The following is a 112812-nucleotide window of genomic DNA, read 5'->3' on the forward strand; positions in this document are numbered from 1 at the left end:
TGCACAGCACAGTGGCCACAGTGGGCTGAGAACTGAAATAGCTCCTTAGTAAGCTCACTGGAGGCTCAGGCTATATTTGTAGTTCCTGGAGATAAAAAAACAGCTGAACAAGTAGGAGAACGCTGCAAAATATAATCTACTTCTGAATGCTGTAGAATCTGTGGCAAAGCTTACTGAAATATGTTGGCCCCAGTAGTGCTCTTTGAAGAGCATATTTAACACTGATTTTATGTCATCACTGCTAGAAACCCATGCTGGAAGCTAACAGACACTTTCACATCAGTGATTTCTTCTGCTTTGGGTAGAAGGGCAGCCCCTCCTGAGGATAACTGCCTGTCAAAGTGCCAGTGGCCATGTGCACACCAGACTGTGAGTGAGAAGAGAGGGTTGTTTGACTCACCTGAGCTTCAAACTTCAGCCTTCCCCATCGATTGCTGATGGCGATTTCCCACACAGAAAAAAACCCAAAACCAACCCAAAACCTTACTGAAATTCTCAAAACTTTATCTATGATACTCTTCATGCAAATGAAATCATAGAATCAAAGAATGTTTTGTGTTGGAAGGGACCTTAAAGATAATTTTTATCATGGGCAAGTACACCTTCCACCTGACCATTTCATTCCCCTGGGGCCACAGCTGTGTGTGTGCTGTAATTTGCATTCAGTAAAGCCAAGGTGACTCAGGAGCTGTTCTCAGCAGTACTCCTCATCTGCAGCAGAGAAGTGGTGCAATGTTGGCTTCTCTCAAAACAAGGGCTGGTTGCTTTGAAGGAAACGATGATGCTGATGTGCGAATAACAAACAAATCACTCATCAACAATCAAATCACTGGAAGAGAGAAGATAGGTAGGATCTGACAGTAGTCTAATGCACATACAGGAATCAAATAACTACCAGTTAAAGAAATTTCCAAAAGAGAAGTGTTAAAGCACAAGCCATGCTAGAAATAAAGCTCCTTGCTTCCCAAAGTTAACTGTGGCTATATCCTTTACTTACACATCCTCAGCTGGCACAGTGAGGGTGGCACAGGTGTGGCAGAATGAGAGCAGTGGGAGGGTAGGTTCAGAGGGGTGAAGGACAGCCCACGTAGCTGGGGGCACTGAGGGGTGGGGCTGGGAGCCCAGAGAGCTGTGCCTGGTACCTGCACCAGACCATGCTCCCCAGACCATGCCAGCTCAGTAACTGATCAATAACTGATATAATTGATATTGGCAATGAACCTGGAGGGCTGTGCCTGGTACCTGCACCAGACCACGTTCCCCAGACCATGCCAGCTCAGTAACTGATCAATAACTGATATCATTGATATTGGCAATGAACCTGGAGGGCTGTGCCTGGTACCTGCACCAGACCATGCTCCCCAGACCATGCCAGCTCAGTAACTGATCAATAACTGATATAATTGATATTGGCAATGAACCTGGAGGGCTGTGCCTGGTACCTGCACCAGACCACGTTCCCCAGACCATGCCAGCTCAGTAACTGATCAATAACTGATATCATTGATATTGGCAATGAACCTGGAGGGCTGTGCCTGGTACCTGCACCAGACCATGTTCCCCAGACCATGCCAGCTCAGTAACTGATCAATAACTGATATCATTGATATTGGCAATGAACCTGGAGGGCTGTGCCTGGTACCTGCACCAGACCATGTTCCCCAGAACATGCCAGCTCAGTAACTGATCAATAACTGATGTCATTGACATTGGCAGTGAAGCTGAAGCCCCATGGCTCTGCCATGCCTGACCTTACACACCCACGCTCATAGGCTGGGCAGTTTTAGTTAACACAGAGACAGAGAGGGGAGGGTTGGTTTTCTTTCACACCACCTCATTAAACTCTTAATTAAACTTCATTAAACTCTTGCTGTGGTCTGTTGGTGACAGAAGTATTCCGTGCATGTCAGCAGGCCTAGTGCTGTGTTAAAGGACTCTTGCAACTGTAAGTTCATGTCTGTGGCCTTGTTCTCTATTATTCATCTTGTGTAACATAAATATTTATTGTATATTTATATAATTTTATGGTTTTTTGGGAAAATACTGAAATTGGCATTAAAATTTAAAAGCAACTGCGTCATATTGTAAATATAATTAAGCTATATTTAAGTGTACTGATTAACATAATATATGTTTAACTAGAGTTTTTTATGTTTTTAAATATATTTTCGAAATACATATATATATATATATATAAAATGGGGTTTTTTGGGGGACCATGTGACTTTTCTCTAATTGTAAAACAAACTTGAGTTTTACTATAAATATGTGTGTTCTTTGTTTTAAAACAATTTTTACTCTATTTTAGCAATAAAATCTCGCTCGGAGGGCAGGTAGCCCCCTGTTTCATAGCTGGACAGTTAGCATTGGGAGGGGAGGGATAGCAAGAATTTCCTTCACATGAAAGCTGGGGATACTTGCAGAATGATGTATTTCCATTTAATTCTAGCACAAAATTCCTCACGAACTAAAAGCCCATGAATGACATATATATGGTTTTACTCAAGTATAAAATAAAGAGCATAAGGGGATGGGAGTTTCTACCCTTAGTAACTAAGGGATAAGTGAGACATAAACTCAATAGCTGTAGTCATGTACCTGATTTTTAAATGGTTATTTTTAAATGTACCTGATTTTAAATTTATATCCCCTGCACTGATTTATGACCCTACAGTCACTCCCTAGGAGTGGAATTCCTTGAATTTAACATCTTGTTAGCATTTCTAAAACAATATTGTCTACTACAACTGCCAAGCCTGTATATTTAGTTATCCCATAGACCTTTAATAATCAATAAATCCTCATGATGAGTAGAAAACTTTCATACAGCTTAAGGAGGGTGGCGGGGGGGGAGCACAAACCCAGACTCTTGCCAAAAAAACTGTTGCTGCAGATTTTTCAGGAGCCCAGTACCAGCAATGTCTCACAAAAATTGAGGAAATTGTGCTTCTGCAGATTGTCACTTCTATTAAACACACCTGCATGCACATTGCTTTTTTATTGTCATCTTCACATGAGCTAACAGAAGCCGTGATGGATGCTGAAACCTTTGGGATGTGGACGAGCGGAGCTGCCCTGCCCCTGCCTTTGCTTGGACCCTGCCTCCTTCCTCAGGCAGCACAGAGAAGTTGCTCCAGCTCATTAAATGTATGTTGATAAGGGAATGGTGCCTAGGGAATGGAATGCACACACTGAAAATACATATTTGAGCTGCAGAGGAAGATACAGGTGCCAGCCAGCCAGCCACTCTACTGAGTCCTAGCTCTGGAGGGGAAAACAAAGGTATTCCCATGGCTTTTCTCACTTGGAGAGAAAAAAAAATCCATAGCTAGAATTTAAAATTACTCAGCAAAAAAAATAATAGAAAGCAGTAAAAGATTTTTGAAGAGAAGTGAAGGCTACACTGAAGGGTAATGAGAGGGGGACGATGTTTATTTCAGTTTGTCCCAGGTGGATCTAATACATAGCTTCCACAGGCTCCTTCCCCTAATTAGGTCCTCATTGAGGAGACACCTTCTGGCAGGTCAATTAAAATGAAAAAGTAATTGATGCACTTGTTTTGAGTAAATATAAAGAGCACTGACGTCTGACCTTATGAAGGAATTGGAATTGCAAAGTCAGGAAGTGTCTGTAGGCGGTGTTTTGGAAGAGGAGATTTTTTTTTTTTTTTCCCTGAACTTTTTTTATATGTAGAGCTTGTTTTTTTTAAAACAGCTTGCTACCATTTTGAGTACTCAGAGGCTGTGGTGTTGCTATAAATCAGAGAATTTAGGGTGATAGCTTTATTTTGATGCCTATGGGAGATGGACTGGAAATAGCACAAGTGATCCTGCTTTTCCACACCAGATCTGGGTTCACCTGTGGAATTTGAAATGCTTTTGGTAAGTCTTTCAAGTCTTTTAAATCCTGTTAGACAGAGGCACAAAGCACTTGGAGGTAAACTGCTCTTTGTCTCTACTGAGCCAAATGGCACAGAGCTGCTGGTTTTGGCTTTGCTGTGCAGTCTCTAGGACCTGCCTGTGACCTGCTCCCTCCTCCCCACTGAAGTCCCCCACGTGTACACGTATTCATCTGGCTGTAAAACCACTCCTGGTGCTGCTGGCGTGCCTCTGTTGGTCAGGCTGTGCTGTTGACCCCATCCAGGACTGCAGCCACCCCGCTGCTGCTGCAGGTCCTTGCTCTGCAGGATCGATGTGCAGAGGGAGCAAGGAGAGGCAGTTCCCAGGATTGCCAGTGCCTGGGAGGAGCAGGGGCTTCCCTGCAGCCCAGAGTCCTCCCCTGCCTCCCTGCAGACCCCGCCGAGCTCATCTGAGCAACAACTGCCAGTGAGCTCACGCAGGGATTGCAGGGGTGAGGAGGAGGATTTGGCACGGAGCTGTGAGGCTTCTTGCCTAAATCCCCTTTCCTGCCTTGCCCACAGAGGGATGGCTTACAAGGGAGGATATGTCCTGCTGGGAGTGCAGAGTTTTGCACTTCCAGAAACGGCATCTCGTGAGTCTGCACTCTGAGAATGTTTCCCTTTGCTAGAAGAATCCTTTCTTTATCCTGTCCCTTCCTCCCCTTTAGTAAAAAATCTGGTGTAGCTTAAGCCTACAAAGTTCAAACTGCAGTTCACGTGTGTAAACCAAGCTGCCTGCTCCCCCTGTGTTATGTTAATTATAACAGCCTTTAAAACTGCTCAGACTCTAAACAGAGGTGCAGGTACCTGGTGGACTAAATATTCCTTCAACTGTCATCTACATCGAGGGGTTTTAATTATCTTGAGGTTTCCAGTTACAGTTTTCCCTGACCTTTAAAGACCATTCTACTAGGAGACTCATTTTCTCCCTAACCCCAACATGGTCCCTCATAGAAGTTCCACTATATTTGGACTCCAACCTTGGGAATCTGTTATTTCAAGACAATATAAAATATGTGTGACCATGTTTCTGGTACGAGAACAGTGCTGCCAGTGTCACCATTTACTGCCATGAAACAGCCCAATGAGACCCTTTCTCTTCCAGATGTATGCTGTGACTGGAACAGCTGTAAAACTGAATGGAAGGACGTACCCAGAAAAGCTTTGGGAAATATAAAAAGAACAAATCTAGTAGCTTTGTTGAGAGCAAAGTGCAGGTGATGTATTGCTGCTTCCCCTGTTGGTAGCAGGCTGGACATCCCCCCCAGGCCATTCAGCCACAAATGCAAACCTAAAGTCCTGTTTAGCTACAAGAAACTCAAACTGTGCAGCTTTTTTTTTTATTAGTCCCCCAGTTTGCTTTATTCTTGGGCTAAGCAAAATGTCTGTCCTTGGTGTCCCTGTGTGATGCAGGCCACCTGGTGAGCAAGAACAGCCTCAGCAACACAAGGATTTATTTAATTTTTTTTTTTTTTTAAATCACTACATCACCTTGTAAATGAATACCTTTTTTTTTGTCTGGGAAAAAAGGAGCTACTGCTCCTGAGGGTAGAGCCAAAGGGATGTGCAGATCTCTGCTAACAGGTGATTGCCAGGGCTGGGCTGCAGCAGGGGACACGTGGCTGTGTCACCTCAGGTCAAATCACCTCCCAGCTTGTTACGGGTTCTGACCACTATTCCCTTGGGTTTGAGTAAACGAGTCTTGGACGAGCTACTGCCTGGCTGTTTAATTCTGCAGGGTCCAGAGGAAGCCTCACCAGCTGCAGCTGAGCTATTCAAAACAGCCATATTATCTTACACCCCTTTTCCTGTGAGCTGCCCCTCCTTGCTGCCAGCTGGGCTGGTGTGGCTCACTCAGCTCTCCCTTTCAGGGGATATGAGTTCAGGCATGCCCATCCCAGCCGGCTGCTGTGCGTCCTGCTGAGCTGCACAGGTCTCTGCTGGGAGCTCTCATGGCAGGAGAGGGGAGCAGAGCAGCTCCTGCTGCCTGCCCTGCCGGGCAGTGGAAGGCAGCAAGCAGCTCCTTGTTGGCTCACTGCAGGGCAGGACGCAGGGAGGTGACCTGTGCTCCAGCACTGACAGTGGCAGTCTCAGCTCGGCGCTGCAGGAGGAACAAGCCATGCCCCTGTTTTCAGAAGTCTTGCTGCAAACAAGCTGTCTAGTGAAACAGAGATTCATCACCTGACCTGCCAAACAGCAGCTTTGTTTTCCCAGGGGAAAATAGGGCAAGGGCTTGGAAGAGGCTAATGGAAGAAAAGCATCAGTTTGTGTGTTCCCTTGAACATGCATTGCTGTTAGCTTCCCAAAAAGATAACAATCTTCCTATGGCTGTACGCATCGAGGCCTTGAGAGTCAGGTGTTCTATTTCAGCGAGCCTGGCAAGCCCAGGGACCACACAACCCTTTTTGCCAGCTGTTAAACTCAGCTTGCACCGTGTGGGACGCAGAGGAAAGGCAGACAAACACACAAAATCCCTCTGTAAATCTGTCAGGTAGGCACCTGCAGTTAGCAGTGCTGCTCCTGTCTGTGCCTTCTCTAATTAAACCAGAGATTCCAGGCATAACTCTGCATGTCCCTACGGCTTTGTAATTGTTGCCTGCATGCAAAGTCAGAGGAACAGTGAAGATAAAGTAGTGCAAACAATAGTTATATGAGCTAATTAGCCCTGCCTGTCACTGAAAATACTGCATGGGCTGCCTTGAACTTCCAAGGCAGTATGTTAATAGGAAGAGATCCTGAAATAAAGGGTTCCTGTAGCCTAGGATGACTTTGGGGGTCTGCAATCCACTACGTATGCAATGGTCACCTCATAAATTCCCCTTAAGAAACACAATACTCTGTTCTGTGCTTCCTAACACAACAGATACCAATGGTTTCTAAGAACTGGTGCAATTTCTCTAAGTATATATCAGGTGTTGCGTAGGGCCATAGCTATGGTGTAGTTTACAGTTTGGTAAATTACAGACTAATGAAATGACCACCTCTGCAGTAAGTTGAGGCATTGCAGAACAAAGCTGCAAGCCCAGAGACCTCTGTAAAGATTCCTTCTTGGACTTTTGTTTTTCTCTCCTTTAAATAGGACAATTTTTCCTTAATCACAGAGCCTAATTCTGCCTTTGAAAAGCACAGTGTCTACTGAATTTAGTTGGAGGATTAAAGAGCACTCAATAAATCAATAGAGAATAAGTCTAGCAGAAGCCATTCTGGAGAGAATCAGGAGAAACTTGGGATGAAGACTGGCAGAGGAGCAGTCTGAGAGGCAATGGCTGTAAAACTGCCCCATTTCCACCCCTATCCTGGGACCTGGCCACCCCTGGAGGTCAAGTATGGGGGTGGCCACGTTGGTGACTGCGTTTGGTGCAGACTCCTCAGAAACTTCCTCCTGCAGGGTGAGGAGAAAAGGGACCCTGACCCTGCTGTGGCATGGGCCTGGGGGGTTTCAGCCCCGCTGACCACCAGCCCCAGAGCAGGATGAGGCGGGACCTGGTGTGCTCTGGAGGCTGCCCAGGGGTAGAGCCATCTCCTGGGGCCTCTGTGACACGTGTGACTTCTTCCCACTGCTTTGGTCCTCATGCTCCCAAGTGTGAGCTTGCCTTTCTGGTACATTAAAGCAGGCCAAGGGTTTGTTCTGGATTTCCACGGACGTGTTTGTTCTGGATTTCCACGGATGTGTTTGTTCTGGATTTCCACGGACGTGTTTGAGGTGCAGCCAGCTGTGGGGACCCAGCAGGGATGAGGAACCTGCCGTGTCTCCGTGGTGCTGCAGACTTCCCGTGGCCTTGGGCACAGCTGGGCTCCCTGGCTCTGCTCTCCCACCAGCTTTTGCTGCTTTGCTGTTGCTCTGAATGCTGCTGGTTACATTTTACCAGCAGGCTGAGCTCCGTGCCTGGACACAGGCTGCTGCAGCTGCCTGGCTGGCTGGAATTGCCATTTGGCTTTGAAGTAAATGCAAAGCTTGTTCCACCCAGCAGTTCCCATCCTCCACCAGACAGAGCACAGCTCTCTGCTCTGGTCCAGGTCTGGGCCACCAGCTATTTTTGCCTCTTTGTGTGCCACACATTGCACCCAGAGGTTTCTATCATTACCCAGGAGGGGGTTTCCTACCTCTGTGCCTAAGCGTTGCTGGGTCCCAATAAAAAGTCACTTAACAATTTCTCTTTAGGGTCCTGCAGTGTTTTGCAATGTGTTCTCGTGGAACTCTGTTGAACACGGATATTTAAAAACAAAGCACAAACAAAAGATTTTGTGCCAAAGCTATGATTACTGTGAGTAGTAACTAGGAAAATACAAGAATTTGTATTCAAAATACAAAGTTTAAGCTGCAGAGATAGAACTCTGCCTCTTCTCATTTGGCAGCCACACCAATCTGTCTTCTTGGCCAGCTTGGTCTGCAAGGCAGCAAACACAGAGTTACTGCTTAGAGCTATTCTGGGAATAAAAAGTGTATCTGATAGAAGAATTTGGGCAAGTGACATCATTTGGGTTAGGAAGTTAGGGTTTGAATAAACACTAATTTGATTAGGAAAAGTGTTTCTTTCAACTATTACCACCCTACTTCTGACCTACAGTTTTCTTTCTTTTGAGATGAGCAATATTCATGGTGCCAAAAACTTTTTAGTTTTGAGAGATGCACTCATGAAGACGGCAGCACATCACAGGATGCAAAACCCTTACTCTTTAATAAATGGCATATTGCAAAATATCTGTTCGTTGGTGTTAAAATATCTACAATGTAAATATTCGGTAATATAAATATAACCTTACATTAAATAACTGAACAAAGCCTATGTGGCAGGCTGTGTGAGTCACTGATGCAGATAAATGCTGTATTGATTACCAATGCAAAGGTCCACACCGTAGGCTGATTTTATTTATCAGAATACATGTACCACTCCAAAACTGGAGATACTCCTACCCACAAAGTATTTAAAGGATGTTCAAAATAAAATCCCCCTCTGCAAGCATAAAACCCTGTCAAAGACTTCAGACTTCTCAAGTACACTGCAGACTTGAAATGTTGGAAAATATGGGCTCCAGACTTCTTTTTTTTTTGGCCTGGCAAGCAAATGTGACATCTTTGAAGTTCTGGATGCAGCCCACCCCTGCGCAGAGCTGGGCACACCAGGCAAAGCAGCTCTTGCACGTGGTGTTTGGACAGGTCCAGCCCCACCAGAGTCCAGGGCTGCGTGTGCTCACATCCCACAGACACTCCAACCCAAAGCTGTGGGACCAGGTGGATTCACACGAGGATCCAATGTCTGACCCTCAGCAGCCAACTGGGGACTGGGGAGAAACATGAGGAGTTGGTATTGATGCCTTGGGAAGGCTGGCCTGGAGCAGAGGCTGGGCAGAGCTAAAGAACAAAGCAGGGATTGATTCAAAGGATCTCCTGCATGGATCCACCTTGGGCAGCACCAGAGCCCAGCCAGGGCTGCAGCCAAGAGGAACCAAAATGGTCCCAAAATGCACGAGCGCTCCCGGGGGCTCTCACTGGGATCAGCTCTGCTCCATTTGCACCTTGCAGTTCATTGTCCCATTCCAGCTTTAGCCCAGGCACTCCCATCCTGCTTGTTTTTCTCTCTCTAGCCCACGCTGTTTGTGCTCCTGGGCCTGAGCTTTGGATCATTTGTCCTTGGTGCCCAGCTGGAGCAGGAATTGTTTTGTCTCCCTGCTCTGTGCACAGAGCTCCCCATCCCCTCGTGTGAAGCTCAGAAGTGCACACTGGAGCAGCACAGAATGTGAAAAACAGAAAAGCTGAAACCTGAGGCATCAGTGTTCCCTGTCCAAAAAGCCCCATGGTGATCACACCATCACTGGTCTCTTCTCTCAGTTCTGCTTCCCTCTGTTTCTCAAGCTCCTCACTTGGAGGAGAGCCCAGGTGAGTACAGGTTTGCAGCACAGGCAGGCCCACCACAGAAACCTGGCCCCAGAGACAGCCAGGGCAGGGCAGGGACGCTCCCCCTCCACCAGAAGCCCCTGGAGAGCCCACCTGCACGCGTGCAGCAGCTTGCAGGACATTGGAGCGAGGCAGGGGGCTGGGTGGTGTGTGCTTCACCAAGGAAGTACGGCTGATTAAGAGCTTCCCACAGATTAAAAACTGGGACAAGGCCATTTCTGGCAGAGAGGATGGGATTTGCCCCAGAAGGGAGCAACAGGGGAGGTGGACAGAAAATCCCCTTCCCTTGGCCTTGGGAAGACAAGGCTAAGATGCTGAAGGGCACTAGGCAGAACAACTAGAAAGAAAAGTCAGAGGAACTGGGGAAGGTGGTGTTAGCTGTGTGAGGGTGTTTGCAAGAAAGAGAAAAAGAAATGTGAAGAGTGCAGCCAGGCAGGGGGAAAAATCCCCTTGGAATATTATATTGACTGGCAGACCAGGGGTGCTGCTGGGCACAGAGGCTGAGCTGGAGGCTCTGGGGGCCCGACAGCGGGGCTGACGCGGGGCTTTGGGCACGAGCAGCCCCTGCTCGGGGCCTGTTGGTGCTTGCGTGCCCCGAGTGTCTGCAGAGGAGCAGCTTTGCTGATGAGCAGATGTTTTCTCCATGTGGCTCTTACGACATCCGCCGGGGCTCCTGCTGGAGATGTGCAACCGGGCCCTCCCACCCACGCACCAGCCCCGACTCCAGGCTGCAGCACACAATTATGCAAAAGCATTTGCTTCGTGCTGCTCCTGACAGCCCAACATATGTACAGAAAGGAGTTTATAAAATAAAAATAATCCTGCTACTGCTGCAGCAATCTGCCTCGCCCAGAAACCCAGGTCTGGGGTCCCAGAGTGCCAGATGCTGGCTTTGCAGTGCCTGGTAAGGGCACCAGAATTGAGAGCAGGGCACAAAGGGCTCCAGAGCTGCAGTCCCACCCCTCTCATCCCACCTGGCCAGTGTTCAGCATCACACCCTAACCAGCTCGGCCGTGGGGATGGAAAGGCTGCAAGAAACCACCGGGCTAGCGTGGAGTAACAACTGAAACGTCAGTCACAGCAGCCACGGGCACTTGTGCTTTCACCAGCACCATCAGGAGATAGCAGAAACTCTTCAGAGGAAACCCCCAGCCACTGCCAGCAGATAATCAATGCCATGATCAATTAAAACCACTGTCAGAAACATTCAGTGGGTGTTGTTTACGCTGCATCCAGCTGCAAAGCAAAAAACCCAAACCTGTGGGTTTAGATCGTGCAGACTGTAATTGCTGGTTTAATTATAGCATAACTGAGGCATCAGTCCCATCTCTTCCATTTTTCTGGAAAAGTCTCATTTGGTTTATCATTTATTACCTGAGAATTAATGTCTCACACAGACACCAACGAAGGTGGAGGAACAAGTGTCTCTTTCATGAAAATGGAATAAATAATAACAAGTACTTCTTTTTTGTCCTAGTGGATTAGGTGACCTTTTAAGAAAGACTCCTTTCCTTTACCCACTGCATCTCATTTAAACATGCAGTTGTGTGCCTCTCATCTTTCTTTCCGTGTTTGATTTCTGAACTACCTAATTGCTGCCAACGTTTGTGCCTGAGCAGGGACGGGCGAGGATGGAAGCTCTGCTTTGATTTAGGCAGATGTGTTTGCATATTGTCTAGGTTACCATTTGCATGGAAGGGAAAAAGATCACAACTATGGCATCCTCCGTGTTTCCTCGCTGAACCACGGCCTGTGGAAAATGTTAAATGCAGAAGAAATCATCAATAAGTCACAGTGCCCTGCCCTGTTTGAGCCGTTCACCCTGGAGAACCTGAAACTGCAGTTCTTCTCAGAACGTGTGTCCTGTGGCTGCGAGAGCTCAGCAGGACGTGGTGAAGGAATTCACTGGGGACCTCCCAGCAAAGCAGCGGCACAATCACCCCACAATTACCCCACAATTACCCCACAATCACCCCACAATCAATCGCCCCACAATCAATCACCCCACAATCACCCCACAACCACCCCACAATCAATCACCCCACAACCACCCCACAATCAATCACCCCACAATCACCCCACAATCACCCCACAATCACCCCGCACCCTTTCTTCAGCAGGCTGACCCAGCATCTTTCCTTGGGAAGGAAAGGAGAACTCCCAGTGCCTGCCCTCCTGCCCTGCCGCGAGCAAACAGGGATTGCGGGGCGCGGGCGAGCAGGCGCCTGGCTCTGGCTGGAAAGAGGGGCCAGCAGAGCTGAACCCGGGCCCTGGGGGCTGAGGGCAGGGAGCAGTGCCCGGGAGCCCTGGGAGCCGGGGCTGCCAGGGCCCATCGCCCTCCTTTCCTCCGGTGCAGCGCCGCAAGGACACCGGGACACTGCTCCCTGCACCCTGCACTGCACCTTGCACCCTGCACTGCACCTTGCACCCTGCTCCCTGCACTGCTCCCTGCACCGCTCCCTGCACTGCTCCCTGCACTGCTCCCTGCACCCTGCACTGCATCTTGCACCCTGCTCCCTGCACTGCTCCCTGCACCCTGCACTGCACCTTGCACCCTGCTCCCTGCACTGCACCCTGCACTGCTCCCTGCTCCCTGCACTGCATCTTGCACCCTGCTCCCTGCACTGCACCCTGCACCCTGCACCCTGCACTGCACCCTGCTCCCTGCACTGCTCCCTGCACCCTGCACTGCACCTTGCACCCTGCTCCCTGCACTGCACCCTGCACCCTGCACCCTGCACTGCACCCTGCTCCCTGCTCCCTGCACCGCTCCCTGCACTGCTCCCTGCACTGCATCTTGCACCCTGCTCCCTGCACTGCTCCCTGCACTGCTCCCTGCTCCCTGCACTGCTCCCTGCACTGCTCCCTGCACTGCTCCCTGCACTGCAGCCTGGCCCAGGTGTGGCTCCCGTGCAGTGCCGCCCTGCAGCTCTGCCTGCAGCCCAGCTGGAGCAGCTGCCCTCGGTGTCCCCACGTTCCTGGTGCCTGCAGGATCCACTTCCCCTGCGCGCCCCTGTGTGCTGCCACGTGTCACGTGTCACGTGTCACATGTCACATGTCACGTGTCCCATGTCACATGTCACATGCCACGTCACGTGTCACATGTCACGTGTCACACCATCACGTCACACTGTCACATGTCACATGTCAAGTGTCACATGTCACATGCCACATGTCACATGCCACCTGTCACGTGTCACATGTCACACCGTCAATCAGGTCACATGTCACATGTCACATGTCAGTTCCTGATTAGCTCTCACAGCGCCGTGTGAATCCCGGATCGCACAGATTTGTGTGAGTGTCACAGATTTGTGTGAATTTCACATTTCACATCTCAGATTTGTGTGAATTAGCACAGATTTGTGTGCATTTTCCACTTCACACCTCACAGATTTGTGTGAATTTCACAGATTTGTGTGAATTTCACATTTCCCATCTCACAGATTTTTGTGACTGTCACAGATTTGTGTGAATTTCACATTTCACATCGCACAGATTTGTGTGAATTATCACAGATTTGTGTGATTTATTGTAGATTTGTGTGAATTTCACATTTCCCATCTCACAGATTTGTGTGAATTATCGCAGATTTGTGTGGATTTCATATTTCACATCTCACAGATTTGTGTGAATTTCACAGAGTTGTGTGAATTTCACAGAGTTGTGTGCATTTCACATTTCATATATAACATATTTGTCTGAATTTCACAGATTTGTGTGAATTTCACTTTTCACATATCACAGATTTGTGTGCACTATCACAGGTGTTGTGAATTATCACAGATTTGTGTGAATTTCACTTTTCACGTATCACAGATTTGCGGGCACTATCACAGGTGTTGTGAATTATCACAGATTTGTGTGAATTTTCACAGATTTTGTGAATTAATAAACTTCACAGGTGACAGTACTTTGTTAATTAACACCCCCGGGGTTGATTGACAGCTGCTTCAGCCAATCAGATCTCTCCTAAGGCTGCAGGCATTTCATTGGTCCAGGTCCCGGAGGGGGCGTGTAGCCCAGACCAATAAGAGCGCAGGCCGGGGCCGTTCGAACGCCTATAAAAGGCGGGGCGGGGCAGTATGGCCGCCCTGCCCCTCACGGCTCCGCCCGCGGCGGTGCGCGCTCCTTCGTCCCGCCCGCTCCCCTCACGAGCCTCCCGCCCGTGTGCGGCCCCGACGGGGGCGGCCTTGGGCTGCGGGGAGCACCGTGAGGAGCAGCAGGGGACAGCAGAGCCGTGTGTCGGTGATTCGCAGCGGGGCTGTGCCCCGCTGGCTTCGTGAGGCGCTTTCTTACCCATCCTTGTGACGGCGCCTCGCAGCCCTCACGCAGCGTGTTCAAAAGAGATTATCTCCTGTGCGAGGCAGCAGCGTCCTGTTCGCCAAGCTCGCCTCCGCTGGGATTTCTGCTGACAGGATGTCAAGTTCAGGTGAGAAACGAAGGGGTTTGGAGCCGGGCTGGGGAGGAGCAGGGCCAGCCGGGGCCGTGATGATGGTGGTGGTGCTCAGGGTGAGAGGGAGCCAAGGTGCAGGTTACCCTTGCCTGAAACACTGCCATTAAAGCTTATTAGGTGCACAAATGAGACTTTTGGAGTTAATCTCGGCTCGATAGAGCTAGATCCCTCCCACAGGCTTCAGGAGCAGTGTTGAATGGCATTACAGCCTGGATGTGTAATGGGAGCTGCACAAGGAGATCCCCAGGTTCGGGCAGGCATCTCAAAGGCATCGTTTCCCCTCGTTCTGTGTCTAGTAGTGTGTTCTTCCACACAGCTACACCATGTGTAGTGCTCACCGTTACAGATGCCGTAAGTAAAGAGCTGAAGCTCTGTTACTTTTTTCTAACCATAGATGCTGAGGTTTCTCATGCTTGCTTTAGGAGCTGTTGAAATTAAGGTTTTCTCTGTAGCTCTCAGGAAACCGTTATTCCTCTATTAAAAGCTCAGATTTCCACAAAACAACATGATTTCATGAACTAGAACTTGAAGAATAAGGTTAGGTAATGTGACACTTGAAATAAAAGCTCGAGATATGACAAGGCCATGTTCAGTGCACTTCCCACCTGAATGGGGAATTGCCATTACGCATTCAGTTTAAAGAACACGCACGTTTATTCCAGAACTGCTCAAATATTAGCCAAATAAAAGATTAGGTTAATGCTGCCACTAATTTTAAAATTTACTGAAATAATTATCGTGGGAGGGGAAAAAAGGCCAAGATTTTGAGATGAATTGCTGTGGAAATCAGCAGTGTTGATAAAACTCTGCTTGGCATCATTCATTAATATTCACAGTAGATTTGACCAACACTTCTTCCTTTCATTTTTTTGCCTTTTCATAATTTCACAGGATTTCCTGTGTTGTTTTACTTGTGAGTGTGCATGAGTCTGTCTCCTTGGATGCAAGGGCAGGAGGAAGTTTTGGGGCCTGCACTGCATGGAAGGCAAAGCTTTGGAATGGGGGTGTCAGCAAGTGGGTGCTGCTGGTCTTCAGCACCAGGGGGAGGTAAAGCTGGGACAGGGCTCCTGTGGAAATTGTGTCCTCCCTCCTTTGGTGTAAAACAATTGCCCGATGTGGCACACCCAGCATCAGCTTTCATCCTTCCAGTACTTCCAGCAGAAGCACGTAGAAGGTGGCACTTCAAATAACATGGACACGGATTTGAACCAGGTACTTAGCTTTTCTTTCCAGCGTGGCCCAGCTCAGATTAGAAGATTTTTTTCCTGCTTTCTAATGATGGCAGGCTTTGTGTCCAAAGCACAGAGTGTGCAGGAGACAGAGGGGTTAAAATATATAATATTTTATGTATAATTGTGTAAATTATAATTATGTAAAATATTCTTCTAATTTTATTTTTGTTTTAGCTAAACTATGTCCTTTGTCCTAAACGGTTTTCAACAAGTCCTGCAACTCCTTTAACGAAAAGGATTCCACCACACACTTTTTTTTATTTTGAGAAAAGCAGAGAAATATGTAAAAATTGGTCAAGGATAAGATGTGCAAATATTCAATATTGTAGGTGGGAAAACAAAACAATTTTGTGGTCTTATTTGTTGTTTTAGTTCATAAAGCTTGTTTCAGAAAGGATGTTTTGTTCCATTTTCCCTTATTTCCCTACCAAAACCCCAGCTTTTATTGCTTCTCCTACACCCATGCTGTTTACCAGCACTGCTGATGTACAATGTGGTCTGCCATATCCTGCCACTGTTTACTAAACTGTTTTTAATGTATTGAGCTCTGCACTAGCTTGTCACCATGGGCTTCACTGGGTAGGCATGGCCCTGCTCCTTCCTTTTTGCTTGTTAATTAAACCTGTCGTACCACTGATCAGCTTCTGATGGACTAAGACTGTTTTCCTGTAGTCTGAAAATACACAAAGAAGTGTTTCTGCCAAGGTCTGTCATTCGGGTAAGGAGCAATTCCTGGTTAGCGAGCATCTAGAGCAGAGTAGCATCTACTGGAAATGGGATGAAATGACAGCTCAGAAGTACCATGAAACCTCGGTGATACAGAGGGGCAGCTGCTCCCACTCCTCAGGCACGGCATTTCCACGGCCCGTGGGACGAGGTGGTCAGGAGAATTCATCTGGGTAGGTGCACGTGGCTGGGCTGCTGGGCACGTTGCTCAGGTAGGTGTTCTCAGGGCTGTGACATGGAGGAGAAGCCTGCGGGGGACACCTCAGTGTCTGTCCCATCCCCTCCCACCAACAGGGGACCTGTGTCCCAAAAGGGGACAGGTGCAGGACACAGATCTCTCTCTCTCCTGCCAGCTGGTGCCACCTTGCTCTAGGACAGACAGCTGGCACTCTCTCCTCCCCTGGGGCAAGGTTCTGCCTGAAGTTCCTACAAAGGAAAGGAGGTGGTGTTTTTCAGAGTTCAGAAGAAATCCTTTGGGTTTTGGCCTAGCATTTCTGCATGAGGCTTTCCCCATGGAGGGGACACGCAGCTGGCATCTCTGTTAGTGTTGCTCTGCACAGGTAGCTCAAAGCATGCATCTGGAGCAAGAGAGGGAAGGTACTTCCACTAAGTGGGCTGCCATTGATTTTCATATGTCATAGGTATTAGAGAGGAAAAAGACCTATTAAATCATCTAGTCAGTATAATCACAGCAGAACTACTCCCTGCTGGACACTTACTGGTGGATTGTCAACTCTAGTTCAGGAAACTGAGTTGTAGTGTTCAATAGAATGCATCCTGAATTTCCATTTAATATCAGTTTTCTTTGGTTTCCGCTTTTATATTAATGCGTTGATGGGCTTTATATTGATTGACTTTTCTTAGTGTAATGAGAACAAAATGCCACTTATCATGTAAGTCATTCAACTCAAACTAGCAAGCTATCAAGGCTAGCTCCTCCCGGGGGAAAGTCCTAATGGCTAGAGCAGAGAGCTACATCCATACAGAGGTGTTGGTAAGAGAGATAATTCTTAAAATGTTTTAATTTATTTCAAAACAACAGGAGAGAGTTATGCAGCTGAATATACCAACCAAGTCTTCAAAATCCCACGGAGCAAAGCAAACAGAGCCTTATGAACCTTTTGAAGTCTTCAGTGCTGAAGGCAGATGAGCTGGGTGTGTTTGTCCCACGGAGCAGGGATACTCCTGCAGCTGCCATGACTGCCTGTTCCCGGAGAAGCTTCCAGGCTGTGGCAGTGCTGCTCCGTAGCTTGTTCAGTGTCTCTTCTGGAGCATCTGCTCACCACTCACACGGTACGTATCCCTTGGTGCGTTCCCTGCTGTTTCCTTGGGCTCCGGGGTCCTGTACGATCGCTAGGATAAACACTTCAAAACTGTCTTTCCACAAAACAGAGCCTTTACCTCGCATGCCAGCTAAGCTTTTCCTGGGGCTCTGAAGTTCCCTGATAAGATCCCACATAATATGCTGGGGAATTATGTGTGGCAGGCTCATTCCTCACCCATGAAATGAAATCAGTGGCTGTTTCACAATGTATAAAATAACAGGGAAGATATGCCAGTGGGTGGCAGGGAATGCTGCTGAGTCACTGGGTATTAAGCAATGCAGAACAAAGCAAACAAGGATTACAGACTCTTTGGGGATGCCATATCAAGGAACCATTTGGAAGCAAGCAGCAGCCCTTGCCTGACACATGCAGGCACAGGCATCTGTCACCACAGCCACGCTCTGGCCCAAGGCAGGGTAAGAACCTCAGAGCCAATCTGGCTGAATTATCTCACCGGGGTCTTGTTACTCACCTGGGGCAGGCAACAGGAAAAGACTAGAAAACCTTGTCTTAGAGCTAGACGTGCAGCTGCTTATTACAGCAAACCCTGATTTTAAATTTTTTTTTAGCTGGACTTTTTAAAATAAAGATATTTAGCAAAATTAATAGAGTCTGGTGCCCACCAGTGTGGAAATTTTTATTTGTATTTTCTAAACCTGTTAATGGATACTTAATTGTTGTATTTCAGCTCAAGTATTTAAACAAATCTTTAGCACCTCTTCAGCAACATATTTTATTTTTTAATATTCACTTCCAGAAATGCTAACATATTCCAGCACGAACAGCATGTGGCCTCAGATGTCCTCATCAGGAAACATTAAAGGCTAAAGGTATGCAGTAATTTAGTTGTGCTAAAGGAACTTCCTGTGAAGCTGTTGCACAAATCTACTGAAAAAAGAATGAAAAGAATAAGTGTGCTATTGACCAAATTTGGAGCAGGCATCTGTTATGGTTTGACATGGAGTTGAATTTTTTTAAGAAGTTGAGTCAAACTAATCAGTAGTTAAGTTTAGATATTAGCACTTAGACTAACTACTGAAGGTATGGACACACTTCTGAGAATGCAGGGGGTTAAAAGAACTCTCAGGAGAACTTCAATGGTGGCTGTTTCTTTAAGTACATTTTTTTTTGTTTGAAGATAAAAACCACACTAAAATACTTCTGCTATAGCAATGCCTACCTTTGCAACTTCAGACTCTGCTGCAAAAATGCAGGTTTTTTTTCTGTCTAACCTGTAGCCCTATTCTTCCCTCCACTGTGGTCCTGCACAGGCATTCCACTTCCTCAACTGGAATTTGAACCTTTCTCCTGCTAACTATTACATTATCAATCTTCACAGGTGACAACCTAGAAACCCAAACTTTGTCCTGGCTTGGTTTTTTTGGTTTGTTTTGCTGGGTTTTTTTCTGCAGGTAAAAATCAGTGCAAATGGCTGGAGTGATAGAGTTTAAGCTGGAGAGTGCTATCAAGTAGACAGTGGCAGCACTACTTAAAATTTGCTTTTCAGATTTTCTTATTCTTGTAATGTCATTGTCCAGGTCACTGGGTATACAGGAAGTTTAAAGCAGCCGCTTTAACCTCTGAATCTTTAGTCTCTACTGAAGTCAGAATAATGGCACTTTAAAGGTATGTTTAAACACGTATTCTTATGTATGTCCTTTGGAAAAGTCTTAGGATTGATGAAATACTGCTGAACACTCATTTTTCTCCAGAGGCTAAGCTGTCCAAAGTCTGAGCAGGTTGTTTAAAATTTCAACCACATCTAACAGAATGGTCATTCCTGCACCACTGATAGAAACATCTGGATTTTATTCCAGAAGCATTTTACAATTCCGGCTGCTAAAACACTTTTTCTCGCCGGAAACTAGTCTGAGGATTTAATTTTGTTCACCTGCAAAATTCCATTTGTCTGACCTTTTCATTGAAATGCATACGCAGCAGCCCTCAGACCGAGAGGAACTGACATGAAAATAAATCACAGAGAGAAGTGAGTACATCACCGCCACATTGGCGGACACTTTGAGACCTGTTGAGAACTATTCTCTTTCAAAGCAAAAAATACAAAATGCAGACAAAATCAAAGCCAAATGGGAAGAGTTATACCCTCAGAATAAATTAAGAGCATATAAATACATGTTCTGAAGCAGTCCCCTGCTCTTTTCCAGAAGAAACTCACACAGTATGTCATGCAGTGATTTAATACAGATGGTAAATTCAATGCATTAGCCCCACAAAGATTAAACTGGTGCCAAACAGGAAATATAAAGCACGTCTCGCATTTCACACGGGCAGAATGGTATTTATATGTGCATGTATTTATAGATATTAAAATATACCTATTATACTGTTTGCTCCGTGTTATTATATAATTTTGTATTATTTATATATATACTATTATAGAATACAATATTGTATCATGGACCTATAGGGTCCACTATTTGAATGGAGTTGCAGAACCCTTCTGTCTCCTTTGTGGACAGTGGTTTTTCTGCACAGTGTCAAAAACCTTGCTAAGTCCAGGTAGACAACATTTCTCTCTATACGAGTATGTATATGTACATATACTTAACATTATTTACGCATTTAACATAAGCGTATATCCCATCTCCAGGGGCACTCCGGGTGGACAGACAGACCTGCCCTCGCAGTGTGGTGTTGTGTAAATAGTCCTCAGTCACGCTGAAGGACGGGGATGAAAACGGAGAGGACATTTTTTACTGAAGTTCCCAGCAGGATTTGGGCATCGCACGGTCTAGAGGAATAATGCCCAGGTACGCTGGCGGGCAGTCCCTCCCCTCACGGCGCTCGGCCGCCGAAGGCTCGCCCTCCCCTCACGGCGCTCGGTCCCTCGGCCGCCGAAGGCTCGCCCTCCCCTCACGGCGCTCGGTCCCTCGGCCGCCGAAGGCTCGCCCTCCCCTCACGGCGCTCGGTCCCTCGGCCGCCGAAGGCTCGCCCTCCCCTCACGGCGCTCGGTCCCTCGGCCGCCGAAGGCTCGCCCTCCCCTCACGGCGCTCGGTCCCTCGGCCGGCGCGCGGCCTCGCCGTTCCGGCGGCGCTGCGTCACTTCCGCCGGGCCGGGCAGGACGAGATGGCGGCGCTGGGCGAGCCGGTGCGGCTGGAGCGAGGTGAGCGCGGCCGCGGCCCTCACGGGCGCTCCTCCGCTCTCCGCTGCGGGCGGGCGGGCGGCCGCGGCGGAGCCCCTGGCCGGGCCGCGGCAGCAGTGGCCGTGCCGCCCTTGCCGTGCCGCCCTCCCGGCCTGCCGCAGGAGCCGAGCCGCTGCTCTCCGCCGGGCGCAGCCGCGGCTGATTCGAACAGCTGATCTGACTTGAGCAGGGTTCCGTCGCTTCTGGCTCTTGGAAGCGTTTCGGTGGGACCTGTTGGGCTTTGCTGTGTGCTGCCCCCGGAGGTTTTTCTCGCGTTTCGGTTTGCGGCTGAGTTTCCATGGGGGCACTCGCCTCAGGCCTGCTGTAGCTGTGTCCGCTCTGCCTTCACTGCTGTGAACGCTTCAGCCTGCTCTTACTCAGCCTGCCGTCTCTCGGCTTCTGTTTCTCTCATGGGAAAACTTCATCTTGAACGTCAAAATTCTCAGAGTTCTGAATTCAGTCGGTTAGCTGTGTGTTAGGAATGATAATTTACTACTTTTATAGAAGACGGCTGACACACGCAGGGGTCCTGCTACACTCGTTCATGATTGTCTTCTATTACCCTCTCATATTTATGTTTTCACCCCATTTTTCTAGTATGTAGTCTTAATTTGTATTGTTAATGCATGCAGTGTATTTCATAACTGAAATTAAGAGCAATATAGATAAAGCATAGAACCTAGTTGGGTATTTTTGTGTAGTATGTTTGTGAGATTTATCCACGGTTTTTAAGAAACAATTATAAATTTCCTTCAACGTGATTATTTGGTACTATGTAAGGTCCAGAGATGCTTTTATAACAATATAGATGATTGGTTTGTTGGTATGGATGTAGGAGAGTAGGGACTGAAAAATGAAATTACATGGGAAATAATTACTGATAATTAGAAATCATGTTTTTGAAAAGGAACACAGATGAAGCAGAGGTGATTCATTGCTCTGACTTTTCCCCCTACCATTCCCACTAGCACCACCTCTTTTGCTCTTGGTCCTACATGTATTTTTGTAGATGTGTAACACACTGTACACACCCACTCTATTTTTCTGGCGCTACCCTGTTACCTGCTGAAGAGCTCGGTTTTTCTTCTTTTGCTAGCCCTGCTTCCCGTTCCACCAGGGAACCCCTTGTAATGGGAGTTGGCCTGTAAATAGTGAGTTATGTAAGGTCTTTGCTTCACAGCTCATCTACTCTCTCTACTCCAAAGCTTGTTAATTAGGGCAGCTGCTTCAGCAGTGGATTAGTTGTGCTTGGGAGGTCTGCAGATTTAAGGCTCAGGTCCCATCCCTCACCTCATTACCCTGCCACTGTGCTCCCTCCCTGAAAACAAACAAATCTGCAGCGTTACTTAGGGATCGGTGAAACAAAGGAGCTGTTGGTCTTTTTAAGGAACGAAGAAAAGGAGAGCACCTTATAATGGACCTAGGAAAGCAAGAGCCTTATTTACTGAAATAAGTAACTGTTAATTGCGTGGGGTTGACTGCACATAACCTGCTGATGCGTCATAATTAGATTGAAAGTGAGCTCGCTAATGTTTTTGGCATATAGCAGAAGAAGAGAGAGAATAGTGTGGAGAGGGATTTTAAATCGTTACCTTATGCTTGCCGCCGGGGCACTGGGACATTCTTGTGTCTTTTCTCCTCCGGCTGCGTTGCACACACCACCACCCTAAGTCACCAGAGGGCAGGAATGAAACCACAGTGAACATTTCAGTTCTTCTTGCAGTTTAGGGGTGACATGTGCTAACTCTGCACACAGCTCAGAATCTAGGCTGCTTGCACGTAAGCAGTGGAGGTGGTTAATCAGGAGGTTAACCCGTGAGGGTGCTGTGTTTTTTCTCTTTCTGCGTTTTGGTCACACGTGCCATCTTGCTGGCCTGTTTTGTCTGTTAAGACATACAGGTCGGAAGCATGTCTAATTTAATGACAAAACATAAAGGTGAAAGAAAGAGAAATTATCACACGGAATTCTGATGTCATCTTTTCTACAGCTACTTCTTGTATCAGTACTTTGTTGTCAGCATTTGAAATTTCTTGCAGAATCCTAATGAAGCTGATAACAAGTTTGTACACCTTACATCTTAATGTGGTTCAGAGACCATAGGCTCAAGAACAGCTACGTGGAGCTGTAGACTTTATGTGCATGTACTAATTATTTGTCTCAAAGCGTCTGCAGGTATTGAAATAATAGTGGTGTTGTAGTTTATAGATTTGCCAGGTGTTTGTCATTAATTTGTGGAGTGTTGTCAGATTGGAATTGCTGCCATTGCCATTTGATCATAGCTCTTCAAGTTGATCAGTGAGCTACGTCATGAATTAAGTGCTTCATTAATCAGTACTGCTGTTGCTGAACACAGGGGTTACTAAGAACACTGGTGATTTTGCATCATCTAGAATGTCTTTAATTTCACCAGCTATTTTGGATTTTGAATGAAATATAAAATATGTATTGGGAAATAAGCTGTAAATGTGGGGGTTTTTTTTTTGGTTTGTTTTTTTTTGCAGTTATACAAATAGTAACTGTGAAAAATGTGTTCTCTATGCAACATGAGATTATTAAAAGATAATTTAGGTTGATATTGCATTGCTCTAGATAGCTGATGCTTGTAAAGCTTGGAAATGCTTGCCAGAAAACACCCAAGTTCTCATGGCACATGGAAACGGGAGCTATCATCAGAAATAATTTGAGTCTTGGGGCTGTGGTACTTGGGTGTTTTCCCATGAAGGTTTGTTTCCAGTCCACGGGTGACCAGGCTGTGTGGTTAGGGTATGCCTTGTTCCATCAGCTGCATGAGCTGGTCTCGATCTAGTGGTTTGTAGGGCGTGTCTGATAGTTCCTGTGAGGGGACAGAGCATTGCCGTGGGCTGTGTCCTGCCAGTGCACTTCTGCCTGGTTTCAGAGCAGGCACCCCGCTACCTTCTCATCCTGTTCCATAGGTGCTCTCTCTTTACGCTCATGTTTTAGACCTTCATGGCTACTGCACGTACCACAGTGGTATGATACCTCTGAGTAGGTGTGCATTCACATGAAAAATGACTACCCAGAGGTTAATTACAGAAAAAAGGAAGTAATGCCTTTGGAACCAGCAGTGTTCCAGACTTCATCCTGTTCTAAAATGATCTGTGCATCATTTTATATAGTAGATTAATCCCTGCAGTTTTGTCTTTGTGATAATGAAAGTAATCCTTCCTATCTGCTTTTCTAAGAGACTGTTGTAGTTCTGTTCAGGAACTTCTGTGTTTCAGAATAATCACTAATGTAACAGTGTGGAAGTACAGGTGAGGGATGTAAATGTGTTCTGCTCTCCTGGCGCTGCCAAGAGAACGTCACACTGCATTTGGTGCCTGTCTTGAGTCTTTCTGGTCTGGAGTCAAATCCTTCATGGAGTTCAGTACAGAGCAGCATTTATGACAAAATGGACAACACGGACTCTTGGGAACAAATTTCAAGGAACTGAAAGAGGTTTGGGGTTCAGGATTCTAGACTATGGAGATGTTGTTTCAGGTGAGATTATCAAAAGGAGTTCTGTTGGTTTTATAAACACTTGAAGGGGGAAAAGAAATAGGCCGGATAGTTTTCAGCCCTAGGAAGTATTGAGCATACCTTACTGAACTGATTTTTGAATATAAAAGGCATGTTAGGCAGCATATTTGGTAATATTATAGCTGGTATTAACAAAATGTCCTCCATAGAGTATTATGAAGTGTACACTACCAATACTTTAATACACATAGCAATATTTCAGTCCTTTGAGGAAAAATTGGATTGTCTTTGCAATATGCATATGTCAGGGATAGCTCCAGATATGTTACAGGGTTGTTGTTGTGGCTGCTTTATAACAGGCTGGAAGTACAGTGGTTTATTGGAGCATTTTGTAAATACATAGTTTTGTGGGTAACAAAACTTAAAGCATAGTTTTAAAGTGTATGCAAGTGCACACATATAGACTGCTTCATTAACTTAATTAAAAAAAAAAAGTAAAGATACCTTGAGATTCCTCAGGCATTCCTCATTACTAGTGCTTTCTTTTTTTTCATAGACATCTGCAGAGCAATTGAATTGCTGGAAAAATTACAGAGAAGTGGAGAAGTGCCACCACAAAAGCTACAGGCATTGCAAAGGGTTTTGCAAAGTGAATTCTGTAATGCTGTAAGAGAGGTAAGTTAACTTGAGGTAAGCAGTTACCTTCATTTAAAGGCCAGTATGATTTACTTTTTCCTTTTTGTGCTCAGTGCAGTAAGCTGATTTTGAACTTCATAAAGCAGTATTTAATTTACAGAGCTTAACAGAACAAGCCTTATTTTTAAGTAATTTCAAAATAAAATAATTTGGGACACCATAGGTGTACAAAACAATGGCTTAGTAGCAAATCACTTCTTGAAGGTTACTTTGAGAGTCTGTCCTTACTGGCAGTGAGGACAGACTGTTATGGTATGTAGGAATAGACAAAGTTCCAAATGTTATTTTTAAGCCAAATCCATGCAGTCTTTAGGTGGAGTCTTGTGCCACCTCATCTTCAACCAAGTGTTTTGGAGACTTCTAGGTGATTGGATGTGCCTTGCTATTTCAGTTGCTTATTTTAATACTATGATAACAGCTGGAAGGGTTGTTAAAAAATTTGTTTGTAGACACAGATGTCATCTTGATGCTTTCATGCCACTGAGGACACTGTACTTACTGCTTAGCAAGTACAAATGGCTGGCAGGGAGGTGAAATGTGGGTTAGCCTGCAGCTCCTGAGCATTAGTATTCTCATTGTCTCTGTGTTTTCAATCCTTTTTTTCCTTAAAATACTCAGTGAGTTGCTAAAGTTGAAGGAAAATTTGAGAGCTTGTGGGGAGGGAGGGGTTGTCAGCAAAGCCCTGAAGAGCTGCCCTGAAGTGTTTTTGTGTGCATCCGTGTTGAAGAGTTCCAGCTGGAATCAAGCAAGAGAAAATACCTGGAGTCAGGCAGGCCAGCCCAGCCATCCACATTCCCAAAGTCCTGATGAGGTCTGAGTACTGTGCAAGGGGGGGAGCCTTAGGCTGAGACTGAGCAATAAAAATACTGACGGAGTTGTTTCTTCACAGAATGTTAGATGGTCTGTTCTTGTGAGTCAGGGAGTAACATTAGAGGGGTGTACTTTTAATTTGCACAGTTCTGGGTTGCACCTGATATTTTGTTACATTACCCAAGCAGAAGGATATCAATTTTACTCATACTGAAACTGTTTTGTCTCTAAAGGTATATGAACATGTCTATGAGACTGTGGATATCAGCAGTAGCCCCGAAGTTAGAGCTAATGCTACAGCAAAGGTAAAAGCCAAACTATAACTTGCAAAAAATACGATAGTTCATTACCTGAGAAGCAGAATATTTATATAAAATTCAGAAGGATATTATCTAAATGTCTGATAAAATGGATAATCTTAACAGATTATTAAAAGGTATAACAAGACTCATGATTTTTAGATTTCTTTCATTTCAATTTTATTCTTAGAATTCTGAATTTTTCATCCCACTGTTGGTATGTAGGGAATTAATTGTCTCATTTGTCTTAACAAGTAAGTGCTTTGAGATGAAATACATTTTCAGCCTGCTCGCTGTGTCTAGTTAAAAGGACTGTATTTCATTTCCTGTAAATCTTGTTTCTCACAGGCCACGGTAGCTGCATTTGCTGCTAGTGAAGGTCATTCTCATCCCAGAGTGGTTGAACTACCCAAAACAGAAGAAGGTCTTGGCTTCAACATTATGGGAGGCAAAGAACAAAATTCTCCAATTTATATCTCTCGGATTATCCCTGGAGGTATTGCTGACAGACACGGAGGCCTCAAACGTGGAGACCAGCTGCTTTCTGTAAACGGAGTGGTAGGAGCTGCTTTTCTCTTCTTTTTGTAGCAGTGACTGCTTGTTTCCACTTGAGGGGGCACAGAGAACACATGGCACAAGCTCCTTGTGTCTTCTCGTCTTGGCAAAACACTTTCTTTTTGTCCTCCCAAAACAAATTTGCTTAGGTTTCTGTAGAGTTCTGTGCATTGAGAGTTTTAGGATTATGCTTTGGTTATCTGTCTCAAAAAGGAACTATGCTATCTATATCAGTATTTCAGAATCCGAGGGGTTATATAAATGTAGTCAGAGAATTTCGTACAATACAAACTGCCTTCCCTTTTCATCAAAGGTTCATGATGCAGGTTTTTACTAATAGAATTTTCTGCACCTTCTGAGGTAGGTAGTAAATAATGCTATGTTGCTTTTGGCTGACCAGATTCTCATTTTTCCCATAGTAAAAATGCTACTGCATGATGAAAGCTGTAATGAGATGAAACTACAAGGTGGTGTTGCCTTGTATGGTATTTTTTTTTCCTTCCATTTAACCATACTGAGCTTCAGAAGCAAGCTTTTTACTGTATTTTAAGAATTATGTGTCCAGAGTGTTGATGCGGATTTTTTTTTTTTTTAGTAAGTATACTCTTCTGAACAATTAACAATACAAAAAGTAATACAAAGGGAGGCTGGAAAGAAAAGGTTATAGGCTTTGACTTGAGACAGCTTTCAGTTGAATGCATGTAAATATCTCCCAAACACTTGCTTTTATTTACAGAGAGGCTCTATGCAGGCTTAAAATTAATGTTCTTATTGCATCTGTAAACCAAATTTTATTTTAAGATTGAGAGTCAAACTAGATTCTGGGGGGTTTTGACTCTTGAAAGGAACAGTGACTGGGTACAGATCCTGGGTGTCTGTCCTCTAGGAACTCCTGGCTAGCACAAATCTGATTTACTTGGCTCCTGACTGTTACCTGGGAGTCCAGCTGTGCTCTTCAAGAGGCTTAAGAGAAATCCTAGCTGTAGTGATGCAACTGTCCTTGCCTTTGCCTTCTGTTTTTAGGGAACACTGAGGGACTGGTGCACAACTGTCCTCAGATGAGTCCTTCCTCACCCACAGGCTCTCCTAAAGACAGCACAACCGCCACTCCACCCGAAACTGAACCTGATCATCAGGCAGTTGGTGCAGCTAGCAATGGCTCTGTGTGCATGCACATGTATAAATATATGTAGCTCTTGTAAGAATATAGTGAGCGCAGAAATTGCTGTTAGGAATGCTAATGTAGTTAGAAAAATCGTTGTCATCTGATATTTGCAGATGGAATCTTGTCATCATAATACATGACTGCCATTTTCTTGTGGTTGTAATTTATATTTCAATAATAATAATAGAAAATGCAGCTGCCAAGACTGCAGGGAATATGACTGAAAAACAATTATTTTTTTCAGGTGGGAGATCTTAAGTGTACTCCAGAATTTAGGTGTTTTGATAGAATTAAACAGAACTCCACAAACCTTTTATTACCAGTTTCAAACTGGTATACAGCCTACACATCTATTTGAATAACAGAAATGAAATCATTCAAATGTATGTGTTGTCTAAGTCTGATAGAAGAGAAATAACTTGGGGTTTTTTTTAACTGTTGTTTTTCTTTCTGTAAGTAACTTTATAGTAACGGGGAAACCCTCCAATCAACAGGTACATCACCTGCCTTCTAGCTTCTAATAGCACCCGTGGGAGGTAGGCTTGGAGTAGTCCTGTCACTGTGTTTCATACATTTGGCAGAAAGGAGTTTTGCTGATAAAATGTATGCTCTGCAGGAATGTATTGGATGCAATTTTTGAGAACCATTGCTTAAAAATTGCAACGAGATGAATCTAATATAATTCTAAGAAATTCTGAGAGTTGGTTTAGGAAAGCATTTTTATTGTGGTCTTCCTGAGTTGGGTTAGGGTATTGATAAGCAGTTTAGAGGAGATGAACTGGAATGTTTTGGGTTTGCTGAGGGATACATGGAGCACTAAGATAAGCAACACACACTACGTGTTAGTTGCTCCATTGCAAGCACCCAGCATGCACTGTTCTGCCTTGTGATGCAAGGTAACATCAAGAAGGCAGGTATCTTGTAGTTGTCTGTGCCAATTTATTATTCAAATTGAGGGTGACTGCTAAATTTAAAATGCATGTGAAAGAAGAAAAATAAAATTAAATTTGAAGTAAGTATTCTCCTGAAGCTTTTGATTTTTAAGTGTAATTTCATAGGTGACTAAGGTTATCATTGCAGAATTTAATTGTTCAGCATTAAATCTTAAGATATTTGCACTATTCTTTTGCTAATACTAATTAATACTTTTATCATCACCTCATTTGGTTTGTTTAAACATAAGTCCTGAAATTGCGTTACATTGTCCTCAGGCAGTCTTGAAAATAGAGCACGTATAAATAAATAAATACGTAAATATAATTGCTTATATAGAGTTGTACAAAAAATGTAAAAATGTGTTTTCAGTTTGTCTTTACTAATACGAACTGGTTTGTATTTCACAGAGTGTGGAAGGTGAGCACCATGAGAAAGCAGTAGAACTGCTGAAGGCAGCTCAAGGGAAGGTTAAACTAGTTGTGCGATACACACCAAAAGTCCTGGAAGAAATGGAGTCGAGGTTCGAAAAGATGAGATCAGCAAAACGAAGGCAGCAAAATTAACACTGTGTGCAATAACTTAAAGAGAAAATATATGTTCCTCTTGCATTTTGTAGTTTCTTTGTGACTCAGTTGATCCAATGCCTGTCATAAGACCCTGTCCTTTTCATAGAATCGTGGAACAGTTGAGGTTGGAGGGACTAGATGTAGTCCGTGCCCCGTTGCCCAGCTCAGAGGAGGGCCAGCTAGCACAGGTTGCTCAGGAGTGTGACCAGCTGCATTGTCAGACATCTCTAAGGATGGAGACTCCAGAAGATGTCTGGGCAGTCTGTTGAGTGTAAGTAGAGCTTCTGTTATTCCCACTTGTGCTCCCTTCCTCTTGTCCATCACTAGATACACTGGGAAGAGTTGTGCTCTTCCTTTCTCGGGCATTGACACAGGCTGGTAAGATCACCCGAGCCTTCTCCAGGTGAGAGAGACAATCCCAGCTCTCCCAAACAAACTCTCCTTGTCTGTAAGATACTCCAGTCACTCAGTCACCTTTGTGGCCCTTAACTGGATTCACCCTTGTGTGCCCATTTCTGTGTTGGACTGGGGAGCCCAAAACTGGACCCAGCACTTGAGTTGTGTCTCAGGAGGACTGAGCAGAGTGAGGAGTCCCCTCCCTCAGCTGCTGGCAGTGCTCCTTCTGTGCAGGCCAGGGCACTGCTGGGTTTCTTTGCTGCAGGGGCCCGTGGTGGCTCATGGCTCACTGCTGTGCTCTGCAAGGCTGCTCTGCAGCTGCTCAGTCCCCACTCTGTGCTGGTGGACAGGGTTATTCCCCTTGTGTAGGACTTTGCACTTTTCTTTGCTGAACTTTGTGACTCTTGTTTGCCCATTTCTCCAGCCTGCTGAGTCCCTTTGAATGGTTTGCTGAGTGTGATCTGTCCCAGCCCCTGGGTTGAAATTAAAAACATGCAGGAGTGTGGACCCCAGCAGGGGCCCTGGAGGTGACAGGCACCTGGCGGGACACTTGGCCACCGATCACAGCAATCCTCAGCAGTTCAGCCAGTTTCAGAATGTCTTCAGTCTCCTTGTGTTCCACAGTTTAGGAGGAATGTGTAGGTTTAGAATGGCCTAAAATGCCCTGAAAAGCATATATGGTGATATTTCTCTAGACTTTTATAGTAAGTCTTATGTCAGTCTTGTAAGTAAGAAAGTGAATTTACAGATTTTTCAAAGGCATTTAATAAGACATAGTTGTACAATCAGCATCCTTTTTTTCCTGCTTGCTTTTTACATTACTTAGCATAGAATCTGCCAGGGGTTTTGCTAACTGATTTTTAAAAAAATAAAATATTCTTATGTAGCAGTATTTTGGCACTTTTCTTAAGAATATGTTGTATGTCAACTACAAAATGTAATCACAATCTACTGTGTAGCTGATAACGAAACCAGATTTTGTAATGTTTTTGGTAAGTACATTGTTTTTACACTTCTGCTAAATTATAATTCACTACTCTGGAAGTTGTATTACCTCTCCTGTAAATAATTTACAGTTAGTGTTCTTATATAATGATGTTGTAATAGCCAACATTTACAATCTGCAACAATCATTCCTGCAACTTACATTATTTTGTACTAATTCTAAAGCAGTTATGGGGGGAAAACATGATTGCTGTATGCAGTTCTGGATTGACTCTCTAGATGTATTTTTATATTGAGAAACAGAAGATATGTGAATGCAGTGCAAAAGAATTCCAGATGTTCTCCTGACTTTCTGCTGTGTAAAAGAATTATTCATCCTAATTGTCATACTGTTCTTGTCTTCCTAGCATCTTTTATTGTAGTCTTATTTCCATATTGAATGTATTGGTTCTGGAATTGTTAGTACCTAAATTACTGATTGTTATTGAGTCTTATATGCCAGGTTACTGTGACATGTGAACTTGTCTGGGGTTTTCTTGCTGACTGCTTCTGACTCGGGGGATTCTTGTTTGTACTACAGAAGTACTACATCACGACTGCTGAATAAGGACATCTCCATCTGTGAACAATTACTGTCTTAGCTCATGGATTCTTGATGGTGGCATGGGTTTTGTGTACATTTTGAAAAATTCTGGACAGAGATCCATTTTTGGAATTGACCAGGTTTGATGCTGTACTTGTGTAGTTTAGGGGTTTGGTTTGGGTTTTTTTAAGCTACACCTTTTGAAGAATTAACTTCATTGTCTACTGGGTATCAGTTCACTTGTATGGCAGCTATGAGTACATCCTAATTGACTGTTAGTAATTGGATTTTTAGAGGCTTAAACTGAAAAGTGCCGTTCTTGCTGTGTGGCTAATCCCTAGTCTTATTTCACATGAAGCAATATGTGAAAGAAAGGAAAAGGTTAGTAATCTGAAAACGACAGCTTGAAGCTTGTGCTTTGTCAGTTGATCTATTTGAAAAAAAAATGTGGTTGCTATGGGCAAGTGAGAAATGTGATTGCTTTCTGCATGTTTGTAAGCATGGTAAGCCTGCAAAGAGAAGTTTGGGAGATACTGGTAATTTGAAAATGCAGTATAAATATTTATCAGTTAGATGACATTGAGCACTGAACTGCATGGTTGGTTTTATGTCATAGGTGTCTTTCTAAAGGCCTCATGTTGCTGATACAACCATGTTATTGAATTGTATATTTTTATGGAACAACTAATGTTTAAAGTATTGAGACCAAAATCACTAGTTAGACCAATTGTGGATGTGTTTTAATTTAATTGTTAATTAGTAGAGATATGTTTTAGAGCCATATATAAATATATATATTATAGAAAGGTATGGACGCAAGATAGGAATGTTCATTTTACAAACCGTATCCCTTGTATTACTGAACAAGGTGTGTTTTGTTACTCTAATGAAATTTTTACTTCACTGCAGCTAGAGCTGCTAAAGGCAGTAAGTAACATTTTCATTCTGAATTGTAGCATTTGGCTCTGGTCTTGTCAGCTGCTGCAAAATGTGGAGAGGTATAGCTGGGCATATAAATAGTATGTGCAGAATTTGATAGAATGCTTTTAAATTGCAGTAACAAATAAATCAATAACAGCCAACTAATTAATGATCGTCTTTGATACTACAAGAACCCTTTATTAATAGGGAAAGGGTCGATTAAAATACTCCGAGAAACTTGATCTCTGTTACTACTGAGCAGTGCCTGTGCTGTGTTAATCTGCAGTCCCCACACACTTCTCATACATGGGTATAGAAACATATTAAGGAGAGCTGTCATTTCTGCAAGTGACTTCTGCATCTATTGCTGCTCTGAAGGATCTTTGGGTTTTATCAACAGAAAAATAAAAATTCAGTCTCACACGCACTGTGTTTGTGTGTTTTTCTTCTGACTTTCCATTTTGAGTCCAGGTTCCAGACTGCTTTAATTGGCTGTTCATAGTCTCTAGGGCATAACAAACACGTGTGTGTGTGGGAGCAAAGAGAGAAACTTGAAATCTTAGTTTCTCTCGTTGCTTTTGCATCTTCCCTTTTCTACTCAATGTTTTGTGATTTGCTGGAGAGAGATAGTGCTATAAAATATCTATAATAGCTTGAACCTTTTGCATTTTTGGGAAGTCAGCTACATAAACTCAAAGTTGCATATAATTCTGAGTCAGACATTACCTTTTAGTTGTTTGAATCAAGTATCTCATTGTAAGATATTTTAATTGTGTGAATCAAGTGTCTTAGGTAATGAGATACTGAACTTCTCTAAGTCCTTCAAAGGACAACTTGTAAGGTTGTCAGTAAAATGTTTCTGGAGTTACGAACTGAGATGAACATAGAGAAAATGCTTCAGTTTTGCAGGTAAAACAAGTTGGGGTTTTGGTTTTTTTTTATTTTCCAAATTTAAGTAGGCTGGACTGTGAATTGAAAATACATGGAGCAATGTTATGTGAGCATTTGATGTAGACGATAGATAGCACTTGAACTGGAAATAAAAACACATTTCCAGTTTTATTTAAAAATCTAGTTACCATGCCCTGTCTTATGACAGTGAAGTAAGTCAAAAAGCAAAGTTGGAATTGAATTGGAAAAGGAAAGGGTGGTAGGTAAACACTGAAATTCCAGGGGGAAATGGTGGAGAAGGTGCAGTGTGAGTTTCTGTGATTCTGTGTCTTCTAGAATCCTGGTGAGAAGCTGGTTTCAGAGGTAAGTCTGTTCACTTTTAGAGAGGAACTGTCCCTAGTCTGGAGAGTCTTGTAGGCACTCAGTGTGTGGTGATTGGGAGTGGGGCTGCCCCAGCCTCATCCCCAGTGGGTGCAGCTGTGAGCAGCAGGTGAGCAGCACTGACAGCAGTGAGCTATGGAGTGCCCAGGTGTGCTGAATAACCACACAGGCAGCAGAGGCACGCAGGTGCAGTGCATCAGCAGGAGGGGATAAAAGGTTGGGCTGGAGGACAAGAGGAGCAGAGCTTGCAGCCTGCTGAGGAGGTAAGGGGTCACTGTGTGTGGGTTGGAGCTCTCTGGAAGGGTGTGATGGTGCTCTGTGTGATGTGTGCTGTGACAGTCTGAGGTGGCATGTCAACAGAAGACATCTGAGATTCAGCAGTGGGCCTTAGGCTGAAATTGCTTGCTAGTTCTAATAATTTGAAAAAACCTGTATAGCTGCCCTTTAAGTTAGAAATAATTTGAAGCTTTGACATGTTACTGTTTGCTTTAGAGACGTGTCAGGTTTGAAGTGACAAAATCATGAAAAGTAAAACAAGCTCTGTATTCCTCACATTTGTTTGCTTTAGTTGTGTGGTTGGTTGGGATTTTTGGGGGCAGGCGTGAGTTAACTTGGGCATTGTATTGGTAGCCAGAGGTTTCAAATAAGCCTGCACAGACACATGCTAATAATTTCTTCCCACTCCTCAAAACAACTCCCTTCCCCAGCCCAGCTGTGCAGGTGCCCTTGGAGAGAACCCCTCAGGTAAGAGAAGTGCCAGGACCACTCGTGGCAGGTGTCCCTGCCCGTGGCAGGGGGGTGGAACTGGGTGAGCTCTAAGGTTCCTTCCAAGCCAGCCCCTTCCATGGTCAGGCTGTCCACTGCTGCTCTGGGGGTGAAGCAGGGGAGGGTGTCTGAGAAACAGGGACTTGATGCTTTCTGCCTTCCTTCTGCTTGCATACAGTAAGACTGAAGTGGTTTGTGCTATTTACAGTGGAATGCCTCTGAAAGTTGCAAAACACAAAGCCTGTCCTTTTATTACAAAAACTTTCTAGCTAGAATACAGACTGACATGAATATTGGACTAAACCCTGAATTTAATTTCCAGCAATTTTGTCCTAAATTACTTTTTAATTCCTGTATAGCTACCTAATTTCAGCTGATGACTGGGTTAGAGTGACAAGATAAAATAAATTTGTTATGATGCTATTATGGTGTCCCTCTTTTTTCAAGGGGAACACATAGTACTGGAGAAACTCCAGAGTTAACTCTAGGCAGCAGAAGACCTGACACATCTAGGCTGAAAAAACTCAAACTACAAAAACAGAACAAAATAGAAATAACAACCCTACACACACACACTTTTTGAGCTATTCTTTCTTTTGGCTTTGCTCTATCCAATTTACAGAAGCTGTTGGAATAAACTGCCTGCAGTCATTCTCCTTTAGCTGTGGTACAACATCTCATTTCTGCTTGCAGCCCAGCCCACTGCGTTTCAGAGGCATCTTTTGGAATAATCGGGCAAGGGTACAATCACCAGGCCAAACTGCCAGATACATTCTGCTCCAGATCATCTAGGTAATGCATACACAGGAACAGGTGGTAGAGACACTCTATCATTGGAAGTTAAGCATTGTTTACATAGAAAGGTAACATTTATTCATAAGCAATTTTAAAATTCATTTTCTCTCAGGTTTCTATTTAATATTGTATATTTTTTCCTTCACTCTACATGTGCTGTTTCTAAACTGTGGATTTTAGTGGTCTTGCCTGTCCTCATTAGTTTCTCTTGTTTTACAGATGCATAAAGTAGATATTGGGGAAACAAATTTTCTGGGCAAACTTTTGAACCTACCAAAATGATTTTTTTTCCCAACAATTTTTCTGAAGCTTTAAATTGTTTCTGTATTTGTACTATACCAAAGTTTGTATGTTTACTTTCGTTTTCTTAACAAAGCTTTGAACTTGGCTGAGCCTTTCTTTTGTCACTTGTTTCCTGAAGTGACTTTCAGTTCTACTTCACCTGAGTAAAAGTTTCAGCCTTTTTTTTTGTGGGAAGAAGTATTCTTCGATTTTAAAGAGAGCTTGTTTTGTCAGTGCAGATATTCCAGACTGTTCTTTCTCCACCCACAGCAGCTCTGTGTCATGTTCTCCAGCATAACTTTAATTTCCTGGTGTCGTGGTTTAACCCAGCCAAACCCAGCACACCACGTAGGTAGAATCCAAGTGGTAATTGAATTTCCCAGCAGCGCGGGCTCAGTAACAGCAGCAGCAGCTTTTGCACATGATGCCTCTCTCACAGTTTGGATGAATCCTTCAGGTCCATTTCCAGCCCATTGGAGCATAAAGCTTCTTTTTTTCACTAGACAGAGATAAAATGTAAAGGTGCTCTAAACTGCATACATTTCTATGTTTACATCTGTGTACTAAACTGGGTCTGAGCAATCCTTCGGGAAGGGAACAGCCCTTGGGGCACATCCTGCCACATCAGCACTTCTGGTGGAGGAAAATCTGGAGGATGGAAACCAGGGGGGAAACAGCTCACCCTGCAGGACTAACACACTGACTGCGTCTTTATCCCAACTTATAAATTAAAACCTCCATGCAAATCCCATTTTTTTCTGTAAAGTCTAATAAATTCTTAAAAGAAAACAAAGTTTTTATCAGGACTATGATCTTTACATTCCCATTCACCTGCCATCTTCTCATGGCACAAGGAGTTCTGATGCTCCAGTCTGCCTTCACTTTGTATTTATTTTTGTGTCCGTGTTTCAGGTCTTAATCTGCCTGCTCTTCCACATCAGACTCCCATTAAATCCAAATGGATTCGTGTCTCTGAAGTGGAGTTTTTGTCAGAAGCAGGTACGTTGCTGGACAGTTTTGTGGCAATAGAAGAAAAGATCCCATGTCCATACTTCCGTGTTTTCCCCCTATGTCTCTCAAGCTTTCCCGATGTCTTTTCACCAAATGTCTGACAGAAGTTTCAAAACCATGTAAAATGCACTAAATCCTGAAGATCTTACGCAGTAATAGATCAGTTTATGGTGCTTCCCATTTTCCCTGAAGAGGAACAGAGAATAGTTTCTCCACAGCTCAACCAAAATGAGCTAGTTTTATCTATTTTTTTTATTGTTTGACCCTCATCATCTTCACCTGGTTTCAAGTGCACCTCAGGTTTTTTCTCTCTTTTGCAGTTTTTTTTTTTTTATTGTTAAATAAGCTAATTGCTGCCTTTTGCTGTATTTTGGGGGATGCTTCTTGGAATTTGTGATATTAAGGATTGCTTCAGACTAGATTTTTAAACTACAGTAATTTCAATATCCATGGTATAATTTTTAGCTAACTAAATGATTTAGTAAAATATGGCCATACTTTTTCAGCTTAAAAACATTTTAGCATGTAAATCTTTCTTACAAAAGTAAGCCAGCTTCACAGAAAATGTCAGGGTTTTTATTTTTAAAGGAAAATAAATTCAACAAATGCCTGCAAGCAGGTGTCTGCCTAAGCAGAAAGAGAGAAATGGCAGTTGTTGATGGAGAGAGCAGTGATCCATCAGCACCAGCAAGGGAGAGGCAGAAAAACTAAGGAAAGTATTAATTTGCCAGGGTGAGTTCCAGACGAAGCAGAAGCAGCAAAGCAGTATTGACTGGATAAAAAGGAGAAGTGGATTGCTCCTAGGACAGGAGTTTCAAATGTAGAGACTTCAGAGAGCTGCACTAAGGAAAAAAATCTGAAGTGATGCTGGTAAAAAAAAACAGAAAGATTGAAATCAGGCAAGGATTGAGAGGAAAAGCTGGACTATTCCAGTGCCTCAAAGCATACAGAAAAAATAAAAAAGCTCTGCTATTCTGCTTTTACTCGGGCCCTTTTGTCCAGAGAACTTCTTGGGGGCATTATAGGGTACCACTGCTGCTGTACAAAGTAATCTCCATGCTACTATTTATCTTCCAAAATCCAAGCAGGCACCGAGGGCCATTTCTGCTCCCATTATCTTTGGTTACTGAAGTGAGACTATTTGCAGAGTGAGTATAAGTGCTTTGTTATTTTACTTTGCCGGTAGTAGAAGAAAAAGGTCACTTTTCTTAGAGGATTGGTTTGTATCTGTTTTGCTGAAGTAAGTTGAGAGAACTCCTTTGAATTTTTTTCCCCTTCTACTCTGGTTGCTGCTCCTCCACTGCTGTCCCTGAGCACAGGCATGGAAAGTGACATATGCTGGCTTTGGCCCTGACATTTCTTAGAACAACATGGCTTTGACAACAGCATTTCTCTGCAGACGTCAGCGGGGAGGACAAAAGATAACCATGAGTGTCTGCACTTTTACAGCAAACGTTGGTACTTTTATAGCATACATTGGTAGATTCCACTTTGAGAACTTTGCATTTCTCACAAGGCACAGGACAAGCACACAGCCCGTTATTAAAAGGACCTTACTTTTTCACAGGTAAGTGATGATGTTGGTATAAAATCAGTGCATCAGGAACAGGGTTCCTAAATGCAAGAAAATAACAATTTTTGCAACTAGATAAAAGAATGTTAACACTTTTAGAAGGGAGTTAAAAGTTGAAAAATGAGGAGGAGAAATGTAGGAGATGGAGGTGGTGGTGGCTGAAGGATCTGCATTCCTAGGGTCCTCACTGTGCACTCTACTTTCTTGGGCACAGATGATTTTAAAACGTCAGGTCCCCACCATTGACATGCCTGATTTCTATTTTTCACCAAGTGACCATTTTTTAAGCAAAGACGTTTTGCTTTTTTCCCTCCATTCAGCTCAAGAAAGGTGTGATTAGCCCAGATCCCAGCCCTGCACGGGTGTCTCCTGGGATGTCAGTGGTGTCACAGGCAGTCCTTGGAAGGTGAAGTGGAAGGGATGAGCTCCTCAGCTCCTGGCTGAGCAGCCGTGCCAGGCCAGGGTGCTATGGACACTCTGTTCCCTGTGTGGTGAGGCCTGCCTCATCCCTGACCTCTCTGCCTTACCACATGCTTGCAGGTATTTAGGATTTTTCATATGCAATTGCAGGAACTTGGGGTAGCTGCCACCAGGCCGTATGGCACCCTTGGACAGCTGCTTTCCCTTTGGATTAAGGGTTCAGTTAGCACTGCAGATCTGCTCCTGGCTTTAGGGAAGGTGGCAGAGCTCTGTGTGTACAGGGCGGTGTGGTTCATGCCATTTCTGCTGTGGCAGAGGCCAGCTGTCAGCCACTGACCCTGTCTGTGATTCTGTCATTGACCTGCAGGATGGACAGAAGGCTGCTGTGGGATCACAGCTGCAGGAAAATGGGCATGGACTGAACGAACCAGCCTAACTTCTGGAACTAAAGAACGAGGTCACCTCTGGGGATAAAAAAGCTGATGTGAGAAGAAAGAAGCAGCAGGAAAGTTGCTGACAGACACAGGGGTGTCAACCTGAGCAAAATGACACATCTACCAATTAGAGTAAGAAAGAGACGTGTGCTTGCCTCGTGGACCAAGCAGAGCTGCCAATCCAGAGATGCTTGGACAAAGCGGAGCAACAAACCAAACGATGTGTGGCTGTGTAGACCAAGGTAAGAAGTAAATATAAACAGCGTTTAGAAGCACAACAAATGGCTCTTGCTTGATTCACATTGAATCTGCAGAGTCCCGTCTTTGCTCCTCAGAGGCCCTGCCTACCTGCTCAGCTCTGGCGTGGGCTCCGTGGGTTTTTGTGGGCTTTGGGCTGGGCTGCACAGACACCTGCCTGGCCAGCAGTGCAGCTGGGCTGGCAGCCCCCGGGCAGGCTCGGAGCATCCAACCCAACATGGAAAATGGGTGCTGTGGCTGGGCACCAGCACGGGGGCCCGTGACTCTGCCGGGCTTTCTTCAGCCAGGGCTGCTGGCTCAGAGCCTCTTTTGGGGTCTGGACCAGAGTGGGCCAGCAGTGAGAGGTCTCAGCTGGTTACCCAAGGGCTGCTGTGACATCTTGTCCTGGTTTAGGATAAATCTGGGAGAAAACCAGTGATCCCTGGTGATTGTGTGGGGCATAGTGCATGAGTGAGCTAAGCTAATGCAGCAGGCTTATTCCTGGTGGTGGCTGCAGGGTAGAAGCATCCAAAAGAAAGCATTAAAAGACAAATCAGATGAGGGTGGGCACCTAAGGACAAGGACAGACAGAGTTTCCCTTTTGTTTAGTACTCTTTCTAAGGTAGTTAGAGAAAAGGACCCAGACTGCTGGCACAGGTTAGGTTGTGATGTGTGAGCTGTATAAAAGCCAGGTACCACGGCAGTGTTTTGTGTGGGAAGGAAACCGTTCTTTCAAAGCAAACCGGTTTTGGGGAGAGCTTGTGCTGCAGTCGCTGCAGCTTTGGGAACAGGAGTGAGAAGCGCTTTTGTGTCGCTGGGCCAGGAGGACGGCACGGCCCCCGGTGCTCATCCCCAGGGGCTGGGTGGGCCGTGCCGGCCGAATGCTCCAGCCCGGGCCCCCGAACGGAGCGGGGCGGCTCCAGCTCCCGCCCGGCATCGTCTGGGCCTGCCTGGAGCCGCCGGCGGCGAGGGGATGCGGGCCCAGGCGCTCCGCGCTCCTGCCGCGGCCGGCAGCGGTCAACCGAGGCCCGGGGCCCGGCGCTGCCCTCGCTGCCGGCCGGCCTGCCCGCGGCTCCCGGCCCGCTCGGTGCCCGGACGGGGCCCGGGGCTCCCGGGGCTCCCGGCCCGCTCGGTGCCCGGACGGGGCCCGGGGCTCCAGGTCCGCTCGCCGGGGCCCGCACGGGGCCGGGGGGCCCGGCCCGGGGGGCGGGGCTGCCGCGCCGGCCCCGCCCCTTGCGCCCGTTGGTTGCGGCCCGGCCGTGTTTTGCATATTCCCCGCCCCGCGGCGGCTCCGCTCCAATGGGAGCGCGGGTGCGGCTGTCTCATTAGCATACGCACCTCGGCCCCGGGCGCGGAGCCGCCGCAGCGCCGAGCTCCGGGAGCGGCGGCAGCGCCAGCGGAGCCGCGGCCGCCGAGCCACGGGGCACGGCCGGCACCGGCACGGCCACCGGCACCGCCACGGCCTCCCCCGAGCGCTGCCTGCGCGGCTGAGATGAGCGGTGGCCAGCAGCGCTGCGGGCTGTGCACGGGGCAGGCGGGCGGCGGAGGGCTGGCTTCCCGCTGAGGCAGCCCCGGAGCCGCGCCGGACGGAGGAGCCCCTTTATTTTGATTTTTGCGGTCGTTGTCGTTTCTGTTGGGTTTTTGTACGTTTTCCCGGCAGCCGGCCGGGCTCGGTGGGCGGAGGGCGCCGGCGCAGAGCCGCAGGCCGAGCCGGGCCGGGGGGGCTGTGCGGCCGGCGGGGTCGGCGATGCGGTGCCTCGCTCTGCTTGGCCTCGTCGCCTGGGGCCTGGGGAGCTGGGCCGGGCACAGCGGCGGAGCGTCCCCCCCGCCCTGCCCGGCCCCTTGCAGCTGCGACGGCGACCGCGGCGTGGACTGCTCCGGGCGGGGGCTCGCGGCCGTGCCGCCGGGACTCAGCGCCTTCACGCACGCACTGTGAGTCGGGGCCGGGGCCGGGCGGGCGCGGCGGGGAGGGACCGGCGGCGGGTACCCCCGGCAGCTGCGTGTCCTTCCTGTGGTGCGGGCGTGGCGCGGGCCCGGGCCGCGCGCAGGGCCCGGGCCGCCGGGGCAGGTGAGTCCGGCAGGGCCCGGGAGCCGGCCCACCCCGGAGGAGCGGCCTTGGCGGGTCACGGGCTGGGAGGGAGCCGCTCGGAGCGGTGGCGGTGGAGGGGGAGGCTCGGGGCTTCGGTGGGGCCGAGTCGATGCCGGTGCCGTCCTGAGCCGGGGGGGAGCTGCTGCCCTCGCGTGTGTGCGCCTCAGCGGGCGTCCTCGCCCTGCCTCGCCTTTCTCCTGGCTCTTCTCTAGAAACCGCTTGCCGTTGCTGGTCAGTTTCCTCCCAAAAGTTAAGGCGTTTTCAGTCCGAAGAACGCGTAAGCCTGGTTAAATACGGTGCCTTCGCTTTTACAAAATCTTCGCTGTGGCAAAGCCCTGGGGAACCTTGAACAAAACAGCAATAGCCAAACATCGAAGGTTTGTTGTTTTGCTCGTGAATGAAGAAAAACATCTCTTAAAACGTTTTATCCCGTTTTCTATGATAATGTTGTAAAGCAGGCAGAAGCTGGTAGGTCTTGTGTGGCGTTTTGGTAACTTTAATACTAAAATTTTAATTGAGGAATGAGCACGGTTCTGTAGAGACATGACCGAGGAGGGATTTGCAGCTTTCAGTATGGTAGCTTTGCTAATCCACAAACCTGTTAAGTTTCACAATAAAACCTGTCAGTCTTGCCCCACTTCTCAGCGCAGATTTCACAGGGTGGAGCGAGGTCTAGGATGGGCCGGTGGTCAAGTCTGCTGTTACTGAAGCTTTGGCGTGTTTACAACATACAGTACAGCACACTGCGGCAACGACGGTGCATCGTTTCAGATCGGTTCTCAATTGCTGTTTTGTCAGAGTCCAGCAGCGCTGTATGCCTAAGAAAATTGCACTTTTTTTCTTTGTCTTTGTTTGCCTACACTTAATATGCAGAGGGAGTCTGATTCATAGTTACTGGATGTTTAGTTTACTGAGGAGGTTTCCAATTTCTCCTACATATTTGGATTGTTTCTTTTAATTGTTCAGGCTGGGTGGAGGAAGATAACTGGGCCTTTTTTCTTGTGTACTAGCTGATGAATGGTAGAACTTGCATCTGGTCTCAGGTGTTATCTGTGCTTAAATATTTTGTTCCTCTTTTTCTGGTGTTAAGTGGGACCTCACTTTGTGGTGTTTTTTCTGTGGCAGAAATGGTGGTTTCTGAGTGTTTGGGGCAGGGAGTTAGACGCTGCCATCGTGAACCCTTGGGATTACTGCTAAACAGCCTTCTCTTCACAGATAAAACAGGGTGGTTACCCAAATTAATAAAGTGCTTGAAGTCTCTCTGGTAAAAGCTGCATTTAAGCATAAGATTTTATGGCTCCTACATTGTCTGGCTGTCTTATAAAATGGACTGGTACATCGCTGAGTGTCTGCAACATGGCATAAGTTGTCTAAGGGGCACAAGTTGCCATAGCCAACACCTGTTAGAGATAAAACTGCCAAAGAGTTTCAGCGTGTTTCTCCTAACTGTGCAGGTAAATTTCACACAGTCAATGTGACACATATGGCAAAAGTGAGAGGAGGCCTGCACACACTTAAATGTGCTTTGGAATGAGTTTTTGTAGCTATGATTTTATGCTCTTTAAACTTGAGAAGAATCTTTCTTGACCTTGAGAAGAATCTGTCTGTTGCTGTGGCAGTGGAGGATAGTCTTGATCCCTGTTTGTGTGTAGTTCCTGCTTCCTTATTTACAGAAGGAAAAAGAATTGATGACTTCTTGGTACTCCTGAGCTCAACCAGTCTCTCTTGTAGTGAGGACACTAGAAGTTTAGGGTTTGTAGAAGGCAGTTTTGGAGGCAATAAAAAATTCATTTCTGACCTGCTTGAAACTGGACAATGTATGGTTTTGCCAGAGATGCTCAGTTGGTTAGTGTGGAAGAAGAGGACACAAAAATAAAATCACACTCCTGTGTGACATGTTTGTCTCATGGCTAAGCACCTTAGCTATGTGAAGAGAAGAAAACTTCTCTGTGCTCTAAGTCAGGCACCTTAATGGTGTCAGGCAAGCCCCTTAGCATTGCTGCTGGGCTAGTTTTTGATTACAGTCGTGGCAGCAGAGAGCCTGTAGCATAGGGATGGCTGAAAGAGCATTACAGGTGATGTTCTGTGACAGTAAAGCAAAGGTATGCCCAGATTTTTGCTTTGGCCATGAGAGAGTAACTGAAGAAAAGTTGCTCACAATTAAAGTTGGCAGTGAATGAGTTCCAAGGCAGTTGGGAATTATGGAAGGAAACAAATGTTGAATTTTTAGTAGTTCTGTTTTCCTGAAGCCTTAATTTCTTTGTATTTAGTCTAATCATTTAGCCTAACTTCTCAGGTGCTGCCATGAATGGCCAGGCAGGGGTTTCTGTAGAGCCTTAAAGGCATAACCTTACAGAATACCCTTGACATTCCTTGTTTCTGTTTATTCAGCTCTTGACTGATCCCCTGCTGTTTCCTGCTTACTGTGGTGGTTTGAAAGCAGGGAGAGAGGGGCTGGTGTGATAGTGGGGGGTTACGTGATATCTCCTGAGGGTAGTTCTATCAGACTGAGCAGCTCGAAAAGATGGAGTATCTGGTCACTGCTTTTGAGTCATTGGTGAACTTTGAGAGGTGGAGTTTGAATACAGCTGTCCCAGCTGCAGTCAGCTCAGTGAAAAGATGTGCAAGTGCTCAGAAAAGATCTGGCAGCACCAGATCAGACCTTTCTGAGGGGTTGGGATGGATGGGGATGAACTCAGAGAGGGTTGGGATGACATGACCAAGGATAATTGCTTGATACTTTTACTGTAGGCAACCGTTTGTATAATTTAGGTGGGTGCTTATGTAACTCTTAATTACCATCTGCCAGTTCTTCTGTTTATGAAGGTTCAGTCTGCTTGGTTGCAAAATAACTGCAGTCTGTGCATGCTGTAGGCACGCAGTGTGTGGTGATTGGGAGTGGGGCTGTGGCCGATCCCCAGTGGGTGCAGCTGCGCAGGACAGGTGAGCAGTGTTGAAGGTAACGAGCCATGGAGTGCCCAGGTGTGCTGAGCAGTCACACAGGGAGCAGAGGGCACACAGGTGCAGTGCGTGGTAAGATGAAGGTTATAAAAGGTTGCACTGAAGAGCAATAAGGAGCAGATGTCTGAAGCCTCCTGTGGCATTGGTTCATGGCTCCACCATCTTTCCAAAATGTGTAAGTGGTGCCTGTGCTAGAATATAAAAACGGGTTTTGTTTGGGTTTTTTTCAATGCTGTACGCTTCTGGTTTTTGCTGTGATGTTTTGCATGCCATGTTCTAGAAAACTTCATGCTTATGAGAGAAAATTATGGTAAGGCATACATGTGCTTGTGCTTCTCGTGGATGTCAGTTTGAGAACTCAAATTCCAGTTTGGAAGGTTTAATAATTGCATGAGTCTTGTGCAGGAGATTAAAAGCAAGGAATTCTAAATAATTCCTTTTGGAGATATCTTCCATGGGCCTAGCTGACTTAGGTCTTGCCTGACAACCACGAGGAATACAGCCCCTTCTCAGTGCCTACTGTTATATTTTAGGCACTTCAAATAAGAAAACAGTACAGATAGTTTTCATTTTAGTGCTTCTTGTGTGTGTTTTCACACAAGAAGGAAGGGTAGGGTCCCTTGCTTTAATTTTACTTTCTTTGAGTGTGAAAGGTAGGGGAGCTTGGGAGCACTGGCTGCCCTAGACTAGGGGATAGACCTTCAGGATGAAATTACCATCTTGATCTTTTGGGTTTTATTGCTCATTTGACCTTATGGTCCTGTATTTCTGTGTGCTGTTGTGCACTGGCTTTATGAGCCCGAGATGTGGAAGTTGAGATCCTTTTTTCACTTGTTTTTTACTGCAGGTTGCCCCAGCAATCACAGAGAGTTGTTGATCTGTATCTTGGTATACATGCAGTCTGGAAATACCTACGTGCTCTCACTGGGTGAGATGCCTTGCTCTGTCTGTGTATAAATGGCAAAATGATGTGGTTCTGTTTGGAGTGAGCAGAGCTTGCCCATTTTTTTAATCTTTTTATGTGTCACTGTTATTTTTTTGTAGAATGGTGATAAAATGTAGTAGGGAGGTGTGAGGTGTCTTCTTCTGATACATCTGGTGCAAAGATAGAGATATTTAGTGTACTGCTGTGGTCAGATATCTAGGTATAGTAAGGGCCTGGGTGAGTTTTGTTAATGCTGTCTGGTAGAGTTGTTATAGTGAAAAGTGAAGGTGTCCAGATGTGATCTTGAGTTTGGAAAATGTAGCATGATGGCAATTCTCCTGAGGTAGAAAAGCCTTATCTAATTAGAGGCTTGAAGGTTTTTCAGGTAAACCATTTAGTTTTTCACTTGCCTGTGCTCCATACTGGTGATGTGATGGCAAGTAGTAATCCATACTTCTTTTAGAAAGACATGGTCATGTCATTTCAATTTGAATGTTCCTGTAAGTTATCAGAAATGTTGTTACATTTGTACAGGCTCATGAAATCCTGTAGACAGGAGGAGTGTTTCAGTTTGGTGAACATTCAGTGATTCCAGCAACAGTCTTTCCAGCATATACCACCCAATGATTAGAGTCTTTATCTTCATTTTAAGCTGGCCAATTTATCTGTCAGTCTTATAAAAAAAGTAGATGATTTTAGGTAGTGTACACAAAGTGAAGCTGCTGATGTTTCAGTGTTAAATATTTTTGCCTTTTTAATGTTTTTGTTGGTATCAAATTTGGTGTGTTCCTCTTCGCCATTTATCCCTCCCCCCAAAACCCCCAACATTCTGCCGTAGCATGAAATTCCCAGGTATTTGGCATTTATTTTGTACACAGAGCTCATTTCTATCAGCAATATGTAATTTCTTGTTTGGTGCTTACTGGCAGAGGCTTGTAAGTGTGATTTTGGGGAATAAATACTAAGATAAGTCTGCAGCATAGAATAAAGTTGGACTTCAGTGTAAGCAAGTTTATGCTAGTAAATAATTACCATTTCAGTTCTTGAGAGGAATTTGCTAGTAACTATCTAGTTGAGAGAGAAAATATGGAAGCTGTAATATGAGGACTAAAAAACAAAACAAAACTAAAAAAACCTCCTCTGCAAGGATCTTTGTTTGTTTTGTACTCTACATCTAAGCCAGCAATTTTTGCAGAACACAAGCTCTTATTTACCCAGAGAAAATTACTGGCCTAGATTTCCGAAGGGCTGAGCACCCCTAACGCATTTTGGAGAGCATGGTCGCTGCAGAGCTCTGGGAGTACCTCTGAATGTCACAGATCTTCCTGTCAGCCACCCCTGTGCCTTTCCTAAAAGCTTGTTCCTAAAGATGAGCCTCTTGTTGGGAATGGTAGGAGCTGGTGTTCTGTTTCTCTTCTGGGGGATTTGCCAGCAGCCCGGGTTTGCCTGCTCCTTGTTGTGCAAACAAGGGAGTGAGATGGATGGGACTGGTTCATTTCAGCAGGGCTGCATGAAACTTCATGGCAGCAGTGACTGTGAAGGGTCAATGTGTTTCAGGCAGCAGCTCTGTGCTGCCAAACTGTGGTTTTGCGTCTCTTTATGGAAGAAGCAGAACGTCAAAAATAGCTTAAGGAAGAATCAGAGAGATTTCTGTGATCCTAGAAATAGGAGACAATGGTAGAAAGAGCAGAAGCAGCCATTCCTATTTGAAGAAACTTGTAAAGTGAAACAGCAGAGTTTTAAATGCTACAAGCCCTTTGCTAACAGAGGTATCAATAGTATGTAATGGATTAGAGGTCCCTGGCCATCCTCTCCACCTGGTAGATTCAGCATCTGCTTCAACAGTGACCTAGGATTTTGCTACAGAGAAATGCTCTTCTGTAGTTTTTCGTGTCTGCCTTTCAGGTCCTGGTGCAGTTTGTGGTAAGATGTTCTCACACTTTGGTCTGAGAAGAGGCTTCTGGTCCTGTGATGTTGGTTCTCAGTGCTGTCCCAGCAGTAGCTTGCCCTGCCCAGCCCTGCAGAAGAAGTGGAGGTAGCTATTGATCTTTCCTTTGCTGAGAGGTGGCCAGCTGGTGTCATTGATGGGGAATTGTGTGCAGTGATGGTTGTCACAGGAGCTCACACAGAGAACAGGAAGATCCTGGTGTTACTGTGTAAATACTGTCCTCCCTATAAATATGTCTGAGAGCTTTTCTTCAGAACCAGGCCCAGATTCATTCACTTTTGTTCCAAATAAAGCTGATATGTCCAAATTGGAAGCATGCAGCAATAGATATAAGGGTACCTGGAAAGTATAATTAAACAGTGGAAAAAATGGCCTGTGATGTACCTGCAAAACAGTTGACCTTTTTGCTTTTTTTAAGTGCTAAGTTCCTGTCACTGGAGTTTCACTGGAGCTGAAAGTTTCCAATATTTTCAAATTGTGTGTCATTTGTTTTGAAGTACATACTTGACATAGCAGAATCCATTTTATTTTACTCTTGAATGATTTAACTGTTACAGGATTGTGACAAGGTCAGCACTTTCCACTTCCCAGAAACATACTCCTGTTGCTGAAAGAGTAAGGAAAGTCTGTATTTCAGCTTCACCAAGAATTTGAAGGCACAATGATATTATACATCTCTTACAAAACTGCAGAGAGGATTGTAGTGATCTCAAAAATAACAGTTTAAAGTTGGTGTCTGAAAAGGGCTGTTGAATTTGAATGGGTAATAGCCTACTTATGGCATTATACATAGTGTCAGCCAATATGATAACATGTTTCAAAAAATACAGATAGCTATTTTTGACCAGGTGATGTTGGTATTCCCTGGTGGACTGCGGTCTGACATCTGTCAGGAATATGTTTGATTTTGGGAAATAAGAATATCACTTCAACATTTTCTTACTAAAATATGAAGGCTTTTTTTTTTCTTTTTTCCTTTTAAAGTGAATGTGCCTCCTCCTTTTCTCTCTCCAACAAGTTGTGGTAAAATGCTAGGTCTTCAAGAACTTTTTTCACCCTAAAACTTTTAATCAGATGTGTCTGGACTTTTAAACGGTCACACGATTAATAGTGGATCATAAATGAATGTGCGATTTCAGGGGTACAGAGGGAAGGCCTAAACCTGTTTAATTTAGCTTAGTAATGCTGCAGATGCAGTTGTAGATTTTGTAAGGCTGCTCTCCCAAGATGTGTTTTAACTGGGGGGTTCTGCCGTTACCTTGTTGACACGTGCACAGTTACAGATGAATGGCCTGCCCCAGTGCCCGGTGGGGAGAGCAGCATGGCTGTGCTCCCACAGCCGTGTCCCTGACGTGTCCCTGACAGTGAGAACACGTGGACTGAAAGCCTCATCCCATCCCTGTAGGCGCGCGTGGGGCTGGAAGGGCAGCGCTTCAGGCTTCACGGCCGATTGCTGAGGCAGCCATGAGGTTTGCTGTGAGCCCTCGGGACGCTCCGGCTGGAGCTGCTGTGCTTTGCCAGGCACTGTTGAGTGGTGGCACAAGAAGCCCAGAAGCAGAACATGCTGGTTCGGCAGTGCAGTAATGCAGTGCATTGCAGAGGCCGTGCAGTGCAGTTCACTGTGGCTGCGGTTCATTCTTTTCTATGTGATACCAGCCAGTGTTTTTCTGAACCATTTGGGCGCTGTGGTGGTTGTATTTGTGGTGGTGTTGAGTAGATGCAGAAGACATGAGTGCAGATATGGGTCCTGCTGGGATCTGCCTGGGGGTTGGTGTCTCTTGTGCCCATTGCTTCCCCCTTCAGAGCACAAAATGCAAACGTCTTTCCCTACTGTCCAAACAGGACGTGGCAGTGTGTTAGCTTGTGAAGGGAGAATTGGTTTTTCCTGCACTCAGGGCTTTAGGGCTGTGGCAGGAAAGCAGGACACTTAGCTCCTGTTGCTGGAGGAGGAGATGGTAGATGGTGCAAGTCAGGAAGGGATGTTTGGGGAAGCTCGCTGCTTGTGTGCTGTCAGGAGGAGTCGGTGGTGTGTAGCCTCGGTCCTTTCTTTGTTATTAGGGTTTGATCTGTGGGATATCCTGACTGTCCTTTTTAAAAATTAGTCTCATGTTATTTTTAAAATAAACTCTTACTGGAGAAGTTTCCTTGCTGTTTTCTAAATGCTGATCCAGACTAGTAGCGGAGGTAGTTTGTTCATGTGGAAAAGTGCAGAGACTGAAACCTGTGACTTTGGAGTGCAGGCTTTTCTCTGGTGCAGTGGGTCATTCTGTCTGGAAACATGCATGGTGTTCTTCATGTGGCAGAGCTGGTGGATCTGACCTTCACTCGTGCATGTAGAAGCTGTGAAGAGCTTGTCATCTTTTTCAGGTGCCATGGTTAGAAGCCCTAGAAATGTGTTGGTGTTTTTTAACTAGGGGAAGGCTTTCCCAGACTGGGGGACATGCCTGTAGTAGTGCTCGCAGCAGTTCTGTGAGCTGCTCCTGCAAATTAGGAGCCCTGCACTGTTTGGAAGATGGTTGCCAGACTTACAAGTTCTTTAAGGGAATTTTGCAAAGCCATTGTCAGCAGCAACCTACATATTTCTTGTTCATCTCCTTTATTTACAGTTTCACTCAGGTAGCTGCTCTCTTGAGACATGAAATGCTCGCCTTGCTGGGTGTCCTCTTGGGGTCTTGGTGGCCTTCCTGGAATTAGCTGGGGAGAGAAGAGGAAATGGTTCATTGTAAAGAGTCCTACCCTGAGAATGTAGTTACTGATGATTTGGGCCTGCACAAGCTTCTGCCTTTCGGTCATTTTTTACTGCTGTTTAACATTTGGGTTTTAAAAAACCACAATGGAAGTGGATGGGCTAATATTGACCAAACTGTTAATATTTTACAGAACCTAGTGTGAGTCTTGCTGGGTGTAGAAAATCCATGTCTTTTGCAAGGGCAAATCTGGCTTTGTGTTACTATGGCTAAGTGTTTACTGGAGGCATATCTCTTCAATATCAGGTCAGTCTTTTATTTAGAATTTACTTGCTCTTGCTTGACATTTTTTTTCAAAAATTTCAACTAGTTTGTTTGCATGTTCTTTTTCTGTAACCTGCTTACTGCAAGAGCAGGTCTCTAGTTTTCAGACCAAAAACGTACAATATCTCAAATGTTCAAGAGGATTAAGCAAGGATTTAATTTGTTTTTGGTATAATAAGTGGCAGTTGTTTACTTCTTCAGTAGAATACTTCGCAGTATTGCAGCAAGACCAGTTTTTCCTCCTTAAAACTCTTCAACTCTCCTGAGTAGTCATGCCAGTAAAACAAGTCTATATATTCAAAAAAGGCTAGCATGAAAACAATAATATATCTGAAATCCCACTTAAGAGTAGTACTGCTTGCACTGTGATTGTATCTTCACTTACACAAAATAATTTTTTTGTCTAATAGCACAAATGGGAGAAATTATATAACAAACATCAGATAAATATTCAAATACCCTCACTATTTGCCTCACCAGATATATTCCCCATGTCTTTCAGGCAAAGTGTATCACCTGGTCTGGGGTTCATTCAGTGCCATCAAGAACAGAGAATAGCAGAATAATAATGTAAACATTTAAAAAAAAAAATGTCCCTTGTGCCATTTGTCACTGAACTTTCCTCAGTGAATTTGCTGCCCAGTCTGATTTATTTTATTTTAAAAGGTCAGGATTGATATTGCTGGCCACTTTACTGTGCAAATTGACTTTCCCACCAGTTTTTGCTTCAGCACCTTCAATGGAAATAGGCAGCTTCTATTTCATCTTCTGGCCTGCAAGTGCCCATCAGGAGATGTGCTTTAGAGGTACTGGAGAAACTGAGGATTCTGCAGTGTTTATGATACATGTACCTATTTCAAAAAAATCAGCTCCTTTCAAAAGAGGATACATCAGTTGCATTGTACTGTTACAGAGAAACAGAACAAGAACTACTCAGTGCCTGCTGTCATCCCACGTACTAAATGACTTTTAATTGTTGGTGCCTTCCTTGCACTATCAAACTGAAAAGTAGTTTCTTAAGAGAACTTATGAATCTCAGTGTGAATCAACAGGCAAAGTGTAGAGGTAGTTTTGCATATGACCATTTTCAGCCTTACAAGTCTTTTGCATCTCTAGTTTAAAGAAAGAAAAACCATTGAGTAATAGCACCCTCCCTTGGGATTTGAGCCCTGCTCCGGTTTGTGTTGAAGCAGAAGCTTTTTGTATGGTAGTGGTGAGTACAGCTCTGCTGTACATCAGTGGGAATCTGCAGGAACATATGGTTATCTGGCTTAGCAACTGAATCTAAGGGCTTTGATAAAAGAGTTTAGAGTGAGTGACTTAGAAAATTTTAAAGTTTGGTAGAGGCAGGTTCCTGCAGCAGAACAATGCTAGGAGATGCTTCTTTTGAGGCTGACAGCAGATATCTTAACCATTCATATCTGCAAAACTGCTGGGAAAGCCTTAAGATCTGTCAATGTTTTAGATGTTGCTTAACTCCTTTGGGAGCTCAAACATACAAGCACAGCCTTAAATGGGATTACTTCTTCACCTGTCCCTATGAAACAGTCAGTCTGGTTTAGGTCTCCCTGAAGTGCAGGGATGTTAGAAATACAGGCTGTTGCTCCATATTTGCTTTCTATTTTAAAAGCAGTTAACACATGGTATAATTTCAGAGAATGCGTGCAGATCACCCAGAAGCCTCAGCAAATTCTCGCTGCATGTGCAGGTAAAACCACAGACAGGCCCTGTTGTGCTGCCAGCCTGCCAGCAGCAGCAGTGCACTGCACATGCCTTGGAAAAGCTCTTTTCTCCAGGTGTGCAACTCGGAAGGAGGAGGTACTGTTACAGGTTTTCTTTGCCAGCTTTTCACTGCAAATAGCTTTCATTCAGTTTTCACAGAGTAGCCCAAGGCTTTTGGGGAAGGACTGGGCTGGAAACTCAGCACACTTACTGCCATACGTTGGGTGCATTTAGACAAAGTGGTGAATGAAGCACAAGAGGCATCTTAAACGTTGAAAATCTTGGTCATATTTTAAGCTTTTTTAACTGTTACAAAGATAACATCTGTGGAGAGATGAATGAGCAATAAGTAAACTGTGTTGAATCTAGGATTGCAGAATGCAGTTTAACTGCTTTATGTTTCAGCACACTCATTTAATTACTGGTTACTGAAGGTTTTCTCTGCTGTGGGGAGTGTGTGTATAAGGGAGAATGTGAACGTTTATACAAAGACCTGTGAATGAAGTTTGGGGGTGTTGCCTACACAATCCCATTTTATACTATCCCTGCCTTAATTTCTTTTCAAGAAGATTGTAGATAGGTCTTGCTATCACTTAGACTCAATCATTTCAGTGTTCACTTCCCTGTGTGATTTAACACACACAAGTTCAGTTACCCTTTTCTGGCCTAGGGAGAGATTTCCTTCCAATAATTGCCTTTACTGCCCTTTACCCTTCTGCACATTAGTTTGTTTGGAGAAACTTAGTTGCTTGGTAAGGAACTCCAAACAAGGCAGTGCCTGGAGCTGTCTTGGAAACATAAATTATACCTTTTAAATAGCATGTTAAGCTTCATTTTGCAGAAAGTAAACGACTAGATGTACTGAATAAGCAAGCTCTAAACGTTTCTCCCTGAACTAAAGGCCCTATGAGCTCATCAGGGAAGCACCAGTTGACAGTGCCCTTCCATACTCTATTGGGGCAATACAGATGCAAAGGGAAAGACATTCAGGTTCCCTAATAACATCCATCCATCCATCCATTCAACCATTGCTTTCTACTGGCAGCTGTTTAGTCATACAGTATTAAAATGTATTTATAAGATGAATGTGATGCAATGCTGCCAGACAGATTGCTCCTGTGGTAGCAAAGAAATACATATTTAATCTTGTGGAAATTTCTCAGGATTCTATCCTTCTGTTTGCCTTCCATGATGACCTTCTTAATACATAGAATGGAAGAAAGAAAAGAAAATACAAACAGTAAAGACCAGCAGGGACAAAGTGCATACATTCTTTGTTAAAACAGTTTTTATTTGAATTCAGTGGTAGTTAGAACAGAGAATTTCTTGAACTGGGTGGTACAGAATTACTTCTAAAAGCTGTTCCATTAATTAATCTATATGCTGTACAAAATACAGTCTGATATGTAAGGGATGGTTGCTTCACTCTACTGTGTTTACTATAAATAATCCTTATATCTAACTACTTTGTGATAAATATAATGAAAAGCATCAAAAGGTTCCATTTGTCTTGAACCTTTGAGTATTTAGTGTTCTTATTAAGATGAAATAATTATTTAACTCTGCTCTTAATGGCAGTAAATATTTGTGAAGTTGACTGTCTTTTTATATGTGGAAAAAAGAAATCGTTTTAACTTGACAAAGTTATGTATGTTTTAAAACAAAATTGCGTTCTTCATTACACCCTGGTGTTTGTTCAAAAACACAAAAAGTGATCGTGTTTTGCCCATTTCCTCGAGGGTGGTCTCTTAAATCTCTAAGCTGATCACCTGTCCCTCAGCTAAAATTTAAAATAAATCACTGCATCTGTTTTACACTTTTTAGATTGGGTAGTGAATATAAGACATATTGCTATTTTTTTGCAATCTGACACTGTAATTGCAGAGCTTTATTTAATTTGTTGCATTAAAAATAGTTAGCCAGTTTCAACAGAAATCTTTTCACTCTGTGAACTTTCAGGGTGTTAATTTATTTTTTTAATGTTATCTTCTTAGTTTTGCTGGTGATAAATTGGAAAAAGGGGTGTGTTAATGGAAGTAAATGGTTAAATTGGTAATGAGGGAACAGAGTGTCAATAGCTTAAAGGTGTCTGTGTTAGGAGCAGGTTTCTAGCTGTGTGGCAAGTTTTACTGGCCTTGGTTTACTGATCCAGTAAAATCCATAGTCTTTCAAGGTAGGAGGAACCAGACTTCTTCAAAATAAGCAAGAGCAAGACAAACCAGATGATGTTATTAAGGGAGCTTGGGAAGGATACCTTTTGTGCACCTTGTATCGATTGTAGTTGTCTTCGTGCCACTTTGCCTTGGTCAGTGGTCTTTAGGTAAGAGTGGAGTGTGTTTCCTTGCCCATAGAATAGCTGTGATGATGTGACCGTATGCCCGTGTTTGTCCTGTGGAGATAACCAAGGAGACGAGTGTTCTTAAGCCAGGTTTGTTCCTTGGAGTTCATCTGGAAAATGCATGTTGCTGGGGAAATGCATGTACTGTTTCTGTCTGTAAGCAAGCTAGAAACACAGGCAGATTGCTTGATTGCCTTCTGTGGGTTGCTTCTTTTCACTCACACACAAATTAGATGTGCTTGTATAAAAATTGATTCTATGTACATGATCAGAGTTGACAGTGCTTAATCTCTGTTGCAAAGACTGTGGACCAGGTAGTCAATGTGGTAGGTCTTTGTTTTTCATGTGAATAGTTGAAATGTTCTGTTTGCATTAAGTAAACTTTTCTTGGCAATTTAGTGATTAAAATCACAACAGTTTTAAATAGGTGTAGTCATTTAAATACTGAGAACAAGGTTAAACTGAAGAGATAACCTTTTCAAGAAAATCATTAGTAATAAGTGCTTCTTTGACCTCTTTTATAATTGCAAGTGATGGCTGTGAGTTCTTTTTGGTAGAGGGTTTCTGTAAAATGTTTAATACGTTTGTATACATTTTTCTTAAAAATTAGAAAATATGCTAAGTTTTTATTGGCTTATATTTTTGTGTCAGCAGTAGTAAATATTACTGATTTTATTCATGTTAGGGCAGAATCCAGAAGTCCAGAGCTGTGTGTCCTATTAAATTTGGTTAGCAGAACCATCCAGTTTGGGATGCAGTTCCTAACCAATAGTCATGTTTGTGAATGCCTCCGATGTCTGAGTAGTTTTGGGGCGTTTGTTTGGTTTCCTTTTCTTACAGAATTGTTCAGGTTGGAGGGACCTCTGGAGATGATCCAGTCTGACCCCTCTGCCAAGGCAGGGTCACCTGGAGCAGGTGGCACAGGTGTGTGTCCAGGTGGGGTTTGAATGTCCCCAGAGGGAGACTCAGTGACTTCCTGGGCAGCCTCCTGCAGTGCTCTGCCACCCTCAGTGTAGAGGACGACTGGCTCATCTTGCTGCCTCAGTGGGATTTCCTGTGTTTTGGTGTATGGCCATATTTGCTTGGTTTGGGTGGTTGTTTTGGTCTCTTTGAGGGTTTTTGTTGGGTTTTTTTTGTTGTTGTTTGGTTGGAGGGGGGTTGTCTGTTTCTTGACAACAGCAGATTAGACACTGAGCCATACAACTAGTGAGAGGCAAAGTGTGGGCCTTGGTTTGCACGGGATGGACGGGGTCTTGTTATGCTTTCTGTATTATAGTGCAATGGCATATTCTCACATTACATTGCAGTTTTATCAGATATTCTAGCAGGATGTTTATAATCTTGATACACATTTGGATTGTAGGTGATGCATTGGATGCACTTAGGATGAGCTTTCATGCTTGGTTTTAGAATGTAAATTACTTTTCTTGCTCTTTGCTGCTAGAGAAGAGTTCCTCCTGAACTGCTGACTGTGGTAAATAATCACAGAAATTGTCAATAATGTAGCAGAACTGGAGTGCAATTAGTCCTCTATCAATGTTGGACTCTGTTAAGGTCAGTGATACAAGATATTCTGATAAAGACTTGTGAATAGGCTTTCCAAAAATATGTACTTGAAGTTAGGCCTTCAAACCAAGCCATGCAGACACTGCAGTGGTTTTTTCCTCCTTATTTTTGGTATAGTTACATATTTTCTTGTAGGAGGAGGAAACAGGAACACCATGTAGGACATGTATTATTTGTTGTGACCTTAATTCAGTGGTCTAAGGTAGGACTAGAAAGAGATTTTGGTGTATAATACCCAAGTAGGCCATCTTATCATTGAAAAGCAAAATCACTGAGTACCATTAGATTACCACTGCTGAAAGGAAAATTGCTTCTTTTTATGTGAACAGAGTTACAAGCAGCTGAATCTCTGGTATATTTTAAAAAAATACAAAAAGATAATAAAAATATCTATATTGATTTGTACCTAGTTGCATTTTCTTAAAATCACAGAATGGTTTGGGTTGGAAGGGACTAAAGATCACTGGTTCCATGAGCAGGCACACCTTCCACTGGACCATGTCAGACTCCTGTCCAGCCTGGCCTGAACAACCTGGCCCTGGTGTTCCAGGGATGGGGCACCCTCAGCTTCTCTGGGCAGCTTGTTCGGAGTCTCACCACCCTCAGTAATGAATGTCTTTCTCATACCTCATGTGAACCTGCTGTCTTTCAGCTTGATCCCATTCCCTGTTGTTCTGCCAATACATGCTCTTGTGAATGGTCTTTAGCCACATCTCTTTTAGGCTCCCTTCAGCTACTGGGAGAGGCTGCAGTTAGGTCACCCCGAAGCCTTCTCTTTGCCAAGCTGAACAATCCCAGGTTTTGCCTGGACACATGGGGGTTTTCTTTATGGCACGTGGTGCTTGTTAAAGAGTGCCTGCCTCATACGTAGGTGGTGTAGAGAGGATTTTAAAACATTGCTTTTTGCATTTGCTCAGATCGGTGTTTGTAATAGAAATGGTTTTGTCTGTTCTTCATGTTTTGGGAGTTTCTGTCAATTGCAAAAAGGCTATTCCAGTTATCTCTCAGGGGAGAAGGTGTTTTAGAGATTAGCCAGAGCCTCAGCCCGTGGTTCTTTAATGTGAAAAGTATCCTCTGGTAATGATTCTGGTAGTTTTTGGCTGGACTGGCTGGATCAGTCTCCCGCGGGGAAGCTGCTTGTATTCACAGGACAAGGGCATTTACATAATGGATAATGGAGAGAGGCAGCAGCAGCTGGAGGGCTTGGACCATGGTTGGACAGGTGATGGCTTTAAGTGGTGGTTGTACCTGGTGCTCCCTACCAGCCCTGAGCCCTTCACCACATGCACTGGATGCCTCCCAAAAAGCAGTGGCCGCATTAGTCTGCTGCTTTGACTGGTTTGGAGTGGGAAGGGATTAGATGGCTAGGTTTCCTTCAACCAGCCTGCATCTATGAGCGTGATATTTCAGTGGTGTTTTCTTAAAACTGTTTTGTTTTGTGTTTGTGGCTGAAATACTACAAGTTTCTATAGGATTTCTGTCAAACAGAATCTGCCTGCATGCTGAAGAGCAGGTGTAATGCTGAAATGTCCTGTTTAATACACAATCATCAGTATTACATCAGTTTGGTCCTAAATAGTGGAGTACAGATTATCTTCATTATATTAAATGCAAGTAGATCTTTAATTGTATGAGAGGCCAGTTACATAGCAGGGTTTGCACTTCAGCCTTCAGCAGCTGTATTTTCAGACCATGCTGATGTGTCATGTGCAGTGTCAGCAGTATCCGGTCCTTTCTCAGCTGTGTGCCTCAGGATGCCCAGGGATATTTCATCAGCATGCCCTTTCCACATGCTTTCATTTTGGGAGCTGCTGTCTTGTGATGGCTTTGAGCGAGCTGTTGAAGATAGGTTAGGTTTATGACTAGGTTTATTAAGCAAGGGATGTACAGCAAAGAGTGAGCACAGTAAGCTTGCACTTCTTGTTATTGATGATAATATTTAAAAACTAAAATGTAACAGTATTGCAGTTGTGAATACGTGGAAATTGTGTGTATTGCTTAATGTGTTTCAGAAATCCCTGTTACTTTTCTTCTTTCAATACAAGAAAACAGGCGTGTAATGCCTCATTGAAAGAAGCCTGTAGGGGGGCTTTGTGAGGGACTTAATTAAGGGCTTTGAAAGACTAAACAAAAGGAAAAAGAAAATGCTACAGGGTTATTGTTATTCCAGCCCATTGGCTCAGAGAGCTGACCATCCATTGGTGCCTTCTATCCTTTTGCGAGCTGAATGACACTTTTGTTCATGGTTAACAGAGGTGAAAGAAGCCAATTATTGGCTGTCTTATCCGCAGGGCAGCTGCAGACGGATTTCACTGCAGGCAAATATGGACTCTTCTACCACAAGGATGGTTGTGATGACAGTTATTTTTGTGTAATTGTATGAAAGAAAACAGATTTTTTTTTGTCTTCCAGTGACTTGTGTAGATGTTTATTGAAAACTACTGTGAATGTGCTGGCAGGGAATGGGAATGTGTGAGGGACTGGATTCCCCATGCTAACAGTGTACTCAGCTTTTTCTGTGAGTGTGTGAATGAGGGTTTTAAAATTTATTTTTCTCCTCTTATTTTCTTTTTTTACCTTGAAATTGCAGTTGATTTTAACGGTAGAGTCTTCCTAATTGGTGCACAGTGTGCATTTAACTCTTATGGCTTGCCAACTCAGGCTGTGCTGGCTCCTCTGTATGCAGTAATGATAGAGGGACAACCTCTGCAGGTTAGTGGGAAGCCCTACAACAGCAAAACACATCAGCATATGTTTTATATCACGTCAGTCCTATTAAGGACCCCAGAAAGTGTTTGTGCCTGAAACTTGTCACCCCTTCTCCCACATCTCTATTGCTTGGTCCAATACATTATAAAAATCTTGTCCCCCCAAACCCTTGCTTTTAGAATTAAAAACGTATTCTTATTGCTGCAAATTTCCTTTGTTTCAGTGGTTGTAGTTTAAATGTGTAAAGAGGCTCAGTTGACTAAGAACGAGGTTCTCTGACTACTGGGATTCTGGAGAAGTCTCCTCCGGATAGGGACAAATTCAGGGCAAGGGCCAATGTCTCAGAGTTGATCTGCTTTTGTTACCCTACAAGACTTCTTGTCGTGTTAGCTGCCTGAGGCCTGTCAGTGCTTGAGGTGGGCTGCTTTGGTAGCCCCTTTGCATTTAGGCACGGTTCACAATAACAGCGTTAAACACAGGGACCAGGGTGCTGCTCCTCTACTTATGTGGTTTTCTGCCCCAGGTGAGAGGAGAGGCTGCCCTTTGTCCTCAGACCTCTGGAAGTGGACATGCTGGGTACATTCCTCCTTCATCTTTTGGTGAATAAAGAGGAGTTTTTATGCTTTCATTTGGTTTCTCTTTATCCAGATTGATTATTTTCCTTCAGAGATTTTTTTTTTTTGGTGTGTGTGTGTGGAATGACCTATTACCTGCAGATAGGACTGCTCCTGCCAGATTCTACAGAATTCATTCTGTATTGAATGAATATTGTATCAGTCACCCTCACTGACTGAAGCTGGTTATGCCCCATGAGCTTAGCCTGGTGCAGGCAGCATTGTCTGAGGCTCCTGAATCCTTAGAGGATGTGACTGTGAGGCACTTGTCATTTGTGGGCCGGTGTCAGCTGTGGGGCTGTGCTCTGCAGACTCCTGAGGAGGAGAGAGTGTGGGGCTGTGCAGGTGTGTCCCAGTGCCAGCAGTGCTCAGGGTGACTCTGCTGGGCTGTGTCCCAGTGCCAGCAGTGCTCAGGGTGACTGTTGGCTGTGTCCCAGTGCCAGCAGTGCTCAGGGTGACTGTTGGCTGTGTCCCAGTGCCAGCAGTGCTCAGGGTGACTCTGCTGGGCTGTGTCCCAGTGCCAGCAGTGCTCAGGGTGACTGTTGGCTGTGTCCCAGTGCCAGCAGTGCTCAGGGTGACTCTGCTGGGCTGTGTCCCAGTGCCAGCAGTGCTCAGGGTGACTCTGCTGGGCTGTGTCCCAGTGCCAGCAGTGCTCAGGGTGACTGTTGGCTGTGTCCCAGTGCCAGCAGTGCTCAGGGTGACTCTGCTGGGCTGTGTCCCAGTGCCAGCAGTGCTCAGGGTGACTCTGCTGGGCTGTGTCCCAGTGCCAGCAGTGCTCAGGGTGACTGTTGGCTGTGTCACAGTGCCAGCAGTGCTCAGGGTGACAGGCAGGCAGCCTGGCTTTCACAACAAGAGTTGTGTGTTTTTTCACTAGGCAAAAGCATACATGGCTTTGGCTTCTTGAAACAAAATAATTAGCCGTGTGATAAATCAGATAACAACAAGAAAATAGCTGGCACTCTGTATGGGAAGAAAATAAATTGGGTTTGAATACTCCCTTGGTGTCTCTTGTTCAGTCCTATACTATTGAAATAGAAGGTCAGCCTGTGGCTCTTCTCTAAAGAGTTTCCTGGCCGATTATTTGGGAGCTTTCATTTTAATCTAAGGTTCACTGGTTCATGGTGGATGCTTAACCCATATCTTCATATGTATCTGTAAGGAACTTGGACATGGATCTCAAATCCAAGAAAGAAATGTAGCTGAAACCATCATAGCTTCACAGATCAGGAAGGCTGCTGAGGCTGTTTGAATTCTTGTATTCACCTACACTCCTTGTCACTAGGCAGCAGCTTTGCCATTTGTTGAAGGTACAGTTTCCTGAGAGAAACACAGGTTGTGTTTTAGCTCCCATGAACTCAGCCACGTGGGAAACTTTAGGCAGACTTTAATCCTTTAAATGTCATAAAGTAGAAATTACTCTTATGTTAAAATGCTATGCAATAACTGGTGACCGAAAACGTTCAAAACTTAAGTTTTACATCTTCCCAAAACTGGTTGTTCTTGATCATTTTATTTAAGATACCTTGAAAATTGCTACATATAAGCATGCTTGGTTCTAAAAAGGCCCTTCCAGGTGCTGCCGTGAAGTCTGTTTTGGCACTAGGAAGTTGTGCTGTGTGCTTTTAGTTTTCCCAAAATATAGATATTTTGAGTGCTTTTTGCCAAAAATAGTTTTTAGTTACATCCAAGTTACATGTTATATGTGATTGAGAAAAATACTTAAATGCTAAAGCTGTTGTACATAGGTTTGGACTAAGTGCAACATTTAGATTTTTGTCATCTTGCTTCATTGTATCAGTGACTGTGTTCATACACCAGTTTTGTTTTGCTATTTTTTTTTGGTTTTAGCCTTCTAAAAATGTAGGTCTTGCCCAGACTTTTGAGGCTCTGGTTGTTTTCAAAACATTGGGTGGGACAGACTAGAAGACCAAAATAAACCAGAAAAAAAATGAATAAAATTCAAAGATAGTTTCTAAAGTTGGCATTTTTATGAAATTGGATTTATAGCTGTTTATGTTCTCTTTTTGCAGCAGAGCAAAAACACACAGTGAAGCTGCAAAAGAAGATTTTATATGAATATATGTGTGAACTGATAGCACTACTTTTTTATCAGTAAATAGATTTAAGGCTCTGTCTGGACAGCTCAGGAGCATGGGTAGCTTTAGCCTCCTCCTACCTCGCAGAGATGCAGGAGTATTCTCCTTTTGGACCCAAGACCTGGGAAGGAAAGCAGCCTGTCTAAACCCAGGAAATATCTCTGCTGGAGCAAGGCAAGGCGCTGAAGCTGGCTGGGCTTTATGGTATGAAGCATTTGTTGTTTTACCTACGCTGGTGCTCGGTGGAGAGGGATGTGGTGTCCCAGGAGTCCAAAGGGTGAGCGTGACTCCGACACTCCTGTCAGGTGTGTGGGTTTATGGCCGTGCCCTTGGAGCTGTTACCTGCAGTGAAACGTGCCTGGTGGGTGTTGGTGGTTGTGCAGCAGAAACCTGAGACTGGAGCCGGGGCGGGACAGACGGACCCAGATCTCTGGAACTGGTTTGGTTACATACTGCCCTGTTCCTGGGCTCCTGCAGTGGCTGCTCCTGAAGGGCTGGGAGAAGGGAAAGGGGCTTGAGAACTTCCTCAGCAGTAGAGGACACAACTGGGGCTTGATCGTGTGGGGAGTGTTGGTGTGAGTTTTGCAATACGTGTTAACTTAAAACACAGATAAGGATTAAACCTGGAACTGACAACTCAATAAAGAAAAACCACTGGGTGTTGTTTAAAAACGACATAGTTAAGCTCAGTGACTGGTGATTCCATGTGATTCCATTATGGTAAGGACAATTCATGCAACTGGCAATGCTACCCTATTTTAACTTAGTTGCAGGTGTAGCGTTAAACTTCATTTACTTAAAATGTAACAAATACCCTTCCATAAAACTCCTTTAGGTTTTCTGGTGTTTAATTTCTTACAGGCATGAGCTACATGTGACATTTTTTGTTAGTGTGAAGTTCTCACTGTCTTCTTCAGTAGTTTTCTCTCCTACTACCATAGGAGTCTGCTGCTCCATAAAAGGCAGCTAACACCATCTGATTAAAAAAAAAAAAAAAAAGCACAGAAATATACAGCCAGGGTATAGTTGGTTGAACTCTTAAGTGTGTAACCTGTTGCTGCATTCCCCTCTTCTCTGTGTGTGGAGACTTACAGGTTAGAAGAAATAGAAATATTTCTGCTTTCCTTTACTGGCTATTACAAATGATACCAAGTCTTGCCAAAAATGATGGTTGTAATGGATGGTTTTTAGATGCATATTTTTTGAGCTAAGATGATCTTACTTTGTATAAATTATTTTTAGAAGGTCTCAAGTCAGAGGGTAGCTGTGATGTAACCATGCTGAAAGCTTTCCTGTCAGGAGTTTGGCTGATGGCAGGACATTCAAATTGGTTGCAGAGTAGGGATGTGCATGATGTGAGTTCCCACCTGGTTTTGTCCGTAGACCTCTTTGTGGTCTGACCGGTTGTTCACATTTTGTGATGAATACTCATAGGTTCAAGAGGAGTATCTTGGTACAGATTTGCCCTCAGATTGCTGGATTAGTGTGCCTGTCACATGGTTTGATGTTTTAGTACTCAATTTCCTGTCATTACTGTATTCCATAGAGTAAATAATTATGAAACTGTGAATAATAGATAATTTTACTCTCTGCTGTAAATCATCTCTAACTGTGTAAATCTCTGTGTAAAAGAAATACTCCTGCTCTGAAAGACATTTTGTTCCCTCCACCAGTTTACAATAAGCCCTTCCTTTAGGCACTCAAAGAGTGTCTCTTAAAAATGAACTGATGAGCACGTTAACTTGCACTATATTCCTGTTCCGGGACGGGATCACTTTCATAATAATGCAATGGAATTTTTTCTAGGTTAATTCCCTACCAAGTGTCAACATAAGCCATTAACTGTACGTGTGATTGCATAATGGCTGGCCTGCAGTGACTCAAATACCAGTTGAGAATAGGGCTTTGCATACAGGCATTGTTCTCTCCAAGATCTTGATGATGGCTTGATTGGCACATGAATAGGGTACATTAGAGGTAGTTACTGTGTCTGAAAGAAAGCTAAAACACCACGTTGGAAGGAAAAAAAACAACAGGTTGATGTGACACGGAAAGGAGGAGGCAGGAGAAATAACTTAGAGATACGGTGGGAGAAAGAGGGAGATAATACTTCTCTTGAAAGAACAGGCCTGCCTGAATTTCTGCAGGTTTTTGGTCGCTGCCAGTGAAAATGTTGTAGTTCCTGTTTCAGCAAAATGCTAAAAGTTTGCTGAAATCTACAGGATTTATGTGCTGTGTTTGTGGGGTTTTTTTGGTTTTTTTTGGGTTTTTTTGTTTGGTTTTTTTTGGGGGGGGGGTCTGTTTTGTTGGGTTTTTTTTTTTTTGTTTTTTAATTAAGAGGGTTCTGTGTACCACTATTTACTAAACCTTATGATAATCAAAATTTTCTTTAATAGCCAGGGTTGGTGGGTGATCTGAAGTTTGATTATTTCCATGAAGTCAGGTCAAGTGCTGTCACCTAGTTTCCAGTTAGAGCCACAGAAAAGTGAATGGAAATGTTGCATATAATTCAGGGCATAATTTCTTTCTGCTGCTGCCAAATGGAGAGGACTTACATATCTAGCCAACAAGAAATTGTCAAAACAGTCTCCTGTCCTGTCTTCCTGTTAGACAAGCAAAAGGGGCAGGGGAAGAAAGGTAATTAATTGTTTAGAAAGGTCATGATAGGTAGTAGCTGGGTGTAGAACTTGGTCAGCTGGAGGGGGCTTCAGGCTCTGTTGGTGACTTTTTTTTTTTCAGCTTACTTCAGGTACCTCTGCACACTTGTTCTCCTTGCCCTGCTGCTTGTTCAGTGCATTTAGGCAGCAAACCCCTCTAGGTGAGGCGTGTCTCCAGCTGTGTATTTGTACAGCACCGATCCACTGACGCGCTGAGCAGGGCCCTCGGCTTCTCCTGCAGTACAAACAACCGGTGATAAGACCTTGTGCCCATTAGTGAGATAGCACGGGTACTTGGGAAGTGGCAAGTGGGTTTGCTGGGTGGCAATGCAACTTGTGTCTTACTTAGCCACTCACTGCAGGTACTGACTGAGGCTTTAAATACTTGGATATTTTCTTTCTTGTAAGAGTGTTTTCATTGGAAAACGAAGCATGCTTCTAAATGAAAAAATGTCATGTCTCATAGGCTTACTCCTGTCTGTGAGTACAGAACAGGTTTCTGTGCTTTTAAGATTTGGAGCTCTCTGTGATCATGTCAGAAGCAATAGAAGCATGCTTAAATTTGCTGGGGAGAGACAGAGTAACAAGAAGAAAAAATTTATATTAATGCAGAAGTTGGTTTAGAATCTTCCTTTTTGTCATTAACAACTTTGTCCATGTTAGAAGGAGCAGTAGATAAGTATCAGAAGGAAAAAATGTGTTGGGACATGGCGGTAAGGATTGGAGATAAGGGGTGGTTAATACTGCAGAGTTCTGGCTGTTGGAAAACCCAGTGGACCCTTCCCACTGGAAGATGGGCACTGTCAGAAATGGAGAGAATGCAAACTTTAAACACGATACCAGTCTGACACAGGGGTCCTATCACCACAGAAATGCTAGGTAATAGTATAGGTGTTATACTGTCATACTAGTGCCTTGCACTAATAGACGTAGGTAGTAGATAAAAGGTAAGAAATTAATTTCTCAGCATGTTATTTAAACTTTATTTTGAACTCGGACATCATTGCAAACTCACACACTTTCCAAGTGTAGGTTCCTCTGTAAACATCATGTTTGCCTGGTTTTTCTTTACTTCCTGTTTATGATTTCTCACTGTTGGGGCTGGCATGTCTGCGTGTAAAATACATCCCTGGATTTCAGCTGCACTCTTTGGATTCATAGTGCAGACAGTTACCATTCCAGGCAGTCAGTGGTTTTGACATGGTGCTTCTGGAAGAGAATTGTTGGCTTCTTGTCATTAGGAAGATGGAATAAAACAACACTCTACTACCAAATTTATTTCTTTTTAATTGAATTGAGAATTTCTTGCCGATCCTCTAGGCTTTCCATGCTTTCGTTACCTACTGGATACAATTAAGATACGGGACAGTATTAATGTGAGTTTATTTATTCTGTCCCTGTCTGTTTTATCACTGTCCTGAAGGAACTGGCTAAATGGGAAGGAAGATCTAAACTAGAGATAAATTCAGTTCCTTCTCTCCTATGAGGCTGGCTGCTGAGGGGTGTGATTTGGATAAAAATCACATTGGTTTTCATCATGTGAACATGTTCCTACAAGGAGCTGGGCACTGAATGTATATCTTCAAGACTGTAGCATTGCAGTACAACTTAATATTAGTCTCAGCTTGAGTTTCTCTGATTTCTTTTGTCCCCCTGCCCACTCGTCTTGGCTCCAGTGTCTCTGTCTCTCCAGCTGCCACAACGCCAGGAAGTTCTCTTGGTTAACACAGATATGACTGGGACAAAGCTTGAAGTATGAGCATTGCCATGCAGCTGTATAATTGGTCCTTTTTGTTTGTTTCTTTGCGGGGTTTTTGTTCTTGTTGGTTTTTTTTGTTTGTTTCTGATAATTGGTGAAGAGCCACTGGTCTCGCTTGCTAAGAAGAATAGATGTCACTTTGTCTTTTTCCTCACCAGTGTTACTGTAATCAGGTCACGGTCTGTGTTCTCAGTGGTCCAGATGGTAATGGATGGCTGATTGCTGCTGGGTACTTCCCAGCTCAGGTTGAGGTGCATTTGCAATATCCTGGCTTATTTAATGTAGCTTCTAAAAATATTAACAGCCTCAGCTTTTCCTAGTACTGCTGAAACTAGATCATGGTTACTACCTGGGGAATTTTATATAAGATTAAGACCTATTACCTAATGGTTTTGTACAAGTAGGTAGGAGGGCTTTATTCAAATATAGATAGCTCTGCCTAAGTAATTTTCTACGTGTTATAATTAAATAACTCCGTGGCAGACGGCCCAGACATTGGAAAAGACTGAATGGAGCCTACAGTATTACATGCTATTATCTATCAACAAACAGGTTAAGCTTGCTCAGAGGCAGTATTTTGTAGGAATTTAAAGGTGCCTTGTTGAAACATGATCTTCTTTCCTTCAACCAACGCTCTCCTCTTGTTTTCTGTCTCCTTCCCTTTCTCTCTTCTTTTCTAAACTTGACAGAATCAAAAAGCCAAAAAGTAGATAGCTGTTAATAAAGTGCTGGGAAGTACAGGGATGTATTTTGATCTTATTTGATTTAAACAGCCAATCTCAATTTGGTTTTGTTGAGATTTAATTTTGCTTTTCTGTAGCTAGGTATTTCATGGTTTGGCTTAAGACCTTTTTTACAAAGCAGCGTGTTTTAGGTCATTAGCATGCAGTGCATGGATGTGGTGGGAAGGTGTGTGTGCCCCCAGTTCAGTGCAGATCCAAGTGCTGAGGGAGGAGACAGTGAGCCAGGACAGAAAGTGTAACACTGGCATCTCCTGTGGGCTTTAGGAGACATGCCAGCACAACAGAGCTGTGAGGAAAGTTTCTTTGCCTAAGATGTGCACACATCTGGGGGAGATGCAGTTAGGAATGGTAGGTATTGTCTTTAAAATAAAAAAGAAGACTGTTGCAGCTAAATGTCCCTCAGTTCACAGAGACTGGCATTGCTTTCCTTTTCAATACCAGTCAGTGATTTTGCGTCACTTGCTTTTATTCTGTGCTTATATCTTGGGCTAGTTTATCTATCATTTTGTTGTCCTTTCTGTCCTACAGGGGTTCTGTACTTCCCATTTTGTGGTCCCTTTTTGTTGTTGCAGCTTTTCTTCTCATGCAAGAATTATCATCCCATTCCTCCCTTTCCATCATCTCTAGTCATCTGTTCTTTGCAGCCAGAATCATGCTCAGGCAATTGGTGTAAGAGGGAAATCTAGCAGGGGTCAGGCTCCTTTATGGGGGAGGCAATGCTTTAAAATGACAGAGGAGGCTGCCTGTGCCTGCAGGAGACACTGGGACACGCTGTGCATTGCATCTAATGCTCTTTTGTCTGATGCCACTTATGAAAGCTGTGATTGAGGCCGCTATTTAAAGATGAGAGTTTCTTTTTTTAAAATATGAGAGAATTAGTAAGTTGCCATCCAAGAGACAAAGTATTTCTGTTCATCCTGAAGCCTTGGGATGCTTGACTTTGGTTAGTGGTGAAATCAACAATCCTTGAAAAAAAAAATCTTAAGTAACTAAAATCTCACATCAGGAACTGGAATTCTTGCAGAAGGAGTTTAATAAAAAGTTTCAGTGTGTTGTTTTCTAGTTCAGTTCTGAAGTCTCCACTGCTGGTTGATCTAAAAGTGATTAAATATCTGGCATTATGCAAGATGAGATTGTTTTTTACTGTGTCCAGCAAAGCTGCTTTCCTCTTCCAAGGAAAATGGGCACAACAGCTTTAAATAGGGAAACCCAACAGTTTCATATTCACAAGAACACAGAAACCTCATTTGATGCCTCTTTTCAGCAGAGGGAGGGTTTCATTGCTTTTACTATAGTTGCCAGTTAGTATAAGTATTTTTAATGACTTTAAAGTGTTTCTGTGTTAGGTGAAAGCAGGAAACTGTGCTAAACCGAGCTCGAAATGAATATTCAAGTAGTTGTCAGAATAAACTGAAAGGATCTACCTGAGCAGGCTGGAGACAGCAAATGAGTGCTGGAGTACCTTGGCTTGACTTTTCACCTTTTGCCTGTAAAAGTAAATCTCAGCATTACCTGGGATGGCGAAAGACCATTCACAGCTACAAGCTACTAATTTTAGTTAGTTTTATTCTTTTCTGTAGTATCTTCTTGGAAGAAGGACAAAGCTTCTGGCAGTGTAAGAAGTGTAAGTGTAAGAAGCCTTATTTATCATTCAAAACTGCAGCCATGGCACTGTAGGAGGGAGTGCAACTGTGTTTATTTTCTGTGTTGCATCTCTCCTACCTGAAATGGTGACACTAACTGTAATTATAAGGCTGTGATTCATGGTATCCCCTGAGATGCAGCCTCTTGCTATAGAGGTTACCACCTTTGGCAGCTCATATTTTAGTTTCAACGCCAGCTTCTTGGCCATCATGTTAGTTTCAATGCCAGCTCCTTGCCCCCATGGTGCCCTTCAGCGTTTCCAGGAATGGGGCGTCTGCCACCTCTGCCTTGGTCATGCTGGTCAACAAGTGAAGAGTTAGCCTGGCTCTTTGGTGCAGATAAACCCAGCTAATGGCTACCTGCTGAAAGGTGCAGGGCTTCCCACCTTTCTCCTTTTTCCTGATGAATCTGCAGTGTAAACCCATGGTATTACCATAATCTTAACTCTTAGAGCTCTTGGGACTGTTTTGCACCTTCTGGGGAAAACGTCCTGAGTATAAATGTGGGTCTGAACTTAAGTTTAAGGCAGAGGTGTAGTTTGCTGGGCTGACAGACCATGCTGGGGACTTGTTGGAAGAAAAGAAAACTATGACAAGCCTTTTAGATACTGAGTCTGAACTTCAATTTACCAATGAAATTTAGGGCAAACAAGCATACGGAGGTTTTGGTGTTTTACTTGTTGGGAGTTCTGTGTGCTTGGTGGCACACCAAAGGTTTGCAGGTGTTGTGCTGCTCTTAGGGGACTTTCATCTGGATATAATAACCCAATCCATAGCAGGTCTTCTTAGCTTAGTCCTGCTGAAAGAGGCTTTAGGCAACTGCTGACATGATCCTTCTGTTGTGTGATAGCATCATTCCCATGGACACTGCTGGAGGCTGGGATAGTACCATTAATGTGCTTTTCTTTATTCTTAGGAACTTTATTTATATATTAGCACCCTAAATGATTTCTGGGCTTATATTCCCAAGGGACTTTTAGTAGAGAAACAGGTGGTGTATGACAGCTTCTCAGTGGAGATTTCCTTGACATGTCAAGGGGCATAGTAATATTTATCTTTATTAAATAGACAGCTTTCTTGATACTGCATAGATTGATCCCTTTTTTTAAAGTTTAGGAGTAGTGAAATTACTATTTCTAGAATGCAAACAGTAGAAACTTAGCAAGGGCTATTTTTGTTTTGGACTGTGGTTTTGGGGATTATTTGTCATTATTTCATTATAGTATATTGTATTCCACCATTTTTGTTGCAGTTATTCTGTGTTTTTAAGAGTATCTTCCCAAATTAACTAGGTAAACTTTATAGAGACTAGTTATTAAGTAATCTATTTTTAGTGTCATCGGTGTTCCTAATATTGTTTGAAAATTCTTGCTCATGAACTACTTAATATTTTATTACCAGTGTGTAGTGCTTATGAACTCATACTTTGAGGACATTCTGTAGAGTGAAATGAAAATAATTTTTTTTAAAGTTTATATATATATATATATATATATATAAGTAATGCTTTTACACAATGTTCTTAAATAAACAAGAATTGCTTTAAGACTTGTATGATGATCATTAGGAAGATTTCAGAATTGATGCTTGGCTATTCCCCAGAGTTTGCTAATCAGTGCTATAATGATTGACTTATTTATTTAGTAAGAGTTAATATCACATGTAATGAAGGCAAATGCAGAAACTTTGTAAAAATTTCAGCTTTTTAGCAAGGCATCGTTATAAGCAGTCCCTGAAGATTCATGTGATAAAGACAATCACAGTTGTGATATTTCTGTCTGGTTTTTTTACAAATTCAGCTTCACTGAAAATAGATTTCAGTAGAATTTGAGAATATTGATGATGACTCTCAAGTCCTCATTATTAAGGCGATCTGTTTCATGCTTGCATCCAAAGAATCCACTTCCCAAATTAAAATTGTAGAGCCTAATACTTGAAGCTACGGGGAAAAAACATTCTTAGTTCATTTCAGATCCCAGGGAAAGCCAAAATTGCTTTGAATTTGTGTGTCAATCATTGTGTGTGTCTGCATGGTTTCTATTGACTTTGTTTAGGATTGCATAGGGCACTTCTGAAACTGGGCATTTTTAGCTCTGGAAATTTCAAGACCATTGCTTTCAGGTGGATGTTCCTTCCTTGCCTCAGCTGTCAAAGAGCTCTGTGTAGTGCAGCAAGTGTGGGTGCAGCCACAATCTTTGCCAAAGTGAAGCATAAGCATTCATACAGTGCTCTCTGATGCTATGTACTGTTGACTTACTTCAAGCACTATTTATTGTGGTGCATATGAGTAAGGTTTGATATCGCTGGGACAGTTCTTTGGGAGTTGTGATTTTCTTGCACAGGTTACTGGTTCTTAAGATTAGGGTCTCCACTCTCTTCTTACTCTTCTGCCCTATTCATAAATCCTTCCCAGCTGATAATAAAAGTGGATTTGCAGTCCTCTAAACAGGAGAGGATAAGCCTGGATGTGTGAAATGTGTGTGTTTGAGAATTTGAAAGATTAGTGAGAATAGATGTTGCAGTCTCCCATGGAGCAGATGATGACAGATCATGTACCTGATACATTTATTTACTTTCCTGCACAAGAAGAAAAACATCCTCAACAGCAACATTTTGTTTACTGTGACCAGGGTTCTGCCAAAGCACAAAACACTGCTTAAAGTGTGCAGGCTGTAGAGTCTGGGGATAAAACATCTCCAGTTCAGGTCCTTCTGGAGCTTGGTGAAGGAGGCTTTCGTACCGTAGTGGATTTCTTTTGGCTCTTATCACAGTTAGGTTTGTTTTGTGTATGCCAAACCTTATTTTGATGTCACTGCTCTTGAGTTAGGTTAGTATACTATTAGCAGCTGCTGAGGAGTAACTTTCTTAGTTTGTGCTGGGAAGTGAGAAATGAAGTTTTTGGACTACTATTTAATTAGCATTTATTTTAGAGACATGGTTGCCTCTAGATTTAGCGTAAGAGCTCAGTTTTACAGGAGTGGCAGTCTCTGTATTTAGTGTAAGAGCTCAGTTTTAGAGGAATGGCAGTCTCTGGATTTAGTGTAAGGGCTCAGTTTTACAGGAGTGGCAGTCTCTGGATTTAGTGTAAGGGCTCAGTTTTACAGGAGTGGGAGTCTCTGGATTTATTGTAAGGGCTCAGTTTTAGAGGAGTGGCAGTCTCTGGATTTATTGTAAGGGCTCAGTTTTAGAGGAGTGGCAGTCTCTGGATTTATTGTAAGGGCTCAGTTTTAGAGGAGTGGCTGTCTGGATTTAGTGTAAGAGCTCAGTTTTACAGGAGTGGCTGTCTGGATTTAGTGTAAGGGCTCAGTTTTAGAGGAGTGGCAGTCTCTGGATTTAGTGTAAGGGCTCAGTTTTACAGGAGTGGCAGTCTCTGGATTTAGTGTAAGGGCTCAGTTTTACAGGAGTGGCAGTCTCTGGATTTAGTGTAAGAGCTCAGTTTTAGAGGAGTGGCTGTCTGGATTTAGTGTAAGGGCTCAGCTTTACAGGAGTGGCAGTCTCTGGATTTAGTGTAAGGGCTCAGTTTTAGAGGAGTGGCAGTCTCTGGATTTAGTGTAAGAGCTCAGTTTTAGAGGAGTGGCTGTCTGGATTTAGTGTAAGAGCTCAGTTTTAGAGGAGTGGCAGTCTCTGGATTTAGTGTAAGGGCTCAGTTTTAGAGGAGTGGCTGTCTGGATTTAGTGTAAGAGCTCAGTTTTAGAGGAGTGGCAGTCTCTGGATTTAGTGTAAGGGCTCAGTTTTACAGGAGTGGCAGTCTCTGGATTTAGTGTAAGAGTGCAGGTCTCACACTGGCAGCACCTGAGGGTGTCTGTGCACAGGTGGTGCAGCAGATCAGCTGCCAGTTACTTGTTCATGTCAGGGAGGAGCTTCAGTGGTACTTGTTGGCCATTAGTGAGATAAAAGGAGAGTTAGCCTTTGTTTTTTTATCTGAATTGTGTAGAGGTGGCATATAGACACTAGAGATGAGCGTGTGGAAGACAGCAAGGGGGAAGCTCTTCTAACGAGTGTTACTGAATTGGTTATTAACTACATACTGAAAAAACCCAAACCAGTAACCAAGTGGGAAGTTAGAGCTTGGATTATGTCACGAATTGTTACGCAGTTAGTTTAATTATCAAACCGAATTGTTTTCATGCTGCTTTTATTCACATTGAGTAATAACTTGCTTTAGGACTGGACTATCTGAGATCATTGTGTAGGTGTGAAGCGAGGTGATGGCACCAAGTTTGCCACTTACTGCTGCTCTCTAAAGAAAAACGCTGAGCAGGTCCGCATAGCTATCATGTAAGCACTTGCTGCCAGCTTCCCTGTGCTCATGGACTGAGAATGAAATCTGCTTAAAACTATTACCTCGAGGACTTCATAAGTTTTGTAGATGGAAAACAAAAGAAAACAAAAAAAGACTGTGGTAGAGCTAGGACATGTTTCTGCTATTCTTGCCAGTTGTTCCAGAGGCCTTGTTTGCCAGAAGCTATTTATTAAGTCCTAATGCATGTATTAGTTTTTTTAAAGACATGTGGGATGAAAATTTGCGTGGTGGGTGGTCACAATATTTTTTTTTCATATGCTTGTGGTTTTAGAGTATTTTTAATCATCTGAGTTAAAACTGTATATAAGTGTGTTGGTAAAAATTAGTACTGTAGATAACAGTACAGTAGAGCCTCTTCCATGCATGCCTTCTCTGTAGTTTCACAGTAATTATTTTTGTTTAGAAGTGTTGGAAAACTTTGTCAACTTCCCATTTTATAGGTCTTTGCTGCAACCCGATTCTCAAATTGCAGTGACTTGAAAGTTTAGCATGCAAATTTCTAGAAAGAGATATTACTGTGTGATACTAGAGTAGTTTTTTTTCTGTTCCCATACTACCTGATGAGACTTTCTTTTTTTATCCTTCTCATAAATTGTAAAAATCCTTTCCTGGTTATTGATAAATCTGTATTTGTTCTTTTCCAGAGATATCAGCATGAACAACATCACGAGACTACCAGAAGATGCCTTCAAGAACTTTCCCTACTTGGAAGAGCTGTAAGTATTTTACACATGTTAAAGTTTTGCTGCAACATCATATAGCTGTATAAAGTGGAAGGTGGGTGGAGAAACACTGTTGAGCTGTGAACAGAAAAAGCAATTATGCTTTAAAAATATAATCTTGTATATGTTTGGAAACCAGGACAGTAAATGCTACTTACAAGGGACTTTTTATAGTAATTATTTTAATCATGGCTAGAGTGATGACACATACTAATTACAGTGTTATCCAAAGATAACACAAGAGTTGTGTAATTACCATTGTTTCTGAAGGAGCTACAGTATAGTTGTTGCATAAGTTCCATAAAATAGGTGTTGCTTCATTTACTGAGCAACTGGCTTCCATTGTCCTTGTAGGCTGCAGATGAAATTCTCACAAGCCCATCCTGACCTATATCAGAAGTTCTGTGGTACAGGGTTTCTTTGTCTTAATTTCTCTGGCAGAAATTTTTTTTCCACTTCCCACCTCCCGTTTGTCCTACTCTCATTTTAGCTTTCTTTTTTTATGTTTTACTTAACTGATACTTGGATTTCTGAATCCTTGACCTCGTGTGCTCAGTGCTTTGCTGAAGTCTAAACTAAGATGCCTTTGCAAAGCCGAAGCACACCTTCAACAGCATAGTCCTTATTTAGGTTGGGTTTCAGAGCTGGTACACAGGGAGGCAGGTTTGGCATTCACTTACTGCTTTAAGTACTGTTGTGTGGCACGTGCTTTCTGTGTGCCTTACAGTTTCCTTATCTGTGAAGAGAGAGTGAGGGTAATGGTTCAACCTGTGCAAGAGCTTTGAGAACTTCCAGTACTTAGCAATAGATAAGAAAAACCCCTGCAATTCGCTTTGCTTCTCTTTTATTTCCAGTGACAAAGTAGGATTTCTTATATTAAAGAGCGTTGAAAGTACAAATTAAAGCTGTCTCAGGTTGTGACTTTGGCAAGACTAGGACTATGAATGCTGCATCGAAGGTTTTTCAGTAAATCACCTTAGGGAAAGAACAGCTTGTTTCCCCAAAAAGACCACCCTTATGAGGTAGGGGAGTGTTCTTCTGACTTTACCAGTGAGGAAACAAGCAGAGAATGAAAACCATTTGTAGAGGGCAAAAGAATAAATGAACCCTGTCACAAACCTGCAGATAAAGCCCTGAACCCTTTGGTTATCTGTTACAACCTGTGCAACCACTGCACCTCACTGGAACAAAGATACTGAGAAATTGATAAGAGTTGGATTGCTTGCTTCTGAGGAAAGATTTGTGTTTCTGAAAGCTGCTTCTTTGCACGTCAGCCTCACTGGTTCCTCTAGTAAGGTGTTCCATGTCTCCTCAGAATTTTGATCTCTCCTACATCCTGATAACATAGCAGCTACCATTACTAATAAACCTAAATAACTCCATTTTACCTGGTTCTTAAATAGTTTTGACTCAGGTCAGTACAACTGTGAAGTGCAGTTGAGTTGATTTATGTCAGATAAATTGTGTGTGATACCCCATTTCATGTTTAACAGTTTCTGGTTTATTCCCTTTGATTTAAGGTATTGCTTATATCTGTGGTATAATCAAGAATGCTTCATGAAGAAAAATAGGTTTTGAGATGGTGCTTTTGTGTAATTGACAGAATTTAAGAAAGGCTCTATGGCATGAGTAAGTCAGCTGGAAAAAAAAAGTGGCCTAGGAAGGCTTGGTTGGCTTCAGAATATATGCTAGCAAACATTCCATGTGTGCTTTATAATATGTCCTTCTGTATGTCTGTATGTTTTGTTAGACTAGATCTGTAACCCCCTTTTAAAATTTTAATTCTTCATAGGCATATTTCACACCAGAAGTTGAAAAGCCCAAACAATTCTGTTTTTCCAACTTAGATGACTGTGGGAGACTTCATTTTTTTATCCCAATACGTAATTAAGCAATAAAACCTAATGGGTGGGTGTTATTGTGTAATTTCATAAACCTTGGAGTGCGTCAGGAGATAAAGAGGAAAGGCAGAGCCTTCAGCCATCATCTGTTGTGCTTATTGCCTAAGAGCCATTTGCTACATGTACATCACATCATTGTCCCCCTGAATTCAGGTTTTCAGTTTGAAAAAAAAAAAATAGGCTAGCATTAAACTCAGAATTATGTGTGGACACCAAGAAGCTTTAAATCATTCTTAGCATGCTTACTTGATGTGTTAAAGCACCTTCTGGGGAGAAAAAAAACCCAAAACAAAAACACAATTCCAGATTCCCTTGTTTCAGTTCAAGTTATTCTTAAATGGGAATATAATGAAGTAAGTTCAAACAAAGCAGCTTTTCTCCTTAATAGAAATGACCAGCAGCAGATATGACATGTTTCTGCTTTGTTCTTCCTGTTCCCTTTTCTCTATGGGACAGGGTACAAAAATATTTCATTCTTTATTTCTGCTGGTTATGAACAGGAACAACTGAACTCTCTAAGTTCCTACTGTACAACCACAATTTTTCCTCTCTATGATTGTCAAAGTTTCATCCTGGCTTTTATTTGCAGCTGAACAGATCCAAATTCTGACTGCCAGGCCCTGACCAAGTTCCTTTTTCAGCACACAAACCTGGGAGTTAGTGTTTATGCCAAAGAAAAGTAATTTAAAGAAAAGACTTAAAGTGGTGTTGGAATCTGTGCTAAAAGTGACTTTTCATTGGGAAGTTCTCCCAAGAATTATGCTAAAGAAAACGAAAATACCACAAACTAATGGGAATGCATTAAGTGTGTACACCAGCATGCAGTCTAGTGGGTCTCCACCAAGGAGACAGCCCCAGACACCTTTATCTTCATGCCATGCCATAGCCCTGTTGTGTTCAATTAGCCCTTGGCAGAGTTTGCTAATTAATATTGCAAAATAGTATCATAGAATTTAATGGAATGGAAGTGGGAAGCAATTAGAATATATTATTTAGGCAACTGAGTTACACGTATGGAGAGGCTGAGATTAAAAGCTTCAGTAGGAGCTATTTGAAATGGGGGTTGTCATTTCTTCAGTGAAATTAATTGTTTGGTAGTCTGCAGAGACTTCAGAGGATCATTTTCTAAATCCTAAAAAGAACACTAGTGGAAGAAGCAGAGCACCAGACTTGGAAAAGCTGGCTGCTCGATTCACAAGTGCCTTCTGCATCACCAAAGAGGAAGCAACTCGGGTGCTTCAGTTATGCATCCCAGGCTGTTTTGAGTTGTTCTGGATTATCCAAGACCACCTGCAGCAGACTGACAGGTCTGACACAGATGGGAAACCAGTGGGTGCTGTGAATGGCAGTTTTGGGGCCAGGTGGAAGAGGACATCTGAAATGGCACTAAATGGCCATGTTTAAGCAACTGACTCCCCAGCAAAGAACCAAATTTGCAGGAATAATCTGGGATTTTGTTACTTTGAGGTAATGTCCTATCGGAGTTTTACTCACAGGTGCAAGCAAAGGGATTTTTGACTTGTCCAGGGGCAGAATCTGCCCGTTGGGTTGAGTGCTCCGTGTGCCCTCATGCACACGCGGTCACACGTGTCACTGCAGAGCACACTCGCCATATGTCAGCAGGGCTCTAGCACTGTTTATAAATGTTATAAAAATTCTCCTGTCTGTGTAACTGATACCCATCTGGAAGTAATTTGCAGACTGTTGGAATGGCAATGGTCAGAGTCGGGGAGAAGCAGACCACCAAGGGTTTGCTTTAGCAGTTAATGATGTGTATTCTTCAGAAAATGCTAACGTAAACATGCTGCAGCCTTAAACATGATATGGAAACTAAAAATTCGTGAAGAACTTAGCCGTGGTTTTCTAACCACACCTGATGTATTTATAGAAAGCTAGAAGAGGAAAATATAACTAGATAATGCAGTGTTTTTAGAAAGTAGAAACCATTTTCCAGTGTGAATATTTAACTAGACTATCCAGGTTGTGTTATGTTTTTATGGCCTTTTTAAAATGTGGCAGTCCCTTCCAGTATGTAAAGTTATCTGAATTAGTTTGAAGGATTTTGCACTTTATTTGTGAATGATCTTCTAGATTAATTAAAAAGGCAGTCTCTTATTGAGGAAGGGAAAATCAAAATTATTTTTATTCTTGGCCAGTTTTCGAATCTGTCTTCAGAAACTTGTACCACTCCAATAATGCAGAAGTATCTTTGACTTGATGACCATTTAAACTTGTTTTGATTTCCATTCTTAACCCTTTAAAATGTTGTGATCTGATTTGCCCTGCACTCGTAGGCAAGATTTAGATGTTCAGCTTTTAGCTGTGTGGCTGATGGTCCATGTGAGAAGCAGAGGACTGCAGTCTGTTCCGTGGAGGTTATGCAGTCTGTCTGTAGGTTACTTGTGACAGAAGGGTGTGATTGTCCAAAAGGGACACAGTCATTTCCCAGCCAGTCAGGGCCCTGACCTTCCCCAGCAAGGGTCAGGGAGGAGGGTGCTCTCCACTCCTGGACTGTTGGGTATAAAAACCATACCACAGCCAGTAATGCTGCAAGGAAAATAACCCTTCCTGAAAGCACCAACAGACAGCTCAGCCAACTTCCAGATGTGTACTGATACCAAGATCTGTTGTGTTTTTGTTTTTTTCTCATACATGATATGCAATAGCCCCTCTCCTGTGACCCTACCTTCAGATCCTGTTCGTTTTATCAGGCAAGGGCAAAACTTTCTTATTTAATGGCTGGTTGAAAATGGTTGGGGAAATGAAGTAATAATAAAAGGAAGAGTTAGCTCAGTAAAAGTTTCTCTTTTCTGAAACACAATGCTAATCTGCTTTTTGAGAAATGAATAAACAGTGAACAAGAGACCACACACGTGCAATGAATTGTTGCAAGAAAATAAATAGTGCAACTGAGTATTTGCTTGCCTATTCAATTATATCCATGTTGATTACAAGTCTTAAGAGGTCTTGCTTAAATATCTCCAGAGTCTCTGCTCATGAATTTTAGTTGACAAAGTATATGTTAGGAACATCAGGAATAATTAAAATGTATACTAGCAGTGAAAATGAGGTGGTTTTTTACCATAAGGTTGTAATCAGGAAGTATTTGCAAGGGAGATGTCTAGAGTTATTTTCCCTCTTGACTGCAGCTGAAGATGACCACCTGGCTGAAATGCCACAGCTGCTTATTTTTGTAGTATCTGTTTCAGTGTGTAATTTAGATGGTACGCTTCCTCCTAATTTCTCAATCAGCACCAAGTTGTATCATCCTTGGGCAGGGAGAGGGAGTATTGTGTCTTTTTTATGAGTAAGACATGCCTTGGAGCTATGCCAAGGCTGGGCTGTTAGTTTAGGATGCTGTGGCTGTGGAGCACTTGGTGGAAAGGTTTGCCTTGTCCTTCAGTGCCAGGTCTTTTTAAGAGCAGTGTTTTCAAGGTAGTGTGGGAATGTTGATGAGATGGTGCAGTTCTTTTCTCTTTCATGTATGTGAGAAATCCCAAGGTTTATAGTTAGAAACTGGAGATGAAGGACTTGAGAAGTTTTGAGTAGAGAAGGTAAGAATGAATCTTCATGTTGTCCTGATGCCGTGTGTTAGCTCACATGTGATAACTAAAACTGTGGGTAAACATCCTCTTGTAAAACAGGCTGGCACGATTGGAGACATTGCTGCCCCACTCTGTCCATCCAGCCCACCAGCAGAGTCTGAGGAACAGGCAGAGATCTTTCTTCAGCTGGTTTTTTCCAAAGGCAGCCGCTGTAGATACCAGCTGTTGGTTCCTCAAAAAGAGCTATATGACACAGGGTTAGAGGCCAGTAAGTGCCCTTCATTGATCTACCAGCTCTGAATATGTGAACAGCTGGAAGAGGTGATTTCCTCAGTTGATCCAGCCTGAATTCCAAGAGGTAAAATGTTAATGAAAAAAATGCAAGGGGTAGGTTTCTCGTGTGGTAGCAAGTTAAAAGCCTAACAACTTGACCAGCCTGCTCGCATTAGAAACGCTTGCTGCCTTGTGTGCGCTGCAGCTTTCGAAAGCCATCAGCGTGTTCTAACTTGCACCTTCAGATTCTAGTCAAGACAAACCTTTAGGCAAAGACTCCCAAGTAGAATTAACCACAGCCAGCTAAGATATTTTTAAACATCATTTACTTGGTCTGCATTAAATGCTAAATGATGTTTCAAAACATGTTGGCCAACCTGTGTTTAATTAGTGTTTTCTTATCTCTGTGAGTTCTAAATCAATTTGATTCTAGATGAGTTTTAATCGTGCTGATACAAGAATATTTCTGTAGCTTAGAAGGTTCTTGCTCTGCTTGACAGCTGCATGTTTTTTCCTGTTTGTGGGGATAGATGCTAGTAGGTTGAGTAAATTCCATTGTTTTTTAGAAGATGTTTTTTTCCAGTTTCTGTTTCTACATGTTAATTTCCAAAGTTGACATGGCTGTGTATAAGGATCCCAAGACTGGTTATTCTGCTGCAAGTACTTTTAGAAGACAACAAAACTTTTTCCTTTTTTTGAGTTTCAGTGTTCTGCTCACATGCACACACACAGAAGCTGGCTTAGCTGAATGGCCTGAAGGCTGAACTTTGTGGTGTTATACTTCAAGACCAGTCTTACAAGCCTTATTTATTATGCTGCCTGAGTTGCCAGGTCGGGGCTGTCTGAAGGTATAAGCCAGATAAGAAACTTCTGGAGGCTGAGCAGCAACTTGAGAAGCTCTTAAACTGTGTCTCTCCAAGTACAGTTCTGCAAATGGAGCTTGTACCATGCAGTTCTCCCTCCTTCTCCTTTTGGTTACAGAAACTGGAGTGTGGAACAGGAGGTGTCAGTGATCAGGTAGTGATCAGGTAGCCAGTTGGAGGCCAGGGTCTCAAGGGTCATCACATGAGCTCTGAAAACCTTAGACAAAAAAGGAGAAAAAAAAATCCTGTATGTTGAAGGTAGATGCCTTATCCTCTGAGAAGGTAACTGAGTATTTGCTGTCATCACAGTTTCATAGTACGAGGCTGTGCGTTACCATGGGAAGACGTGGTGATGTCATTCTTTTAGCTCCTTTCCTCCCCTCTGCTCAGATGTTTGTGTTCTTGTATTTTTTTTGTTAGTACAGAGGTATTCTTGGCTAATTAGCCTTGGCACATGTCCTAGCACAGAAATAGTAACCAGACTCCTATAAAGTTCTTTTTCCTGCCCTTCTAATATAAAAGTAAAATTATAGATGCCTCTGTTAAAATATTTGCTTTTATTTCGGCCGAATGAAAGAATCATACTGAAAATTGGCTCTGTTTCTCTAAGGTCATGCATTGTGAAGGTGTCTGCAGAGCCTGGGTCTTGCATTTACCCAATATGCATCTGAGAGGGTTAGAAAACCAGTAACAAAAGTTCAATTGCCAAATACACGTAGACTTAACCCACTGTCCCATTTTGCAGCATCACTTGCTAGATGCATGGTCATTCAAAGATCCCATGCTTGGCTAGCCAATCAATGCCAGGACAAGAGACAGGGCTGTATGAGCAGACCAAAGCAACTTTGAGGATTTGCTATATCAGCAGCAATTTTTTCACACTCTCATGTCTGACCATTAACATATTTAATGATCTTGGAAACTTTCTGAGTGTCCAAATAGCACTATCTGCTAAAAGCACAAATCTGTAGTTGAGTTGTTGCAGCCCAGTTGGTGGCTTTCATCTTTGTCCCTGCTGTGCAGAATAGGTAAGTGAAATGCATTATTACCTGTGTGTTGAGATGGCTATCAGGAGAAAGGTGTATCTGGCCTATGGTAAAGCAAAGTTACCACAACACAGTACAAGATGTGCAAAGGCAAGTAGGGAGAAGAGAATGTATTTTATAGAATATATTCTGCATTTTGCTTTGGAGGTGAGAGGAATCAAAATTGCTTTCTGCAAAAACTCAGCATTTCTGCTGCACACTAGGTGTTAACCAGTTTTCTAGATACCATGGTGTTGTTGCTTATGTTTATGACATACATGTCCATGTTAAAAAATCTGTGCAAACTTCTGAGGTTCTTTGCTGCAAAACACTACAGCCACAGAATCTCAATTTTGTTGAGATTACAAAGACCACTTGTTTTAACAACTCATAGTGTATAATAATTGTTTTATGTTACATTATTTCTTTTGATGCATGTGTTGCAGTCTGTGGGCTCTACTTCGAGATCTTGCCCCAGTACAGATACTGCTTGAAAATGAAAGGACAGAGCATATTTTGCATGGTTGTAAATGGTTGCTTTCCTGGAAACCCACTGTAATTTATTTTCCTGTTTTTGATAGTCCATGAAAAGCATTGCCATAGAGCATATTTTGTCTTGTGGTAGATGCTGGTGACTCTTGCTGACAATTTAACCATAGAACTTAGGAATGAGCTTTAGGCTTTTTTAATCCATCAGATTTGTTTACTTAGATATTTTAGCTTTTTAGACTAGAAATGCATTTTGAAAACAAGCAATTATCTTAAAGCTCAGTATACTTTGAGAAAGCTGTAAATGCTGGAAAGGGAGAGATCATGACAAGAAGTGGAGTTGGTGCAGTTTCAGTGCTGTTGTAGTGACAGTCCTCTTTCTCCAGTCATGATGTGTCTTGGTGTAGTACTCACAATTTTATAAACAATGGTTGAGGTTGTATAATACTAAAACTACTGCAAGCAAAGGAGACAAATGCATTTTCCATTAGCAGCAGTGAATTAAAGTTCCATTCGGTTTTGTTAAATTGGAGGCATTTGGAGTAACCTGGAGGCAATAGATTGGCTTCCCAGCAGTGCAGCAGGCTGCAGCTGACAGAAGTCCCAAAGCGGCTGTTTGCTACTCCCAGATAAGCAAAGCCGGGTTTAGTCTGGAGAACCCAGCTTCCCTTTCCCAGCTCCTCCTTTCTGCAGCTGCCCATGTGGGTAGGAGCTGTCTGCAGAGGTGTGTTCCCTCACCAGGCAGGGCACCCACCCCTGCACAAGGCACGCAGCAAAACCCTGCACTTTCCTGCAAATGACCGTACCTCTCCTGTAGAGCTTTCAACCTTGATTAATAAATTGTAGCACATAAATAGGCATCATCTGTTAAGAAAAACAGAATTCTGTTCCAAAGTGACTGCTATTTTGGCATAGATGGAAACTGAACCTCTTTCAGGTTTGAGGAAACACTTGCTGGGCATCCTGGATTAAGTTATTTATGAGGCATTTGCAAAGATTGCCTCTCTTGTAACTTAAAGTAAAATTCAAGTTTGTATTTGGAAAGCACAGAGAACCCAGAAAAAGTGGAAGTTAGGGACAGGCATGTAAAGATAGCAGAATAGCTCAGTGTAAGACAGCACAAAAAGTAGAATTTGTGGAAGTACAGGAGGAGAAGCAGTGCAGTGTTTTACAGTGGGATGAAAATAGGTAAAAGCTGGATAGCTAAAAGTAGATGTTGGCCAGGCAGAGGAACAGGTGATGGGTATGGAAGGCTCAGGCTTGACTAAACCTTGAAATAGGAGTCTTGGCTCTTACCACAATGCAACTAATGTAGAAGTAAAAATAATAAGTCAGGTGTTTTATTATGACATGTGAGGATTGCCGTCTGTGTCACTCTGAATTTGTTCTGCGTAGCCATTATATTTTTCTCAGAGACAAGATAGACAAAAAGTTAGGAGCATACTACCAAGAGGAAAAGAAAAACCAACCCAAAATCCACAGCAAAAAAACATTTTCTGTATGAGCATAAGACCTTCAGATGGACAGAAGTAGCTGGAACTCTTTGCTCAATATCCTAGGGCTCGCTGCTATCTGGGAGGCAAGACAAGGAGAGATGTTTCCAAGTTGTTTTATTGCATCCTGTCATAATAAGAGTGATGCTTTTAATTGTTGCAGGCAAAAATGTATCCTTGGAACACCCTTCCTGACTTTTGGAGCCACACCAGTGATTAACTTGGCTTGGTTAACCTGCAGCTGGGTTGCCAGACTCATAATTGCAAAAGTTTTAATTTCCCAAAGGAGAGAAAACCGTGTTAGCTGCGGCTCAGTGCAAGAACCTAGGCTTGGTGTGAACTCTGGGAATGAGACACCATGAAAGGCTAGTCTTCAGCTACATTGCATCCTGATGTCTGTAAAAACAAGGTGGCTTCCACATCTGGAGATTATTCACTGAAATAATGATTACCTCTGTATGACAGGCTAGCAGAAGGATTTTGTTCTCCATGTGTCCTGTTCTGTTATCCTGTTATGCTGAAATTGACTCTGTAAATTTGAATGTGTTGCAATTTACCATTACAACACTCAATATTTATTTTAAAAGTAAAAATGCAAGACTACAGCATTCAATGCAAAGCAGTTACAAGAAAGATACATAGCGTGGCCGTGCATTACAGCTGTGACTCCACTGGAGAAACCTCCAAGGGTTTAACTCACATGCACTAACTCCAGATACCTGCAGTCCTTGGCAGAGTCTCCAAACGAGAGGAGCCAGGATAGAGTCAGCAGAAAAACTCATGGTCAGTGTGATGCACATTTACATCACACTTCAGATGATGCCTGCTGCTGTGTCTGTGCTTTGAGAAGTAAGAGATAGCAAATAAAGGTTTTTTGTGGCCTTATAGCATGGCAGGACACTTTACGCTTGTCTGTTTAATTCAGTTTTTTACTGTCCTTGTGGGTGAATCTGTTTTGCAGCCCTCTGCATTTTGGACAAAGAGCTCTAGTTAATGGTGATGTGCTGTGGTTCAGTGGCAACAGGTGGATTTCAGACTAGGTCTGTGTAACCATTTCCACTCAGAACGAGGGGAAGGATAGGTACTCAGCCCTTGATAGCGTAAATGTGGGGCTGCCTTAAGGTGCTGCTTTGTGACAATGTGGAATTGTCCCACTATAGAGCAGGAATTTCCAGGGCTGCTCTCAAGCAGGATAGTGAGTCTTGCTGCAAGGGTATCAAAGTTGTGTCTTTTCTGTTGTGCTAGAGTTTTGGCCTTGGTAAAACTGTGGTTTCCCTTAGCCCATTTACCATGTGCGTGAGAGACAGAAAAACAGAGATGCTTTAAAATTATTTAATAATAAATATTTTTAAGACTTGCTGAAAGAAGGTAGCATGGAAAACCTGACTGGATGATTTCAATGACATCTTAATTTATAATGCTGTATGTGTGCTATACTCTACGCTATTAATTTTTCAATTGTCTCTTTAAAATGAACCTGCTTATGTAAAGAGAAACATTTCCATCCTTCCAGCTGCTGAAATGCGTTGAGAGCAGTGTGTGATACACTGGTCTTTGCCTGCTTGGGAGCTGCACTTGGAACCGCCTCATGAGCAGCTCCCCAAGGCTAGGATGTGAATGATAAATGTGTATTTGGCAAACTAATGAGTAAAGCCTGGAACACTGCCAGATAGTGGAGAAATGGAAATGTAATTGGTCACAAGGTTAGGGTTTTTCTGTTGCTTGGTTGGAAAAAGGCTCAAGAAGCAGGAGTTGCCTTGAGGAAAGCAAAGTCCTGCTATTTGCAGTCACACAAGTCTTGCTCTGGCTCAGCTGTCGTTTGTTTCCAGTGCTCTCTAGGTTGTTGTTAGTGCCATTCAGGTTGAGGGAGACTATTCAGCTGTATTTAGTTTAGCTTTTTTAAAGCTAAAGTAACAATCCCCAGTCTCTTTGGGAGAGGGAGCAGATGCCTGACAAGCCTCACACACAGCAGATTAATGGGGAACCTTGGCAGAGCTGCAGCCAGAGCTGCCTGACACATTTACCAGGGCTGCCACTCCTTGAGTTGTGTAATGTGTAATCAGTAGTGTTTGCATGCAGAATGATTAGGTGCTACAGCCTCAGTTGAATTTTGTTTGATTTAAGGATTTGTATTATGCTGTTTCAAACACATCTTAACACAAACATGTTTTACAGATTACTGGCTCTGCTGTAGACCCAGCATGTTTCATCAGTACTTCTTTCTGTTTACAGTGAACTTCTTAAGAAATTGTTAGAAAGAAAGACATGAAATATTGCAAACCTCCCTCCTCATCCCCCCAGATAAAGTTAATCAAGTTGATTTGGACAGCTACTGACAACAAAATGAATTTTAGGGGAATGCTGAGTTGCCATCTGGAAACTTCCATTAATGTTAAAAATTCGAAGTACTTGAAAAATCATGTCCCAGCTCAGAAATTCTGAGGTTGCTTGCAGACAGGAGATTTCAAGAATAAGCATACGTAGATTCTTCTTATTTTTCTTCTCATTTCAGAGCTGTTTTATTATCCTCAAGCATGTAGACAAGCTTTTCTCAGCAGTCAGCAGATGTGGGTTTTTTGTAAACATGCTTGTAGTGATGTCAGAACCATAGCAACTGGGGAGTGTGTGAAAATACCAGGACTAGAACCCAAAATCTACCTTAACGAGCAAGAGTAACAGAGTTTTGTAAGGACAAGTAGGATCTTCTGCTGTCACCTTCTTGTTCATGAAGGTGTTCTCGTCCTCTTCTCCCTTGGTTTATAAATATAACCATCTGCATTTGAGAAATTGCTTTAATAAAGATAACTAGCATCCTCTCTATCAGACAGCATTTTATTAAGTTACTAATTCTGTTGCAAGCAGATTTATGTAAGCATTAGTGCTTTGGTAATCTCTTTTATGTAGTTAGAGAAGGAGATAAAAACGTAATAACATTGATATGTTCTGGCAAGCTGATCCTTTAGGTGTTGCTCTTGTTATTTCCTTTGTTTGCCTCTTTGAAACGATGTTTTCCCTTTACTGTGTCTGGCTTGCTTCACAGTGCCTTGTAACAGCAGAGGTGGGTTTTGACATTCTGTAACCTTTGTTAAAGCACACTGATTGTTTTTTAATTATTAACACTTATTGGATTGTACATAGCATTTCCACGGGTGATTTCATTGCACAACCTTGTCCAACATGGCTTTTGCTTAGCTTGGATATGAAACCCAAGTCTAAAACCAAATACTTTGGCTGAAACTTCTGCATCTTATGTCAGTTATGGATTACCAGGTGTTTTGCATTATTGTCTTTACCCTTGATAAAATACAGCTATTAGCAGCTCAAGCAAGGCTGGCCTGCAGATCTGGGCAGGGGAGAGGTAAAACATTGAAGAAAGAAAAAAGAGTGGGGGAAGGGGGAACAAGCTGTTTGGAAGGAGCTTTTTGGCTGCTGTTTCTGCCTTCCTACTTTGTATTCTGCAGCATCTCCCATCTTGATTACTTTTAATATCACGGTGATTTTCATAATTTACTTTGTGTTAATGTCTAGCAGTGCAGATTTGAAACCAGCCACATTTTGAGAGAGAGTATATGGCTGAGAATCCTGTTCCATTTTTTCCCTGTCCCAAAAGACTTTCCTTTCTTGAAAAGTTCCTCCAAATAGCTGACCAAAAAGATGAAATATTGCCAATATTATGTCTTGGTCATATCAGTAGGTGTCCTGTCAGTTGTCAGCACTGGGTGAACACACCACTGGCTTGTGAATATTGTTTTCACGTTTGGGATTCTCACAGAGACTTCTGCTGCTTTGCTGTAGCATCTAGCATCTGTTTTTACTTAACTTCATACTTTTTTCAGAAACTACTGCATAGATTAAAAGTGCATGGGTACCAGAGCATGTTTCAGTGGAGCAATGCTGAAAGCCAGAGGACTGTGTTGGTAAATGCACTTTCAAACCCTGTACCATAAGATGGTTCTTCATCATTCTAGGGTGTGCTTTATCTAGCACGTTTGCAAAAGAATATCCACGAGGCTGAGTAATGCATCCTCATTGTTCAAAATGTGCTGTAAGTAAAATAACTCTTACAAACTTGGAAGAGTGTGAATGTGGCATAATTGAATGTGAAATGCATAATTGCTTGCAAGATTTGATACTGCAGTGATTTTCCTTGTTAGATGGTTGTAGAAGTACTGTATTTGGTGACTGAAATTATTATTGCAATTTTTTTCCAGGCGACTGGCTGGCAATGACCTTACTTTCATCCATCCAAAGGCCTTGTCCGGGTTGAAAGAACTCAAAGTTCTGTAAGTAATTGGGTTTTAGAGCTTCATAGCTTGCTCTATGCTTTCTTAGTGCATAGCCAGACTGTTTACTGGTAGGCTGGAGGAAATTTTTTGCCCTATGTCCTTCTAAAGTATAGCTCTCCTACTATTTTTTCTTTACAAAGCCTGCTGGATGTGGTTAAGATGACAGTGATGAACTTCAGTAAACTATAATTACTGCATTTTATTAGAACACTTATTTGTTTCTGAAGTATATCTTGTAGCAGAAGAATCAGAGGAAAAATCCTAAAAAGAACATGTAAGCTTTTGTTGTTCTCCACCCCTTCAGCATACTCTGTCAGGTCCCTGACATTATCAGGTAGTACTATTACTTAGAGATTTAATACACTCTTTGAATTATTCCCTACTGGCAGTAGAAAAAATTGCAATAGTTTGGTGCTTCTCCAGGTGAAAATGGCTTACTATTAAAAGAAGAATTTTGTTTTTCTTTCTAAGATAAGAATTTTTATGGCAGTTGTTTTCCATAGCTAAGGATAAAAAAAGCTTTCTGTTGTTTAAGGTTTTAACAAACTCTGTTTGAAAGCTGTAGCATTTCTGATCATGTAAATACTTCCAAATGCTAGCAGTGTAATAGTTAGTTAATTAAAGAGATATTTAAAAAAAAAAGCAGACGTTGAGGTTTTAAAGACAAAAACACAGACACTATTACCAGGGTACGGATTAGGGAGCTGCCCATTTGCGATACCATTTGATACGGTATTTTGTAAATTGAATGCAAAGTGTCAAAGCTCTTGAAGACCTATCCATTGCAACACTAACACTGGAGGTGCCTGAAATTCTAGCAGTCCTTGGAAAAATGTGGGACATGGGTCTTAATTAACAGTTGTCTGCTTGAATTTTTACCCCAGTATGTGCCAAAACTGAGTAAGATTTTATGAGGTTATTTACATTCTCTTTATAAAAGAACTCACATGACATATATTGTCCTGACATATATTGTGACGTCCATGACATATATTGTCCTGTAAGACAATTTTGAAGAAACTCACAACAATATTCAGCTTGGCCCAGTGGTACTTTGTTGTGAGCACACTTTGTAAATTAGATTGTTAATGCATTGTGTAGTGACGCAACTTCAGGAAATATTAGAGGTTTGTGTGTTTTCTAGCATGTGTAAGATTATTCAACAAGAAAACAATAAAATATCATGTCTTGTAGCAAATCTGTCCTAGTGTTGTTTAACCTTTTCAGTGAGTTCCCAAGGGAATTTCAGCATATTGTATCACAGCTCATTCTCTGCAAATTAATGCTGTTAATGAATGAGTTGTCAATAAAACTGAAATAGACCATTGTTTCATTGTTGCCTTTGGGCATCTGGTCTTGAGAATTCTACGTGCATTTACAGACACCAGAAATCTGAGAAACCACAACAGGACTATGGGCTTTTCTGTTACCTCTACCTTTGATAAAGATGATTGCCCAATTCCACTTTACTAACACAGTGGATTTTTACAGAACCCTCCAGAACAATCAGCTGAAGACTGTTCCTAACGAGGCCATCAGAGGATTGAGCGGCTTGCAGTCCTTGTAAGTTGCCTTACTTTGCTTTTGGTTTGGGATTGCTCTCTGAGTTCCACTTTCAGTCACTCTGTACACCTTTGCTTCATTCTACAGACTTAAGAACTATAATGATGTATGTGTAATAATGTACCTGGAGTTTCTGAAAGTGCAATTGCAACTGGAACCAAGTTTCTAAATTAAAATCTGTGACGAATTTAATTTGTCCTCTTTGGTGGAGTGACCCAAATGCAAACTCTTTCAAAACTCCAGCACCAGGTACAAGATTGCTGTGTGAATGCAGTGGTGGTGTAGTTAAACTCTAAGCCCTCTTGCACATCCCGAGCTATTTAAGCAATTCTTAAATGTTATGCAAAAATGAATGATGCCCAAGTCTTTTGTATCCAGAGCAGGATTTCTGGGAAGTATTACTTGAGGCATGCACAGTACTGGTTTTGGGAAGGTGTTGCAATCTCACAGACAGTTATGGATACCTCAGCCATCGTTGCCAGTTGCACATAAGCTATTTCATATGTGCTTATGCTATCTCATGGCTTATTATGTTTTATAAAGCATCTTAATCAGCCCTTAATAGTTAATTACAGCTCTCTAGGTGGTAGATGCCTATCACTGTGAGGAGGAGGAGGTGGGAGGAGCTGTAAGATATTTCCTCCTTCCCACTTACCTCCAGAGAGAGAGGGAGGGGAAGAACGTGTAAATTATCTGTTCTCTCTGTGTCAAAGTGCAGGTTTGTGGCCCAAGACCCTGTTGCTTTCATATTACGGATTTTTGGAAGGGGGGGAAAAAAAAGAAAAAAAAGAAAAAAAAAAAAGTTTTGCGAAATAGATTTGCAAACTGTTGCATGACTTTTGCTTTTGCAAAGGTGCTTTTCTGCATTCCCTAAGCTTGGATCTTGGCCCTACTTGTTGCAGCTGCTTGGATATTCCAGTAAGCAGGGATTTCAGTGTCCAAATTTCACTCTTGTTTTTAACATGTGCATAGAAGAGAAAATACCTTGGTCTTGGTGCAAATACTATGAATTGTAAAAAAAGCCCTTCAAATTGCATAAGAATAAACCTTTAGTAATAATTTAAAACAAAAGCTTCTTCTTGGCTTCCAGCATTTCTTTGATGGCAAAAAGAGAAACTGCTTTAGTAAAAATGTTTGTCTACAAATCATCCATTCTTTTTTATACATATTTACAGTAATGTTTATAAATATTTATACATATTTACAGTAATGTTTGTTCTCTAATTAAAGTTCAAAATAGTAAATCTCCAGTTGCTGGAGATGGTAATTTGATAATTTTATGTGCAAAAGGGAAGGAACAAAATTTAAGAGGAAAAAAAAAGGGATGAATAAATTCAGTCATTACCTCCCTTCTTTAAAAATTCATTTGTTTTAAAATATTTTTGGGAAGATGGCTCTGTTAGAGCTATTTTTTAAAAAGCAAACATTTTCTTTTTGAACAAAATAGTAGGATAATTATGTAAGGCTGTATAATGTAATCATTATAAGCACTTGACCAAAACATCCTTACAATTAAGATATAATAGTAACAATTTCAAATGTGGTGAGATTTCCCTTTCTAGGAGCTTCATTATTCAAAGGCAGATGATAAACTATATAAATTTTAGGATGATGAAAAAGGAGGAAATTAGGCTAATAAGTGGTAGCAGCAAGCTGCTTGTTGCTTCTTTTTCTGAGGAAAAGCAAACTGAGATTTCCAAATAACCGTTGGAAATACGGTGGGCAAGTCCAGCCTGGAAGTCACTGGTACAAGAGGCACAGACAGTTCTGAGCTGGAAGGATCCCTGGATCCAGCTCTCTAGTGAATGGTCAGGAAACTGAATTAATGAATAAATGAGTTACACAGGGATTGGAGCCATGACCTTGGTGTTAGTAGCACCATGCTCTAACCAGCTGAGCTCATCTCAAGCTCAGGAGGATTTTATCTTGGCTTTTTTTTTTTTTCCCGTCCACTGATGTGATTGAGCCTTTGGTTTGTAATTTGTTAGAATGGGCAGAAATTTGAGAATAAACTGGGTTTTGAGACAAGTGAGTGAGAGATGAAAAGCATTTTTTTCTGTGCAATTTGCTTACTTCACCAGAATGCATTCCTGTGATTTTAATGAATTTTAGGAAAACTTTGTTAGCATTACTCATGCATAATTACACTGGTTATGCATATCCCTTAGTAATGCAGATAGCCCCTTCTGGCAGAGGAATGGAAGAGTGGTCCTCTGAATTTTGTGTCTGAACATGGAAACATAAGTGTCAGCATCCTGCTTTATTGTATTAAAAAATAAGGGAAAAAGTGATTTATTCTCCTTCCTAAGGAATTTTTGTTAATTCAAAACTCCCAGATTGCTGGAAGCTTCTTTTAAAACAAATAATTAATTGCAAAATATATGTTAGAAGAGCCTGCTTCTACTCTTTTATATGATCTCCATCCCAAACCTACCGGTTTAAACATTACTGAACTGTCCCTCTTTTGGCAGTTTCCCAGTTTGCTCTGAAGTATGGTTCAGGGGTATTTTTTTGTTGGTGAAGGCACAAACTATTTCCTCACAAAACTTGATAGTATATTGATGATCATTTCATTTGAAACACCTTTAGAAGTGTTTTCTGTCTTAATGTGCTCCAGTTTTTAGCTTCCCAGAAGGCAGTTGCCGCAGTGTGGTATGCATTAGCAAACTCAGTAAACACACCTGGGAGGAGATAAAGGAGATGGTTACAGGAGCTTCATGGTCTGGAGTGTTATTTTACAGCTGGTGAGTAGCCAGCCTGGTTCAGAATACTGAATGACAGCTCTTTATTTTCTCTTTGCATTGAATATTTTTTCTCAGCTCTGGCCTCCAGAAGAGAGTTAGAACAGGGCTCTTTATATGGAGGTGAAATTTAGCAAAATTACAGAGTTGTACTGAGTGGAAGCTTACTGTTTAGCACCCAGAAAAGTTTATCTGGCAGGATGTGTGCTCACATTGCAAGATGCTTTGATAGGTGTGGCTGTGGGACAGCTCTGCCGAGGGAGAAGCCACTGGTTGTCCAGCTTGTGCCTCTTTTAGTAGCTGAAAAACCTGACAAAGAGCTTCACAAATGTCAACAATAGTCTTGATGCGTTTGGGTTACTGCAAAGCATCAGCAGCATGTTTTTGTTACTACAAGGCCAGTGAAGAGGTGTACCTTGTGTTTTAGGTCTGGAGATGGTGTTGGTGAGGTTTGTGGGCAGTCCCAGGGTCACACAGAGAGCACAGCGCTGGAGCTGCTTCCTGGGAGCTGCTGGGAAGCCATTGAGGAAAGTTTCCTCTAAGTGCCTTGGCATATTTAACTGTGATGACTTATTTTGTATTTTTTCTGAGCTTTGACCCAGAACCTGGGGATCTGTAAAATGGGTCTGTGAACTGCAGCAATCTTTAGGGTTGCTCTGATTGACCACAGAGACCCAGCTACTTAGGAATAGTCTAGTACAATCCCCAGTGTGTGACAAATATTGGAATTACACTATTTAAACAAAGACTTTCAGATGCTTTACAAAGGAAAACTTTATTCCACTTGAATAAGAAAAAAAAAAAACCACAAACCTAATTGCCACTGTGCATTTGCCATCAATCCAGGAGTCTTTTGAATGCCTGTCAGTATCTGCTAATGTATTGGGTACAATTTAATGTAATTGGAGTTCTGCTGCCCGGCACATGTGCGCTCTTGTCCACATGCAGAGAATATTGGAGCATGCTGCAGCCGCGGTTCAAAGCCCTGCAGCCTAGCAGTTCTGCCAGATTCCCCAAGGGTGGGATCTGGGATCCTGCCACGTGGTACTGAGCTGTGCCAGCTCCTGCCTCTCCTGGCGTGTGCGTGTTCACCTGAGCTGCAGGGGCGAGGTCTCCGCCTGTGGTCAGCAGGCATTTTCTGCAGTGCCTGCTGGCACCTCGGCTCCCTGAACAGCCTGACCTGCTCCCAGCACGTTCATAACCAGTCCTTCAGCCTGCTGCCCTGTCTTAGGAGGCTGCAGCAGCCTTGAGGCACGAACGTATGGGCTGGATGAACTGGGATGGGATATGTTTTCTGGGAGTGGGAATCATCTTGGCCCAGGTGGGAAAGACTGGGGTCCTAATGTAGAACTGAAAGGAGTGAGAGCAGAATCATGCTTTGCAGGGTAAAGATGTATGGTAGAAGCACGGGGACAGGGAATGGAAGCATATTTCAATCATATCTAAAAATATAAATATGACTGAAATATGTCTTAATTTATAACATTAAACATATGAAATGTGTGTAATAGTCTAAATTAATTTTAATGTCTGTTTATAAATTAATACAAATTTAAATGATTTTAAATTAATTCAGACATATTTAAAATATATGCTATAGCACATATCAGCTGCAGTCTCGAATTTCTAGCTTTTTTGTATTTTAGGAAGGGTTCCTTATTCAGATTAAGTTAATATCTGTATTTATTAAAGAAGTCAAATCTAGAAACATTCTGCTGGTAATGAAACTGTCCAATTTTAAGCCGTAGTTAATGTTGCTGACTATTTCAGTAACATAAACCATAAATGCAAAATGTGTCAGAAGGGAAGATACCTAAATTTGGAGAGAACAATGCAAATATAATCTTATATCAAAAATTATGTAGTTCCGTTCTAATTCTGCTTCTTCTTGAAGAGTGCTTTAGGGCTCCAGTTGATAATTTTGTGATTCTGGAGTGTAGAGTTTGGAAGGACAAGACGTGTCTGTAGGGACAGCAGTGTCTGGGAGGCTGTGGAAGGTGTTCCTCTACAGCAATGGCTAGGCCAAGTTAAGAAGCTTTAACTGGTGTTATATGTAGTATGCACCCCGTACTGTGGCAGGTGTGTTTTCAGCTAAGCACCTTGTAATGGTTTGTCTTCAGAGGTTTTCTAGTTTCCTGCTTTGCTGTTATTAAGGGGTTAAAGGGCATCAGCCCTCAGATTTAGTCTCTTTTAAGAAATGGGATTAATCAGAATGGGAATGGAAGAAATTGACACATTTTCTCTTTAACCTGCAAAACCAATACAGACTTAAATACGCTGAATATGTATTTCTTCCTTGAATATTTAGAGGTAAGAATGTGTAAGAGCTCTTCTGAGCGTATCTGATTGTGCTGAAAAGCCTTTAAATATACTGCTTTGTATACTTCACATATTTTTCTGTGCCATCTTTACCTTTAGAAGGTGTTCTGGTTTTCTTGAAAGTGAGCTATGTTTTATTGTGAACTTCAGGAATTTCTGGCGTTATTGAAGCTTTTTTTTAACTGTCTGGGCTTGCTTAAGGAATCACTAAGTTTAAATAAAATCAGGGAATTATTTAGAAATTGAATGATTGGAAACTTAAATGAGATGGTGAAAGTTAAATAGTATGTAGGCAAAATAAGCCGAATCCTCTGTGGGTGCTTTGCAGCAAACTGTGACCTTTGAGTGGTACACCTGAACAGATGTGAAGAAAGAGATGTGCTGGCACATCAGTACTAGTGATGGAAACAGCTTCAGCATGTATCATTAGTTCTGAGGGCTGCTGTAAATTTGTCTTTGAGTAAAGCAAATCCTTGTGTTGATGTTCTCAACACGTACTGCAGAAAGAGCCACTGCTTGATCCAGTGAGCAAACTCTCGAGAGTTCTAAAGTGCCTCTGTTAACATGGGTTACTGCCTCCCACGGTGGCAGGATTTCCCAGGTACCAGCCTTATCTACACTCAACTTCAGGACTAAAAACCTACTCCACTGTTACTGGAGTGATTTCTTTGTGGTTTTTGAAGGAGCACTTTAAAGAGCACTGTTCTTTAATGATTGCCATTGAGCAGAAGTGGTTTAACACAAGGGCTGGGAGTGATTTGCCTTTTATTAACATCAGCAGTAAACTCCTGCTGTACAAGGCTGTTAATTAGGCTATTAGTGCAAGTCTGTTAAAACTTCCTAGTCGCTGAAGCCTGGAAGACTGCCTGTGGTCACAGATGAGAGCTGGTGAGGCTGGTCCTGGAGGCCTCTCAGCTGTTACCTGTGGGGGATGCAGGCTGTAGGGCAGTTGCCCTGAGCAGTGTGTGTAGGTCTGTGTGTAAAATCTCATTTATATGCGTGTGTTAGATTTGGAGCTTCTATTCATTTGAATTGGGGTAGGCGTTCTTACTAGTTCTGGTTTCCTTAAAGCAGAGTCAATTGTTTGAAGAGCTTGCTGTGTCCTATTTTAACAGTATATCAAATACTGATGTTTAGGTTTCTATCATCCTCCTGCTCTTTTCTTCTTCTGGAGTTGGTGCTTGTGTGAGGAGGGAACATGAGAGGAATAAAAGTGAAGATGACAGCTCCACAACTGAATTCTTAATTTATAGACTAAAATATAAGGATCTCTCACAAGCCAGTGCCTATAAGAAAGCTGGAATTGAAGTGACTTCTGAAATATTAGGGTCTAATTTGAAGAATATACTTGTATCTTTAACAATATAATGGAAGAAGACTTTCTTTGTACAAAGTCCAGTCCAAGCAAAGAATATTGCTTGTTCTTTGTTAAATATTTGAGCTAGGGAATATTCCCCTAACTACCTTAAAGAAAAGTTGTGGTCCTTAATTGTTAATGTTTTGTGAAGGTTGTCAAATATTTTCGGTTTGTTTTTCAGTTGTTTCACTAAGTGCTTTGTTATGTGCATACCACACTAAATGGGAGTGTTTCAGCTGTGTTTTGTGCATTCAGTATCATGTGGATAAGCTTTGACTGTTTGGAAGAGAAAGAAAAATAACCATGGCCTATTAGGCTCTTAGGAGAAATGGATGAACACAAAAAATTGTGGATGAGGCCAAATAACTTAAAAACACCTCTTTCACTTTCCAAACCTCCCTGGTAGTGTCAGTGGTGCGTGGTGGTGTTCCTTCCCTCTCATCTTTGCTGCTGTGGGCTGGAGAAGATAAACTCAACAGCTGGGATGGCTGCGGAGAGCCATCGGTTTGAAGTGTGGTGCTTGGGTACGGGATCCTCCTGTCCTGGGGGACAGAGGCCTTGGCAAAGCCAGCTGGAAACTCGGGGTGCAGCATCATCTCCGTGCCTGTCTCTGTTCTCCCTGGCCGAGTTCAGCTCCCTCACTGTGTGCATCCACCTCCCCCTGCTCACCTCCTCCTTTAAGGGTGGGAGAGGAGGAGCACGATGTGTGCTTTTGGTTTCCAAAGTCTCCTAGAATAAATGGGATTTAGCAAGGTGCCAGTGGAAGTACAGATGGACTAGATGAGTAGGGACAATGATCGAGGCCTGTCTCTTGAGTATGCTGCTTCTCTTAAAAAAACCCAAACCAACCCCTTCCTCCAACCAAAAAAAAAAAAAAATCTCAGAAAAGAAAAGGGAGGGGAGGAGCAGGGAGAAATTAGAAGACTCAGATATGATTATTCCGTTGGGAAATAATTCTTTGATCTTCAGGGAGCTGTGTAAATTTAGGAGAGAAAAAAGGTAATTTCTAGTTGCTTTTTTTTCTGAAGCAGAGCCTCAGGCTTTTTTCCTCTCTCCCCCCAGCCTCTTTGTTTTCCTCCTTTATTGTCATCAGACTTCAGTTCCTCTGAGATGTTCTAGTCTCCATGCAGCCCAAGAGCATTCAGACAGAATATCATCCACACCTGTTGGACCATGGGCAAATGATGAGGGGATGCCAGCATATGAACCATAGAAATTAACTCTTTGATGTACAGCTTTAGAGCTAATGACACCTCACTCATCTTAGGAGAGAACTTTGACTGCAGACCATTTTTTAAGTTCCCACTTGTAATAGCATATTTGTTCCTTAATTTGATGTGTTTTTGGGCTTTTTTTACTACATGGAAATTCAGATTATGGCTTTTTTCATAATAATTTGAAATATGCAGACTGCGTGCATCACAAAAAAACCCTCTCTTTTAAGGAAAAAGATGAAGCGTGTCAAATTTGTGATCAGGCTTGTGTTCTGCATTAATTCTTAGTCAGGGTTGTCTCCTCCCTTTGAATTCTGCATGTCCTTTAAGTGTTGGGATCCAGATCTGTTGACTCTGCCTGGGGACAAATGCAGTGAAGTCACTTGGTCTGTGCTGCCTGCCCAGAGAAGGACAGGATGAAGGGCTGGAGGAAATCACTTCTGAAACTAACCTAGCTAGACTTGCAAGAGCATATTTGATCATGGCTTTAGAGACCGGAGAGTGGCAAGTAATTCCAGAGCTGTGCTGATTTGTATCTTCTGAGCATCCCTGTTATGGGAGGAGGGTGTGTGTGTTCTGTGTCCCCATACAAGGCCCCGTGGCTGGTGCAGCAGTCACTGCACACCACCTGTGCAAGGTGCTGTCTTTGTGTTTGCAGGGAGGGCACCATGGTGCAGCTGTGTGCTGACCTGGAGAAGGCAGCCTTTAGGTCCAAGGGCCATCAAGTATTGCCCAGTGCTCCCTGCTCTGTGCCTTCTCAGGCCCATTGAGGTCCATGGACTAGGAATGTTTTGCTTCTTCCCAGGATACTGAATAACCTCTGGGTCCTAGATATGTCCCCATGCAATTGGCATTAATTTAGGGAAAATGTATGGTGGTAAATCCAGTGATGTACAGTAGTTAACAGTGCTGACGTGATCACGGGCAAGAGAGCAATCAGTTTTAGTTGAGATGTTTTACTTGTTGGGATAACTCATAACTCTGACTTGGTTCACAACTAGCTTTTAATAATCCTGTTCTCTAAAGTAGCTGCTTTGTTACTGTATAGCAGTGCCACAAAACAAAGCATACAACAGTATACAATGCTGTCAGCAAAGGAGATGTCAGGATAATCCATTCAAATGAGTAAATGCCTCTGCAGTCTTACATATGCTGTCAACTACTGTTTTAAAGACTTGTTGCTATGTTAGAAGCTAGGGGTTTTGTGGGAGATGCCTTAAAGGAGTTAGTAATTCATTTTGGTTAGCTGATTATAAGCATATCAATTTGTTCAAATGTTTTATTAGAAATGTCTGAGAAGTTTATTATGGAACTATTTTATGGGCTCTTCATTTGCCTTGAAAGGGGTTTTCATGCATCTTTCAATAAAACTTCAAACTCGGCAGTATTATTTCAGTGAAAGACACATAAGCTTGAAAAGAGATGTTGATGAACAGAAGGACTTGAGCTGGTATTTTTGCTGGGCTGCAGTTTGTGAGTTTGTTCCGTGGTTCTTTGTGTTTCAATGCAGGCGTTTGGATGCTAACCACATCACTGCCATACCAGAGGACAGCTTTGAGGGGCTGCTGCAGCTGCGGCACCTTTGGCTGGATGACAACAGCTTGACAGAAGTTCCCATCTCTCCGCTCAGCAATCTCCCCTCCCTGCAGGCCTTGACGCTGGCTCTCAACAGAATAACTCACATTCCTGACTATGCATTCACCAACCTTTCCAGCCTGGTTGTTCTGTGAGTGTTTGTGTTTCATGGGGCACTTTGCTTTTCTCCTCAGTTACAGTTTTGGTTAATCCAGGGTGGCACTGAAAATGGTTAATTTGCTATGTTTTAGCTCAGGAATAGCCTGTACTGCCCACATGAGATGATACCATGTATATTAGAGAGCCTGCTGAAAGTTTGCCAAAGACTTTCTCCTAAACAAAAAGCCACATGGGCTGTGGGTAGTGAGATTTGATTTCTGACCTCTCATTATATAATGAATACTTCAAAACAATGGTTGTCAGAGAAAGCTTTCAGAGATAGGAAAAGAAGAAAAAAATGTTTTATCTGAAGCCTGTCTCTTTGTAATCTTAGAAATCTCTGTGGAATAATAAGAAAAATATGTTTGCCATATTTTTGTCACACTTCTGAATAGTGATTAAAGATTTAAAATAGGTTGTCTTGACTGCAAGCAATCTATTCTTTTTCCATACGAGGATGAAATATTCTGTCTGGAAGTGAAATACATTCTTCTGTGTAATCCTCCCCATGCAATGTTTTTTCCTAAACTGTTTAACTCTCTTGATTTCATAGAAATACCTGCTAATTTGTTAACTTATATGAAATCATTCACTTGTTTTGGTTTTGGTTTTCAGACATCTTCATAATAATAAAATAAAAACGATAGGAAAACACTGTTTTGATGGATTAGACAACCTTGAAACCTTGTAAGTATGTTTCTGAAAATAATTTGTGGTCGGTGTTTGTCTCAGTCTCAGCTTAATCAAGGTTGCCATACTGGTTATGATGAAAGTTTTGCAAATCAGGCATGCATGCACTGTGCCACTGCCACTTAGGTCCGGCTCAGTTTTGGAACTGAAGGCTGGTATCAGTGCACTGCCCCACCAAAACAAATTAACTACGTTGAGAAGCAGGTGAATACTGGCCTGGGTGGCATGCCCTGCTGGGTGATGTGGCTCTAACGTTCCTGGCCCTGGTCTAGCTGGTGTACCTTTGCATAGCACTCTGCTGAGCCAGGTGGACAGACCACAAGTGTTTGAGTGGCCCCATGAGTGATAAGGGACAAATATTTGTTTCTCAGATTTCCTGTAGGGTTAAACGTACACAGGATACCTTGCCAAAGCTGTTGTGTGACAATGGGAGGTTTCTGAGAGGGTCTCAGGGGGCTGTTGCTCCTCTGTTCCTCATCCTAAACCTCCCAAGTGCCTCACTGGCAAGGACTGGCTTTCAGCTGCTTGGGTCACATTTCCCATTTCCCTGCAGCTCGCTCAGGGAATGTCTAATAAGTGATATCTCCCTCAGCAGTGCCTTTTTCTATGCTTTGGAGAATGCTAAATAAGTGAAACTGATGAAGGAGGACAAGGGCAAGCCAGTGACAAGCTCTGTTAACATGAGGAGCTTGGATGAGTCCACGAGTGCTGCTTACTTCATCTCTTTCACCCTCAGTTAAGCAATGACGTGCTGGGTAGATAGATACAGCTGATACAGGGCTCTGAAAATGGGCTTTGCCATTTGTAAGGGATCCCTTTTGCAGAGGTCCTGATATCACTGCTGGAATAGTGACAGCTTAACTGAGAATTCAACCCATCACTAATCTGTCATGAGGCTTTTCTGTGCTTCTGATCAGTATTTATAATTGGTTTCACTGCAAGATCTGCCTTTACATAATGGCTTATTTACTATTTGTCTTATAAAACCTTGACAAACGGTATTCTTAGTAAGATGATAACAAAGAGTAATCATTTGTATCTACTTTTTTTTTTAATCTTTCAAATCATGGTTCATTTCTGTGTAAATTCTGTTGAAGAAAAACCTGTGAGATATTGAATAATACTGAGCTTAGGAAATATTATTTGACTTATAGTAAGGAAATTATTTGACTTATAGTAAGGAAATATTATTTAACTTAATATGAATAATCCTCTGGGTAATATTAAATATCTTACCTAAGTTATTACCTGGTTATAAAGCATGTAAAACATCAGAAGATTAAATCTAAGTTGAAGTCATTCTATGGTCTAGCTAAAGGTGTTCTTTTTTTTTCTTTCGTTGGACTGTCTTAAACAAAAATGATTTTGACAATTCAGGGTACTGTTAAAAATTTTATAATGTTCTTGCTTTGTTTCTTCTAGGGATTTAAATTATAATAATATGGTAGAGTTCCCTGAAGCCATAAAAGCACTTCCAAGTCTAAAGGAGTTGTGAGTATTACTTATTCTCCCTTTTTACCAGTTTTCATTCTCCTTTTCATAAATAAAAAGGGTGGGGGGGAAATTCCTGGTTTAGACTGCTTGTCTCATTGTGCAGGAGCCTAAATTAGGTTAGGTTATGCTAAGTGAGGCTATAATTCAAAGAAAATATAATCATCATCTAGAGAGGGTATGTGTTGAAAATTATTTTGGAGTTATATAAGCAAGAGAACCATTGGCATAGATGTGAATCAGGAGATGGTTTTGGCCTCCAGGTTAGGTACTCATTGATGATGCACGTTTTCCTTGTCCCCTCTTAAGAGATGAGTGAGAAAAGTGAAAGTACAGCATTATGTTGGATCAAAATAATTCTTTTCTAATGAAATATTTGCATTTTAGCTGCTGTGCAGCAGACAGAAATCATTAAAATTATTCCTGCAGATTGACTTAGTCCTATTGCAGTCCTTGTTACGGCAGGGTTGGGAATTGAGCAGATGTAATGAAAATGATTACTGGTTGAATCTGCTGGCAGTATAGTTTTAAATGTTGGGTTTTTCTTTGCTAATATCTTTAGGGGATTTCACAGTAACTACATTTCCATAATTCCTGATGGTGCATTTGCAGGAAACCCCCTTCTAAGAACAATGTAAGTAATTTCCATCCATCTATTTTTAGCCTTTAGCAGACAGTGACCGTAAGAACAAACCCTGAAATGTGTTTTTTATTTCCCAGACATTTGTATGACAATCCTTTGTCTTTTGTGGGAAACTCAGCATTTCAGAATCTGTCAGATCTGCATTCCCTGTAAGTACCTTCTTGACAATACTGTACAATAAATGGGTATGAAATGTTGTGGTTAAGAACTGAGAATAAATAAATTTTCTGTGTCCCTCTCATATTAGAGGTTTTTTTTTCAGTAAGTTTTAATAAATATTGTTATTGTTGGGAATATCTAGTTTCTTAAGAAGCTCTATTAAATACGCTCTACAACTTTTTTTTAATGACCTTTCATAAGATACATAACCCAAGGCCAAGTGCTCAGACTCTTAGTTAAACACTCTGCAATGTGTCCTTGGTGGTTTTTTGTGCAGGGATGTACATTGTGAGAATGTTTTGCAGCTTAGTCCATGTATGCTCTTAAAAGAGACCACTTCTGGGGGTGATGAATAAGCAAAATGGAGTGAGACTTTGAACTACAAGCTACGCTTTTCATGAGTATTGATAGCACTCTTTTCAGTTTGATGAATTCCAATTGTTTGCTCATGGAGGAGTAATTTATTAAGCAAATGAGTAGCAAAGGAAGCAGTCAAAAGACAACTTTCACACATTATTCAAGTATAAAATTTAAAAGCAGTAAGAATGTTAGAGTGTCTCCCGTGGTGTAAATATCTACCTGATTACAAGACTGAATGTTACAATTCCATTTCACAGTAGTTCACACCTAATTTTCATGGGGATTTTTTTTAGGGTCATTCGGGGTGCCAGCATGGTGCAGTGGTTTCCAAATTTGACAGGAACCATAAATCTGGAGAGCTTGTAAGTGTCTTCTGCAGAAATAAATTCTTGTGTTTGCCTCTTGTGAAGTAATGGAAATGTGATTAGTGGATCTGGAGAGAAATCGCATTTATGTTCGCTTCCTGTCAATAAATGTAATGATACAGTTTTCCTCACTGTGATAGCTGGGTGACACTTAGTGGTTTTTTTTTTAGTAGGGGAAGCTGAGAAAAACCTATGAAAAAAGCCATTGATAGGAATCCACTCTCCCAGAAATGAAAAACAGAAAAATTGTCCTCTTAAACAAAAAAAAAAAAAAAAAAAAAAAAAAAAAAAAAAAAAAAAAAAAAAAAACCCTAACAAACAAAATTTGGTGGGTGAATCTAGCACCCTGGTAGTATTCTATTCTTATATATTCTTGTTATGCCATCTGTCATAAACAAAAGAAAATTCATATGTGTGGGTTTGTTGGGTTTTTTCCCCACAGAACTCTTACAGGAACCAAGATAAACAGTATTCCTGTTAATTTATGCCAAGAGCAAAAGGTGCTTCGAACTTTGTAAGTATATATATTGTGCCTCTCTTCATGCATCAGAATGTTTTGAAAGAAACTTAAATCTAATTTAAAGTCAAAGTATTACTTTGAATTTTTCATCCTAGTAGTTCTACAAAAGCTGGAAATGTGGTTTCTTGATTGTTTTTTGATTTGATGTAATGCCTTACATTTCTTAAGCAGAGTCCTCTTTATAGGGGTATGTTACATTTCTTTCCTGTGTTAGAGAGAGATGTAAGGTGGTGCTGCAGAGACCAATCTTCAAATTTGTTCTGCCACCATTCATTGTTAACAGAACTGTAGTTAGCTACCTTCAGAGGTTAAAGAAGAGTTTAGTTACAGTGCTTTGACTTCTTGTGTTCAGGAACAGAGGAGAGAGCATCAGGAACCAAAGAAATGGAGATGAGGATTAGGAAGAAGATAGCAATGCAAAGGCTAGACATGAAAAGCAGTGAGCATGTGTTAAAATTAATGAAAAAAAACCCCAAACTGGTAACTGAAACTATTAGGGGGATGGGGACAAACTGTGTTTGCAAAGGATGCACGCAGGAAAATGTGGAACAGAAGCAAATCCTGGAAAAGGGAGGAGAAAAAATACCTTCTGTTTGATAGAAGAAAAACAGTACAAAAAATGATGAGGTGGGATTTATTTTCAAACAGCCATTAACCTTTCAAATAGAAATTTTAAGATTGTTTGCTTGTTTCTAGTCTTTTTTTTCTTCATTGTTTCACAGAACATTCTGAGCTTTCCTAGCTTTACTTAAGCAATTACCAGCACACTAAACAGAAAATTGGCACCAAATTTATATGCTTTACATACAATTTACCTAGTTTATTCTAAAAAAGCAGGTTATGAATAAATTTTTTAGATTATAACTCTCAATTCAGGGAGCATGTCCTAAACGTTTTTAGGGTATGTGTATACCAGGATGTAGAGTTCACACTTGTGATTACCTCTGTGATTTTCTCTAAAGGACCCTTGGTTTCTCAGCAGAATGGTACTAATAGGATGAGTTTTCTGTTAATCCATTTAATAGTTACAAGTGATGAGATGTTTCAAGTAGAAAGGAGTTAACTAAGCACCCTTCTCCCATTTTCTGTTTTGAAGGGACTTGTCTTATAACAATATAAAGGACCTCCCAAGTTTTAAGGGCTGCCACACCTTGGAAGAAATGTAAGTAGAAATAAGTGTTGTTTATTTTTATAAACTCCATAGTGTTCTGATTCCACATCTCTAGAGACTTTTTTGCTTCATGTTTCATCTTAATTTTCAAAACTTAAAGACAGAGAGAGATAGTATGATGATCTCATATCAGAAGTGTGCTGGACAGAGAATTCAACCACTTGTGCTTTCCTTAATAAGCTAATACTTAATTATTCCTGTGGTACAAAATTAATGAAAGACAGCTTAATCCTGCATAGTAATATTGGTGTGCACATAAATGGAATGGCTAGAATATGCCCAAAGACTCCATGCAGAATGGAGAGTGTTACTTTTAGCTTGAAAGTAATTCAGTCCACACTTCTTTAGTCTCTTCTAAATTAAATGAGCTGTGAACTGGGATTGGGCAGAGGTGCCAGGAAAGTGCTCCATGGTTGTATGAACATAGCTGATGCAAAACACTTGTCAGTCTGTCTACAAGGGGAAATGAGTAAAACCTTCTCACTGGCAAGGCTAAAGCCCTGCATTAGCAGACACCAAGTTATCCCTTTGTTTGAAATCAGCTAATAAAGTTCTGTTTCTGCTTCTTCCCTTTGCAGTTCCTTACAGCATAATCAAATCCATGAAATTGCAGAGGACACCTTTCAAGGACTATCCTCCCTCCGTGTCCTGTGAGTGCAGATGTAGCTGCATGCTGAGTAAAACAAGATCCTGGTTTTGATTCCCATGTAAACTGATGTCAGGGTTTGGTGTTACAAATTTGATTGATGGCAAAAGGCCAGCAGCCAGTTTGAGCCCTGTTCTTTCTATTCTCCATTTTATTTTTCTAGCCTATAAAAATATTTTTATAAATATGAAGTCTACAAAATGAGATTTTTTTTCAGTGGTCCAATATTTTGCATTGTAACTATCTTATTTTATTGTATAGTATTTGTTGGAGAGATCCTATCTGTTTTCCTCAGGAGAAGCAGATAAGTGAACAAAATTATCCTCTCCCCTTACAACTCAAGCTATATTAAGTTAGCAGGAAGAACAATCCAGAAATAGACAGGTATTTTAAGAAGAATGTTATAACTCATGGTGGAGCTGGGTTTCACATGTAGCAAAGCAGATGCTTCTCTGCTTGTTCTTTTGTTGTTTTCCCCCATCTCTGCCCACATGCCGTGCTATAGACGCAGTTGTCACCAGGGTGGTCATCCTGGCATCTTCCTGCTGGGAATAGGTGATGCCAGAGGCAGCCTCTGCCTTGGGAGCACAGCTTGTGCTGTAGTGTCACAAAGAAAGGGAAAGGGAGCAGGAATGGGAGATGAGGTAAAGCAGGATACAGCTGCATTGCCAGGGAATTTGGCTGCTATTGCACCTGGCTGAATGGGAAGAGAGGGGATATGTTCTGCTTTTCTGATAAAGGCATGATATAACTGTCACCTTAGCTTTTTTCCTCACTACAGTGGCTGTTAGATTTGGTGAAGCTGCCAAATAATCTCCTTTGGCATTCATTGCAGGGACCTCAGTAGAAATCGAATCCATCAGATCCACAAGGGAGCTTTCATCACTGTTGGAGCTCTACTTAACCTGTAAGTAGGCTGTTCTGTGCAGTCACCTCCTCTCTCTTGCATTAAACTGGTGAGATAATAAATGTTATTAGCTTAAAAGTGATGTGTTCATCATTTGTTCAATATCTGTGAATCAGGAAGGCTCCTGCTAGCTGAATACATGCAGGGCACACTTCTTCAGAGTTCCTGCTGCACTGACAGCATTTCCAGAGCACAGCCTCATATGATGAAGCCCTTCCCTGCTCTAATGAAATGTGTGCCAGAGGGTCTTCAAACTTACTTTGTAACACAGTGTTGATATTCCCATTCCAGAGACCTGAGTTTCAATGAGCTCAGTTCAGTTCCAGCCGAAGGACTGAGTGGACTGAACCAGCTCAAGCTCACAGGCAATTCTGAGCTGAAAGAAGCTTTGGCAGCCAAGAACTTCGCCAAGCTGCGGTATGTTGGTGAAGAGCACCCCGGGTGCTTGCAGTGCCCAGCAGTGTGTGGCAAACGGAGCCAGGGGGTACAGTACTCATGGCAAATGGCCTTTGCTGAGTCCTGCAGCATCTCAGGGCTGGACTATAGAAAGGGCATCTGACTGCTCTGCTGTAGAAGCCAGTGACAGATCATTTTCTTGGGATTTTTTGTATTTTTTCTCCACCACTTTTCAGGCCAGATATCATCTGATTTGAGAGTAGTGCTTTGGGTAGATTTCCATTTGTTACTGAACTGAGCACATCTGTCTTTGACAGTGTGGAAAACAGGAGCAGACAGGCAGGTGTCTGATTTACATAATCACCATGCTTTTTATATATTTTCTTGGAGGCAAATGATAAGAATAAAAATAATCATTCAAATGGAAGCCTGTAATGGATTTTTGTGGGAGATGGATCGGACAGTGATGAACTGTTTTCCATTTTACAAAGATGTTACAAAGAAGAAGCAGTCTGATGTTACTCCTAAATATTTTCAAGAAGGGAATTCAGGACAGTTGATGTTGTAGTCCTGAATGAAAAATAATAGATTCTGGTCTGCTATTCCCTCATTGTTTATGTGGTTTTTTTAGAACTCTGTGTGAAGATGTACTTCTTCTCTGCCAGAATAACAGTATGTACCATTTCTGACAAACACACAAAAAATAGAAATCTTATTTTTCATTCTTTAGAATGAAGAGTGAGAAGGAAAGATGTAACACAAGGTTGTGGTCATCTGGGAATTAACTTTCTTACAAAACAGTTACTCGTTAATTAGCTTACTTAATTAGTTTCAGTTTAATTTCAACAGCAATGCTACAAACTAACCCTGATCAGATTTTGGTTTGTATATGGAGTAGAAAGAATAGTAGCGAGCTAAATATCATAACATCATCTTTGTACTTCTCACTTGTATACGTCACCTGCCCTTTTTCTCAGTGCAAACATTCATTAGAAATAGTTGTACCTCATCCAATTTGAAAGAGTTTTTATCAGCCACTGTGAGAAAAAGAAGATTGGAGTTCAGCACAGAAATGTGCCACTTAAATATTTTTAATAGGTGGCAATCTGAACTTTGGTTACAAAGTTTAATGTTCTTCCTTGTTCTGCCCGTATTTCAGGTCACTCTCTGTACCATACGCTTATCAGTGCTGTGCATTTTGGGGTTGTGATTCTTACCTAAACTCCAATGCTGAAGATTCCAGTCACCAAGATCAAGGTGCCTTGATGGATCATGAGAAGGGTAAATGTTTCTTGTACTTAACCAGCAGTATTGTTTTGTACCAGACTAGAATAACCGTGTGTGTTGCCTTTGAATAAGGAAATAGGAAAAATACAAGTCTTTATAGGGATACAAAAGAAGTCTCTGAAAGACCAGTTAGCAATTGCTTACAAATCAGCAGTGCCATGTTCCTTCTAAACACGTGAAAGATATGTTGGACACTGTAAGACTTGCCTGTCTGAAAAAAAATTAGTAATTAAAAAAAAAGTCAAACTGCAGGTATTGTTTCTGTCATGGTTTTATTGTTCTCAGTGTTTCAGCCTTTCTATTCAGACAGGACCTGTCCTTCCCCTGACTACTTCAGGCTCCATAGAACTTTCCCCAGTGATCAAAGATGTTGCTTTGTTACAAAGCCTTGTGAACAGGAGTTTCTGCATTGGGCATCTGACAGAATGCAAACCAGAACCACTTCACTTGTCACACGGCTCAGGTGTCAGTGAACTGCTTCCATCCTAGGCAGCTTCACTGCCATTTCACTTATTTTTCTTCCTACAACTAACATGTTTTTCACTTTTACAGCTAATGCAGATATTCTAAGAAATGCAAAAAATGAGGAATTGGGACAGACTATTATTCACTGTACACCAGCAACAGGTAAATCTTATAATGTGCTTTAGCCACACTGAACTTCAGGCATGGTGTTATGCAAAGAGTGCAGAATTACATCTTTCATTCCTGGTAGTCATTCTGTACACAGAAGATTAAATTCTCCAATGCTTTCAGTAAAACTTGATTTGATGTCAGTGTTGTTTTGGATGAGCAATCACAAAGATCTGACTCAGCTTTAGACATACAGCCCTTCATTAGAGAACTATGCTAGGAAAAATACCAAAATTTCTTTCCATAAGCAGAATAATCAAGACTGTAAAGCTTATATTTGGAGTCTGCTAATGCACTGCCTCCTAATTCTGCCTTATTTTTCCAAGGAGATGTCTGTGGAGCAGACTGTGTGAATGCTCATCTGTTTCAGTGAGAGTTCAGCCTGTGCTTTAAAAGCTTAACTCCAACTGCTGTCTGTCACTGGTGGTTTTAAGGAAGCTTGATGTCTTTCCAGGAGGGAGGATAAGGAGCACCCACGTGATCTCTTCCCCAGCCCTGCTGTAGCTGCATTACTGTTACAAGTAGCTGCAGTAGGCAGTAGCATCTTAAACTGCTCAAGACACTTGTGCAGTGAATAGTCTTATTGGCATACCAGATTTACTCCAACTCAGGCTTGAACAGTCCAGGAGTGTTGAAAGTCTTTGATCTTGCAATTAATATTTTCACTCTAGGCAGCTTTGTTTCTGCCCTTCTGTTTCTCTTACTCAAACTGCCAATTTCCGTACAGCCTTCCACTCAGCTCCTGGAGCACTTGCTGTGCTACCTCTTGCTTTCTGCCTTTGCCCCAGCCTCTCCAGAGGATTCCTTCCCTACATCTTCTACCCTCTTTTGTCTGCATAAACAGGAACATGCAGATGCAATGTGCTTCCAATGAAGTTACTCCTGGGTGAGCAGGAGTTTTCCAAGTCTTACTTCTTTCTCTTCTCCTAACTACTATTTTATGTTATGAAAATCCATTTATGTTTTGAGTTAGCTCTGGCTTTAATATCCAGAATATCACAAGAATTTCTTGATCACAGCCAAAAAAACCTGCAGTCAGAAAGTCAAATATATTAATGTAATTGTACATAATCTGAAAGTTAATTTGTTAAAGGTGCTTATTTGCTTTTAATCTCCTGTTTACAGAATGAGAACTGAGATGGTGTGTTACAGGGGTTAAATTTTTAAAGTCTTTAGCTCTTTCTTTTTGTCCATGCCAGAAATGATGTAGTAGGTCTAAAAGAAAGAGCTTGCCCTACAAGTTCACAGTTTGCCTTGTTTTTCACCCGTCCCTCTCGTACTAACAAGTTTCTATGTCATGCTGCCATCTGGTCATAAGATACTCCACCCACCATGTCAGTTCTGAATCACTGCTCAGCCTGTAGATCCACTTTGCACTTTGCCTGAAGAATGGATTGCTGAACAGTGGTGCTCAAGGAGCTCAAGATTGCTGAAACGTCCTTCCAAGCATGGATTTTTGCCCCCTCCCAGCATGGGCTGGGAATATCAGTGTGAGAGGAGGGCAACTTTTAACTCAAAGGATAGCTAGACTTTGGGAGAAAGACAGGAAAGGGTGGTGGCTTTTATTTGTCTAAAAATAAAAAAAAATGGCTTCAAATTGAATTTTTGGAAGCACAGAATTGACATTTTAAAATTTTGTAAGTAGGAAGTTGTTTTTATTTTGAAGTAGATCAGCTTAGCAGGTATTGTTGTGTCACACGAATGTATTGTAAAGTTAATTATTCTGTCATTGATGTTTTACTTGGGAATACCTGCTAAAAAGGGGTTATACTCCTGATTTTCTGATAATCCAGTGCACTTCATTATTTTCTACCCAGAAATGAAGCTTGATCATGTAAACAAACAAAAAAGTGGGTTTTTTTTTTTTGCCTGTCAGTTCATTAATTTCTGCAAGTTGCTTTAGGCCTTGGGAGATTTTTACACTGACATTGAATCATTCTTGGCAGTTCTGTTCCTGCCCACATCAGGGATGGGCAGTCCTTACCTTTCCCCTGCCTAGAGGAAAGGCATGTGCAGCACAGAGCCAGCCCTTGGTCACGGGCTGACTCCAGCCTTTGCAGTTTGGCATTTTTCTTCAGTCCCCTGCGTGGTCCTCAACTGCAGGGAGGGATCCTGAGCTACTGTGCTTAGGACAATTAGCACGGGGATATAGGAGAGGTTAAATTCTTCTAATTGTTACTTAAAAGCAGGAGGATTCCCTATGGAATAAATGGCAGTTAGAGGAATTAGAAGGGTAAGCAATAGTAGTGACCTTTGTTCCTGGCCTTCTTTCCTATCATTTTGTTTGTTGGACTTTTTTATTATGTAAGCTTTTTTAAGTGGCAAAAGAAGAAGAAGAAAATAATTTTCTCATATCACTTTTCAAGCTCACAGTGCCTTTCAGTGGCGAGGCTGGGGGACAGGGCTTGTGGTAAATTCCTGTCCCTACTAAAGCTGATTAAATTGAATTTGTCTGCTGTTCTACAGATGCTTCCTTGTCACCAAAAGTTACTCCAGAAGACATGGGTGTGAATAATTTTTTAAGAGAATGTGTTCCTTCTAAAAATTGTTTTCCCTTGCAAAGGGGATTGTGAAGATTCGCCTTTTTTTTGCCAAGCTTTTTTATGAATTATGAAATATACGTAAAATAAAATAGTATTTAGGTCGCACTAATAAAAGCTATTTTGAATAGGTAAGAGGTAATTAAGTTTGTTTTGCTAGCTTGTTTATACCAAATGTTCTCAAGTGACCATTCACTGCACTAATTATTATTTCAGGCATAATTAATTAGTAAATAACTTCAGCAGAATAGTTTACTTTCAGCTGATCTATTTAGCAGTTCAGCTGTGTATTCTATTCATGAATTAATGAGGAGTACACTTTTAAGACCTTTTCAAAATCTTGCTTATTAAGGGAGAATTTTTTCCTAAATTGGTCGTCCTTCTGTTTGTTTTTTGTTTTCTTCTAGGTGCTTTTAAGCCTTGTGAATATTTATTGGGCAGCTGGATGATTCGCCTTACTGTCTGGTTTATTTTTTTGGTTGCTTTGTTCTTCAACCTGCTTGTCATGTTAACAATATTTGCATCCTGTACTGCATTGCCATCTTCCAAACTTTTTATAAGCCTGATTTCTGTCTCTAACTTATTTATGGGAGTCTATACTGGTATCTTAACTTTCTTGGATGCTGTATCTTGGGGAAGATTTGCTGAATTTGGCATATGGTGGGAGACTGGCAGTGGTTGCAGAATTGCTGGGTTTCTTGCAGTTTTTTCATCAGAAAGTGCCATTTTTTTCCTGATGTTGGCAGCTGTTGAACGGAGCTTGTCTGCAAAGGAGTTTATTAAGAAGGGGAAAAGCAATCGCCACAAACAATTTCAAATTGCAGCATTTTTTGCTTTCCTGTGCGCTCTGGTAGCTGGGTGCTTACCACTCTTTTATAAAGCAGAGTACTCAGCATCACCCCTTTGCTTGCCCTTCCCCACTGGAGAAACACCTTTGTTAGGTTTCACAGTAACTCTAGTGCTGCTGAATTCATTAGCGTTTTTGCTAATGGCTGTTATCTACACTAAACTCTATTGCAACCTGGAGAAGGAGGATCTCTCTGAAAACTCCCAGTCCAGCACGATTAAGCATGTCGCTTGGCTAATCTTCACCAACTGCATCTTCTTCTGTCCTGTTGCGTTCTTCTCATTTGCACCGTTGATCACTGCGATTTCTATCAGCCCTGAAATCATGAAGTCTGTCACTTTGATATTTTTCCCGTTGCCTGCTTGTCTGAACCCAGTCCTGTACGTGTTCTTCAACCCGAAGTTCAAGGAAGACTGGAAGCTGCTCAGGCGCCACCTGAGCAGGAGGAACGGCGCCGTAGCAATTGCTGTCAGTGCCCAAGGGGACGTGGCACAGGATCTGTACTACGACTGTGGCGTTTACTCCCACCTGCAGGGTGGTAACATTGCTCTGTGTGAATGTTGCGAGTCGCTGCTGTTGTCCAAGCCCGTGCCCTGTAAACATTTAATAAAATCCCACAGCTGTCCCGCGCTGGCAGCGGTGCCTTGCCAAAGGCCGGATGGCTACTGGTCAGACTGTGGCACGCAGTCAGCCCACTCTGACTACGTGGACGAGGACGACTCCTTCGTGTCGGACAGCTCGGACCAGGTGCAGGCCTGTGGCCGTGCCTGCTTCTACCAAAGCAGAGGATTCCCTTTGGTGCGTTATGCCTACAACATACCAAGAATTAAAGACTGAGAAAGCTTTCTGCCCTCAGCTGCTCCAATAAAGAGGTATCATGTTTTGCAGACTGTCGACTGTTTTGACCTTTTGAGCAGGAAGCACTTTTGTAATCATTATTTCGTGTAATTTGTAAAGAAGAGAAGTGGGCAGTAACTTCTTGAGCCATACATTAAAAAAAAAAAAAAAAATCAATTGCCCTGACTGTAAATAATTGCTAACCAAAATTGTTACCCAATATTTTTACTTTTTTCACACAATAGTGGTTTCTTTTATACAGCTTTTACATGCTAATGGTGTGTTTCCACATCATATTGCAGTTGTACTTTGCTTCTTCTGGTGGTGAGGTAAGTTCTGGTGATTTTTTTTTCCCCCCCCCCCCGAGAAAGCACAATATAAAGGACAGCTGTTTAATATTATAGAAATTATTTTTTAAATGTGACTTTTCTATAAGCAAAAAAATCTATTGCTAGCTTTGTATAGTATATTCAGCATTGAATCTCAGGATGCATTTTATTGCAGGGCCAAAAAAGGGATTAATTCTCCCATACGTAACTGTGACAGCAATATCAGAATACTGTGTTTTGTTTTGTATTTTAGTTAATGTTCAAGTTTTAAAGAACTTGTTGCAGTAAAGTACTTGTAATCCGCAGTGTTCTGTAGATTTATTGGAACAAGAATGTTGACAGCTGTCAGGAACAGTAGGGTTAAGGACATTTTTCCAGTGATGCCACATCACTTCAGGTGAACCACAGCGTTTCCTCAGTATTACCCAGTCGAGTCACAGCATTGGCAGCAGTGTGGATGTACGGGCTGTTGGCACAGCTCCCCTGTGGCCAGCTCGTGTCTGTGCCATCAGAGTGGCCAGTGCTCTGCAGCCTGCTCAGTGGCACAGGAATTCCTATCATGGACCGAGACTTTAGGAAATGGAGGGGAAATGCAACACAATTTGGCACTAAAAAAAAGCATTTTTCCAGTTACTTTACTGACAGTGAAGTACACTGTGCAAAGTCACTGATTTTCACCTAAATCAGTGCAATCTTTTTAAAGCATTAAAGTTCTGAGACCCAAATGATTTAAGTACAACCAGTGATCAATTATTTTATAATTAGTTTGAAATATGATCAATACAAAGTTAATAATGCATGATTAAGTAATTACATAAGGTTTTTGGACAATACAACTAGATGAGGAGTAAATCCACTGCCATCCCAGTTACTCTGGAGAAATTCTTGTTGAGATCTAAAGCTAGATTTCTGTTTTGAGAATTAAACTGTATATACTGTTCATACAATGAATTTTTATCTTTGTATTGTAAGTTATTTGATAGAACCCATGATGGGCAATGTGGCTTCAGTTCATTTTGTTAATTAAAGCTACCTCCTAAACAATAGTGGCTGCCAGTAGCAGAATGTTTAAAATGTGGTTTATGTACTTTTTTCATTGTAAATAGACGTGGTTGTATATTGTCACTATAATAAAAACAGGATCCTTGTATATCAAAATCATGTAGTTTGTACAAAGTATGGGAGGAATATTTACTGTATGCTGTTAATTTTGTAAGCCAAAATATTCAAGCATAAAAAGGGAAGAAAACCATCCAAGAGTTGTTAATTCTTATATTTACACTCATGAATATTACATCTGCAATTAGCATGGAATGTTACACTGAAAGCAAATAAAGGGTACATGAATAACTATGGTTATTTATCTCTGTTTTTCCAAAGTTAAAGCTGAAAACGGTGCACATGTAGAATTATTGAGCATAAATTATGTCTCATCTGCTCTTGGCTACATGTCGTGAAAGTTTCAGGAAAGAACTGCCGGAAAAACAAGAAAGTTGCCAGTTTACAGGTGGATCTATGATTTCAGAACAATGTTGACTCTTGGCATGCAAAAGGTTAAAAACCTT

The 112812-nt window shown here is 42.4% G+C and overlaps 2 protein-coding genes and 1 long non-coding RNA gene across 7 annotated transcripts; all 3 read left to right on the forward strand.

The window, feature by feature from the left end:
- The first annotated feature begins 17420 nt into the window (after window positions 1-17420).
- LOC128790317 (uncharacterized) lies at window positions 17421-19195 on the forward strand. The gene is made up of 3 exons (XR_008431695.1): window positions 17421-17501; window positions 18291-18363; window positions 19072-19195. It is a non-coding gene; the product is annotated as an uncharacterized LOC128790317 (long non-coding RNA).
- Window positions 19196-20588: 1393 nt separating this feature from the next.
- LIN7C (lin-7 homolog C, crumbs cell polarity complex component) lies at window positions 20589-32451 on the forward strand. Its single transcript, XM_053946949.1, has 5 exons — window positions 20589-20657; window positions 24713-24831; window positions 25896-25967; window positions 26310-26519; window positions 29025-32451. Exons 1-5 carry the CDS (start codon window positions 20621-20623, stop codon window positions 29178-29180), a joined length of 594 nt encoding a protein of 197 aa, XP_053802924.1. The 5' UTR covers window positions 20589-20620; the 3' UTR covers window positions 29181-32451.
- A 6151-nt stretch (window positions 32452-38602) lies between these two features.
- Window positions 38603-112598, forward strand: LGR4 (leucine rich repeat containing G protein-coupled receptor 4). Of its 5 annotated transcripts, none has more exons than XM_053946944.1 (18): window positions 38603-38822; window positions 72546-72617; window positions 86424-86495; window positions 87990-88061; window positions 97203-97418; window positions 98042-98113; window positions 99539-99607; window positions 100170-100241; window positions 100328-100399; window positions 101063-101131; window positions 101577-101648; window positions 102751-102816; window positions 103404-103475; window positions 104307-104378; window positions 104670-104795; window positions 105934-106055; window positions 106614-106688; window positions 109642-112598. In XM_053946944.1, the coding sequence occupies exons 1-18, from the start codon at window positions 38692-38694 to the stop codon at window positions 110916-110918; spliced, it is 2799 nt and encodes a 932-aa protein (XP_053802919.1). In that variant the 5' UTR covers window positions 38603-38691; the 3' UTR covers window positions 110919-112598. The 5 variants fall into 5 exon arrangements, with proteins under 5 accessions (XP_053802919.1, XP_053802918.1, XP_053802922.1 ...); XM_053946943.1 differs by lacking the exon at window positions 38603-38822 and adding an exon at window positions 40234-40749; XM_053946947.1 differs by lacking the exon at window positions 38603-38822 and adding an exon at window positions 40873-40885.
- The last annotated feature ends 214 nt before the right edge of the window (window positions 112599-112812 follow it).

The sequence above is a fragment of the Vidua chalybeata genome, chromosome 6, assembly GCF_026979565.1.
Source record: "Vidua chalybeata isolate OUT-0048 chromosome 6, bVidCha1 merged haplotype, whole genome shotgun sequence".
NCBI lineage: Eukaryota > Metazoa > Chordata > Aves > Passeriformes > Viduidae > Vidua > Vidua chalybeata.

Bases quoted from the DNA above. Each gene is read 5' to 3' on its own strand.
- LIN7C (XM_053946949.1), top strand. From the start codon at position 20,621: ATGGCGGCGCTGGGCGAGCCGGTGCGGCTGGAGCGAG. The intron at 20,658-24,712 runs GTGAGCGCGGCC...TTTTTTTCATAG, and splicing joins GCCGGTGCGGCTGGAGCGAG to ACATCTGCAGAGCAATTGAA. The intron at 25,968-26,309 runs GTAAAAGCCAAA...TGTTTCTCACAG, and splicing joins GAGCTAATGCTACAGCAAAG to GCCACGGTAGCTGCATTTGC.
- LGR4 (XM_053946943.1), top strand. From the start codon at position 40,565: ATGCGGTGCCTCGCTCTGCTTGGCCTCGTCGCCTGGGGCCTGGGGAGC. The intron at 40,750-72,545 runs GTGAGTCGGGGC...GTTCTTTTCCAG, and splicing joins AGCGCCTTCACGCACGCACT to AGATATCAGCATGAACAACA. The intron at 104,796-105,933 runs GTATGTTGGTGA...CCCGTATTTCAG, and splicing joins AAGAACTTCGCCAAGCTGCG to GTCACTCTCTGTACCATACG.